Here is a 141,648-nt window from a genome sequence, read left to right as displayed (position 1 = left end):
TTTTTATAAAACATATTTTTTACTTTGAGAACACTGTAAACCACTGTCAGCAAGCCACAGCGAAGCTGACAAGCCACGCCGAGTCAGTCACAGCTCGCGTATCCGTCAGATACTTTTTTGGGCTTCATCGGGCTGCGCGCTTGGCTCTGACTGTCGCCATGTTTGCGTTAGTGCTAATCCCCGCAGCGGGTTGTCGCTGTCGCCAGCCGCTTGCCGCAGATGATGCAAATATACTTTATGAAGTGTTCGAGGGCACTTCAGAAATTAGTTCCCATGTAAGCGCTTAAATGCGGATGCGATGTGCCATCGCTCAGCCTCGGCTGGTGCTGGTCCTCCAGTCCTCCAGTCCTCCAGCGCCCTAATCTCCTGCAGCAAATTGAAAGCGCTTCGCCGTCTCCCTCGCTCGGCAGCTGTTGTTCCTCTCGGTTGTCAATTGCGATGTCAGGAATCACGCGCCCTGCTTTGTGCCTCATTTAGGTTTTTCCATTTTTTATCGGCACCAATTGGGCGGCAGGCTCGTTAGGCAGCCGCAGATACATTGAATCGCCCCTGCCTCACTTTTTTGTGGCCCGAACTTGTCCCATTTTCGGATTAGTGGCTAAATCCCTTTTATTTGACAAAATGGCTTCGATAAAAAGCGAAAATCAGTAGATTGAAACGAAATTGAAGTTGATTTTGTTGCTGTTCGCGTCGACAGCTGGCGATAAATGAAATGTGGACGGCCAACCAATATTTGGGCTACCACTCGATCGTTGTCGCCCAAGTCTTTATGCCCTATCAAGGGGTTAATAAAATGATGGTTAGTAATAGGAAAACTAAAATATTTTAATATGAATGCGAAGTATAACAATGTATTTTATTTAAATAAATTAGTTTCAAACCTTAACTTATTGATTCTACTGTCTGATTCCACCTTTACCTCCATATATCTGCAAGAGTATCCCAAGCTTCGCATCCCTCAATCATAATTTCCCATTGTTTTTCGAAAATATATTTTTTATGACAAAGTAGTTTGCTTGGTGGAAATTAATTTACAATCGCCGGGTCCAACACTTCAGACCGCGTTTCGAGTGGCTCGATTGCTGGTCCTACAAAATAATTCTCGAGCCTTGTTGATCCTTTGTGGCTTACTCGCGTCGTTCAGCGAAACAAAAGCCCTCGAAAATTGGTTTGCCAATATCCCGATTTTGGTGTGTTTTTTTGTAGCAGTTTGGCCGGCGAATCGAAGTCGCTAACTACCCCTTTTGTTTTAGGCGCTCCACACAGGCTCCCGGGATGCATGCCCATATCCTGGGAGCGCGGCGAGCTCTAATGAGGTGATGGGGTGAGTGACGTGTAGCGAGCTCGTTCCCGATTTCGAGTGTTAAGTGGCCACTCGAAAGTTTCCAAGTGCCCAGAACCACCGAGAACTCAAGCCCGAACCGAGAAACCGAAAGCGACAGTTTGCGTTCGGCGACTTTGCGATTTCCCAGGTCGAGGTTGGGTTTTTAGGTTGAGGTCGAAGCTTTGTCAAAGTCGATTTGTTACATTTCTCGAGTGGCGAGTCCTTCCCCCCTCATCACCTTCGTCGCCGATCCTTCCTGTGGGCTGTTTCAATATTTGCCAAGCTCTCATCGAACTGTTGCGGAATGCGAGGGCAGGGTTGCTGGGTTCTGGGCTACACTGGAAAAGGAACTTTGGGTTTTGAGGGGTGCTCTTCAAAATGCAAACAACAGTGGTGAGAAATGTAACGATTTTTGTATAATTTTTAACATTTGCTTACGATTTAAAAATAAGATCTCGTTTTAGACACCATTCAGTATTTATCATCATATGCATTACCCCTTTTCATGCTTCAAACTTTCCTTAACTTTCTATATTCCTTGGTCCTCTGATAATATTATATTAGTTTCCTACCCTTTCACTTCTGACTAGTTAGTCAAAGACTTTGTTTTTCCCGGTGCATCCCTTGCGACATAGTTAGTTCAGTAGCTCATTCAGGGTGGATCGGAGCTCGTTATGATGACATATGGCCTCCCATCGCCGAAGATGACGCGACGGCTTTTCACTTTTCACCGTAGCTGGTCAACTCCGAGCCCGAGGAGTTCCCAAGTTCCCAGGACCGCTAGCCCACAGGACATCGCGTGACCCCGCAGTAATGGCTTCATTCGGGGATGCACCTGATGACCGGCCACCTGCTTTCTTGACCGGAAGTTGAAAAGTTTCGAACTTTCCAACCAGGAACCGGGGAAAACGAAAGTGGGGGAGCTTCGTGCGACAGCTTAATTAAATGATATGCAACGCCTTTAAATGCCAGTTGGGCGACGCCATTTTTCCCAGAAGGACGTGTGCTTTGAACGTACAACCCCATCGAAAAACTATCTACGCAATCGGTTTTCGAGGACCCGGAGGCCATCGAGCGGTCTGCTTTGTTATGCAAAGAAAACATCGGATGAAAAGGCAACAAATTCAATTACCAGGCTACGCAGCGATCCCGCCCCGGGGGCAGCCATCCATCCGCAGATGCAGCTTCCACTTCCACCACTTCCGATAAAACAAAAACGCATGGTACAGGAGACAGATCCGCCGTTAATTCCGGCTGCAGCTAAGTTTCCCAGAGGACGAGCCCCTATTCAATTTAGGATCTGCAGGAGAACTCACAAGACGCTGCAGTCGCGGTGGTCCAGTTTTTGATTGCAAGTCCTTGAGCCGCGGACCCTTATTGCGCTAAGAAGGGGCATACAAGACTGTCGCAGATCGTATAACACTTGTTAGTCTGTCGATATATGCGATGTAGAAGCTGTTCCAGCGAACCCTGTCCCTCGAACAAAGGGCTCCTTCGATCATCGAAATAATGCGGGCAATTGCTACTTTCTGAGGTTAAACGCAAGTTGCTCTCGAGATTTTCTCGAGCACATTGTTCGCCGGCGAATCGGCGACTCAGCGGATTTGCCCTTAATATTTTTCTCACCTCCAGGAGGTCCACTCGTCGCAAAACCACGGCTTTGTCCCGTCTTCAGATGGCAACAATCAAAAGGATGTGCACAGATTTCCAGGGACTTAGACTCCGGGCATCAAGTACTTAGGGCCTAAAAAAGGGGCGACACAATGGAGGGACCAGTGCAAAAAGTACTTCGGAAGAGGCCACGCTCCGGTGATCCTGCAGCGCGGTGTCCTCGTCCTAATCGCTTTGGATAGCATTGATCAGCTCTGATGATCTAAGACAGCCACGAGAATTGCCAAGAACTCCCCATCCCTTGGAAGAAGCAGCTGGTTTTTGAAGTGTTCTAGTGAGTTTAGGAATCACTCTTTTATGGGAGTAAAATGTCTTTGTCAAATAGTGTATATAGAACTTAGTTCACCCAACAGGGTGAATGATATCATATATTACTCTGTTTGCTAAATCAAATAATAAATAAAATAAATAAATCAACAGCAACATAATTTTTAACTTTCTTGAAAAAGTTTTCTATGTACCATTATCTCTTCTCTAAAAATATATATAAGTATTGTCTAACAATCACATTTTTCCTCAGTGCATTGCCCCTTTCCCTTTTGACCGTTTTGTCTGCCAAATTATGCGACTAAGCGTCAAAGACAATGCCGCCCCGAGACTGTATGCAAATACAAAGAATTCCGTAGAATTTTCCGCCCAAAACTGCCATTTGCCCACTAAAGTAAGTTAAGCGGAACTTAGGAGCACTAAGCAAGGCTCAAGCCAAAAACCAAAGCGAAAACCAGGACCGAGACCAGGCTTAGTTGGCCGTAGGCATAAGCCAGAGAGACAATTATATACCCGCTTATCTGGGCGGCAGATATAGAAAATTGATCTGGCGATAAATCGAGCTACTCAATTTACAAAAACAACGCCGCTTTGACTTCTGCTTGCCGCAGGACGAAGGAGTCGCAGAGAGACGTCCTGACTTCAGGTACACACAGGAGTCGAACAATCGGAAGCCGGATTTGCAGTACACAAATGCCGTGTGCTCGGTGTTCTGGCCGGGCTCAAACGGATGTCTAATATTTTGGCTTAGAGACATTCTCATTACATTTGAAAACAAAGGAGCTGCGGTGAGCAGCCGCAGACCGCCCGGCCGGGATTTGGGCGTTTAGCAAAAGGGTAATCCTGCCCATTAAAATCTATTTGCATACTCATATTTTTGTTTCGCTAGGTAATTGCGCCTGGATAAGGATCAGAGCGGGATGGCCAGAGGGAGGCCGGCGGAGGGAGCGAGAGAGGTCCTGTGTGGGCTAAGCTTGCGAAACCTGCAACCTGTCAACCCACACCTGCCCCCGGGGACGAGGTCGGGACAAACCGCTTACGCGAACTGCGCTAATCGGCCCGCCGACGGTCGCCTTCATTGAGCCCCGCCGCGGGGATTACTTAATCAACGAAAATCTATGAATTAAACGCGTTATACAAAATCCCGCAGATTCCCGCTTACTTGTTCCGAATTTCCCCAGAACTGCGGGATCGCCAGCCACTTGAGATCTGGCACAGATGAGCCACTTCCCAGCCCCTTTCGCCAGGTAAAGCTCGCGGATTTAAAGCAGTTCAAGTGCGGCACAAGTTAGTCCAAGACTGGAGTGTAGTCCTAGTCCAAGAAGGCTTCCAAATGGATTATATATGGTCTAATCTATGGGGGAGCATTCGGCAGTTGAGATTAATTCCAAAGGACTCCTGATTTAAGCTGTGCTAAGACTGGGGACTAATAAAGGAATGTGGATGACTTTACACGAGGTTAGGTTAGAATAATTCCAAAGAGATTTCCGATAATATAAAATTCCATTACAAAAAGCCTATATTTTATATCTCATAATACACCTTGTTGATCCCCTAAAATGACCCCCAACTTAGTATCACACCCGATGACCAGGACGGTCTCTAAGATGGACTCCTTCTTTAGGGACATTATAGAAATCAAGAAGTGAAAAAATGCGAAAATCCTTTGCTCTTCGGCGAGAGTGCAAAAACTACAAGGGAAAACTGCAAATTAAGAACCAAACAATGGGCGGCCAACAATGTGCAGAAAAACGTCACTGATGACAGAATGATGAGGATTAGGCCAACACACACAGGGGCATCCAGTGAAAGGTCTTCGTCCTGGGTGCTGTTCCTCCGCTTCTCTGTTCGGTGTGTTCGTGTCCTGGTGCCTGAGTCTATTAAAAGTCTAAAGGCAGATAATAAAGGGCCATTAGGACTTAAAAGGGCTCAACAGCGCAGGGAAATAGAAATATCACAATTTGTTACCCCGGGTTCAACAGCATCCGAGGGAACCCGGGTTCCGAAAGTCGAAATGGCAGCACCAACGAAGCATGCTTAATTCCCAATCCCAATCCCAATCCCCGCAGGATGTTCTGGGTGCCGTGGTTGGATTGGAACTGGGTGCTCGGTTAGGGTAGGTTTTTGCACGTCCTCATCGCCATGGCTCGGCCATGGATGTGGATGTGTGTCAGTGGACTGCACTCATCTCTGTTTACTTTGGCCAACGCAATGCGAACAATTTGGCAACTGTTTGTTCAGTTGCCTCTGCCTTCGCCTTTGCCAGCGAAAACTCATTTTCCAACTCCGGGTCGGCTATTGTGAAAGGATTCAATTGTCCTTCCGGCAGAGCGGTCCCCGATCCCCGATCCCCGATCCTTGATTCACCCGATCCAACGGCCCAAAGTCACAAAAGTGAATTTTTGCTTTTTAACTTTTCGAATTTTCGGGGCGGGAGAGAGGAGATATCAAAACTGGAGCGGCCATTGCAATCCTTCCGCCAGGTTCCCGAAAATAATCCCGACTTTGGTCTTCTCATGCGGAAAAACTATGCTAATTTCTTCACCAGTCCTGAGTCCTTTTCTGCGATCCAACATTTCTTTGTTCGCGTATTTGCATAATTCATTTGTGATTAACTGCGCTGCCTTGACGTCTCGAAAGATACGAAGAGCATCGCCGAAATGGCCATAAAAAAGTATGATAATTCGGGGTGTTATCTCATGATTCCATGTTTGGCATAACACTTTCGGCTGGCTAAGGTAATTGTAAACATATCAGGAGGTTGGGTAAATAGTTGAGAAACATTTGTTGGTTTAGAGACACGATTGGGAAGACTGATCACATAAAGTGCAGCCTATAAATAACTATAAATTAATTTTTGAACGTTTTAATCATTTTGCTATAAATATATTTTTACATTTTTAAATATATAATTACAGAATGACATGTCAAAAGTACAATTTCGAATATAGATATAGATTTGTATTCCCGAATTTTTCTCTTTTCATTTCTGTCAAATAAAAAATGTAATAATGATCCACCATATTATATTTTTTTGTCAGTGTTAAGTGTTTATACTTGCAAAGAGATCATCAGAACTTTTTAAAAACACCAAGAATATAAATTAGCATTTTGAAAATATATTTTCTTTCCACAGCCGAACCAATTTCCCCCCCCTCCCCAATGAAGACCATTGCATGTTCATTTCGAAAACCTTTAGGTTTATTTTGAAAATATTTTTGAAATCTTAAAGCTAGTGATATGCGCTTAAAACTAACTGGTTTATAACTAAGCTACGACGTATTTAACAGGCAAAGTTGAAACTTTTGCGAATGCAATTTGAAACACATCTGGATGGTCTGAGAGACTTTTAGCTAGGATTCCTCAAATTCGAGTAGTATAAGGTATTAAGGTGATTTTTAAGGCTCGACTCCTGGAGATGTGCAAGCGTTGTGTTCACTGATTGAATACTGTCCAAAGCGCTTCTTCCGAGATTATCACAGTTCCCAGCACTTGGAAGGCACTTCGAGTGCGGCGGCGTTTAGGCTATGCTCGATGTAGTCCAGACCCTTAGATCTTGCGCTGACTGTACATGTCGGAGATGAGCCGCACGATGGTGATGTCGCCGATGGTCTTGCGGAAGAAGAGCTCCTCGATGGTGAAGCTGGAGACCTTGTGCATCAGCTGGACCACGCCCAGGAGGGTCTGGAAGCGCAGCGGCTGCGAGGGATGGGTGCGCTGGATGTAGTTGTGCAGCGCACTCCTGGCATCGTTGTGCATCGAAGCCACCTTTCCGGACTCCAGCAGACCCTTGGACTCAGCGGAGGCCGAGGAGTTGGGACTGCCACTGCCGGTGAGGATGGAGCTGTTGGCCAAGTCCTCGGTGGAACTGGCCGACGGGGGAGACTTCCGGAAGAGGGAGATGGCCCGCAGGCACTCGTACTCGGTGCTGTCGATGTTCAGGTGGCACAGTTGGTTGAGGACATCCTGGAAGGCGTGCACCTCGCGGGTCACCATGCCCATGATCTCCCGGTTGGTGTTCTCCGACTCGTAGACGAACAGCAGCTGGGCAAAGTTCATGGGCATGAGGTACTGGGCCATGGCCAGGATGAAGAACTCCTTCCACGACTCCTCGAGCAGCAGGAGCTGGTCCGGCATGGGCAGCTCGGTGAAGGCCCTCACGCTCTTGATCCAGTTGACGTTCTTGAAGAGGTGTTCGGCGGCAGTTTCCTTGATGTGCTCCGCGGCCATCAGAGGAGGAGTGGGAGGCAGAGCCCGGGTGGCCAGGGCATTCATGTAGGCAGCGGTGGGCGAGAAGAAACCGTGGTGGCCCTGGTGATGCGGGTGATGCGGCACTCGGGGCACGGATAAATCCAGGACAGCAGCGGCCGACGGGGGAGGTTGGAAGCCAGCCATGTGGCCAGGATGATGGGGTCTCTGGGGCAGACCAGGCATGGGCATCGGCACTCCGGGGAAACCAGTCAAAGCAGCCGTGTTCATCAGGATCTCGGCGGGGATCTGGGGCATCTCGCCGGCACCCATCATGGCGTCCTTGTACATGGCCATGTGGCGGCGCAAAGTCGAGTTCCTGGGCCCCCGCTCGTGCTGCACTGCGTCCTTGTTCATGCCCACCTCAAAGCACTTCCTCAGGCGGCAGGCTCGGCACTGGTTCCTGTGGGTCTTGTCCACCACGCAGAGACCCTGCTTCTGGGACTTGCACACGTACTGCCGGGATCGGCGGATGCTCCTCTTGAAGAAGCCGGCACAGCCATCGCAGGCATAGATGCCGTAGTGCTTGCCGGAGCTGTGGTCCCGGCAGACTTTGCAGGGCACATGGTATAATATGCGACCTGGAAAATAAAGAAGGGAAAAATTGTATAAGTAAAGGGTTCTCATGGGTTTAGTTTTCTGTGGAAAATGTGCAATTCCTTTCTTGACTTTTAATTTTTTTATTTTATTTTTAGGATATACTTACTTGATGCCGCTGGCGACAGGCGCACGCTGTTGTATTTCTGATCCATCATGTCTGGCGAACCCTCCGACGACTGCATACCGATGTGGGGCGTAATTTTGGCGATTTTTTGGAAACTTTTGCACGAATTTATGTTCACTTGGGCACTTGGCACTGGGCGGCAGTGGGGGTCTTTGGGTTTAATCGTGCTCGAGTTTGTGGGTTTTTGATATATTCGATATATCCTTGGTTACTCCGATGTGGACTCGCTGAGATCACGATGGGTTGTGTTGTCTGCTGTGCGGACCGGCGGCGTTTTAATAGTCCTCGCCGGCCAAATCCATTCATCGAGCAGTCGATCACCCCTAGGTAGAGGAACTCTACTTCCATTGGTCGAAACCGGGGTTGCGCTGCTCTTCTAACGCCTCTCTCGCACGTCCTCTCTCGCTCTGCCCCGAAGAGAGTCCTTCGATCCTGCGGCGGGCTGCCATTGCGAAAAATTCATTGAGCAAGGACCGCAGCAGCCGTCGCTCATTCTCATTCTCAACTCTTTGGGTTTTATGGCCCTTTTCCGCAGGACTCGCTACCTGCGCTCTCTCCGGAGTCCTTTTCCTACCCTCTGTCTCTCTCCGGGCGAGAATCTCTGCCCGTCCTGCGACAGTTGTTAATGAAGACAACTATCCTTCCATGGACATGGCCGAGCGTTTTATGGCGCTGCCATTATTGCCGCTTTGTGATTTGTGTGAAGTACCTGTGGGTTCGCCTCTAGTCCTCCGGAGCGAGTCCTTTTCGAGTGGCGAGTGCAGCAGGGGTTGAATAACGCGCACTATTGATTGTTTTCCATTCAGTAATTAGGCTTTATGATGCAACGTTTTGGGGAACGCTGAATTGAGGGAATTAAAGGACTTTGATAGATATCAAATTGAATAAATTGATCACGAAAAGTGGTAGACGACTCTCCGCATCTTACATCTTTTCACCTTTTTCATACCTAACATTTGATTTTTATCATACCACATATCTTGTACATTTTATGAAAATATTTCCAGTTTTGAATGTTAGTATTGGTTCTTTAAAAAACTACATTTAAATATATTTTACATGCCACAGTTATTACACTTTTAATACTTGAATTTAAATTATTAAATATAAATAATAGATTTCAGAGGTGAAAAATATTTTGAAACTATGTTTAAGCTCAAGGAACATTTTATCATTTTTCTATTTAGAAAATATTTGTGAAAATTATTATTGAATCTAAACGGTGAAGATTAAATTGTAATAGCTGCTCTGTCATCTTATCAACATAATTTTTTAATGACAAATGGGAATGAAAATGAGGTTGAATAATTAAAAGCTCAATCGGGTTGTCTTTGAACAAATATCTAGATATAAGCGTAACTTATTTTTTATTGCCCTTATAAAATTATATATTGTTCATTTGCTTTTCAATAAAAATCAACTTAATGAGAAATGCCTAGCATACTAATAATGCTAATATAATGGTTACCTATAATAGTTTTGATAAACATCTTACTTCAAAATCCTAACTAAAATGGGAGCCGGCCGGACAGTGGACTAGACGACTAGCTCCCTCGGCTAAGCCAGCTTAGGACTTGCCTTTTGAGAGCCCTCGGGATTCAGGACTCAAGTGGCCAGTGCCTCTAATCTCCGCGGTCCTGCCAAGTCCCGCCGAAGGACCCACCGATAGCTCGCCCTAAGCTTGCCGCTTAAGAAGATTACGGATTTGAGATCGCCGGAGAAGGAGTGCTGCTGCCTGGAAAGGGCACGCTGATCGGGATGCTGCTAGATCAAGCTTTTCTCTCGCCAGGATCAGCGAGTTCGAGCGAAGGACATTGTGCCGGAGGTCCTGGCATCGGGGCTACTTAATAATGTTAAGCAAGATCCCGTAAGTCTGGTGCGATTACGCACCAACGCCTGAGGCCATGCGATCCTGATCCAGGACCTCGAACGTGGGAACAGTCCTGTCCGCGAGCTCGGAACTCAGAAACCCAGGAGGGCGGAGATGCAAATGCAATTCATTTGATATATGATAGACACTTGAAAAGAGCAATTATATTTCGATTCGTATTACGGATGCGTAACTTGATCAATAAAATGCTTGACATGATATCAACAGTCGCCGGGGGTTGCAATGGTTGTGGGCAGGGGTTCTAATTGGACTGGCCAACCCCTCCGGATGGTGATGCCTGTGAGGGGGTGGTTAATTGGAACTCAGGTGGGTGCATGGGAATTCGCTTGCGTGTGATGCTATTCCGATCATTAGCCGGCCCTTCGAGGGGGAGGATGCTCTACTAAACCAGATGACGATGACATGTCAATTTTTGACATCCCTTGACCAGTCATCCAGTTTGGGAGGAACTTAATTGTGGGAACTCATGAATATGCAGATGAGGAGGCTTTATCTATCGGATCTTCCCACGTTCGACTAATTTTTCAGAACTTAAGTTGGTAGATGAACTGAAATTTTACTTCTGCATTTTCAAATAGAAAAAGTTCAGAACTGGCATAGAAAAATATTCTGAAACGTTTGTCGAAATAGATTTTTACAATATGAACTGCATATGTATTGTATATTATTAGTCCCCTAATAACTACTACTTTTTTGTACTTAGATATACCTTTGCACGAGACTGTGCCCATAAAAAACTGGCCATTCATCCAGTTAGATTTGCGGAGTATACGACTTTAGGAAGTTCGAGTGCTGTAGTAATTTCCCCTTGCTTTCATTGAGATCTACTAACAGCTCCCTTGCTTAATGAACTCGGGACGCCGGCGAGTCGCTAATCCGGGGGATTAGCGCTAAATCCACCACAAGAATTGAAACAGCAGTCACCGGCAGGTCAGGATACGGCGGTATTCAGCCCATACCTCAGCCAGGTAACCACCCACGCACAACCCACCGGCCATTCAAGGTCGTCGGATGAATAAAAATTAATAAAAAATTCCCCGAAAATTTGCGACTTTTTAGCAAAGTTCTTTGAGGACGCGAAAGGGAAAGGGTTTTTAAGGGCTAGGCTAGGTAGCGATTATTCCTCTTAATGACGAGTTAGCACCTTTTTGTCTTCGAAGAATGCAGGTAGCTACCGTTTGGGCTGGCTTCGATTTTTATGCCACTTTCGCTGCGTTTTCGTGAACGAAAGGGTTGAGACGCCACACGGCTAATGGCACTTCGGAGTTCGAGCGAAGGGAAAGGGTTAAATAGCTGGGGAATTCGCTTCATTTGCATGCTGGAGGTGGAAAATTCCCGCTGTTCGGTTTTATGGCCCAAAAGTTGCCGCCGACGCTCCGAAATTCATTGAGCAGCCAAACTCTTTGAGGGATGGCGGACCCTAAACATTTTCCGTGGCCATTTCCACAGTTGTTCTACCGCTGGCCCTGCGCTTTGGTCATTATGAATCGCGCCAGACTTTTGATGGGAAAGACCCGAAATGTCATTAGGTGAGTGTTTTGTTCCAGTTTTATGGCATGTCGCTATCTGGTGCACCGAATGTGTCGGTCGAGTTTAGCACATGTCTGTGGAAATGCTTGGTTCATCTAGAATTGGTGGATGTTACACATTTCATCTCGCCTCCTTTAAGTCCCGATACTCCTTCGAAGATCCCTCTGAAGTCCTTAAAAGATCTGATGCCCATGGTTGTATTAAACTCATAGGTCCCTTATAAAATATTCAAACTGAAACCTATTTCGGCGGGCTTAACTCTTCCCTAAAATGTAACCAAACCCGTGGATGACAACCCACAATTATCCTTTTTGGTGCCAAGAAGACAAACAATCAAACGTCTTTTGGCGCTCAGAATATGCAAATGCACCCAGAAATCCAGTGCGGAAACGGAATCCTTTGACGACAACTTCCGCCGGAGCCACGGAGACAGCAAAGTTCATAAAAGCAAAGAGTATGTCAAACCCAAGCCGAAAAGTGCAAACAGACAGGGAAGCGAGGAGGATAACTCCGATATCCCTTTTCCCGGGAACGAGATCCACAGGAAGCGACTCGCAAATCACGTCAAACTGAAGTGCAAATGGAACCCCAAGGGCCCCGAAGAGCAGGAAGTGGGCTATTAGACCCTAAAGAGGACAAACGGCCTAGGAAAAGCGCAATAATTACACACACGGACGGCAAATTGAATCAGACGAACAGGGGACACAGATAGCAATCTGATCTTGAGAATCATGCGCACCATCCCAAACATGAAATTAAAGTGCTCGAATATCTCTCGGAATTGCGCAAGTCGGCAGAGGAGATGCAGGCAGAAAGTTGAGCAACTTTTGTCGGGTTTCGACAACCAGGCTCAGATCCTTGGGCCCGGCACTACTTGGACTGGAGGTTCCCAGACCTGCACGTGCAAAATCAAATCTACCAGATAGGTTTCAAATTCGTGGCTGCCACGGAAACGCGGCCAGGACAATGGGACACACCTCCAAGATTTGGACCACTCTTCTTCAGGCCGATATCCGATGCCAGATTCGAATTCAGACTCTGATTCTCCACCAACTTCTCCGATTTCAGGCTGTTGAATGCCCCGGCCCGGGATTATTTATGCAACAGGAGAGCGAGAGGAAACAAGTGATGAAGTCGCTGCTTCCATTTCCAATTCAGTTTTGATTGTTGTGTCCTGCACAAGGAGAAAAAGAATTAAGATACCTTGAATTATTTAAAACAATCTCCATTAAAAAAGACTTATCTCACCTAAATATTTAAAGCACAATGTGACTAAAATAAGTATGATAAAATGCATAGATTGAGTTATTTTACTTTAAATATTTATGGTTTTTCTCTGTGTATTAGTTGGACCTTGCATAAGTGCCAGTGCCTTAGTCTTGAGTTTGAGGACCTTTTGTGGTCCTCGCAACGAGAGGAGCCTCTTTGTTCCGCGCTCAACATTTGCCAGCCAACATAACTTAAGGACTTTTTGTTTGCCTTTTTTACAATTGAATCCCGGCTCGCTGCTGTTAAGTAGGATGTCCTGTTCGGCGCTGGCCTTTTGTTTTTCCCCAGATACAGAGGGCCCAGAACCAGGCCACGTCTCGTTTGCATCTTTAAGCCCCGAAGATTATGTCATACGCAGATTATTGGAGATATGAGCCTAGTATCTGCGTTACATTTCTCACGCCCGACAGAACGGTTGGCAAAGTTTCCGATTTCTTTCCCCGATATGCCGAGAAATTTTACACATTTCCTGCAAAAATCCACGGGCAAAATGTGTTTATGTTTTCACTTTCCCGACAGCAGATAGGCCATCTTCGAGGTCTTACCGAATTTGTCCCACTTTTCCGGCTAAAAGTGCTTACAGATCTCCGGAGATAGTTACATTACAAGCGGTAACTCTCTTTGATTAGATTAGACGGTCTTAAAGGGGCTGCGCTTTCACAATTATCTGAGTAAACAGGAAATGCTATGCGTAGGAAAATGTATTTATTTATATTTTTAGCAAGTCTTAGAAATATATTAAAAAATGTCTTGGTTTATTTAAAATAATATAATAATATAAGCCAGAATAAATATACCCCCATTTCTTTCTTCTTCTTATGACCGCCTTTTTAGGGGCTTTCTAATTTCAAGAAATAGGAATCTATCACCGCTCATAGCAATTGGTGAATCATTGAATTCTTCGTAGTCCTTTCGGCTCACATCCCCAATTACTTCAATTCCATTGTAGTTAAGCGAGTTCGTTGCTCTGCTGGGATCATTAACCTTCAACCTTTCAACTTACACTTGGCTCCTTTAGTCATCATCGAATAACAAACATCGTCGCCTTTTTCTGCTCCGTGGGAAGAGCGATGTAAGCTCCCACTCAAGGATCCACGGGTGATTGAAATTGAATACCCATTATTACGCACAATGCACCTGATGGCACCTGATGCCCTAAGATTTTCCAACGAGACCTAACAATCGATTCGCCAGCCATGCGGGAAATTTTAAATTCTATATTTTTCCCAAAAAAATATGGGTATTGAAAAGAACAGGGTTTGAATAAATAGCGAATCTTAGACAACTAGCTTCTACGAACTGAGCAGAAAAAGGGGTAGCCAAAGGAAAAAGGATTTCCATTTCTTTGGCCTTTTTAAGGACTCGAACAAGTGGGCGATCAATCTAGCATGCGCAATATGCTCTTTGTTTCAATCGTGAAATTATTATCTATCCAGGAGCAGGGAAATCCGTGGAAACCCTCATCAAATCGCTAACTGGTGGTAGCCCAAAAGGGGCAATTCTGGGCATGGCTTATCGATTGGATGGGATCTGTGGAAGGTGGAGTTGGAGCTGGAGGGACATCTTGTCCACAATGGACTGCCAGAGAAGCGGGTGAGTTGTCATCGAAGGGAGATTTCCATGGAAGATAGATGCTTAGAGATTCCTTCGCCATGAATTAATGAGAAGGTTTTATAAGAGTGAATGAAGGAGAAGGAGGGTATGTTGGAATCAAGTGCCTGTTTAATATGAACTTAATTTTATCTTTTTAGAAGCTGGGACAGCGAATTAATTATTTAAAAATATAATAAAGACAACTAAACATTTACTTTTTTCTATTCCTGAATTGTTAGAATCTAATTTGTTCAGTAGGTATTAAAATGATTTTAGTTAAGTTTCTCTAAAATAGAAAGAGGTAATAAAAGCATTAACCTTTAAATTCAAAGGTATCCCTTATTCGCAAAACTTAATGTGGAATTAATTTCGATGTAGGATAGTTTGCTTTGTGATTTGTCTACCAATTAATGCACGATCATGACTGGGCTACTGACTGACGGCATTTTGATTTCGCTTGCCACCGCGTATCGAATGTCAGCGACGTGGGAAGCACGCACAGGATTCCAGGATCAGCGCTCGAATAAAGGAACCCAGTCCGTCAAGATGAAAGATATGCGAGATCAACATGTAATCTTTGGCATAAATTCGTGAAACGCTTAAGAAAAACTGACAACAGCGGCGGGACAATGCGCGCATGTTGCATGCCCGATCGAATGTCCTTTGATATCAAACGTTAAAGGAGCACCGAGCGGTACTTGAATTTCATTATGCGAAAAGGTAGAGGACACTCCGTCCTTTGTGTGCCTCGTTGTCGAGACCTGTTGTCGTCTGAGTCCACATTTTTCGATTTTCAATCTGAGGCTGAGTCAGTGCACTCAGAAAAATATACCCAAACTAATACACAGCTAGAAATGATAGCAGCACGTAGTTTTATCAAATGGTTTATAAATACTTAAATTTAAAGCATCGGCAAAATAATATTATTATTTGTTTTTAGTTTAGAAATTTAGTTTTTACTAAGAATATTTAACGAATATATTTGAAACATTGTCATGAACTGTAATAGTTCTAGGTGGCCTATTTTAATATTACAAAATATAATTAAATTGGATGGAAAACTGAAATTAAATAGTACATAGGATTAAATGCTTTTTAAAAGGAATTAATATAATAATACGGTCTTATTATTATGTATCATATGTTATCATATTTTCTAAAATACAAATTGATTAATCATGTTGTTATTAGCTTCTTAAGAACACTCTCTGTGCATTTATGAAACGCTTTTATTATACATTTGTTATATTTATTGTTTTAACAGATTCATCATGTCAAATGCCAGCCATTTAATCGCCAACATGAAGTGCGAGTCTGAGCCCGTCTTTTGCCGAGTGTGGCAAAGGATCAGCGCAACCCTTGCAGTTCGGGGGAATTTCGAGGTCGATGCTGCCGGTGCGGCTGCCTCGGTTCCTTTTTTACCCAGAACGCACACTTCAACCCTCTGGAACCCGCACCCGTGCCCGTCGTGCCGAGTCCTGCCCCGAATGTCCTGCCTGTCAACTCCTTTTGTCATCGCCATCATTTGCGGCCGCTTGACACTTGCAGATTAGTAAAGTGTTGAGTGCGGAGGAACACTTTTCCTGCTAATTGCCGACGGACAATTAGTTGTGCTCCAAATCGATGCAGTCTCTGCAGGATTCGCAGGACATGGGCAATGCAATGATTTGCATTCTTCATTGTCTGAACATCTGACCCGTGTTCGAGGCAGTCATTCTCGATCTTTTTCGAGTTTTTGAATTAACTTCTCAGCTTGATTCATGACTTTTGGTAATTTTAATCCTTCTTTCCGGTGCTGCACTTTTTGGTGGGCGTTTTGCTTACCCCGTTTCTGTTTAAGGACTTTTCCTTTATTCAAAATATCGTCAAGTGGTTGGGAATTCAGATAAAGGGGAGGAAATTACCACTCCTTTCTCATTATCTATATTCTCCCTATGATATACATCTACTTATTTTTAATTATCCGAGTACGGACTACAAGTTATTAAACATTCCTTATGATTGCTTTGCGATTACTATAAACTACTAATGCACATTCAAAATCTGCGGTGACATAGAAATCTCTTCGTTCGGAAAATTGTATTGATGTACGTAAGAATTCCACCCGATCTGCACCCAAAGGGATTTATATTTCAACCCCGACAACACAATCTGTTTTCCGTTGTTATGGTTTTACTGTGTGCAGAAACGTTCGTGCAAAAAGCATACTTTTAGGCATATTTCATCACACTGTTGACACAAGTTCCGAAACAAGCAACCAGATCGTGTAGAAAAGTGGGTAAAATAAATGTAGATAAAAAAGACTTCAAAAAGCGTAAGAACTCAATACACTACTTTTTAATGAACGAATTGAGAATCCAGCCACAAACTCATGGAGGTGTCTTGCAACACATTATGTAACATAAATATTTTAATGAAGATTAATCGAGATTTCCGCCACAAATCCACAGAGGTATCCCACTTCTAAATCGGGATTCGATTACCCAAGTTATGAAATTTGGATGAGCGGTTTTGGGGTCTCCATATAACCCTCAAGGAAATACGAAAAAATTTAACATGAAAAGGGGCTAAAATTTGGGGTCTCTATATGAGACTCAATGGAAATACAAAAAAAATGTACATGAAAATGGGCTAAAATTTTGACCAACCTGTAACAGAAATATTTGAATGCAGATGTATAGAGAATTCCGCCACAAATCGATAGAGGTATCCCACTTCTAAATCGGGATCCGATTACCTAAGTTATGAAATTTGGAAGAGCGGTTTTGGGGTCTCTATATGAGACTCAAGGAAATACAAAAAAAATGTACATGAAAATGGGCTAAAATTTTGACCAACCTGTAACAGAAATATTTGAATGCAGATGTATAGAGATTTCCGCCACAAATCGATAGAGGTATCCCACTTCTAAATCGGGATCCGATTACCTAAGTTATGAAATTTGGAAGAGCGGTTTTGGGGTCTCTATATGAGACTCAAGGAAATACAAAAAAAATTGAACATGAAAATGGGCTAAAATTTTGACCAACCTGTAACAGAAATATTTGAATGCAGATGTATAGAGATTTCCGCCACAAATCCACAGAGGTATCCCACTTCTAAATCGGGATCCGATTACCCATGTAATTTAATTTGGAAGTGCGGTTTTGAGCTTCCGTATTGGTATAACAATATAACAGTGTAAAAGTGTTCTTAATAAAGAGGAAACTTTACTGCTTATAAAGTGATCTTTATGGTTCCCTACGTACTAATTTCTTTTCATATTTTAATATCGCTGCAATTTAATGGCAGAACAGTGCCCCTTTTAACTTATTCCTTCCGCTCGTTGCAACATTGTTTCATGTTTTATCACCACATCGTCCTTTCTAAAAATAATCTCCTCATCGTGCATAAATTAGGCTTCCCGACCCGCAGTGTCTGGGGCTGTGTACACGCTAATTATAATGACAAATCGGTCAATTATAATGCCATGTCATAAATTTCCGAACTGCGATCGATCAGCCAGCCCCGTTCGACTGGGCTCGAATATTGAATAAAATGGATCGTAAATTGGGAAAACATGCCTGTTCACCATGCTCACCTGCATGGGGGCGACTTCATTAAGGGGCCACATATAGCTAGCATGGCATCGAAATAATTAACAGGACTCTCTGGGACTCTCTAGACGAAAAGTGCAGATTCTTGTAAGCCAGATCAATGGGCGAGCAATTTGCCAGCACAGCTCAAGGCAAAAGTAAGAGGAAGCTGCGTGGCGTTGGGGATGTGGATGCGGATGCAGTTGGAAATCGGGGCTTTAATGAAGCCAGTGGACAGCCTCCTCGAAAGCTGTCAGAATGCCCATTTCGGCGCCACGCCCCCAGCATTAAAAAGCCACTTACCAGGACATGGGGGCGGGGGCGTGGCAGCGCTCAACCTGTCATAACGATCGGCGATCGTGTAGTTTTCAAATTTATTGTCGACACGCAATTCTACGCCCCCGAAGGCGCGAACTGTGGACTGGGAAAAAATCCAGAAGCCCTTTAAATATTAATAATGTTTTAAGTTTGAAGAAGGCACTAAGTTTGTAAAAACCATAAAAAATGTGCTTAAAAATTTAAAAAAAGGACTAATGAAAGTAAAAATATAAATTCAATGACTAGGTATCTTATATCCTGTTAAGTCCATCCAAAAAGAATCCCTTTTTTCTGTGCACCGGTGGAATGGCAACGTGTTTGCCAGGCACTCATCGTGCTTTATTTCAGTTGAGTTCTTTCACTCCGGCAAAGGCGGGGAGAACTGTTTCGCCTGGTAATTGCCGCACTTAAGCGCAACGGTATAACCAGTTCCCAGCCATCTGAGGCTCGAAAGCCAGCTCCTCCTCTCGGGAGATGTCCATCAGGCAGCTGACCGCAGAAAGGGCACGGCCGGGTCCCCACCTATAGGTCCAGAACCCATCCCATCCCATGCCATCCACATCCCCAGCAGTGTTGTCTCTGCCTCCCTGGCATTTCGCATTAAATCTGCAACTGGCCGAGGCACATTCTCTTTTCCATACCCTTGAAAGGGGGTATTGTAATTGTTTATTGGTTTCAAGTGCTGTAAGGAACTTTTGTTCATAATGTATAACAAAATCGTTCGATTTGGCCTTCGTTTGGGATACAATATTATACGAACATGCTCACAAATTCAGTGTGTTGTTAGGCATTTTATGGCTGTATAATAAAAGAAATATTAAAACTGAACTTTTATTTTTAGAAAAAGGGGGACACATCCCGAAAGTAAATTAGTCTTTACTTAACTTATAAGCCATTGTATAGATATTTATAAATAAATTCTACACATTTCAACTCACTTTCAAGCTTGTAAGGATTTCATAATGTTTATAGTAATTATTTTTATATATATTTCCTAGCAACACATTTTACAATCGCGTCTGATCAAGCGACTTTCAAGGGTATCCCTCGCCTCGGTGCCGGATGCTCACGTTCCTCCGTGATTTTATGGTCATGTGCTGTATTTCTTCACGCAGATCGCGCCGCCGATGCAGCCGGGTCAGAATCGCAGTCGGGGGACCGAACTTGGCCTGTGATTGCCGGTTTGCGATAAGACGGCATACCAAAGCCCGAGCTGCGATTGTCTTACATATCTAAAAATAGCCGGCCTGAAACCGAATCTGAATCCGAGCTGGCACCCAAACTGCAACCTGGCACTGGCGCATGCAATCATTAGTGGAAATTTTACCGGCCACTCTCCAGAGCCCAGATGGATATAAATATACCCAGTGTCCAGTCCCCGAGGGGCCATAAAACCAGCCAAATGACGACACGCAGACGCCGAAGAAGATGCTTTTTCTCGGGGGGAGGGGGCGCATTCCAGGTGGAAAGAGGCGACCGCGAGCAAGGTCGTTCAGCGACCTTCGCAGCCAGTTGGTTTCCCGTTGAGTGCCGCTCGGCTCGGCTTCTTGGGGCAGATCAGTAAACAACCGCTGGACATTTATGGAACTGCTGCTCGTAATTGGCCAAATGTGGCCCTATAAAGGCCTAAACGGCCGCCTTGACTTTGTCACCGGCTTTCGGTCCCTTGTCCCCGATCCCAAGGAATCGTAAGGGAATCCAGTTCTTCGCGGCCTTTCAGCTTCCGCGTTTCACTCGGAAGAGTGATAGCCCGGCAGGTTTGGCTGCCAGGGCATTATCATTATTCCAGCGAGGAAGAGCTCTTGTCACTGCTTATCTCTTGATCCGTGTACTGGAAAAAATCAGAGGTGTTCTTGGGGTTTGATTTTCCAAAAGCAAAGTTTTCATAAATAATTATATCTAAACTTTATGTGAAAACAGAAAACTCAACGAGCTGATATGATGGAGCTTTAAATATTCTATCTAGCCGTACGACAACATGAATTAATAAAATTTATAGAATTAAATGGATCACTTCTTCGAGAGCCGTTTTATTGCTTAAGAATGTATTTATTTATTTTTTGGCAGAATACTTTAGGTTCTTGTTATAGTAAAAATTCTACAAACGCACCACAAAAAATGTATGTAACCCTCTGTAAATTATTGGTTTTTAAGGATTAGAGGTTTTTAAATACTTTCATATAATTAAAATCTCGTTTTCCATTATCTTTTTATTCACTTAATATAAACTCTCGTAAACTTTTTCTGAGTGCAGTTGTACCACCGATCAACCCTCTGAACCGCGATTCCTTCGCGTCAGCTGTCCTGCTGCTGCTTTGTCACTTGTTCATATCAATTAATTTTTAATGATATTGTCCAGAAAAACGACTCTCCTCCAGTGCGCCGCGGGCTGCATGTTTTTAATCAATTTTAAGTGGCTATTTACTTTGCGGATCGGAGGAGCGGTCGCCCCCAGGACAACCTGTTTCGCCACGGAGCCCAATCACATCCGTTCCCCGCCCGCTGCGAGATTAATGATGAATGCACAACTCCGGCTTACTTTCGATGCAATTTAGTTTATTTCACTACACAAGTCACTTAAGTCTCTAATTAGGATAGTTTTTCGCTCGTTCTTAATGCTGGTAGGTGCTCCGATTTTATGGCAAGTTGCAAGTTGCTAGTTCTGCGGATTTCGAGTCGCTGGTCGGCTGAATAAATTAGGCTCGGATTTCGGTTACGGGCTACGATTACAATTACAATACCAACAACTACAATAAATTAATTAAAACATTAACTAAACATTAAACAAAATTCGTTTACTGACTAAACACACAAACTGATGTCGTGGGAACTCAACTAGTGGCTACGTACTAGGGTACTTCTAATTAGGATTACCTATTTAGATCTAGGATTAGGTTATCTAGGCTAAGTACAATACGACTTGGATCACATGTGAATGCCTTTGCAGCTGTCTCTTCAGTGGGGAAGTGCGGGGATTTCGGGCACTCGGGAAAATCATCGCTCTGAACTTGAGAAAATCGCCGTGTTTTTCGATAACTTTGAAGAGCTCTCTTATATATAAAAGTTATAATTACAAAAATGTTTTACTAATAAACTATAGTTTTTCTAGTGATTTTCTTTATGAATTTTAAATTATTCTCAGAATTTATTTTAAATTGCCACTTTTCATCATCTTTATTCAAGTCTTTGTGTTGAAATCTCAAGATCTTTTTGCTTCGAAGATATAAGACTTAAGAAGGTTAGGTATTTAATACAATATTATATCTTAACAATTATTTTGAGTTTAGATTCCTATCTAAACGTTCGCAATGTTCTAAAAAATCTCTGTTTTCGAATGATTTTCCCCTGTTCTGGCGATTTTCCCCACTTCATTTCCATTTTTTCCGCCTGGAGGCTGACCATTTGGCCCCTACTTGAGCTTGAGAAACGTGAGCAACGCCTTCTGTATCAGACTGCGGTTGATGGTGGAGTCGGCGGTGTAACGCACTCCCCACAGGTTCCCATCGTTGTGGTCCACCACTCCGTACTCGCCGACGATGAAGCCGTCGTCGGTCTTCTCCTCCACCCGGTACTTTCGGTAGTTGCGTCCCTCGACCACGTAGGCGACTTTGTCTTCGTCATCGGGGGTGGTGTCGGGGCCGGGGCCTCCCGGGCCCTCCGCACCCGAGTCCCCGTCCCCAGAGTCTCCATCACCGTCGTCGCCATCCGAGTAATCGTTGGCATTTGCATTGTAAACCACCGAGCCACGTCCTCTGTTGATGCCACGATTTGAGCTGGTGGCGGTGGAGCTTGGGCTGGCTTGGACTGGACCGGGTGGCGTGGTGACCTGCCCCTGCCCCGCCGCACCACCGGCACCACCCTGCACTCCGTGGGCCCGTCCGTTTGTCATAACACTAACGGACTCCTCAATTTCGTAATTCTGCTCTGAGGTCGGAGTATAGAGCTCGGCGCGCTCGGTGGTGAAGTGCTGTTTCCCAGCTGAGGAGGCCGCGGCAGCGCCTGCGGACGAGGAGGACGAGGAGGAGGACGAGCTGGAGCTGTACGAGTAGCCACCGCCTGACCCCGAAGACGACGGCGCCGATGGGTCCACCACTGATGCCGATCCGGCTGCTCCATGTTGGTGTGCAAATTTGGAAACACATTTGACTAGATCTGCGGGGGAGATGCAACGAGAGATGATGTTTGATAAGTTCAAGATTAGTTGGCCGGGGTTCAAGTGGTTAGACCCGTGCGTTGTCGCTGTCTGTCATAACTACACTGGGCAGTAGGTGGGGAAACCAATCTCAAGAGGGTTGCAAAATAAAATAAAATATGAAATCCAAAAAACATTGAATACATCCTTACCCCTGCATATCATAGTGTTTCCTAAAAATGTAAAACACTACTTTGAAAAAGGGAAATACCAGACCATTAAACTGCAAAATTGATCTGTAATAGAACCCCAATTTATCCCGACTTTGTTTGCTCTGAGGTATAAATTGCTTTTCCTCGAGTGAAACGGGTCATAATAAATGATATGCGATTAAACTTGATGGGCCCAGCCAAATTGATCTGTTTAATTTATGCATTGCAACACTCGCCCTGCCGCACAGTGTAATTTGTTTAACCAGACTCAGATCCAAGACCCCGAGACTCGGACTCACCTCTATTGGGCAATCCTTTGGCATTTTGATTAGAATGTTGATGCGGCGGTGATGAATGCTGACGCTGTTGCTCCCAGCACGGACTTGCAACTTGGTGTTGCTGTTGCTGCTGCAGATGTTGCTGCTGCTGCTGGTGCTGGTGCTGCTGCTGGTGGTAGTGGCTCGGACTTGAGTGCTTCGATAAAATTGGCTCCAATGGATGCAACTGCGACTGCGGCTGCGGAGCATTCAATAAATCATAAGGCAATTTATCCAAATTGAAGAGCACTCTGCGAGTTGGATGCGCCGGCTGCTGCTGGTGGCTGTAGCTGTGGTAGTGGTGCTGCCAAGTGGTTGGCCTGATGCTGGTGGAGGTTCCACCAGCGAGGGGCCTCACTGTGGTGACCCTGCCGGCCAGTGTTGCTGCCGTGCTGCCCGGTGTTGCTGCCGTGCTGCTTGGTGTTGCTGCCGTCGTGCTGCTCGTGCTCTGGGCCTCGCCGAAGGTGATGCGCGACACAATCGCAGGTCGTGGTCTGGATCTCAGTGGTACGAAAGAGGTGGTTGTAGGGGGTTTCTCAGTGGTGCTGGTCGAGGAGGAGGTTGCTGTGGTGCTGCCCAGTGCTCTTGCTGCCGTGGTGGTCAGCGTCTGTGGCCAGTAGGTCTTGGCCGGTTCGCCATACACCTTCGAGGGTTGCGAGTAGACCTTAGCGGGCTCCGAGTAGAACTTGGAGGGCTGTCCGTAGACCTTCGAGGGCTCTGAGTACACCTTCTCCGGCTGACCGTACATTTTGGCGGGCTCCGAGTAGACCTTGGCGGGCTCTGAGTAAAATTTACTGGGCACACTGTACATTTTCGAGGGAACCGAGTAGAACTTGGCTGGCTCCGAGGATCCATGTCCATGTTTCAGGCTCTCACTGACATTTCTCTGGGCCTCGGCCAGAATGCCGCTTCTCGACTGCTGCCAGGTCTGCAAATCGTCTACGTTTTGGGAGATGGAGCTGTAGGATATCGACCTGGACTGGGGTCCCCGGCTGCCCTGCTTGGTGTCATGATAAATCACCGTTTGAAAGGGCAAGCCGGCCGCAGAACCAGTTCCCACCAACTCATCTTCGGCCAGCTCACTTTGGTTTTTCAGAAAGGAGTGTGTAGAGGCGGCTGCCAGCAAAGGAGCAGCCAGTACACTCTGTATATTGGAGGCACTGTTCAGGGAATCCACCTCGCTGTCCATGGAATCCCCCGCCAACCGGGGTTCCGTTTCCTCTATGGAAAGCTCGCTCTTATGCGAGCGGTTCACAAAATCCCTGCCACTTCCTGTGGCACCAGGAGGAGAACTGCTCCTCGAGGGTCCTCTTTTGCTGGAGGAACTCACACTCACGGCCACCACTTTGACCTCGTCACTGGACTTTCCCTTGCCCTTTGCGGGGGCATCCTCGAGGAACACTATTTTGCTGCCCGAGGTCACCAGCTTGACCTGCTTGGAGTCGGATGGCTCCTCGTCCTGGGAGTTTCCCGAGGTCAGGGAGTTCCCGTAGCGATTCCTGCCGACATCCAGGCTCCTTCCGGTAGCCATTCTCTGGCGGGGATTGGGGGAGGAGGACGGGGACTCCGCCCGACCCTCGAAGTCCTGCTCGCCGCTGTGCAGACTCCGTTGCTGGTCATCATGGTCGAGGAACAGCTTGAGGAACTCGTTGCCCGCGATGAGCTCACTCTGCCTGCTGCCCGGCAAGGGGGCGGGGATCGGGGCGGGGCGTGTCCGGCAGCCGGACAACATCTGAAATGTCAGAGATAAGGGTGTGTTAGTTGTGCGCGACATTTCCCTGAATTAAGGTTATATTGAAAGGCAGTCGGGAAGTGGGAAAATATGGCATATTACTCGATATCTCGGTTACCATTTTTCAGTACTTAAAATAGTAAAATAAGAGAAATACACAAAAACAAAACTAACTATTAACAAGATGTTAATTTTATATATCTCATAAAGTGCAGCAAAGGTACACGTATGTTCCAACTGCAATCGGGGTGATCGCATTTGGAGCTTATCTCAGCGATCTATTTATAAATTTGCGTAATTAAAATATCATTTGTATCGATCCACATGGGCTGCGATATGTCTTCATGTCGCGTTGAAATATGCAAAAGTCATGCCATGGACGACCGCGATCTGGACCTCGACTCGATGGCATTTGAATAAAGCGGAAAAATGCGGCGGTGGGTCTGTTAAGACATCAGAGGCATTCCAGCGGTGCTCCGTTTGAAGTGGGGCAAGTTTCTGTGGACTCCCTGGGCAAGTGGCGAATGCGGCATAATTAACCGCGTTGCAAGTGCTCCAGTGGGTGGCGTAAGGTAGCGAAAACACCGATCGAACAAACAGTTCGAGCCGGCGATTATGGATTGCCCAATGGTCTAGGTCTATATGGAACCAGCTCCACTCGAGTGGAAAACGTGGAAACACCACTTAAACGCTGCCGGTCAAGCTGTCACTCGGCGTCATTTAGGTATTTATGTTCCTACCGATTGGCAGGCATTTCACTGACTCATCTCGCGAGCTATCAACCTGTTCTGTGTTGAGGAAGTAATTTTCCCAGCCTGACTAAAGGACAAGTTTATATGGGTGTCGGATTGCATTATGGCTGATGTCCTTTTCGATGAGTAATGCTTTATTCAAGGTAAATACAATGTAGTCATCCATTCATTGATGATGATGTCGATATGAAAAGGAGTTGAGTCAGGTGAAAGTCACATATTTGGTAATTTACCAAAATAATTTACCAAAATAGAAATTTTAAATATCTAAAATACATATAAAATAGAATATATAGAATTTAAATATCTTCAAAATTGAGATTTCAATTGATAAGTATTCCACTCAACCTCCGCTGAAAGCCAACTCTTATTGCCTTCCAGTCCATCAACAATTTAAATCAATGCACCATTAAGTTGTTTTATTAGCTGGGTAATCTACATCCATATCTTGGCAGTAACACTGTAACATAACGCTCCAGTGCGAATTCATGGCCAGAGATCGGCCATAAATTGTTATCAGCGCCACACACCCACCGCAAAACAAAAGACTTAGGGCACGAACTCGCCCTGCCAAAGGCCCCGCCAATAAAGCATATTTATGGATATTTATCGATCGCCATAAGCATTAGCATTGCTCATTGCAGCGAGGCAGATCATTTACTAGCCAACACTTTCGAAAGGCGCAAATTGAAAACAATGAAAAATGGCGAAAATTGAATAAAATTCGCGTTTTAATGGAAACCGATCGCCGCTGCGAACATAATAGCATAATTATTCAAGCTGTTGGTGCAAATAGATCGTATTTTTTTATTTTCTGATGTGTGTTTATATCCCCTGAGCAAGAACAATAACAACATCCGGCAGTGCAGTGGGCGCCTGTCGCCGAGCATTTTCTAGAGCAGATCTGGGCGCACAACACCTTCGCACATGTGCTAAAGTTACAAAGTTACCAGGCAGCCAGCCGACTGACCGACCGACCAACCAGTTACTATATAGCCACATAACTATATCACTAGATCGGTTAGTCATCCGGCGGGTCGCCTTGCCTTTTATGTCTAAAATTGCAGAAGTAACCGGCCGCGGGCGTTGAATGGAAAATGCTTGGTAAGTGGAAAAGCGACAGTTAGCATTGACACCAAATTAACCAAGTGACAATTACAAAAGGGCCCAACTATTCGGTTTCGCCCTAAGACAAAGCCAGAAAACGTTCTAAAAATATCAAAACCGAATTGAACAATGCGAATTCCTTTCCATTGTGGGGTTATTTAAAACGCCTGGTCAGTGACGTGCTCCAGTTTAATGAATGAATTGGGTAATGGGCTTGGGCTTTGGGCGTTGGGCTTTGGGCTTTCGGCTCGAGTTCCTTCAACCAGCCACTCCGAATGATAAGCAACTATTAATCTTGATTGATTTATCAGGTAGCTAATCCTGTTTCGACATTCTTTTGCACTTTGCCCGGCGTACGCGACAATTTATCATTCGATTGTCCCGCTTTTTGGCGACAATTTTCACGGCTGTCAACTTAGCGGAAGTGTCAAAAAAAGTCAACTTTCAGAATATCACGTATCCGCCTTGAGTGCGCGTGAATGGCCAGCAAACAATTAAGCAATAATCACGCCTTAATGAGCACTCTCCTCATGCGATCATTTGGCCCACTCGATTGGCTTTCAAGTGCCGCTGATGCTGCCATTCGATACTGTTCATACCCGATAATCCACTACTGGATGCTTAATTAGCCACCATCATCGTGATTTCGGTTTTTACACGCTTGACACTAGACAAACGCCAGGGACTGACAGATTGGATTCATGCCTGCGTTATGCAAATTTCAGAAGTATTGTGATTGATTTGGGGCCACTACTGCTATGCTACCATGTGTACTACTTGCGAACAGGACTGGGAGAGGGGCCAGTGACTCAGGCCGCGAACTAAGATATCGAATGCGGAAAAAGCCATGTAACCCGCCATTTCTGGCATTTCTGCATATTTTTCGAGTGCTGTCCGCGGGCGCTTTGTGCTAGAAGTGGGCGGTTGCCAAGGAGCAGCCACCGTTGCACACAGTCGGTGGCCAAGTGAATGTGTCAGCGGGTCCATTTTCCCCATAAGCCCGGCCTAAACTGCCGGCCAAAGTCTAATCTCGGGCTGCAGACATCGGACATTCGCTGGCCTAGCCACCACCCGCTGTCGTCAGCTGGGGAACACATTGTGAGCACAGTATTACAGGCAGCGGAGGTTGGTGCACTGATAAAAAGCGGGGTACCCAGTGTAATTCGAAAAAAATATTTCATTTTGAACCTAAGAGTGTTGGGCAAACATTCATTATTATTATTCTCAAAAAAATTACTAAAGCACGGATTTATTTCACTATTATTCTGAAATGTGTTAATCTTTTCCTAATTTTCCTAAGTGCACCTATCGCTCTATCGATCTTCCAGCCAAGTGCAGCCCACATTAGGGCCATGCTCAATGCCACAGAATGGGGCAGAGTCAAAATCAGACTCCAACTCGCCTGCGAGTCGATCCAAATTGCAGCTATCAACCTGGGCTGTGGCACAAAAACACACATTTATTAATTACACGGCAGAGACACATGAACCGAAAGCGGATTTGTGTGGGAAATTAACCCATGCTGCCCCAGAACGTTTAGCAGTAACTCAACACCATGAACGAGACTGTTTATTTGATGAATGCTCGCGTAATCCGAGTCGCGGATGGGCCTCGGTGGGTTAATAATGGTCCATAATCGCAAAGAAATCCGAGTTTAGAATGTAGTTGCACCACTGGCGGTGCTGCCGCCGCACCACTCCCTGCCCCGCTGAGCATAATTTGCAAATTGCCGTCGTCATCGCCATTGAATGGCCGAAAGACAGAGTCTGAGTTTCAGCCACAAACAGAGCAAAAGTCGGAGCCACAAAACAGAGGCAGTTCAAGAGTTGGATGCACATGAAACACTCGCAGAAATGGGCGAAAAAATGTAGAAAGACACTTCTAGATGTGCTAAAATATACCTAACACATAAAAATTACTTTCTCATAATAGTCTTTAGCTTAATCCAGGCTCTGCTTACACAGTTCTAATTATAAATCTTAGATTATAAGTCGTTGTTTATTCGTATTTCGTTCGGTAAACATGTTTTAAAGTATTAAACAAAATGTTTGCTGCTTTCCACATAGACCACTTATTCCCTGCCAATTTTCCGCATTTAATTGCCATATTTTTCCGAGTATAGCAGGCAACACACTGCATTTAGATCGCGTGCAATTATTTAGTTTACTGGGCTTCAGCTCGCCTGGCTTTACTCCACATTACTCACAATCAACTCGGGCCGTCTAATGAGCAGTCAATAAAGTGCCGGCCAGACACAAAGCGAGTGTGTGGTAAAAATTAATTCCAAATGCATTTGCCAGCCAACAAGCCAGCCAGCCAGCAGAATTATGGATGATTTGGGCCAATAAAACCGAAGTCGGCAAACAAATGGAGTGCGATCGCACCATTAAACCATTTTTCAAAATGCATTGGCCAAGTTAATGGAGCCACCGCCTGTGAATGCGAGTGCATTTGGCAATTGCATTTTTGTGCCTGGGAATGGCTGGCCACAAAGATGAGGTCTCAATTGGACTGTAAAGTTTTCGTTTTCGGGGTTATTGGGTGCCATTTGAATCAATTTTGCCCGATTGTTAAGTCGAAATCCGTGTGGAAGGAAAACGAAACTTTCCAAGTTGAAGATCGAATAAATTGATTGACGGCTCACGGCGGTGATGAAATGGAAATGAGTTCGTCAGCTGCTCCTGAAAAGCTTTGGTTTTTAATGGTTCCGTTTATGTAGGAATTCATTTGGATACTGGAAAAGTGTACTTTCTAAACAAGCACCTAAGCAATTCAAGAATTACAAAGCAAATCGCTTTGGGAAGTGCCTGAAATAGAGTGTTAACTAGTTTAATTTGGTAGCTCAAACGACCGAAACTAAGCCTTGAACTTAAGCGTGGCTCCGACCAAAGACTCAACAAGTTCCCCGGAATTCTTTGAGCACCTGGCCATAAATAAGTGAGTAACCAACTTAAAGCGACACTCACCAGCAGCAAGAAACAGAGTTTGAGGAGCCAGCAAAAGTGTGCCATTCCGCTTTCGGTTTAATCCACCTGTCCACCTTTAAATCAAGCGCTTTAGTGCTTCTTTTGTTCTCAGTGCTCAAGTGGGGATCGCTTTCCTGGAGGCCTCTCAGTGATTCACTGGGCCACTTTTGACCACCAGCTGCTCTGCGATCATTCTGGCCACTGTGTCTCTCTGGGATTTGGTTAATGGCTGCAATTAGGGTAGACAAAAAAGGTAATTAGCAGGCGAAGTGGTAGATAGGTTTCCTAGATTGACTGCTATTAGAGATGTTTGGAAAAAAGGTATAACAACTCGCGGTACGAAAACAAATTCATTGCGTTCAATCGATAAGCCATGGGAAAAATCCACGCCAAATGTCAAGGTGCATTTCACACCAGAATTCGCCGAGTATCGGAGGCACTTGCAGCTAATTTTAAGAGTCTCGTCGAATTCCGCAGTTAACTGAGGTGCACTTAAACAAATGATTTTACATTTTTTTAGTTTAAGTTAGCTTTGTTTAAGACAATGATATAAAATCAATATATTTTCAAATTAAATTACAAAGGTGTCGAAAAGTATGCAATAAAAATAAAATGTCATCTCTCCTAAGAATCAATAGGGGTTTTATTTTGCAATATTTTGATGCATACTTTTAGATGCATTCAAAAGTGATTTCGAAAATCCCAATCCCAATTTTATATTTAAATAACCATGTTTAACAACTAAAATACTAATAAGAATTGTTATAACATGCTGTTTGGTATCATTTGCATGCCCTTACCTTTCTGGTTCAGGTTATTAGCCCAAGTTCAAAGACTTTTAAGGGCCTGTGGTTTTTTTGGGTGTAGAAGAATCATTGAACTTGTATTGGCAGCAGGTTGGCAGCAGCTTCAGCAACTAGCAACAGCAACCAACAACTATCCAGCAACTTCAAGAAGCGGCCAACAAGTTGCAGAGTCTGGCCACAAACAAAACAGAGCCGAGAGCCAAGAGCCAAGCCCAAAACCCAAAACCAAAACCCCAGACAGATGCTCAGTCGTCTGTTGCAATTTCAACATATTTATAATTAATGGCAAGGTATTTTGATAGCTTTTTGTTGCCAGCAATTGGCATGCCATTGAAGTGGGTACCAAGATTTTGTGGAGTTGCTGCAATCGATGGCCAAAATCCGCAGTGATGAGTTTGATTTGGCCAGCCATAATTTAATTAACCGTTCTCAGGCATTTCCGCCACTCGGAGACCATGTAATTAAACTCCAGCCAAAGTCAAATCCATAAAAAATCATATTTCTTTTTGCGAGAAGACGCAAAAGCTAGGCAAAAAGAAAGAGACGCAACCGAAAACCAGTTCTAATTCTTATCAAGCCTTCTTCACAGGCCATATAATTACTCATGGCCCTCTCCAGCTATTTTTTTCCAGGTTTTTAATACCAGACAGCGTTTAATTACTATGGAATTCTGCGGGGAAAACAAATATGTTTATGGCAAGCGGGCATCTCATTAAAAACGAAAGTTTCAAAGTTTCGTTCTTAGCCAAGTGAGGGGTCATTAATTAGCCAAAGTCATATGGAAATGCCAGAACATCCCATTTAAGCCGGCATCCATTATATTGCTCTGTTCTTTTTGCTCTATGCTAAGCTCTGCCTGACGTCATCTCAATTTCTTTTATTCTCTTCTTTTAGCTGTCTTGCTGGCAGATGTTCATCATTAGGTTGGTCTGTAAGTTCCTTGGCCTTTCGAGTCTTTTGTGTAAGGCCCATCCGTAGGAAAGTAAAAGTTCTGACGTTGCCGTTTTGTTCACACATTCATTATCCGCAGTTTAGCGTCCGTAAATTACAACTAGTCTATTACTACAGAGCTGCACCCATAATTGTCATAGAAATTAGAATCGGAATATGTTCTAGTTCTAGCTTTGCTGGGAGCAGGTATCTCGGACGACCACTTGGGTTAAGGCCAAAAACAACTGGATTCAAACGTGGAAAATCATTGAATTCGAAATACTCTTTTGGTTTACTATTTGAAAAATATCTTTGAACAACCTAATTTAATTGGGTTCTTGGAAACAATAATATTCAGAGAGAAACAAGTTTCGGGGTTTTTGAACTTGTTGCTGGGAGATCTTTAAAATATAGAAATTAATGATGGGTTCAGTTTCATGGGCTGCCTATAGAAGATGGAATGGTACAATCTAAAGGCATCGTATCATTAACAACTTTGTAAGCAGTTAAGTAATTATTAAGATATTTTAGTTAGAATGTCCTATTGAGTATATTATTAAAAATAATACCTGAAGATATATTTATAGCACTGTATGTGATATAAGAATGGGGGAGATTTATTTGCTCAAAATAATATATTCTCGGCAATTATAGATCTCCCTTCTTTGGAAGTGCAGCCACCGCAACTTGGTCTTGAAATCTTAATGGAATAATCGCACTCGTGAATGCCCATTGGCGTTACTAAATTTGTGCCGTACTCACACTCTCGGGCGGCTAGTATATAAATTAGAATGCTAATCGATAGTTATGGATACGCCCTGACAGCGGCGAACTGGGGGAACTGGAAGATCGGCGAGGTGCGAACGGTGGACAATGGGCAACTGACAGATTCCGGTTAATAAACTTGATTTAAAACCAGAAGTGAACACTGCGGGCAAAAGGTAATGGCAAATAAATTGCCACTAAGTACACACACAATGCATGGCCGTACAAATGACACAAAAAATAAGGCACAATGAGGCAAAATAAAATGTGTAACAAATGGACAAACGTGGCCCGCACCCGCAATTCACTCAGATTCAGATTCCGATTCCGATTCGAAATCAGATTCATATTTAGATTCAGACGGGGACGAGACAAGTGTTGGACCCTGTGACAAATTGTCAAACATTCGCATTCTCATACCACGTCTGCCACTCGGAAAATGTCGCACGGCGACTGCAATTCATATTCATTAACAATCGAAGTGGAGTTGATTCGAGTTCAGCTTAGGTCGGTTGAGTTGGGTTGAGGGACGGACAGGCTCAAAGCCAAAGAGGCAAAGGAAGGGAGGGGCCACACGGCGTATGCGTTATTCTATCAACAGCGAAATAATGCCATCTATTTATCTATCTATCTACCTATCTATCTATTTGTCTATCTATTTATCTATCTATTTATCTATCTATCTATCTATTATCTATCTCTACATATGTATCTACCTACCTATCTATCTATATATCTATCTTTCTTAAGAATCCTACTCGAAGTCATCTGTTTTTTCTACTATAAAATCCTTAATTTTTAATGATCTCGCATTTGAGCCTTTTATTTTAATAAAGATTCCAGGAAATTCCGTGTTTAATAGCTAGGTACAAGTGCTTTTTATAGTAATAATGATTTATGGCAAATAAAAAATAATTTCTTGACAATCCCTTTTTTGAGTCAGGTCTAACTCCACTTATACAAAGATCTGACTAAGAAGATAGGCTTTATGTGACTTGCAATATTCTTGAGAACAGGATGAGATAAATAGTTAGTATTATGAAAATAAATAAATAAATACAGGAAGTAGATCAGCTAAATTTATAATACAATTTATAAGAAAAAACAAGGTTCCGTTTGCTTAAGATAAACTACCCTCTTCAAGGGTATATAAAGCAATCGCAAAGTCAATGCAAAAGCCAAAACTCTGCCAAAGTCACAAAAAACACATTCGAGCTGGCTCTAATTGGAGCGTTTTCAGTTTGTGTTTGTATTTCCATGGAATTTCTAGGAGTTTATTGCACTCCGCACTCTTTTGTCCATTTGTCACCGCATTGCTGCGGCCAAAACAGAAAACTCCTGCTAAAACAGTGCAATCCCAACCAGTTTGTTTATCTTTCGCAGGTCGCGCGACTTTGAGGCGTTTTGTCAGCGTTTTGGCCGCTGGTTTCGTTTTGCTTTTATTACTTTGTTGTTGCCCCAGCATATAATTTGTTAATTTAACTTTTTGCAGCCTTTAATTGTTTTGGCCAAAGCTCAGCGACTGCTACTGCAGGCGGTTTTGCGCTGCAATTACGCTCTTAATAATGATTTTGTTTAAAAAATGTTGAACGGTTTGGCAACGCTTCCACTCTTGCAATCGGGCCCAGAATGTGGGGGCCACTGGATTATAGACATTATCGATATGGCTCTTTGATTGATTAAGGGTCGCGCTGAGGCTACGAAAATATAGCGTCATGACAGGAGTATTTACTCGATGGTGATTGCAATTACTTCTCGAGGGATTGAGTCATTAAATTTGATTTTTGGATCCGGCTTTAAAGCTCTAAAATCTATAATAAAGAGTTATTTTTTTAGTTGTGCTCAAGAAATAAAAGGTGCAATAAAAGCCCCAATTACACGTGGAACCTAATGTAAGATAGAAATAGATTGTTGTAGTTTAAAAATAAAGGTATTTACTAGTTATTCTATAATATTCATTACAAATGATAAGCTCCATTAAATTAAATATTTAAGTGATTGATTTATTACACTAAGTGCCCATAACAATAAACAAGATTAAGCTCCGTCGCTCATGCGGCGCTTTAACCGAGTTATTAATCCAAACAAGTCGTTTATCGAATGTGCTCCAATTTGAATCAATTTGGAAATTACGAACGCGTTCTGCACCCCATTGTGGTTCTATTAATTGAATTCAAATTATGAACTCGGACCTATTGTTTGGACCTATTACAGCCCATTGAAGTAGGATTGTAAGTTATGCTGCTAAATCGCCGCCATAAATTTTCCTCCAAGCAATCCATATCCATTGCACACAATTACTGCCCTTGGACGGATACCGAAGCTTTTCCTTGGCATTCGGCTGGCAGCGGACTTTCAATCCGACAAATCTGAAATTAATTCACTCCACGGCGATTCCATTCCGAACTTTGTATCTGAATGCCAGCTGGGACAGTGGGTCACTAAATCAACGCTCAATTACAGGCGGACCGTTAATTATTACGGTGGGTTCGCAGTAAGCAGGGCGTCTAAAAATAATGAGATACACTCATTAAAGTCTCGTTTGTCGATCGCGCGAAGGAGAGATATGAATCTGCCAGCGAAATAAATTAATGCCTTAATCCACACGCCTGTCCATCAAAAATCGGGAGTACAATCCGCACAAAGAAACAAATACTTTTTCGTTCGGTCATTTATGTGTTTCAAAACCCAAACACTAGTGCACTTGCATGCCAATCGACTGACTCACACCGACACGGACTTTCATCCGTGACCTTGAGGCGACTGGCCGACATAACTCCCAGCCGACCCCGCCCTCCGCAGCCCGCCTTTCCGCCAGATTTCCACAATTTGAAGACAAAAATCCACTTTATGGCCAAAAACGAAAACAAAAACAACAGCAAAGCCCGTCCGTTGAGCAAGGCAGCCAACCGAAAGAGCCGAAAAAATATACCAAAAGTGCAGAAAAACTGTAACAAAAATTAAAACACAGCAGCAAAGAGTTTGAGTAACAAGCCGAGTGCCAAACAAACGAAAAGCAGCCAAAAAAATTTGCAAATGGGGGAGGAAAATCCTGAAAACATAAAAAACGCGTTTGCGCATAAAAACGCTTTGGTTTTGGCCAATTTAGCCATTCGGCTATAAAGCGATCTCAATATACCTTTTGTGATCTTGTTGCTGCACTGGCAGAATTTTTTAGTGATAATAAAAAAGATACATAAAGACAGAACACAGATGAAAAGCGAAGCTTACATTGCAAACTTATACAAAATAATAGAGTATGGAGAACCGTGTAATCTTAAGGTGTGAATATTTTTTATGCAAGGGGAAGAGTTTAATTAAAATAAGTTTTATCACCTCGATTTTATTTGTAATCATTAGAATAGTATCATCATTATACTGATCTCTTGCTCTTAAAAAAATGTATTTATTTCCCTACGACTTTTATACAAATCTTGGCAGTATCAGTCCCAAAACGATCCTGACTTTTTTCCCCGTGTGGCATATTATTAACCGTTACTTTTTACCAAACCCGCCGAGCTTACTAATAATGCACCCACCACATTTATAGTTGTTACTGGCTCTTAATCCCTCGTTGTCGTTGTTGCTGGGTTTGATTGTTAAGCTTTCTATATTTACGGGTGGTGGTTTTGTTGTTTTCGGTCTCAGGTTTGTTGTTCAACTGTTCAATGCAATTGTTGCTAAGCCGTTTTCTAAATTGGAGCAATATTGGCGCGAGCTTTGAACGGATTTCGCAGACTGCGATTTGTTTATGGCTCTTTCAAAAGTTTTTTTCGCGAATTATATATGTTGTTTTATTTTGGCTTAATTACTTTAATGGATTAAGGCTCACACACGCACTCACACAGGGGCACACACTCTGAAAAACCTTTATTTAACTGACTTGGTCGAAAGAGGTCTTTGCTGCAAATCCTTGGTTTTTAGAACGGTCCTTAAATAGGTTTTCAGCTGTGTGGCTCGTGTTTTCTTCGACGACTTCCCCTTGAAAGGCTCTTTCGGGGCTCACAAACGGAGGGTAGAAGGGTGGGGCCACTGCAGAAGGAACTGCCTAACTGGAAGAGATACTTTCACGACCAGAAACACGTAGTGTTTTGTATTTGGGAAAACCTCGGAAAGTCTCTCGAGCGCCGCGCTTGCGTCCGTTGGGCTACAGCGTCCACAATTAACTGAATTCCCACAGCGATCAGAAACTGATAAGTCAGTCGCCCAAGAAGCCAGGCCGAAAGCTCCGAGAGCGGTCGAGCTCGACTTGTACGAGTCGAGCCCCAAGTCTCGGCCACATTCACAACACAGAACGCAGCCAAGTGCCAAGGCAAAAACACGAAAGGCAACAGCAAAAAGCCCAACTCGACTTGCAGAACAAACGGCAAACACAGCTGCCGACAAACAAAAATCCAATCCACCAGCAAACAAATCGCGCCCAAGGCGCACTCTCTTGTCAGGTTTTGTGCTCCAAGATTCGCACATTTTGATGGCTTGTTTTGGGCCAGAGCCAAGCTTGAAGTCCACTGGAATCAACCAAACTAATGTTGAAGACCATGTTCGCTTTTGATTAGACTTTGAAATTTCGTTAAAAAAAAGGTCTTGAAATATGTAAACATATTTTTTATTTTTTTTCATTTAGCTTAAAATTTGTTGTAAATTTTTAAGTCCTCTGTTTTTGTCTAGAAAGTAAGAACGTGTATTAGTTTAAAGACCATTAAAGCTTACTTTAATTTATACATTCATTTTACACAAACATGTAGATAACATTAGCGAAGACAATAAACCTTTACATCAGCCGTGTAAAACAAATGTCATATTTGTATACCCTATCCTTGCAGAATAAGAGGGTATATTGGGTTCGTCGGAAAGTATGTAAAAGAGTGAAGTAGGCGTTCTTGAACCTATCTTTATGGCTTTGATTAGCTTTTAAGGGTATCTTTTAGGCGAGGAATTTTATATAATAATCAAAATACAAAGTTATTTTATAAAATTATAAAAGAATATATAAACATATTTGCTGAATGCCCAAATAAATATATATAATTTCAAATCAAACGAAGAACAACACAAGCTTACAAGGTAAAACCATTTTCTAAAGGGATTTTCCAAGCAGATCTTAACCAAGGCCTTGCCCACCCTTCTCTTTCTTACATTCAAACTACATTAACTTGTTTTACTAATTATGAAATGTTTATTTTATATCCCATATTAATTTACAATAATATTTACAATTAAGCGGTACAAAATGCGATATTTCCGAGTAAACCACAACATATTTGCTAACAATCGGGAATGGCGGGTCGCTAGCTACGCAGATTGATTCGATTAGACTACAGAAAGCTGGTTATGCAGAGGCTTATCACAAAAGAAAAAGGAATATTTGTACAGGCGGGTCTGTGGTCATGAATCTCTAGCAGATTACAATTTAAACTGACGGTTCGATCTCGCGGCGATATCCGCAGACCAATTAGAACATCCAATTGTCGAATTTCCCGCGACGCGTTTGCTTGCTGTTTTAGAAAAGAGATGGTATCAAAATGGTTAGTGGTTATCCGGGCTAAGATATGTTGATTCTCTATCGCTATCTATCTATCAGTCGTTTGGAAATATAAGAAAAACATAATCACATCGAAATAAGGAAATGAAAAACATTCAGAAAACATTGAAGTATTTATTTGCATTATTTATTGGTATTGCTTAAGTTTTAGGCTCATCATCAACTCCATCGAACTTTGTATATTTCTCTCTCGTTTAGTATATAGTTTATAGTACAGTTTACTCATAACTTTAATACATCTTTAAAAAATAATCATAAATCGTATAAACAAAACAAGTCGCAATCGAAAGCAGCTAAAAGAAATCACACTCTTTAGCTTTCCGGAATGTACGAGTGTGTAAAAAATACTTATCGAAATTATCAGATATACAGGGGGAATACAAGTGTAATAGCGAAAAACGAAACGGTTTTGGCATGCAAAAACGATTGATCGCTAGCGGTTTTGGATAGATCATTCTGGTATGTAAGTACAGAACACAGAGTACAGATATTTGGGATTGTCTTGGGTTCGGTCTCTACTCCACTACGTTCTACGTTTCTAGGCCTGGGCATAAGTGTATGGTAGAGTTCAGCACACGCTAAAAATCAAGGACTCAAAGGGCTAGCTAAGAGGCGGTTCTAACTAGGCTCAAACTTGCGTCACGCACTGCGCGTATTTGTCCAGTTCGCTCCGCAAGATCTTGACGCGCTCGGCCTCGGATTTCAGGGCATTTACCAGCTCCTCGATGGTTCGCTGTTGGTTCAGCACCAGTCCCTCCAGCTTGTCCACCCGCTGCTCCAGCTGGGCCACCCTCGTGGAGCCCGCCTCCTGGTGGTTATTCAGCTGGCTGGAGGGCTTCTCCTTCTCCTCCTGCGACTGTGAGCTGCTGGCGTTGGAGCTCTTAACTAGCGGCGAAACACTTCGTTGATTTCGAATGGCCAGACTGTTCGGCCTCGTGGCCTTCGTTTCCTCGTCGCTGCTGGCGGCTTGGACCTTGGCAGCCGTCAGGCTGCGGGACATGATGGCATCGTTGGTGGTGGTGCTGGAGCTACTGGTGGTCACCGAACTGCTGGTCGTTGAGTTCTCCACGTACATTGAGGACGTCACCGCCGAGGATTGCACTTTCGTTGTGGTACTGCTGCTGCTACTGCTGCTGATGGCCTGCTCGGCGGCAAAGAGTTTGGAGGTCCTTTCGGCCACCGAGGCGCCTCGGGGCTCCACACTGGGCGAGGTCTTCTTGCGAGTGACCTGCGAGGCCTTGAGCTCCTCCATCCAGGGCGCCTTCTTCTTCTCCCACTCGCGTGGCTTCGGCTTGGCCAGTTGCGGCTCCTCGCCCGTGGAGTTGTCATCGGAGGTCTTTCCTCCAGCACCGCCATCTTCACTCAGCTCGCTGGCACTGCCCGCTCCTCCACCGGATCCGGCCATTCCACTACCGTTCACGTACACCGAGTTGTTATTGCTCTCGCCCAGGACATTTATGGCCGCCGATGGAGGACGTCTCTTTGGGGCCTTGACCCTTCCCTGCCGCATGTCCGTGAGGATCGAGGAACGCTCCACGCGATCGAAGTCCGTGTCCTCCACGGCGATGGTGGCTGCCCTCCGGATTACCACGTTGCCAGCTGCTCCCGACTCGGGCAGTTGATTAGCACCTGTGAGCATCTTACTCGCCGTAAGACCATCCGCCAGATCGTGGGACACGGCAGAGGTGAGCTTGCCCTCGGGGTTCTTTTTCTTGCCGCCCAGAAGATTACCTGTGGTAAGGAGATGAAAGATTAGCATGGTTCGTGTACTGGCTGGGCCCGGCTGCAACGCTTTTGATCGACTGTCAGAAATGCTTTGGCTATTAGTACTCGGTGAAAGGCATTCTTTCCTTATCTACTTCCTATCGATACCATATCTTTATTTAATCGGGCACAAGTTCGTTGACCAATTGGAAATGGTAATATGTACAAATTGGTATCAATAAATGCATATAGCTACTTCCTATCGTTTTCCTATTTGGTTAGCCAAGTATTTCTCAACCGTGAAGCGTTGCATCGCTGGACTCCACTGTACAGTACTCACCAGCCACAGGCACTCCACCCGTGGGCGTTTTCTTGAGCGGCACACTTGGCTTCTTACTGAGCACCGGCGGCGGCGGCGACTTGACCTTCTCGTCCAGCATGTTCTCCAGGGATTTGCTCACTGCCGAGGCGGTCAGTCCGCTGGTGGATATGGTGGTGGCCGACGAGGTGGTGGTGGCACTGGAGGTGCTGCTGCGCTGCTGTCCAATGGTCACGGAGGCGCCCACTCCCGGCTGCTTGGTCAGATCCAGGTTCTTGTTCTCCAGGGACTTCCGCTGGGCGGCCACATTGCCGGTGGGCAGACCCGTCTCGCTCAGGATGTCGTTGAGGGAGTCGCGGGAGCCAAAGCTCTCCTTGCGACCCGCCGAGGAGGAGGCTGTGGTGCTGCTGGTGGTGCTGTTGCTGCTGCTGCCGGTCTTCTTGATGTACACCTTCGACGTGGTGGAGGAGCTGCCCCCGGCGATCTGCTCCTTCTGCTGCTGCGTGGTCACCGAGGTGGTGCTGCTGGAGTTGCTGGAGTTCGTTGTGGTCATGTGGCTGGCGGTGCTGCTGATCTTCCGCTGATTTTGGGGCTGCGTGGTGGTTGGCGGCTCGTTGATCGGTGCAACTGGAAAATGGGTAAACAGAGTCGGGCATTAGATACATTGGACTCTTTTAGCACCTGAGTAACGACATGCAAACATTCAACTTTATTTACCAACAGTAGAAATCAGTTAAAACGCAAAGCAATCAAGAAAGCGTATTATTTAGAGAGAAAAATGTGTCTACAGAAATCCTTAAATGCAGGTGTTTTCATTCTCAGGACAGCTAATCAGATATTATTTAGCAAACCTTAGTTAACGATGTTTTATATTATGTTTTATATTTTAATGAAATTGTTACATATTTTCTATTTGTATAGTCCTACTTAATTTAATCCTTTTGGTTCCTAGATCCCCTATAATCTTTAATAAGCTTGTATCTCTTAGCCGACATCCACTGCGTCTCAGCAATTCGCATTCGGATGAGGTGGTCCATGACTAACCATCCCGGTTCAGAACAGCTGAGCACAGAAACAGCGCGAAACTGGTTTCGTGCCGACAACTTGTTGCCAAATGTCAATAAAACTAATGTGGAAACGCTCAGGGAAACACCGTACAATAGAAAAACAAACGAAAACCGAACCGAACCTCAAGCTTGAAGCTCAGGCTGAATCTGTATCCGAATCTGAGGCGTAGGAGCGGATCAAAGCGGGCTAAAAAGCAAACGGATGGCTGCAGACGACAGCTGACGGGCATAAATAAACGCCAATAAATGGCTGTGATGACAAAAGCCAAATCAAACCAAGGCAGGCCAGGCAGAGGCAAGACTAAAAGCCAACGAAAAGTATTGAGTAACAAACTTAAAATGTGTAAAGGTCAGACCCGAAGAAATGGCAACAGCCAACAGGAAACGGCAGCCAAAGATCAGGCAACGAACTGCAAATGCCCTTTAAAATCGAACACAAACTACTGACTACTAGTGCAAACAATCTGTTAGGAACTAATAAGCAAGCTAGAGTAGAAAATCATACAAAATAATAGTACATTCTTATAAAATAGGTGGGTGTTTTAATGTCAGTATCAAGGTTTTATGTGTCTCGAATCAATAAAATCACAAAAACATTGTTTGTAGTTCACTACCTTTTAAGACAGAAATGTATACATTCCACAGTTCCCCAACGAAGCCACTAAGATTCACTGGCGCAATCATCTCTAATTATAATCCCACTTGTTCTGGTGATGTCATACCTCAATATCGGACCCACAACGTCGATTAGCTTTTTCTTCAATATTTAAGCTTCAAGTATGCCCAAATTTAGGCACGCCCCATCAATCTTTCCATTCCCACGGACAAGCCAATGTACCCAGAGACCAAAGAGGATTTTATGGCCACCAAGCAAGAATTGGCTTTGTCATGGTCGAATTTCTAAATAAAGGTGGCCGAAAAGAAAAGCGCTCGGCCCAACGACTTTCACTGCTTTTAATGACAAAAAAGCAGAGCAAAATGAAATTTGCAATAAAAAAGCAGCGCGAATTTGATATTTTTTGCATTGAGTAATTGAGCGTTAGGTGATTGTCATTATTATGATGATGGCTGTTGTGGCTTTAACATATTTGTTTTTAGACTGGTTGCCAAAGGCAGTGCACACACAGGCACTCGCACGCACACTGCGGCACGGGCAACGAAAGACTTAGGCAACGAACGCGACTTAATGATGACTTTGAATCCGAGACACGCAGCAAATTATAATCATTAATTTACACCTGACTGACACACAAACCATAATTAGAAAAGCGCGCGCCCAAACCGTTTTTCCCCGACTCGAATGGAAGAAAACTTCTCTTGCCATGTGGCAGAGGGAAAACTATGACGAATGCAATTGCGCCACAAACTGGGTAAAAACACTTCAAGAAAGCAGTAAAGAAAGCCGCAAGAACGGCAACTGTAGCACACGCACCGCAAAAGCCAAGAAAATGATTACTTCTTTCTATTTCTCTATTTTTTGCCGCGCAGACGAAAAATATTTCAATAACGTAAATGGCCAAGAAATCACAGCGCACTGACTGGGCCAGAAAGGTAAACAAAAACGCTGGCGAAGGTACGAACAGAAATGTTGAGAGCGAAGATACGTTCATTTGTCTGAGCTCAACGCTCGGCTCTCTGGCAACTTTGTTGATAGACTAAAACTAAAACAAAGGGGCTTGGCCCCTAAAAGGCGGGGGAATCCCAGCTAAACGCCGCCAATGAACACCTTCATGATGATCAAAGAGACTTCGGCTAAGAGAGCCAGCTAAAGAGCTGCCAACCGCAAAAGAGCCACGTAAATCCAAAAGAAGGTAGCTCAAAACCAGTTACAGCCAACTGTAGTTTACTTTAATGATGTTGCCGCTGCCCAAGTGTCGAAGGTGGTTGCCTGAGGAAAAAGGCAAAAAAATCAAATATAAACTGCGACGTTGACAAAAGCAAACGCCAAAGCAAAAATTAAATGCCAAGCATAAATTTCGCAAGACTAAAAACCAGCAGCGCTGGAATTCCGCTGGCAACCGCAAAGTATGCTGCGAAATAATTTGTATTAATTAGGCATAATATTTCAACTTTTCGCAAACAGCAAATTGCAAAGTGTTCGCGCAATGCGGGGAAACTCTGCGATTTTCCAAGCAAACAAAGCGGGGAAAACTAGCAAACAAAACAAACAAGTCTTCGGTCACCCATGCAAATGACAAAACAAACATGCGCCGCAAATTGAAAAGAAAAACGATCGTAAACAAAGCGCTTTGATTTGGCTGCACTGCCTCAACAGCCGCCCCTTACCACAACCAACCCCGCCCCCCACAAAACCCCCTTTTCCACGCCTGTGGCAACGCGAGTGCCAAGGAAAGCCAAATAAATAAACCAATGCACTGAAGAGTTGAAAAGAAAATATTGACTAGAGAATGTCCTATCAAATTTTGGTTACCCTGGACTTCTGAGATTATAATGTTTACGTTTTACGTTTCCTTTGATAAAATTAAATAAATTATATCATACCAATTGGGGTTAGCTACAAGAAAGTGATTCCAATATTTACATTACAAGATAAAGATATATTTTCAAAAATATCTCAAAAGCAGCACTATATCACACCATTTTTAAATATGTAAAAAGTAAGTAACCATTTTTTGGTTCAAGATCTACAAAAAATAATTGAATTTTTCGTTAAAAAAATATATATATTTTATTAATGGAGAAATAATATTTTTTTGAAATATTTACATAAATTATATACAATTACTGGCTACAAGTTACAAGTTTTACAAGTTTTGTTTGAACTCCCTTAACAAACTGCACTACGGACCCCTCATCAGTATGCCCTCTCCCAATAAAACAGAGCGCCAACTAGGCAAAGCATAAATCACAGAAATTATGAGCAAGGAAGGAAGAGGGGCGTTCGGAGCCGCACAATTTTCCATTTCATATCAAAAACGCCTCGAGGCGAGAGAAAGGAAAACGAAAAGTGGCCGAAAAAATAAATGTAAGGAAAAGCAAGAAAAGTCAAGAGCCCAGGGGAAATCGGGGAGCAGGGAGGTTCACTCGGCCGCTGCCTACTGGAAAAACTCGTTTACATACAAATCGTGGTGATAAAGCTGGCCATACGGGCGCCCAAGAACTCGAAGGAGCCGCCTCGCTGCGTCCGCCGCGGAGTGCGGACCCCGTCTACGAGGCCGGGCTCCATTCCGGACCCGGATCCGGCCCCCACTCCGCCCCTGGCACGGGTTCGGGGGCGTGGCAGCGGCGGAGCTGCTGTAGCCGCAATTTAGTTCGTGTATTTGGCAGTGTTTTGTGTTTGGTTGTTTGTAGGTTGCAGTTGCAGTTGCAGTTGCAGTTTCATTATTAAACACCAAAAATCGAAGAAAACCGTAGTGGAAGTAGAGAAGTTCAAGAAGAATAAAAAAGGGAGTAGAGAGGAAGAGAAAAGTGGTGTGGAAAAATTACAGAGAGAAAGACCAACGACTGGCGTCATAATATACAAAATATGTGAGTGGAAACGTAAAACAAGAGATAGAGTACAAGAAAGACGGGGAAATGGTAAACAAAATTTCCCATAAAAAAGTCATAAAACCAGGGAATAACGAACTTGGAGATGTGGTTTAAACGAAAGATTTTCGAATGGTTTAATTGAAGAGTGCGTGGTGCGTGAAGTGCGTGTGGATGGATGTGATGTACGAGTATCTGAGGTGCCGCCCATTTGATTGGAAAACTAGCCGTCAAATTGATACGACTTTGCGTATCTAAAGCTTTATCCCATTAGCTACTGTCGCTGGATGTCAATGGTGTCTGCTGCATAAGCCTATCAAATGTGAAAAGCCAACTGACAAGATGTTGGTATTAAACCATTTCTCCAAAGTGCGTAAGCAACATAATAAAATATCTAAACACCCCATTTTATATTTAAATATCTACACCACTTTATATAGAAAGCAGTTTCCCTTGGTTCAACGATCACTAGGCCCGCTAGTAAAGTCCGATACTAAAAAGTGCATATAAAAGCTGGTTAAAAACCCTCAAAATCAACCATTATTCAGCCAATTTATGGCGCGCCTATAAAAGCTTCGTACACAAATCCCAAGACAAATACGCCTCCATTACGCATCGGTGATAAAAGATATCTGATTCATATTCGCCAGCGGCAATTAAGTCATCTACAAATTTTCCACACACGTTGAAAAACTAACGATCCGCAAGATATGCAGCGAGCTGGGGATGCCAGGGGGTGGGAGGCGCCTGTGTCTTTTCTTTTAATTAATTCAATTACCAAACAAACGTTTATTGACTTTGATCCCGCGCGCTACGTCACGACGGCAGTTTCGCAGTCTAACGACTTGAGTTTTACAGCCGATGCGTTCGGAAAATTGCCGCCAATTAAGTGGGGGAAAATGCATTGATGAGGGGTGGTGGTGGCGGTCGCGACTCTTGATGACAACAAACTTGACAGACCGAAATCAAAAATGCGATATGCGATGTGATTGAGGGGGAAATCCAGCCGGGTGAAAACTCACCTTCCGAGGGAGCCAGCATCTTGACGAAGTTGTCGGGGAAGACGCCCACTTTGCCGCGGATTTCTCCTTTCCACCAGCCTTTGTCGGGCAGCTCCGTGGTGATCACTGTGATGATGTCATCCACCTTGAGCTCCAGCTCGTCGTCGTTCTGCGGGGCGTAGGGGAACTCCACCCGGCAGTACTCCCGCTGGGGCTTGGGCGGCAACATGGGCACAGCTGCTCCTGATCCCGATCCCGAAACTATGGCCGCTGGTTCCGCCGGAGCAGAGGTTCCGGCTGCAACCACCCTGCTCTTGGTGGCCTGCTTGGCTGTGGCTGTGGCGGTGGCGGTGGTGGTGCTGGTGGTGCCCCCTCCAGCTGACACTGTGGACGTGGCTGCCACATTGGCCACATTGGCCGCCTTGGACGTCAGCGACGATGTGGTCACGGTGGCGCCAATTGTCGGTGGCCGCTTGGAGGCCAAGATGGGAGACGGCTCGATGTGTTGCACAAAGTTCGAAGGGAAGACGCCGACTTTGCTGCGCAGACGACCGCGCCACCAGCCTTCCTCGACCTAAATGAGAAAACAGAGTGGCACAGCGATGAGTGGACTGAACAGACAGAAACCGAGTGTGCTGCACTGCGAGAAACTGAAGAAGGTTCTTGGGGAATTTACAAAATAAATCAATTAATTAATTGGTTAAAGAAATGTTACCTCTCAACTATGATCCTAAGCGAATTTTAATACCAAACAAAATTCTAAATCAAAGTTAACTTGGAGTTAACAAATTTAATTATTTTTGCTTCTGTATAGTTCGTTGTCAATTAAAAATGTTTCATATCGCACTTTTTTTATACATTGTCAGAGTAGATTAATATTTCCTCAGCTTGGTTTTGAATTTCCAAATGTTTTATTATTCATACTGTATATGTTTCATATTTTTTAAACAAAGAGGAGAAAATACATTGTAGAAAGCTTTAGAGATAGCACTTTAGTGGTCATTGCTCGGAATTGAAACGATTCTCCTTTTAAGGAACTTAAAAAAATAACGAGTTTTAAAATGGAATCATAAACAATTGTTCTGAGAATATTATTATAAGAAATGGATTTCATATTCTCGCAGTGCAGAACGAATTTCAATTTCTATTGGCCCAATAGGTTAAATGGGGGTAGTAAGCCCCCGCACCCCCATTAGCCCCTGCGTATACGCACCTCCCCTAGGAATTCAATGACATCACCCACGGCGAGCGTCAGTTCGTCGTCGTTGACTTGTGTGTAGCTATAGATGACTTTGCAGCGGCGATTCGATGTCGCGGACTTGTCCCTGAAGTTAGGAGGGATGGAATGTACATTTAAATGACGCAATATTCGAAAGTGGGCCAAAGGGACGAACCTCAGTTGCACGGCTGTGGGCTCGTCGATGTGGTCGCCGCTGCCGGAGGTTCCGTTGCCATTGCTGCTGATTCCGGACTCCAGCACGCGGACAAAGTTGTCCGGAAACATTCCCGTGACGCCGGAGGCCTTCAGGGTGCCCTGCCACCAGCCGCCGGGCATCTGCTTGATCCGATGGATGATGGCACCTTTCTGGAGATCCAGCTCGTCCGGCTCCTTGGCCGCGTACTCGTACTCGACTATTGCACAGACTGGAATTAAAGAGTGGAGGTTTAATACAATGGAATATTTAATATAATATGTAAAATATGATTTAATAATATCTTCTCTTCTAAATTCCTAAAGTAGGATTCCCTATTTTTAAATATGACATATTAACAATCTATACAGAATTACTTAAGCAAAAACATAGCCAATATGGTTGGGTAATTTTAAAGTGCTATCGGGAGGCAAATGAGTTACCCAATTATGGCACACAAACATGACTTGTTTGTGCAAATATTTACAATGGCATCGGGTTGCGCAACGTTTAACCTACTCTAATACCCATCTATATGGCCACAAATACATTTATCGAGCCCCTTCTGAAACGTGACATTTGTCTTTTGCTTTTCCCTCTTTTGGTTTGCCGATGCCCCTGAAAGAGTAAAAGTTACATGACACTCCGTCTACGGAACGGGAATAACAATTTCTGTCGTGGGCGATGACAAATCACGGATCGTGTTGGGGGACTCCATCTCCACATCCACATCTACAACCCGAACCATCCATCAATCAAACAATCTGTCGTATATGGGTCACCGAGTACTTGGCACTCCGTCAGGGCTGATTATTCCCGGGCCAGTTTCGAATCTTAGCTTAAATGGAGTCATCCAGTGCCACTCTATGATTATCACAAGGAGCAATAAAGTTCATGAGTAATCTGGTCACCAGAGAAAGCCCGAAATAATACAAATTAAAATATGATAGATCTATTAACCTATTCAATATCTTCGATGCCTTCATTGTGGATTAAATTTCAAAGGTTATTTTCGAAACTAAGTTCAACATCTCAATAAAATCTTCAGCCTCATCGGGCATAAACCAACCACTTCCCCGTAATTTTAATGGAAAGTCATTAAGCTTGAGCATGAACTTTCGATTTCCATACAACTAGTCTTCGGAGGCTTCCCATAAACACACTTCTTAATCATCGGCATCTGCTTTGCTTTGGCAGCCCAAACAGAATACTATTTGTCATGACTCATGCTAAAAGCAATGAGACCATGACTGACTGACATTTTATTTAAAACCAGCACTATTAACTATATTTCCCCCGAGTCGCAGAAGGCAACGGCTTGAAAACGTAAATTTTAATTTAAATAGCCGCCACGTTGGACTTATTTGGCTGTGGAGGTTGCTGCCCCCGCACGATTGACTCAGTTTTTATTCATTTCTTGTCTTTCGAGTGTTTGGATGCCGTGTCTAATTTTTGAAGGCTGGTACGTATGAGTGATGGAAATACCCTCCCAAAAAACGTAGTTTACTGATGGAAAAGAGTATTAAGGCCTCTTCAGGGAACTCAAACACATTCGAAACACTTATTGGCTTAGGAAAAGAAGAAAAACGAAGACGAAGAGGGCCGCAGATAAACAAACAACATAATAATGAATTCCTAGGCTACGTGATGTCGTTTAGATCGACACTTCTTATGTGGGTCAGTTTGTGGAGGGGAAGCCTCTATCTAAGACCAATCCGTCAGAACTTGGTGGGTAATGTGCGGAGGGAAAACTGAAAATTGTCACTGGTTAGCCAACGTTTAATGGGTGTAAAATCAGCCATCGAAGTTGATCGCTTGATGGCATTAAAGCGCCTCGAAGTGCTTTCCATTTTCCGCTCGTTTCGATTTAGCTCTTAACATTTCTTTTAATGACAGCGGTTTTTGAGGGGTTTTCAGGGGTTTTGGGGGGAGATGCGGCCACCAACGGTGAAGTGCCTGCCAGTCGAAAACCAAAGCAGATTCGTCAACAGCGATAGTAATAATTTCACTCCAGTTAAAGTCGCAATCTGTTGTTTCAGTTCCAGTCCCCAAGAGACCGTCGTCTGCGATCGAGACTGAGATCCGGCGATGAAGTGGCAAAAGTGCTGCAGCAAAAGCCAAAGCCACGCACTGCAACAACAACAAATGGACGGACTGACGGACGGAACCATCAAAGTCTTCAAAGCAAAGCTTGGAAAACAAAGACAGCTGGGGATGGCACTTGGATCGTGAGCTCTGATGCAATACTAACGACTTAATTACCATGTTTAAAGGAGATTATTGATTGGTTTTGAGTCGCACTGTCAGCTTTGAAATTATTCGGGATTGAAAATAAAGAAAATCTATTTAAAGATTCAACTAACAAGATTACAATGTATATAATGTAAGTTGAAAACTACAACAAAGAAGAATCATTCTACAGATTAATAATATCTTTAATTAATAATTATTTTATTATATTCGTGTCACGCTTGCATCCCCGCCAAGTGTCAATTTGTATCTAGGCCAACGGCAGCCGGGCCAGTCGGCATCTAAGTATCTTTGCATCCGAATGGCCAAGTATCTCAGTTCGTGAGTGCCTCAGCCACACTGTTTAACCTACGCGACTGTAAAAGGCAAACAAAGCGGCAGCCAAATGAACCTTTAATGCGGTTTTTGTTTTTCAACTTTTTCATCTTCCTCTGGCGACTCGCAGCCGCTTTCCTCTTTGTTTTTCGCTCATATGCTGGGTACGCTTGAATAACAATAATAACCGACCGCAAAGCGCGCTGAATGAGTGGAAAGAATGGAGGAGAGTGTTGAAAGAGGGCCTAGAATGGGCGGTATGCAGCTGAGAAATGAGCCGCGTCTGGAAAAGCTACACGGGAGAAAATCCCCACTTCTAACTTTAAATTTACTGAAAAAATATTCAAGAACTAATTTATTAAAACAACATTAAAATAGGTTCTTGGAAACTCCAATGTTTTGTGGCTCAATACTGTTATATCGAAAATCTGGTCGTTTTTGAAAGATCCAACCCAAATACGACGAGCTTTTGCCGGCAGAACAATGTGCCTACAACTTACTTGGTCCATGTCATATACAGATATAAATTAATATTTCAATATTTCAATTTATCATCACCCAATCAGTTCACACTTCCGTGTTGATACTACTCTTGGAGTTCATCCAAATAAAAATCCAGAAAATCGATCGACATTTTTTCCTGTGTACAGAAAATGGTGAAAATCAGGCGCCAATGGTGGAAAGCGGGGAAACGCGCAGCAGAGTCGTGTGAAAAGCCTGATGAAAGAGCCGAGTGCCGAATGGGAAAACCAAATGTGTAAATGTGTCAAAAGCGGAGAAAATCGCATGACAGACGCAGCCGCCGACTGCCGCCGCCAGAGGGCGTGTTCCTCGTCATGGACTTGTGGGTGTTCGGGTGTTTTTCTGTTTAATATCTCGCCTTGTACACTCTCGTAAATGCGATCACTGCGATACCGGGTTTTGTTGTGAAGTCAGCTTCCCCAATGTCAAACAGCACATCATGTCCGCCATAAAGATATGCAAATCGGTTACTAGATAGTTAAAAATATGGCGCGAAAACAGGTTAAGGTGTGAGGAGCGGGAGAATGAGATTTAAGCATAACTCGGTACTCTAAAACACACACTTAAGCACCGTCCAATAAAGTGTTTTATAAATTACTCCTACATCTTCGCCCCTCTCATCTGCAATCTCCCCCGTATTTATAAAGTTCAACTGATGCATCCCAAAGATTACCGAAACGGGTAAGCTCTGCATAAAACGTGGGGAATATAACCTGTAACCGGTTCAGTCGAGCAGCTGCCTCTATGTGCTGCTGGCCAAGGGTGCGGCCAAAGTCCCAAAGTTCGGTTCAAATCAAACACCTCCGACAAACAAAACCCCCTCGTCCCTCAAACTGACACCTCCCCCGCCTCATCCCCTTTGAGGTGAGCAAACAAGAACATGCTAATTGGTTTAACTATCGGTTTTGGCTGCCTTTGAATTTCGGTTTTGCTTGGCTTGGCCCCTAGTACAGACAGAGAAATACTTTACTATTTAAATATTTAAAACAATTTACTGTACTATTTTCAAATGGTTAAATACAATAGTTTATATATATAATATAAAATGCTTTTAATGTAGATATTTTATTGAGTTAGGGTTTGATACCCCCATCGATAGCAGAGTATGGCCTTAAAGAATTCAATTAAATATAAATAAATATTAATTTTAGAACCCTTCAAGCCCGTTTTTCTCTGTGTACTTATTCCGAAGGTGCGATGTTGGCGGTGTGGGGATGCCGTGAACCGTAAACGGTAAATTGCCTTTGCGTGAGTTCGACTTTTAAATATGCAAGTCCCCCGGTTTCCAGGGACTCTTAAGGGGGGTGAGCACAAAAAGGGGTTATCCACATGCATAAGTGAGTACTGCATCGGCTCAGTTTGTGAGTTCAGCGCGGATACCGTGAGTTAATGGAGCTGACCTGTCTGACTGCCTGTTTTCCTTGGGGGCGGGCTCCCAACCGGTAACTGGCATGACCTGGTTAAGACTTTTGTTTGTTCTATTTGGGCCAGCAAGGGGAGTTTAACTGTCATGGAAGCGCTGCATATTGATTGGGAAGTGTTCTTTAGGAACTTAATCAGCTGTTTGAAATATGGATGAAGAGTAAAACAAAGCTAATATAAAATATTCAATATTTGCTAGTTTTGAAGGTGTTTCATTAATATTTTAATATTACATGGTTTATGGATGTTCCATTCTGTGATATTATTTTTCTTTATATATAAATAAATTGTATTAAAGAAATTACATTCTTAAAGTCAATCTTTGCAGCCCATGTTCTGCGAATAACATTTCTTAGAATCATTGTTTTTTAATCGTGCATGACCGAGTATGAATAATCACCTTTCTGAACAGCTGCCGGCAGTTCGAAAAGGTCTAACCAACCCTCATTACAATTATTTTGTATGCAGGTCGGCTCTAAGTTTCAAAATCAATTCCAGAGCACGAGAAAACGACAAAAGTGTCAGGCCCCAGGAGTCAAAGGCCAATTTCTCTTTTCCCTCTCTGCCGTCCTCCGAAGCGAATACACACGAACACATCCTTGATGAACCCGGCCCACCCAGCTGACCTTGACTTATGAGCTTCGCCGGCCCCTGAAACAGAAATAAAGGCAGTTGCTCAAGTTCAAGGCCGCTCGTTGCGTGTGAAAAACAGAGGCACTAGCTAATTCGTTTGTCGCCAAATGAGCTGCGTTTCAATTGGTTTTAATTGGGGGAACCCCACAACTACGAGGCCCACATGCACTAAACTCTACACAAATTGACATTTTGTGAATCACTGCCACGAAGGGAGGGCCTAAACTCCACTGATAAGCCAGGGGTCGACCCTCGTCGATAAACAAAGAGTGGCATTCACATTCGGGTTCGATTAAGTCATGGCCGCAGGTGTCGTCATTGTCACGCGTGACCATCTGAAAGCACTGGGAAAATTGCAATGTGTCGAAAAATATTTATGGGATGTCCCAACAAAGAGATAAAAAAGCAAATAGATATTATGCTTTAATGGTTTAAAATATACATTTTTTATAAACAACTATACCCCAAACTATTTGGTATTTCCCCGAAATTGATTTCAAATGATTTTCAAGTGTGAGGCCCCTCATAGGGGGAAATCACTTCACCCTTGACCATCACTTGAATGCATTTCCATTTCAATTGAACGCGGCAGAGCTGCCAGCCGATGGCAAGCGAAGCATGGAAAAGCTGGCCAAACGCAGGTTCCAATTGAAAAGCCAGCCCGCCCCTTCGCCCAGTTTCTCCCCTCCGCCCATGTGATTTGTGTGGCAATATGTGGCGGCGATCGCCGCTCAATTCCAAAGAGTTTACGATGGAAAGTGTTGGGGAGCAGCCATCCCATTCAGCCATCCGTCAGCAATTGCGGCTGATGAGTTGTGCATTAGCCAAATGAAACGGGGAAAATAAAGTAAAGTGTGCAGCTGGGGGTCGGGAGAGGGCAGCTGATCAAAGGGGGTTTTCCGATTGGTCAAACTGGTGATATATGGTTATTAACAGTAAAATACTGAGTGCTTCCTATCAACCTTCCCCGTCTTCAAAATACATGATTGAAAGCAAAAAAAAGTATTTTAAAACTACATATTTATAAAAAGTCGTTGAATAAATTACTTTCTCAGATTCAAGACAATGAAACACATTGATGTTTGATTGCTTCAATTAGAAACAAAGTAAACAGAAGTAAACAAAGTGGAGGCTCTGTAATTCTTAGGAACCCAATGCACTTAATCCCAGAAGAGGGGCCTTGGAGTTCATTCGGGTCTTATCAGTTCATTGATATGGACTGCTTTATGGTTCACCCGATGAGGGACCCGCATATTTCCCCTGCAAACATGGAGATAAAAGAGTAAACGAAGGCGCAGAGCAAGTCAAGTTGGTTTTTAGATCGTAGAACAAACACCAAATAAACTTGGCATACTTTTATTTAATTTTTTATGGAATCCCTTGTCAGGGACGGAAGCATACGTACATGCCAGTAAGAGCTCACGAACTCATATCTCTAATTTTCTATTTAGTTCTCCTCCCTTTTTTGATAAGCCGGGCAGCAAAAGTCTGGGGAATCGCGATAAGATAGCCCGGCAGCGAAAAAAGCCAGCTAAAATACAATTCTGCCTTTCGCATTCGAGTCTGAGTCACCGAAAGTCACAACTGTTGAATGCACTCGACCAGCAAAAAGTTAAAAACAAAATAAGCCGCGAAAAGTAAATGATTTGCATATCAATAAAGCGGTTCTGTTCACTTCGCCAGCGACGAAATGCAAACGAAAAATAATTGGAAGGCAAAATTGAATGTTCTCTGCCGTTTTTTACATTGCACATTAACGCTTTTGCCAGGACATATCCGGCGATTATACTTCCTAGTGCTAAATATTTGAATTTAAGGGGAAAATGAACTTTTGACAGATAAAACTGGAAAGTTCCCTATAATATGAAGAAAGTGGAAATAAGACTTTGAATCACCTTGGAAAACAGTCTGAAAGTATGCAAGAAAAAAACTGTCGTCTCCAGACATAAATCTAAAGGGCTTCCGTGTTCAAAAAGATTTGCTGCATACCTTTAGGCACATTTTTAAATGATTTAAAACAGTAGAATTTTTTTTTTTTGCTTTCTAAGTTGTAAACATTTTGATAAGCCTTAAACTAGGCATTTAATTTCAGTATTCAAATGTTTAAAGCTTACAATGTTAATAATAGATTTAAGAAATATGTATATTAAACATTAAACAACGTCCATTATCATACCAAAATCACCTTTTCGAATGACTCACTCCTTTCCCGCATAGAGTATTCCCCCATCGCCGAACTCCTGCCCCTAATTCGCGATTGTCGTGAGCAATTCTGCGAACGCAAAGTGACTCATAAAGCGATCCATCAGTTACAGGCAGGGAGAGGGTCTCATAAGAAGGGGCTATGGTAATGGGCCATCCGAGGGCGTGGTCCCGAGTTCTTCATTAACCCATTCCGAGGCCCACGCAAAAGTCAATTCCAGCCAAATCCAGGCGTGGCGAGAGCAATTTATTAAATTGTCAGGAAAGCCTTGGCACAAGGAGTGTTGGGCCCCTCAGATATGGATGTGATAAGATAAAAACCGAGCAAAATGTGTGGCAAATGGAAATCTGATAAAATGTTTTCGTTTGGCGATTCATTTGTGTTGACCATTGATTGCCATTGTTGCCTGTTTTGTGTGTTGTGTTGGCGTTACATAAACGCCAGTCGGAATCACTTAAACGGGCGGAAGAAAGCAGCTTTGTTGGGATGCAAATGTCGCAGACGGAGGTATACGGGGAGAGCTGGCCGCTCCATTGTCTGTCCAGGCCCCATGGAAATTGTTCATCAAAAGAAATCATCAGTAGAAGCTGCTGCGGGTGCGGTGCATATTTTCAGGGAGGGTCTTTCAATCAGCCTCCATTATCAGCCGGCATCACCGGGAAAAGCAGAAACACAAAGGCGGGGCTCCACGGTCTTGGGTCGTGGCTCCTCTCACAAAGAAGCCGTAACAAGGTTGAAGTGCACATTAAGATGAATTAATATTGTCCGGCAGAGAGCCCCTCCCCAGTAGTTCCTATCGATCCCGGATTATCGCCCTGTAGAACACACAACAGTAGCCAAAGGGTCAGAAGGGGCGAGCTTTTGAGCTGATTGTGGGGAAAATCCTATGTATGTCCGAAGAAAACAGAGGCTGAGCTCGGAAAATGCGTCGAAGAAGGGAAAGTGTACAGTAAGCTGGGTTGCTATATTTAGCCTTTGTTTTGCCACCGCTTCCAAGGTTATATAAACGAATCTGCTCTTCACAAGTTGCCTCTAATTGGAATGGTTAATAGAGGGTATTAAATAATCAGCAGAGGTTTCTGCATCATCAGTGGGATGTTGCCTAGTTATTGATAAGAAAATGTTTTGGGAACATGTAGTTTACAGCAGAAAATAAAGATATTATATTTTTAAAACAAAGTTTAAACCCCTTAGCGCTCTTAGGGGCCCACGAAAGAGTTAATTAAAATGTTAGAAACCGCAATTTTTTCATCGCATTTTGCCTGAATCACGGCTTTTTATTTTTAGCTGACCAGAAAGAGGGAAATTTTCCACTAATTTGCATCGCAGAACATTTGTTCTCCAGTGCCCATTGTGAGTCCGAAAAGTTTTCAGGGGTTAAGTGCGGCGCGGCGAAAATGAAATTGATGGCAACATGAAATCATCAAAACGCAGAATTCTCATTCAAAAGACCTTTTCTTCGGCCAGCCCCCGGAACCGGTTTCCACATTGTTTTAACCTCTGCCTTACGTGTGTGTTAGCCAACTTTTGGTTATTGCTGTAAAATCGTGGTCGTTAAAAGTGTGAAAACAGCCGGGCTTTGGCAGCGCCGTTAGTCAGCCGGGGATTGGATTTGAGTCCGAGTCGAAAGAAAAACAGGGAAATCCAAGTGTCCTTGGGTTAAGATGACACACCCACCCCGAAGAGCAACAATAACAAGAGAGTTTTCGGCGCACAAAATGCGAATACGGGGGCAAAGGCAGACGGCGAAAATAGGCGGACCCACCCCGAAAAACTAGGAAGGTACAACAACAGAACGGCGAGGAAGGGGAGTCTTGGATTGCCGAATTCTATATGCCCTTCTGGGTGAAGGAAAAGTGGGATTTACAGCGGTACAATGCGGGAAAACTCTTTGAAATGCTGGTATGGGACCATATTTTGGCATGATATATATTATTCCCAAAAATCCCAGTTATTATACACATTGTTATATTTTTCCTATTGGTGTTGCAGATCGAAGTCTTCACGATTTGTACTTGTTACGTAATTTAAAAAACATTTTTATTTTAGAAAAAACACTAATATGTATAGCCAGAAAAAAAAACTGATATTGAATTTAATATTTCATACATTTGTTTAGACCTCATAAGTGAAGCTTGTCTATAGCGTGATATACCCAACTTTCTTAGGGTACTGAAACTGCAGTACATTGAGATACTCTTATAGATACTCTGTAGGTCTGCCTAACAAACGTTTTGTACATCGCGTAATACCCCGCTGTCGAAGGGTATATAAAGTGATGACTTTAGGAAGGGTATAAAAAGTGAAAAAAGCACAGATACTCTATCCTGCAGATATAGATACTCTTTCAGGGGATTGCAACTGCAGTAGAACCAGCAGCTGTGTAGATACTATTCCAGATCCTCCGCCACAGCGTGGTTCCCCACATTCCAGGAGGGCAGACTTACTGTTGTCCATGCTGACTGATTGGTGGCAGCGCTTCCAGCAGGTTCAATGCACGCTGTATCTCTTGGATTTCGTATCTCGAATACGAGTTTATGAATCACGCCGTAGCCGCGAGAACGGAAGGTAGGAACTACCTAGAACTTGTACACGGGTATTTCTCCGACGTGTTTTTATTTATTTTGGCCCTGTTCGTTGGCTTCGACAGAGGGGGGAGCGGAGGGGGGCGCATTAAATTTCGCGTCACGTAGAAAGCACCGAATCTTCTTCTTCTCTGCTTCTCTGCTCTCTCTGTCCCTCTTTCGCTGCACTTTCCTATCTCCGCCTGCTTCCTCTCGGCTTCCTTTTCCTCTCTGCGGCCACGCACTGCACTCCGCTTCTGCTTCCCACTCTCATTCGTATGCACTTTATTCACTCCGTTATCCGCACCTATGCAGCGCTTTTTCCACGCACTTTGGCCGCCTTTATTTTCCCAAACTCGGCTCGGTACTGCGCTTTTGGCCCGGAGTGGCAGCAAATTCGATTTGGCGAGCGAAAAGCGCGACGACGACACCCACACGACCGTTCTGCGCCACGCAAAAACAAAAACAAAAACAAAGAGCGGACGAGCGTAGGGATGGAAAGCCGAAAAAGAAATTCGAAGCGGAACGTAGCGAACGTAAGGAACGTAGGCAGACGTAAGCAAACGTAAGTGCCACGGTTGGATTTTAACAGCGCCGTTGGTCACACTTTTCGATATTCTGTTAAGCTAACAGCGCTGGAACTAACATTTGCCGCGTTTTCGGGTTCTGGTCCAGGGTGCCAGCAGAGACTCGCGCCCAGTAAGGGTACTCCCCTTGCAAACTATTTAAAATTAAAAAGCAATTCAGCTTTATATTGTTTAATAAAAATATAGAATATATCATTTGTTGATACATATACAATAGTCAATTTGCCCTATATTATAATATATTTAAAAATACCTTCATTTATTTGCTGCTCTAAGTGCATTTCTTAAAATAATATTAAGAAATTCTACTGTTTGTATTCAAAAGCCACAAATTGTGGATTATTGGCTTGGGAATACTTACAAATGTTGATACGAAAAGTACTATTCTTTAGCATTTTAATTCAGTTCTGGGTTACATTAATTGTTTAGAACAATTTATGAGACAGCTCTTTAATAAATATTATCTGAGAGACTTTAGTAGGCCACGAGAAGACCCTTTGCGACCTCCTGGACCTTTTCCTTGCCCGCCAGTTCCTCGGCAATTTTGAGCGCAAATTCGTAGGCGGTGCCAGGACCTCGACTGGTGATGAGGTTTCCGTCCTTGACCACATTCTTGTCGTCCACGTAGCTGAAAAATAACAACCCTTTAAGGAGAAATTCCCTAAATTCAAATGCATACCGCACCTGTACTTGTCGACCAGCTGGGGCTTCATCGAGGGGTACGAGGTGAGGGACTTGCCCGCGGCGACGCCGTGCTTGGCCAGCACGGTGGGGGCGGCGCAGATGGCGGCGATGAGGCCTCCGCTGGACTCCTGGTTCCTGAGCAGATCCCCGACCAGCGCGGACTCTGCCATGGCGTTGGAGCCGCCCAGGCCCCCGGGCAGGACCACCACGTCGAACTTGTCGGCGGACACCTTGGCCAGCGAGGTGTCGGGCAGGATCTGCACGTCCCGCGAGCACTTCACCGCCTCCGCGTCGTTCAGGCCGGCGACGGTGACCTTGATCTGGGGGAGCACATAATATAGGCACGATTTGGGGTGGGAACTAAAGAACCTACCCCTGCGCGCCGCAGGACGTCGGCGGCTATGACGAACTCCATTTCCTCGGCCCCAGGAGCCAGGATAACCAGCGCACTCTTCGACATTTTGGCGAAATTACAAAAGTGCCTTGAAATTGCAGGAAATCCAAAATAGACCATGTAGCTGCGATAAATTATCGATAGCGATAATGCATCTAAGCGCAGCTATGAGCAGCAGCTATCGAGGCATTTAAAACTGTGATCCTAATAGTGCTTTATAATTTTTAAATACAATACCTAAGATGCCTTTTTGTGACAAACTTATTTGAAAAGGAAAACTAATTAAATTAAACAACTAAATTATAAAGTCGAGTATTTAGGCCGGTTTGTGTCTTCGCTTATCGATAATTAAATCGACGGTTTCTTATCGACTACCACCGATAGACGCAGTGTTACCGCTCGCGCAGAAACGTGGTATTTTCGCTCCGCCGCAGAACGGTCTCCAATCGACGGCAGCAACAAACCACGAATTAATTTTACTAATTTTAAGCAATCGCGCAGCAAAATGTCCGGAAAACGCGACTAGGTCCGCTGAAAACGTGAAAAACCCGCGGCGCGCGTGAGAAAAGTGCAAGAGCGTCGGCGAACACCCGCGATTTGCCAGCAAAAGGCAGGGGAAAAGAGGAAAAGCCCGAGTGCCGTGTGTGGGGAAACGCGAAAAAGGCGAGAACAAAGAGGCGAAAAGCGAGGAAATCGCGTGGAAAAGCCGAGAAAAGTGGAAAACGCGGGGAGCCAAGGTAATGTGGAAAAGGCCTGGTGAAAATGCAACGTTTGCAGCTGGAATTTGCGTGCCTTCCAGTGCCCGAGGAAAATGCAATATCTGTTGAATGCGCTTGGCTGTGTGCGTGTGTGTCCCAGTGCGTGTGCCCGTGCGATGGTGTGTGCGTTTCCAATTGTCTGTGTGGAAAAGCGAGGAAAATTGCACGGAAAACGCACGAAAAGCAATCAAATGTGCGGAAAAGTGCCTGAAAACGAAATGCGAAATTAACACACAGGCGCAACAGGCTGTATTTACATATCCCGCTCTCGCTCTCTCGTGGAATATCCACGCCTGAGTGTGTGCGCGTGTGTGTGTGGTGTGGGGGAGAGCGCAGGAGCGAGCGAGAGAGGGCGAGAGGTTGCTACACAAATCGGATTAAATTCTTCTGTCTTCCGTCCCGCTCCCGCGCTGGTATCTGTGGAAAACTATTAATCTCAAAAATATTTAACTTAGTTCCAGTGCGAATTGGAATTCCTTTCGCTCGACCGACGCCGTTAGGCAAGGTCAATTAGGGCGGATTTTCCATCCAGAATTCCAGATATTCCAGTTGCAGCTGATAAAGGCGGAGAATTTACAAAAGAAGATTATAAAAGTTAAAGTAATAATAATAGATAGTAGTTGCTGGAGAGCAAAAGTAAACTGTACTCAAAAACAAAGTTAAAAGAACATACATAAACAAACCAAAAATCCACATAGAAATCCATAAATGCTAAATATTAATACAAATAAAATATAAAATATATAATGAATAATGAATAAACAATTATAAACCAGATGATGACCAGTCGATAATATCGAAAAAAGTCGACTAAAGTGCTGTTAAACAGTCAATACATAAGTAAAAATCAGTTATATCGGAAATGTATCTTTGAGATATTTGTTACTTATATCCATCTGCAGATCCATGCGTTCCTGTAAATACTATGCCCTTGCCCCACTAGTCCCACGTAGTCAGCACCCACTGTGGCCGGGAAAGAGAGCAACTTTGTGACAATATCCGCGCTGTTGATGCAACCGTGGGCAGCGGCTGCCTCCGATTTCCATATGAATGCAGCGCACTGCAGGCACAGAGGTGGGGAACAGCACGGGGGCGGCGGGGAAAGGCGGATCCGAAAGATGCGAAATGCAAAATGTGGCACAAGTAACTGCAGCGCAACCCATTGTAAGTTGTAATTAGAGGCAGCGCCGCCACTTCAATGTCAGTGCGACAATAATTTCCCAGGCGGCTTATTTGTGGTGGCAAAAGCAAGAGCACAGAGCAAGAAACAAGGGGGCGTGGGGCCTCGAGACCTCCTCCTTTTGTGAAGTCAGCGTGTCGGCATGCCAGCCGAAATTCATAAACTTAATGGCAGCTCGGATGCCGATGATATGCAAAACCCCTGTGTCAGAGGCTGCTCAAGTGTTTACACTTTTCGGGGGCTAAAATGAGCTTGTTGGGGCTTGAACTTTATTAGCATAATGGTTGGCTTTGCTTTACATTTGTAGATCTCGGATTTGGTACTATAGTTTCGAAATGTAGCAAAGCAATTTCGAGTTTTTGTGTAGGTTGCTCTGAAATACTGCCTTTAAAATATATAGAAATAACATGTAATCTTTAATGTCATACTTTGTATATATGGGTTTGAGATATTTTAGATAGTTTTCAAGAAATAAATTCAAATAAGGAGAAACCTTTCATAGTATTCAAAAACTAAAGCTATGGTATTTCTATCTTATATTACCCCTTTAATCTAATAAAAATAAATCCTTGCTATTACCCATAGTTTGTGTACAGAATCACACTTCTTAAATACTTTTTCAAGCTCAATTAAAATATTTTTTAAACGTTTTTCAAAAGGTACATTTTGAGAGAAAGCCTCCAAACCAAAATTATTTATTTTCATTAAATATCACCCCTCCCTCTCCCCAATATCAGCCAATTCCCAACTATCTTATGGTCTCCTATAAAAGTATATCGGCAGTCCCGAACCGAAATTCCGAATATTTTCCCCCGAATGTTTATAAAACCCGCTGCACGGCCGGGATATAAACAAGCCCGCAAAAGCTGCAGCCAGCAAGAGAGCTTGACCAATCTGTGGCCACAAAAACTCCTCCCAAATGTGCAGAATGTTGTTGCTGCCTTACTACTACTACTGGTGTTGTTGTAGCTGCTGCTGCCGCTGCATTGTTGCTTTTGTTTTAGCCAGCAAACGGCGGCGTCATCGTCAGCGAGGCTGGAAAATCGTTGGGATTCCATTCACATTCCAGCATGCAATTCGCATTGGATTATGTGAGCGTGTGGTTGTTTTTATTGTTTTCGCTGCTCCGCACTCTTGCCTCTGCCGCCGTCGACTGCGACGGCGACCGCGGCAGAATGGAACAGGTGAGGCTCCATTGGCGTTGATCGTGTGCATTCCACAGAGCACACAGATACACGCACACACGCGCGAGCCGGAGAGCAGGCAATAAATACCAATACAGTGGGCTGCTCTTGCTGTTGTTGCTCGCTTTTAAAAGTAAATGAACGATAAAACAAGAAAAGGAAGAGGAGGGGAGGGGGCGGAGGGGATGAGACTGGGTGATCCGAGGGATACCCTGCAAAAGGGATTAGGTCAAAAAATAAAGGGGGAAAAATGTAAATAGACGGATGGATTTTGTATCTTAGTTACGGTGGATTAAGGAAGAATTTAAAAAGCTAGAGGTTTTGATAATTTCTTGATAATTGTACTCTTATTAACAATATTACGTCGTTTTTTCGTGGTTTTAATGAATCCAAAAGATACACATAAACACGAGTATTTTTAAAGTGTTCCATTGGTTTTGCCTACTCATCTTTTCGATCCTAGACTTCCATTAGAAAGAAGAAATTACCCAGAAGTCCTAAAGTATTTTCCAGGGAAAGGGGCGGCGGTTGTGGGTGTCTCTCGATCGGCAGCCTCCCCCGAAAACCCCCCTGGAATTTTCCCCGCCCCCTCCGCCACTGTGGGCCGCAATGCAAGTCCAGCGACGTCGACGACGAAAATGCAATTTAGCTCGTTTTTCTTGCTTGCTTCGATTGCCCCTCGCCGTCCTGCCCCACCCCTTTCCCCCCACTGCACACGCCTCTGTGTGTGTGCAAGAGAGTGGATGAAAAAGGGAAAACGAAACGAAAACAGAGAGAGCAAAGCAAGGCAAGAGCAAAGAAACAGCAGCCGCCGACCCGCCCCCTTTTTCCGCCTGCCGCCTCCCCCTTTCCGCCTGCTCGCCTCCTCCTCGTCTGCTTCTTCTTCGCCGCTGTGGAATGCGCATTTTTGCAATAATAATCAGCAACTAATACTATTTTTATCTTCTGCCCTGACGCGTCGCACACTTCTTCGCTGGGGGCTGGTGTGCGTGTGTACGTGAGTGTTTGCCCCTGCAGCGAGTATCTCTCTCTCGCCGCCTCTGTGTCCCACTGCCTCTCTCGGTTGATCTCTTTTGGAGGCCCCGTGTTCCCTCGGGGTTTCGGGATCTGTTGTCTTTTTTTTGACTATTGAAATAGTTTACTAATATCATCAATATCGAAGTAGGAAAAAAATGTTCCTGATATATTAGTTCAAGTACAAGTTATTTCTAATATCTTAATGGTATAACTATAAAAATGTAGTCCCCCCACTGGTTGATGGCTGATGGTTGCCTGAGCCTTGCTTACACAGTGTAATTCTCAGGTGATTAAACACCTCCCTGCAGGTGTGAAAACAAACACAATCTGGCAAAACAAATATGAAATCCCTAGTTTGCGAAAGTAATCAAGAGATAGTATCTAAGACACGCGTTGCACAACTACGGACATTCCTGCGACTTCACTCCACCCGAAGTATTTTATTTTGGGACACTTGAAGTCCTGCCATATTAGATTCCTCAGTGCGTATAATTGCCAATAAACCCTCTCAATTAATGCTAAATGCAAAATTCCGCCTAAGCGAAGCTGAGAAATAAAAGCCATTTAGATATAGCCTCAGATACAGAGCGGCTCTCGCTCTTTCATGTGGAGGCCCAACTTTGGACGCAATTAAACAATTAAAGATTCCCAAAGCGTAGCCGCTTAATAACGCATCAAAATCAAAATAGTCCCCCGAGTGGGAGTGAGATGGGGCATGCGAATTAGTTACTTGGATTGTTAATTAGTTATTGGACATTCGTACCCACTCGGTCGTTTGTTTGCGCAAAAACGCTGGGCGGTATGCGTGGAATGCGAAAATTTCCCAACTTGGCACCAAAACAAAAATAATGCGGGAGGCTATGTGGCATATGTGCGAGCCTCGCATGGCCACCAGGGCCGATCTCTGTTGACACTCGGATTTGGCGCGTGGGGCCCGCGGTGTTTACCCAACCAAGATCTACATAGCATGTTCCCCGGCCGTTATCATCTGCTAGTACGCCTCGTGCACACAGCCCCGGCGAAATTCACATTCCTTGGCAAGAGCTAATAGAATAGAACAGAACTAAAGTAAAGAAACAACTCTTGTCAACAGAATAATTAAACTCATATTTCGCCGAGCCATTTTGCGGTGCTGCCGTGGCTTTTATGTTCGGGCGAATTTACAGGCCAATCAAAGTGTTGTTTGCAGATCAGGGCACCGAGAGCCATGTTTGAGGGTCGACAGATGTCTATGGTTCATCATCTCTGGATATGTGGTGTGTGCACATGCGAGTCGAGGAATGTCAACTATTCAGTGCGCCAACTTGATGGGCGCATTGCGAATCGGTTATTAGTGGGGCCATTAATAGGAAGCAATGCTCTTCTAGAGGACAAATATTCAAAGCTCAGGGAGAGTATTAGAAATGGACACTGGTTTTCCCATAATTTCACCAGAAAGGAACTTGGTAACTTTGGGGATTTATAAACAAACAGAAAGTAGAGCTCTTGGGTTACGAGTCGCTTGCTATATCAAACAGTTGTTTCTCTTATGAGTCACTCTCGTGCAGAAGCATAGGACAGTAAGGGATCATTTCAGTGGGATCTTTCAATTGGAAACTGGCATATGTTTCAGCAATTTATAAGTCTAGAAACATCTCACAGACTGGGGCTCTCTGCAGGGTACTACGAACTTCGATCACTTGAGTCTCCCCGCGGTCGCTGCGCTTCCTTCCTCATTTGCACTTGGCACAAATTCGGCGAAATTCCGTGTTTGTTTACATATCTATCTGTCGATGGCTATTTCATAGTCAGGTGCGCACGCCACTCCCTCCGCCCCGATCCCCGTATAGTGTGAACCTAATGGTTCGTCATAAAAATGGGTTTGTATTTGCGTTGCTGCCTTTTTGGTGCGGGGAGTTTTACACTTCCCCAGAATTCGAAACATGACATAAGAGCATAACTTATGGTACCCACTTTTTTGCCCTCGATCGGTTGCAGCTCGGGGTCGCTGCGCACCCGAAAACCACCACCCAAAGGCGTGAAAATCATGCAAGAAAGCACTTCCTCCGCCAGTGGCGATGGCCATTACGAACAATGAGTGTGGATTTTCCGGCAGCTCTCTAAGACCCCCGGCATTCAGTGACTCACGTCGCCGGCATTCAAATGGGCCGGCGAACCCGTCAACAGGGCCAGATAGTGGTGCGTATCTGGACTTTTCGACTGACGAAATAGCTGTGGGGAAGTTGATTGGAGCAAGATAGAGATAATCAAAATATTTAGGAATTTTATTAGAATTTGTATTTTAACTTGAGGGACCATTTGGCATGTTTCTCAGATTGGAATAACGCATTTTCGTAGGGAATTAACCTTATTTTTTGGCCACAGTTTACCCACTTTTAGTTTTAAAGCTTCTGTGATGAATGTTTGAGCTGCGGCTGTCTGAACCCGGGAACTTCTGTGGGGGTTTTTAGTGGACGGGTCACTGTGGAGGCGACTCAGAAACGCGAACCTCGCCTCGCATGCAGCGTGTGACAGTTTTCGTTGGACCAATTTTCTCATCCAGCTCCCGTCTTCTCGTCTACTTTCAGCTCCAAGCGGCCGCCGTCGATTCGTGCGTAGGATCAATTAAAATTCCGTGGGGCCGCGATCAAATCAAATTAAAAATCAACTAATATTTTGGTATTCAGATATTCAAATGAAATTCATTCATCGCCTGGGACTTTGGATCGGGTCTGCCAACTATTTTCGAATTTGAATTGTGTCCGCGCTTAGCGCAGAATCTGTGATACGGCAGAAAATGTACGAAGAATACGAAAGATCAGAAATCGGACAAGAAGATACAGTATACGGGCACGAACAAAATGTGGGCAGCAATATTTACATGCGAAATGAATGTTGGGCGGCGAGAGAGGTTTTGTTATAATGCAAATGCGAAGTGGAAGAATTCCCGGCGCGAGTGATAAATAATCCGACGACAAACAAAAGCAGAAGCCTACACGGCGAGAAAGAGCAGTGCAAACACATTTATCTTTATTGAGAGCAACAATATCAAGATCGAGATAATAAAGCATCGTAAACCTGCGCGGCCCGAGCCTAAGTAGTTCATTATAAAGTCTCGTCGCAAATAATCAAATGCCAAAAGTGCCTTCCCAGCCGGGAAAAGTTCAGAAGCGCGACGGATTCAGCAGAGCAACAGCAGCAGCAGCAAAAGCCAGGCCAAACAAATCACAAATCGAGTGGCAAATCCATCTATTTACGTGTATTTTATACAAAACATCCAGCTAAATAGTAAAAACAGCGCAGGCAGCGCCGCTGAGACATCCGCTTGATTCGTCCCCTGGCCGCCGATGTGCCCCAGTGTGTGTGCTGTGCGAGTGCGTGAGTGTCGAGCATTTTTGTGATATGAGTGCTACATACCACAGGGCGAAGCAGCAGCACCATGCATCCAGCGGGCGAAAAAAGGGGCGGGCGCCCCAATGCCAATAAGTACACAGCGGAGGCCCTCGAGAGCATCAAGCAGGACCTGACCCGGTTCGAAGTACAAAACAACCATAGGAATAATCAGGTGAGAGTCGGGGTATCTGGGGAAGCGTAATGCCGAAGAAGGTGTGCGAATTCTTAAGCATCTATCAGTCGAAATTTACATATCCCTATAAACATTTTGATACAGAAAGTACATCTCAAATCCTAGCAACCCTTATTCATTTCAAAATAAACATAGGAATAAGCAGGCAAGAATCGGGAATAACTGTAATATCAAAGAAGGTGCGCGAATTCTTCAGCCGCAATAAGTTGAATTTAAAATATTGAGATACAGGAGGTACATCGCGATTACCTAAGGATCGAATGGGTGGATTTTATAGGTTGTATATTCTTAAGCGCCTTTTTAAAAGGTTACTGAAAAAACACCAATAAAATAAAATAATTTTAGGAATATCAGGGTAATCCCAGGTAATCTGGGAAAATGCGCGAATTCTTCAGCATCATAAAGTTAAAGCTGATATATTTCTCTAATTATTGTGAACGGAGAAAGTACATCGCAATTCTCTAAGGATTGAATAGGAAGATTTCATAGGTTTTCCTTTGGTATCGCGAATTCTTGAGCACCCTTTTTAAAGGTTACGAAAAAATACTTTTAATCAGGCAAGAATAAGATATATTTGTAATATCGAAGAAGGTGCGCGAATTCTTCAGTAGCATTAAGTTGAAATTGATAAATTTCTCGACATATTGGGAGGCAGAAAGTACATTGCGATTATGTAAGGATTGAATTTGTGATTTTCAAAAGTTGTCATGAGGTAACGCGAATTCTTAAGCACCATTTTTAAGGTTAAAAAAATAATTTTAAATCACTCATAGCAAATTCTTTATAAGTTTTGAAACTCTTACTAAGTTATTATGTATAAATTATATACTACAAATCGGCACATGAAAACAAATCTGGTATAAATTTGCATGGATTTGTTGGTTCCCTTTTCGGATCGGATCGTAGATGTTATCAAATGATGAATGGGTTGATCAAAGAAGATCTTCATTCAGCCAAAAAAGTGTTTCATAAGGTAAACAGAAAACAAGATATGCTAGATTGACCAAAGAATGATGACTGGGTATTATAAAATGTATTTGAAGGTTTGAGCGTTTCCAAAAAGTGTTAGGAGACAAAGAAAAATAACAGAATATCCCATAATCAGTGTCAGATTTTCCTTGTTTTCCTCCAAAATACACGAAACTAATGGGGCACTGAGGAATTTCCACCGCTGACTCACTCGAAATGGTAGTTCGAGCTGCTGAACAGGCTCGGGGAACTTAAATAAACCGTTTAGCTCCGTGGCACTCATCATATCTCAGCTGAGCTCGGCTTAGCCCCTCTCATTCCACTTAAGAACGTCTTAGCGCTCGCGTGGAAGTTATGCCATTAAAACGCTTATCACAACGCTTTATAGTCGCTCGACAAATGATGCGACAACCGAGACACAAAAGCTGAGGACACGACATCTAATAAAAACTAGCAGCCCGATAAAATGCAAGCCACAAAGCACCTACATTGGAAAGATGTTTTCAAGCGTGGGTGACTTTTGAGGTGAGACTGGGAAGCGGTGCCAACCAGCAATGCTCTTCATTTTACGTCTCTTTGGATGATCTTTAAGTGTTTGTTGGTCATAAAAAGGGGTTTATGTTTATGCATAATATTGATATTAATTCAGGCAAGCTTTCATATTTTAATTTACTGTCTGGCTGGGCTTGAGAGTTACTTCCTATACTATCTTCAAAATGTGGCCTCATATAATCCTTCAGTTCTCGAGAACTATTATGCATATTTGTACCTTTTTATCCAATACGTAAAACTATCCCTCGAGAAATCACTCAGTTCCCAAGAACTATAACGTACTCTACTCTCCCTTGCCAAGAACAGCGTCAGATTTTAATTTAGAATCTGGCACGAGCCGCGGACTGTTCACCTGCGCGCGCGAGTTCGAACAAGGTCAGGAGGTGGGTGAATAAGTGGGCGGGTGGATGGTCAGCAGGAGTTGCCAATTGGGCTGGTCCAAAGGAAAAGATCTAGACGAGCTATATTTAAACCGGCACACAGAGCAGCGCAGAGAGCGGCCAAATTAATGGACTGGCAAGCGAAATGCAATTGACCTTCTGCCTTCCGAGTGGGTGTGTGGGTGGCGACGGGCAGACAAAGCGACCAGCGGAGGAGGGACGGAAGACCAGCTGCACAGGGAGAAAAATCCATATGTTCCATATATTATATGATGATAAAGAAGCATTAAAAATAGTAGTGGCATATGATGAGTAGAAAAATAAAAAATGATGATTATTAAAGCAATATAACTTCGATAATAATCATCATAAAAGCTGATAGTTCTGATACTTTCTTATCGATAGGAAAGCTCATCATATGCCATATTTTTTTTATGTGTAGAAAGAGGGCAGTGAGAGCACACACACGAGACGATCTTTAGGGTTCCGAAGTGTGCGTTCACGCGATCGCCCTGGATTCTTGGCATTGACGTCACACTCCCGACCCAACCGATCAGATCGGAATATATGTGCTCCAACCCAATCGATGAGTGGGTTGCTATTGGTTTCGCCGAACGCCGAAAGTTCCCAAAAACCTGGTCGGTCAGGGGGTCAATGACTAATGGTCGACTTGGTCTTGCACGATCGGCTGAAGACTTCAGCACCATCTCTGCAATTAGCCAAGCAACTGGCCATAATCATTTATTACTGGTTGCTCGCCCCGCAAATATCTCAAGCCGGGATGCAGATACAGTGCGTAGCAAGAGTGTAAAGAGTGTACTTCTAGGCTGCATCGTATATTCCTTACTAACATTCTTGCCAAACTTAAAACTACTTCATAACCAGCCATCCGAATTCTATTAAAAAGATAATACCGCTCAGGGAATGGCAGTCTCAAATGACTGGCTTATGGATATTTATATGATCTTCGAGAGTATGAATCTCTTCAATAACTCACCACATCCCATAACTGGATATCTTGATGACTAACCCACTTCGATGAATGCTCTCCTGTCAGCATTCCGTTCCTAAGCCACCACTGAAGATTTCAATCGCTGCAGTGCCTAAAGTTCTGAGACGGGCTTTAAAAACGCGAAGGAGCCGTGCAGAAAGAAGTTCTGCGAGGGGAGGACATAAAGATTCTTAAATATTATCTGACGGGTCATCAATTTAAAGTTTTACGACCTCCACTTGCCAGCTACTGTTTGCTGCGACTGTAAATTATGTTTCGGGCTCCTTTAGTCGGATCGGGGCCCTCGGGGATCAGGGTGAATTCCTGAGCCTGCGGAGGGGGAGATTTCTCTTAATCCAGGCGATGGGCGTGCTCAGGTTTTGGGCCATAAAATATGTGCTTTGCAGTTGGCTAATTGTTATGACTGCGGCCAGTTTGGACAGGCCAATTTAGTGCTGCAATTGCTGTGCCATTGGCATTGCTTCTCGGCCGGGCTCCTCGCTTTTGGCCAACTTTCGCCCGGCTTTTCGGCCTACGCCTGCCTCTGCCTCTCACTGAACCGGGCTGAACGCCGAGCACAATGCCCGGCTAATTGGTCATGCTGAGCGCTAAATACCAGAAACCCATAATCTGCTCATATATGGCTCATATGGTGGAGTACCGTCGCGAGGGGCTTTCCTCCATATGTGGGCAGTGCATGTCAGGGCGATAAACGATAGACGATAAATAAGTTCCGATCAACACTTTCGGCGGCCATGTTCACGCCCACACGATCGTTTTTCACTCTCAAAAGCTAGCCCATCGCTTTGATACCTCTTAAAATTAGTGAGTTTATTTGGAGAAGATATCTTAAGACATAGTTCATCCCATTAAATGTAAAATATTTGAAAAAACACAAGAAAACTCTGTTTAGCATCAGTTAAAAGTTCATATTGAACACTATAAATACCAAAACCTATTCCATGGTAATAAGTATCTTATAGCCCATTGTAAGATGTGTAAAGCTCTTCTTCTAGCGGCATTTAAGCCGGTTAGCTACCAACGAATTCATGCTGCTCCTGCTATAAATATCCATATCAAAAATGGCTGGGCCACGAGTATGCAAAGAAATTAATTAAAATCACAAACGCTGATAATAAATAACAATACAGGCGTTAAGAAGGCGGCGCGTAAACCAGACGCCAACGCACTCAACAGTGAGCCGAATGCCATTACAATAAAAATTAAAATAATCCATAAATAAATTAGTAAACAAAACGAAGCATCGAATTGGGAAGGGGAGGTCCCAGCCCCGACAACGCCAATTCAGGGTCTATCCATCCATATGAAGTGTGACATATTTGGTGCTGTTATGGTCGCCGCGTACACATGTAATCCCAATTTTAGATTCGGTGCGAATTCGGCTATTTATAAAGAGGGTGGGCACAGTGAGTGCAGAGAGTGTGAGGTTTTATGAGGAAGTGTTGGAAAGGTCACTTAAAAAAATTTAAAGAAGTGTTGGAAAGGTCACTTTAAAGAAATTGAAAGATCTTGAAGATGTATTTGATTCGATTTTTTAGGGATTATTTCATTGTTAACTTTCGTTTTACTTTTGTTTATCAACCAAATGGACTTCAAATCGGAATGATTTACACATATTTTATTAAGTTTTATAATATTTTAAGGTGGTAAAACACTTTTCTTCGCCACTGTTGCGCTGTCCGCAGCCATTTCACGGGGGACACATTTCATTTCGAGCGAAATGGAATTCCTTGGGGTGCAATTTTCACTAATTTGCCCGATTTTCATGCGAAAATTTGCTGAACCTGTCGGTGGGTCGCTTTCGCTTGATTTTCTTTATTCTCGCGCTCGGTGCCTCAGCTATTTTCTCAGGAATTTTCACCCAAACACAGGCGAGTGTGTGTCTTCATCGTATATGGTGCAGACATATCCAATATGTATCAGCCGAAGCAATCGCCGAAAAAAGAATGTGTGTTGCCTCTAATAATAACAAAAGACCAGCAGACACTCGCACGGCCCCCAGCACAAACACAAACAGAAGTCGGCGTGCGGCAGAATGTTTGGCTATATGGATATAGTGCTTCTATGGTCCGATCGGTGGGAGATCCTCTCTGAAAAAAACCAACAAAAATGCCAATCATAAATATGAAAGTCATATATAAGACCTAAAATAGGATCCATAGTTTCACTCTAGGAATGCTCTGTGTGTGGTTTTTAATATGGTTTTAGTTAAAGTTATTTTTTTATTATTATAACAATTTTAAGGACTTTGTGATTACCACTTGCTATCATATTATACTGTACTATATTATCTTGCTATCATATTCTTACACAAATATCTTATAGTTTACAAGAATTTCGATTTTGGATGTATTTAGTTGATGATTACACTGACAAGCTAATATCTCGACGTTATCCCCTACTAAATATATGATATACTTGATCACAGGTCCAGGTTCAATGCCGCGCATTCTGAAAACCTGTGAAATTTTTTATAAATATCTTGCAGTTGCCAAGAATTTCGATTTTGGATGTATTTAGTTGATGATTACACTGACAAGCTAATATCTCGACGTTATCCCCTACTAAATATATGATATACTTGATCACAGGTCCAGGTTCAATGCCGCGCATTCTGAAAACCTGTGAAATTTTATTTTAATTTTCTCACCAACTTTTATAAGTTTATGGTTCATTTTTAGAACAGAGAAGCTAACTTAAACCCTAGACCTTGACATCTATACCTTTTCTTCCAGTTCTAAGATGTATCTCTTCTTGTGTAATCCGGTGATTCTTTTGACCTTGCCGACGGCTTAATCGCCTTGCAAATTGCATTGACGACCGCAAAGCAAAGGAGCTTAAGTGGATTAGCGAAAGTGTTTCGGCAATTCTACGATTCGCAGTTCCCCTCGCCCTTAGGCCCCTGGCAAATCCAATTTATTTTATTTCAGAAACTCAGCAATGCCAATTTGCGTGGGCGACACTTTCTTGGTCTTCTTGGTGCACTTGCTGATTTAGTGAGCCCATTGGCTTTCGCTAATTTGCCGTAAATTGGCTTTCATGTAAGGCTGCGGTGCAGAATGGGGAGTCGGGACTCGGGTGGCTCGAAGACCCCCTCAGAGAGCGACGCACAGTCTGCTAGGGGTCTTTGTCGGGTTTCGCTTGGTGCGCGTCCTTGGTTTTAATTTGATTCCCAATAAAATCCCGACGCGTAGAGTGGGTGAATAAAATTGGGCCAATTTAGCAACATAACAAGAATATTTGACCAGAAAAACTTTATTTCATTTCATAGTTTTTTTTCTTTATTTTAATTTCTTGCCAAACAAGTCTGTATATGAATTTTAAACGTCTTGTTATCTTATAAACCCTTATTGTATTAAATTATTTAAATGACTTTAATGTATAATTTAAATGACTTAACGAGCGTTTATTTATTTATTGATGCTAAGCTTTCTAATTGAAATTACCCCTTAAATATTATTTGTTGTTGAAAAACTGGTAATTATTAATCAGAATCCCAAAAATTTCGCACGTGAAATCCCAAAGAATTCGCGTTGGCGTATCGCACACAAATTCCCATCACGCTGCCATCTCTAGAAGAGAGCGAAGAGAGTGGGGCATTCAGAGTCATAAAATCGAGGATCAGTCACAAAAGGGCAGGAGCAGGGGGAGGGGGGATGGTATCAAAGGAACGCGTAAAACGAGTAGCTGGCAAGGAGGGAAAGAGAGCCCCAAAAGAAGAAGCCAATGGTGGGAGCGAGACGGGAGCAAGGGCAACCTTCAGTGCAAGTGTATTTGTTGCTGTGTTTTGGAGCGCATCTGGCAGCCGGCTCTTCCTCCCCCTCTCCCTCTCCCACCCCTCCTCTTCCTGCTCCCCATTCTCCCCCTCTCCTCGCTCGCTCTATCTCGCTCGCTCTCATTGGCTGCGCTTCACTTTTAGGAATTTCACGACGATGGCAAGAATTTTATTTCGTTGCTTTGGTCGCCTCATTTCTCAGGTCTTTTGTTTTAGCCTCCGCTTCGCCTTTGTTGCTCACTGTTTTTGTTTCTGTTTGTTGTTGTATGCACGCCTTTTGTTTGGGCTTAAATACTTTTTTCAGTGCAGGAATGTCGATCGCCCATGGGCGTAGTGAAAAGGATTTGGAGGGGGTAATCTTTTTGGTATTTAAATATGATCGATTATGTTCAACGAAACATATTCAAATATAAAAATAAATAACTAAAGATTTTGTATAATTTCCAAAGATGATATAATAATAACTTTACGTGTTCAACATATCCCACAGATACACTTTAAATTCGGTTAAAAAAAAAAACTAAAATTAATAAAATAGTAATCGTATTGTACGTCATTTTCTTTTTATACATTTAGGAAGATAATTAAAATGATATTGTAAGTAGTTGTAGAATGTAGTAGTTATAATAGAATGGGTGAGGTCTTAATTAAGTTAGGTCTTAAATAAGTTAACAAATAAGTAATAAAAAAGAAAACCTTTTTGGGTGATATACTCATATCTAAGAGATTTTAAGTATTAATGACATTTATTAGTATTTTTATACCAAAATCTGTTACTTTTTAAAAATTGAACTAACCTCCTGCTCCCTCTCTTCCAGAATTACACACCACTGCGATATACGGCGGCCAACGGACGCAACGATGCACTTACTCCGGACTATCACCACGCCAAGCCGCCGATGGAGCCGCCGCCCTCCGCGTCGCCCTCGCCGGACGTGGTCATCCCGCCGCCCCCCGCCATCGTAGGTCAGCCCGGCTCCGGCTCCATAGCCGTAGCCGGTGTGGGAGTGGGCGTGGCGAACGGACGGGTGCCAAAGATGATGACGACTCTGCTGCCGAACAAGCTGATACGGAAGCCGAGCATCGAGAGGGACACAGGGAGCAGTCACTACCTGCGCTGCAGTCCGGCCTTGGACTCGGGAGCCGGCAGTTCCCGCTCGGACAGCCCCCACTCGCACCACACCCACCAGCCGAGCGCGCGGACGGTGGGGAATCCCGGCGGAAACGGGGGATTCTCGCCCTCGCCAAGTGGTTTCAGTGAGGTGGCTCCGCCGGCGCCGCCACCGCGGAATCGCAACTCCCCTGTAATAACCCAAAACGGGCTAAAGAACCCGCAGCAGCAGTTGACGCAGCAGCTGAAGTCCCTGAATCTGTATCCCGGCGGAGGCAGTGGCTCGGTGGTGGTGGAGCCGCCTCCACCTTACCTAATTCAAGGTGGAGCCGGCGGAGCAGGAGGAGCTCCGCCGCCACCGCCCAGTTACACGGCCTCCATGCAGTCGCGGCAGTCGCCCACGCAGTCGCAGCAGTCGGATTACAGGAAGTCGCCCAGCAGCGGGATATACTCGGCCACCTCGGCAGGATCGCCGAGCCCCATCACCGTGTCCTTGCCCCCGGCGCCGCTGGCGAAGCCGCAGCCGCGCGTCTACCAGGCCAGGAGTCAGCAGCCGATCATCATGCAGAGCGTGAAGAGCACGCAGGTCCAGAAGCCCGTGCTGCAGACCGCAGTGGCCCCGCAGTCCCCCTCGAGTGCCTCGGCCAGCAACTCGCCGGTCCACGTGCTGTCCGCGCCGCCGTCGTACCCCCAGAAGTCCGCGGCGGTGGTGCAGCAGCAGCAGCAGGCGGCGGCGCAGCAGCAGCAGCAACACCAGCACCAGCAATCCAAGCCGCCAACGCCCACGACGCCGCCTCTGGTGGGTCTGAGCAGCAAGCCCAACTGCCTGGAGCCGCCGTCCTACGCCAAGAGCATGCAGGCCAAGGCGGCCACGGTGGTGCAGCAGCAGCACCAGGTGCAGCAGCAGCAGCAGCAGGTGCAACAGCAGCAGCAGCAACACCACCAGCAGCAGCAGCAACTTCAGGCCCTGCGGGTGCTCCAGGCCCAGGCTCAGCGGGAGAGGGACCAGAGGGAGCGGGAGCGGGATCAGCAGAAGCTGGCCAACGGCAATCCCAGCCGGCAGCTGCCCCCACCACCGCCGTATCAAAGCAACAACAACAGCAGCGAAGTGAAGCCACCCAGCTGCAATAACAACAACGTACAAATCAGCAACAGCAATCTGGCGACGACACCGCCCATACCGCCTGCTAAATACAACAACAACTCCTCCAACACGGGGGCCAACAGTTCCGGGGGCAGCAATGGGTCCACCAGCACCACCGCCTCCTCGTCGACGTCCTGCAAGAAGATCAAGCACGCCTCGCCCATCCCGGAGCGCAAGAAGATCTCGAAGGAGAAGGAGGAGGAGCGCAAGGAGTTCCGCATCCGGCAGTACTCCCCGCAAGCCTTCAAGTTCTTCATGGAGCAGCACATCGAGAACGTGATCAAGTCCTACCGCCAGCGCACCTACCGCAAGAACCAGCTGGAGAAGGAGATGCTCAAGGTGGGGCTGCCCGACCAGACGCAGATCGAGATGAGGAAGATGCTGAACCAGAAGGAGAGCAACTACATTCGCCTGAAGCGCGCCAAGATGGACAAGAGCATGTTCATGAAGCTGAAGCCCATCGGCGTCGGCGCCTTTGGCGAGGTGACGCTGGTGCGGAAGATCGACACCTCCAACCACCTGTACGCGATGAAAACCCTGCGAAAGGCCGATGTCCTGAAGCGGAATCAAGTGGCCCACGTGAAGGCCGAGAGGGACATCCTCGCGGAGGCCGACAACAACTGGGTCGTGAAGCTGTACTACAGCTTTCAGGACAAGGACAACCTGTACTTCGTGATGGACTACATACCAGGTGAGAGCCATCCGCTTGCTTCCCTTGAATCTGGGTGATACTAACTTATATGTTCCCCGCAGGTGGTGATCTGATGTCGCTGCTCATCAAGCTGGGCATTTTCCAGGAGGAGCTGGCCAGGTTCTACATCGCCGAGGTCACCTGCGCCGTGGACAGCGTCCACAAAATGGGCTTCATTCATAGGTAAGGGCAGATCCGCCTCTCATCTGGATATTTACTTAACATGTGCCATGTCCTCCTGCAGAGACATCAAGCCTGACAACATACTCATCGACAGAGACGGACACATCAAGCTCACCGACTTTGGCCTGTGCACGGGATTCCGATGGACGCACAACTCCAAGTACTACCAGGAGAATGGTAACATACTATCTAATGTGTAGACTGTAGACTGTTCCATAATACTAATTCGTTTCCGCAGGCAACCACTCGCGCCAGGACTCGATGGAGCCTTGGGAGGAGTACTCGGAGAACGGAACCAAGCCCACCGTGCTGGAGCGGTGAGTTTCGTACACTTAGTTAATTCGGAGGCCATTAATAAAAGTATGCCGAACTCGCAGGCGGCGGATGCGCGATCACCAAAGAGTCCTGGCCCACTCGCTGGTGGGCACCCCGAACTACATAGCGCCCGAGGTCCTGGAGAGGAGTGGCTACACGCAGCTGTGCGACTACTGGAGCGTGGGCGTCATCCTCTACGAGATGCTGGTGGGCCAGCCGCCCTTCCTGGCCAACAGTCCGCTGGAGACGCAACAGAAGGTGCCGTATCCACTGCTCTGCTCATGGGGATGCAATAACCAACGGGTGATGTCTCCGTTTCAGGTGATCAACTGGGAGCAGACGCTGCACATACCGCCACAGGCCGAGTTGTCGCGGGAGGCCACGGATCTGATACGGAGGCTGTGCGCCTCGGCCGACAAGCGGCTGGGCAAGAGCGTGGACGAGGTCAAGGGGCACGACTTCTTCAAGGGCATCGACTTCGCGGACATGCGCAAGCAGAAGGCGCCCTACATACCGGAGATCAAGCACCCCACGGACACGTCCAACTTCGACCCCGTGGACCCCGAGAAGCTGCGCTCCAACGACTCCAACATGAGCAGCGGCGACGACATCGACCTGAACGACAGGCCCTTCCACGGATTTTTCGAATTTACCTTCAGGCGGTTCTTCGACGACAAGCAGCCGCCGGACATGACGGACGATCAGGCGCCGGTTTACGTCTGAGCGGACCTATCCCCCTCCCCCATCCCACCCCGAAAATCATTGTTAGTCAAATAGTCACAAAGGGGGAGAGAAATGCCGAGTGGGTTGGTTCTTGTACAGAACGCGTGACTATAGCAAGAGAACTATATATATATACATTTAGGAGAAGTAGCGAAGGGAACTGCGCATATGCATACAAATACAAATATCTATATACATACATATGCCCGCGGGCATGAACTGAGTAAATTTAAACGGAACAGAGTAGAGACGAGGAGAGGGGAGCGAGTCAGGAGCTTCGACCCTTAAACTGAGCCTAGTATACCTTCTAAAGCACTAAATATGTAGACCAAGGGACCAACTGGAGAGCCGAACTCTTCTGGTGCTCAAAGCGAAACGAAATGCCTTAAGGACGAGACGAGACGCGAATTTACCCGACCACTCCTCTCCTTCCCGCCCCCAGTCCGATGGCCGGCCGTCAACCCAGCAGGCTGGGCAGATCCCGGCCAGCCCACAACCCGGACTGGGGCGCGCGGTGGAGAAGCGGAGACCAGGAGTCGCACGGCAGCGATATAAGCGGGTCTTATAAGCCTAATCTAAATGTAAGCCGGAGGAACAGGGCCCACGGACCGTGTCCCTCCGCCCCACCCATCTATCACTGCTCTTCGGATGTGACCCCTCCCCGAAAAGAACAAACTTAGACATAACCTGTGTGAAATACCTAGCAATGTTAGACCACTTGTTGAATGCCAAACCAAACTGCTCAGCCCCACTGGGAGATGTGTGGGGATTCAACACATACTCTCTGATGACAGCGAGCGGAAAGCAGCCGCGGCGAGGAGGGCTGCGGAAATTGTATCTTTCTACTGTAATATTGTAAAGAAGAACCCTAATGTAGCCTATTCTAAAGTTGTGTAGCGCCTAAGATGTTTTTTAGTTTATAGACCGCTAACCGTAGCCTAGTTTAATTCCTAACCCTAAGCGAGAGTACGTCGAGTTTTTGTTTGTCGTAGGTTCGTTGGGAAATGCTGCAGTTGCATGTGCGTGTGTTTTTATTATGAATATACATGCCCAGCTAATGTGCAGGAGAGGAGCCTATACCGAGCTAATTGAGGGAAATGCAAGCGAACTCTGTGCCTTGGCCAACTAGTTTACTAAAGCAAATTAATAAATGGAAAAGAAAATTGTACAAAGCGCGTATATTTGGGACCCCTTGGAACGCATTGAAAATCATATCACATATTATATCATCGTAAGTGAGCAGTCAACCTTTGACTCTCGCTTTATAAACACAAATATCTTTATTATAAATTCTTTTATAAAGCAATTTATTGAAATTACTAAAATAGCGCAGCATTCAAAAAGCGCGCGCAGGGCGGCCAACATATCGAAGCCATATTCGATAATAGCATATCGAATACTTCCCACTGCGCCCAAGCATGGTCACACTTTTCAAAGGGCGGGATTTCAAATATATTCAAATTTCTCTTTAAGGCCTCTGAATAGTTGACCCCTATTCAATTTAAAGAGTCAAAATATTTTTGTTCCCCCCAAATAACAAGCCAGTGGCGCCTAAATTTTAATAATTTCTTTTTATTATTTTCACATTGTAAATTTAATAATTATAATAATTGTTTGTAAATGTATCAAGACAAAAAGGTTTATTCATTTATGCGAACGCGCTTTATCGTTGAATCGTGGCTTACGTTGATTAAAATACATTATGCGTAATATTTGAAATACAAGTTGCTTGAATCGATCTCGTCTCCCAACGGTTGGTTGCCTGCTTCGGGTGTTTGGCGGTGTTTGGTGATCCCTGGCGAGCAGTAGACGAACATTTGATGCCCTTTCAACGAGTTCTTAACTTAGGGATCGCTCCGGGGTCACAGGAAACAAAATAATACAGTGCTCCGCGTATCTACACATAGAGTGGGTGAACAACTTTAACAGGGAGTGGGCTAGGGGGCTCGGGGGCTCGGGGGCTCGGATCTGGGTTCTGGAGGTCGGAACACAAACGATCGCCTCCGGTTGGGCGTGTCGCATCTAAATAACTAACAATGTTTAGGCTGTGTGCGGGGTGTGTGTGGTGTGTATCTCATATAAGGCCCTAGAGTGCAAGTATCCGTCGCGAGCCACGTAGTACTTGCGCTTAAAAATAGGTTCTCTTTAGTTTAGGCTAACATTCTGTGGTTGTTAGGGTTCTTCAACTAGGCTAAGTGTGTACGGTGTAATAGTAGTTATTGTTAAATTAGGCTACCGTGCTGGCTGTACTTGAATTCCGAAGTATCTCAACTCGAGTGTAACAGTTGCGTTTGCTTGGTTTCTTTTGGATTCTCTAGCTTTGTTCTTGCGAAATAATTTACAAAAAATATATGTATTTACACACATCTCCTCCTCGCTAAAGTACAGTGTATAAAAATTAATTAAGTATAAATGCATTTTTTTGTGAGTGGTTACGCTCGTTTTTGTCTGGAAAGCAAGAAAATCATGGCGAAAATTCCCTGGACAGGTAGGCCTCGTGAAAGAAGTGTTCGTTGTTCTGGAAACCTTGTTTGACTCTAACTAATCAACGTCTGTGGTTGGGCAAGAGAGGATTACAATGAAATCGACTGACTCTTGGGTTGGGCTGGCGCGGGAATCGAAAGCATTATCAATAATTAGTCATAATTTATTGTCATGGCAAACATTTCGATAGTAATAGGGCTGTGGCCTAGCTCTTTTGACTTGACACCTATGCGCAGGTGGAATTTTGCTAATGGATTTCTCGCGAGACTTCCAAACGATTTCCTTCGCTTACATGCTAGTTTTCCTTTGAATATTCGAACGTTCGTAATCGTTAAATAATCTTTAATAAGGCCAAATAAGTGTTTCGTATATTAATATTAGTTAGCTTTAGTTTAGTTTAGCATAGGTTAGTTTAGATTTAGGGGTTGTCGAGTGGCAAGCGGCAGCCGGAGGCCTAAATGCACGAGTTGCACCTTTCTGGCGCGGCTCTGGCCAAGTGGAATGATCTCGTAGGGGTTTGTGCTCACTTCGCGGTTGATTTCGAAGGGGAATTCAAAGCGTGGTTTGAGAAAGACTCGGGGTGCTTTCCTTAAGTAGGGGCTCGAAACGCGCGGCAAGCGGTGGGTTTTCCATCTAACGTAAACTACACACGAAAGGGGCGGGAGTGGGTGTGGGCGTGGTCTAAAGTGGGGTGGCTTAATACAGTCGCTGCTTAATACTTTTGTATCTGGTTTCGGTATTGTCTGCTTGTATTTCCCTCGCTTCTTTGCTTGCTGTTTGGTCCGGAGGTGGTGGGGGGAGAACTCCCTTCGAGCTGGTCTGCAATGGCGACCCAGCCTGGCTTAACCGAGGAAACTAACTAAAAGCTACAGCTTAAAAGAGTGCGTAATCGTAGAAAATGTACATTTATTCCATTCGGGAGTGGGCTCGTAACGATTTGGGTGTTTTGAGTATTCTGCAGCACTTGGTACTGGTCTCTCCAGCTCCTAAGACTACCAACTAAGACGGTAATGCGTAAAAAATAGATAAAACGATATCTTTAAACGGGTCGCGGGGCCGAGCAAAAGTGCTCAGCCCTCGGCTCCAACTTAGGCGGTAAGGTAAATGAATAAAATACTAAAACAAAGCGGTTTCAACACTGTAAAATAATAAATTCGCTCAAACGAAAGGTTTCAACTACGGCTCCTCGTTCTCCTGGCTATATGGCTATAAAAAATATCTCTTTCGCTTCGTGACTCTGAGTCTGTCTAGAGTGCGCTTCTTGGGGGTGTTTTCTTTCAGTGTGTGTTCCTGCACATTTTGAGATTTCCTGTTCGTCTGTTGGTTTAAGTACAGCCTGTAAGTGCTGGCTTGGCTTCCTAGCTTAGTTTGGAAATATTTTGGCATTGAAGAAGTCGAAGGCGGGCGTAGACGCGGGCGTGCTCTGCGGCGGGGGCGGCGGCGGCGGAGGCAGCAGCCCCGCGTGGTGGTGAAAGAACTGCGCCGTCGGCGGCTGACCGAATCCGGATCCGGAGAGCAGGGGCGGCGGATGTGGAGCCGGCGGACGATGCGTCTGGTGGTTGGGTGGCGGTGGCAGCATCACTCCAGCTCCGTTCCAGGAGAGTCTGTGATGCTGCTGGTGCTGCTGCTGGAAGGCGGCCATGGCCGCCAGGTGCGGGTGCGAGTGGGGATGCTGGTGGTGCGGCGGAAACTGGGGGTTCCCCGCCGGAACCTGAACTCCACGGCGACGGCCTCGATTGCTGGCCGCCGCCGCCGTCGTGGGCGGAGCGGGGGCATTGGCTCCTGGTTGGCAGGTGGGCGGCACTGAGGTGTCGCTTACCTATTCCCTGTAGGGCTTGCAGTAGGAGTACCGGTGGTTCATGTGCTGGCTGTAGCTGCCCGAGTGCGAGAACCGCTTCAGGCACTTGGAGCACTGGAAGGGCTTCTCGCCGCTGTGCAGCCGCTTGTGCTCCGTGAGGTGGTGCTTGTGCTTGAAGGCCTTCGGGCAGTCCATGCACTGGTAGGGTCGCTGACCTGATTTGGGAAGGGAAACACAGTTAGCAATGGATCTCAGGCAGCTGGGAGTCAAGTCTACTCACCGGAATGCTCGTATTTGTGTCGCGCCAGCGAACTCTGCTTGGCGAAGGCCTTGTCGCACTGGTCGCACACGTAGGGCAGGTCGGGATCGCCCGCGTGTCCGTGGGTCTCCGCCTTGCCGCGCCGGGGCTTCGGCGGCATCAGGACTCCGCCTCCGAACTCGTCCTCATGGGAGATGCGCGAGTCGTCGTCCCGCCACGATCGCTTCTCCGATCCTCCGGGACTCAGGCTGGTGCCGCGGTAGTCGGGCAGCTTAATACTGTTCATCAGGGGATGATTCGGGGCGTACTCGCCACCCGGACGCATTTTGAACAGCGCCTCCATGGGCAGTGGCATGGGCAGCATGTAGGGGTTCAAGCCCGGGAAGGGCTGGCCGCTTCGAGGAGTGGCATCCAGTTGGCTGTTTGGCGGCGACGGCGGCGGGGCAGCTCCGAAGTACAAGGCTGCCGCGGATGAGGGTGAAATCGAGGCTGGCGACATCGATGCCGATGTCGAGAACTTCCTGCTCAGGTTGATGGCCTCGGGATTCAGGGCCTCTGCCGACGGAGGAGCTATGTAGGGGGGCGAGCTCTCGCTTTTGGGTGTGAGGGGATCCCTCTTCACGGACAAATCCAGCGGTTGATCCTCGCGGGTCAACGACGTCTGCGATTCGTTGACCACCGATGGCGTGGCGCCTTGGTTGCTCTGGAAGCTTTGCATCTTGCGCTCCCTGGAGCGGTTGTTCTGGAACCAGACTTGAACCACCCGGGGATCCAGCTGCAGGCGGGCTGCGATCATTCGGAACTCGTCGCGACTGGGTCGCGAGTTCAGGGAGTAGTGCTGCTTCAGCTGCTGCTGCTGCTCCTCGTTGATGGCCGTTCGCACGCGGACCTTGCGCTCGCCACTCTCCTGCCTGGGCTCCTCCTCCATCTCCTCGTCCTCCTCGTCTTCCTCGCTGGCGGAGGCCATGGCGAAAGTGCTTGCCTGCTGCTGCTGCTGCTGGAAATGTTGCTCCAACTCCTCCTTGATCAGACCACAGAGGACCTTCTCGTGCTGCACCAGCTCTGTGGGGTGATTGAACTGCTTGGAGCAGCGACTGCAGCGCAGATCAGCGGGTTGCTCTGCCTGGGGCGGTTCTTCCAAGTTGATTTGGGGTTCGTCTGTGACATTCAGGGGCTCCTGCTCCTGCTTGATGGCCTGGGAGGAGGCTTCCTCCGCGGCCTCTGGCGTGGGAACTGTTTCCTTGGCCTCCGGCTCGTCGATGTCCATCACCAGCTTGGGCTCATCGGGGGTCTCCTCCTCCTCCGGCTGCTGCTGCTGCTGCTGCTGCTCCTCCCGCTCCTCCTCCTGTTGCTGCTGCTGACCAGCAGCCGAGAGCTGCAGGAACTGCTGGATGCTGTAAGGGTGAACCCGAGGGTCCAGGGCGGCTGCTGCCGCCATAAAGTTGTGGGGGAAGCCCAGCAGAGCCGCGTTCATGTAGTTCGTGGGGTGGAACGGTGGGAAGGGCGCGGGCGGCGCATTGCCACCTTGGCCCTGGGCATCGCTGGCGAAGTAGATCATGGGATTGGGCAGTCCCGGCAGCGAGGGCTGGTCCGGCAGCTTGCCCTTGCCGAGATCGGAGGGCGATCGGCGGGAGCCCGACGATGCCGAGCCGGGACTCTTCTCCAGCCTCTTCAGCAGCGCCCGGTTGTTGTTCAGCTTCAGGCCCATGCTGATGCACTTCTTGGAGGTCATGTGTGAGGAGAAGCTGCCCGAGTGCGAGAACCGCTTGCCGCAGTTGTCGCAGCCGAAGGGCTTCTCGCCCGAGTGGATCCGCACGTGCTCCTTCAGATGGTGCTTGAACTTGAAGGCCTTGTCGCACTCCTTGCACTTGAACTTCCGCAGGAGCGCGCTCTCGTCGTGGCTGATCATGTGCCTCTGCAGGCGGTACACATTCGCGAAGGCCTTGTGGCAGATGCGGCAGGTCTGCAAGGGATCGGATAAGATGGGATTAGATGGTGCTTTTATGGGGCAAGAATAGAATGTTGGTTTGTTGGTGAGTATTGTAGCTTTTTGATCTTTAGATATAGAATCAGGGGGAGAAACTGCTTTCGGCCTAGTTTTCTATTGTTTGTCCCAAGACAGCTATTTCAACGATACTAACATTTTGCAAATGAAAGTTAAAATCATTTTAAATAATTTTCTAACTGCTCAATCTATCGAAATCCGATAGGTCGGCCACCGAAGCTGCCATCTCTAGTTTACAGCTTTGGCTGCCCCCTCATCTTCTTCCATTCTACGATCTTTTGTTTTCCCGGTTACCTTTTCCAGCGAGGAAGAAGCAGCGCGCAGGAAGGCGGCCGCCGACATTGTTGTTGACGGGAATAGGGGCCGAGGGGGAAATGGAAAACGAAACACCAACGCACAGGTAATAAAAACTGTTTAAAACAACACGCGTATTTATTTGCTTTAACTTAATGGCTTTCTAATTTGTTTCAAGGCGAGCGAGGCGACCACAGAGCAGGCCAAATCAAAAGCGACCGCCGAAGACGAGCCATTTTTGCCTTCTGTGCGCTGCCCAGTCGTAAAAGCGGGTATTTTCTGATATTCGGGTAAACGCTTTCGAACTAAAATACGCACCAACTTCGATTAAAACTACAATTAAACGCGGAAAAGCGAGGAAAACGCGAAACGCGCCCAGCACGAAAGAGCGCGAAGAGTGGAATGAAGCGGAGGACGAAAGAGAGCGAGCGCGTAGGCGCGGGAGGGAGATGGCGCTACTTCCAGCGAAGATGGACTGTCACTTAGGAGCAACAACAAGCAAAGCTGCACTCAGCTGTTATTCCAATAAAAAATCAACTTCAATTGGAAAATTGCGACACACGAAGCAAAACAAAGCGCCGAAAATAAACAAATGCATCTCGTCGAAATGTTTCAACAGCTGATGCTAATCAAATTTTGTTCCGTTTTCGGGGGCGCTTTGTTTGTGCTTTGATTTGATTTGTTTGGCAACAAATTGAACGCATCAAACGCCCAAAGGTGGAAATGGAAAGCGAAAGTGCAGCGCCGTCTGCGCCGCCTTCCACTTTTCCACTTAGCGGCTGCGTTGAGAGATTTGCGGTACTTTGGCGGACAGATGGCAACACGTGTTGTGGCCCCCAACCCCACTTTCCCCCGCGTCCGTGTGTGTGTGTGTGTGTGTTGTTTACCGCTCAGCCGTTGAACTTTCCATTTGTTGCTGTTTCACCTTCGCTTCCAGTTGTTGTGGCTGGAAAGCTCACTGCATTCCCGATCGTTATCGGAATTCAATGGAATCGGTTTTTGAAAATAAAAAATGGAAGTGGAGAATTTCAACTAACTTTTGACTTTGACTCCCCGTTTGGGGTTACGTCCACGGTTACTCATGAGCTCCAATTAACGCACATTGCGCCATTAGTCACCACCATCGACGGGCAACCAATTTGCCCACTCGGGATGAGATCACTCAAAAGACTACTATAATGTATTGTAATTAGTTTGTTCTCCGCCGTGACACGGTGTTTATTGTTTTAGGCGTGTTGGGGAAAATAATACATTTATAGCCTGGGCCTTCTACTTTGTTTGTGCTGCTGCCGATGGTAAAACACAAGCGGAAAATGCTTTCCTCGTTTCGTTTTTAGTTTCGACAGCCATAACAATTTCCGCTTCCGCTTGTTGTTTCACCTGTGACGTCACCCTAAAACCCCGTTTTCCAGCGGCCATTTGCTCGCCAGGTGAGTGAGCGCGATAAACAGCTACTATTCGAAAATGGCCACCTGTTGGCTCACTCACACACGCACACCGGCGCAGTTGAAACCCGTTATCTCCCCGCATGGAGTCGGGCCTATCTGCGTCCCGCTCTAACGCACCACGTAATCAGGTTGTTGGGCTGAAAACCGCAGTACGCCTACCTAGAATCAGAAATCGGAGAACCGCAGAACCTAGAGCGGTACAGTGGCCACTCGATGCGGTCAAACGCTGTTTGGATCCTCTGGATTAGTTTCTGAGAGCTCTTTATACTGCTACTTCCTAAATAAACCCTCCAGATACATTATGTTGTTTCTTATATCTGATAGATATAAGATCCATCTGTCGAGTGCCCACCGTACACACCTCCCCGAGCGGACATTAAACCGCAGCCGTGGCTCACAATGGACGGCTTTGTTGTCGCCTCGTCGGCGTTATCAATTAAATGTAAAGCGAGGCGCAGCGCAAACGAAATGGAAATGAAAATGGCAGCCGTGAGATACGCCAGCTACACCGCTCTCACAGATACCGCACACAGATGCGTTGCACGTTGTACCTTCTACAGGGCACACAGCATAGTGCAGACGTTTACAAAAGGTAAGTTCCATTCGCGATGCGTCAGCCGGATTCTTCTTATGCGCTTTTGTTGCTACGTTTGTTATTATTATATTTGCGACGAGCGGAAGTGCCAATTGAGCTACCTTTAACAAAGCCCCATGAAGACGCCCGCCCCCGGGGGTTAACTGACGGACGGATGGACGGACCGGCTGTGTGCATGACTCAAGTGTTTTCAGGGGAGCCACTCGAGCCAAAGCTGAAAATTGATTGATTCCACTAAGCGAATGGCCGGCGCACATGGAAATGGAAGCTAGACCACTCGAGAGTGTTCAAGGTACAGTCTAACCTCCGCGGCATTAGCGTCGATAAGCCACGCACACGTGCGTACTGCGTCCGCTCCGCTCGCCCCTTCTTTTCCACATGTTGCTAGCTGCTTAATTAATTAAATTTCATCTGAACTGTTCGAAATGAAGGGGGAAGGCATGGTTGGGCAGGGTACACTCGAAAGAATTATAGAGAACTGGGAAGTTTTGACTTTATTATTCGATAACTCTTGGACCTTCGAGCAAGATACCTATCGATATTTGCAATCTTTTGCTTTGAAAGCCCTCTGTATCGCACCCACCAAAGAGTCCATGTTTTCCTCCGTGTACTTTCACTATTCACCTCAAATATTCGGGGTTTTCAGAGCTGATAAGGCGCACTATCACCTCACTATCACCATAAATCGATTCCAAAGAGGCGCGTGTGTGCTCGTAAACAAAGCGGATCAGGGTCGGGATCCCGAGTGGTGCGTGGATTAGCCAGTGAAAACAATTACTAACCCCAGCCTATCTCCTTTTCTGCTCGCAGATAACCCAGATCAGGTGAGCACAAAAGTAAATGTTACAAATATGGGAAAGGCAGCGGGAGGCTGGCTGCTTATCAAGAACTTATCGGTTCGAATACCCGAAAATCGAACCGGAAACCTGCGACCACACACAGCTGCAGACCGTCTTCAAAGCGCTCGTCAAGTTTAATTGTACTGGGCAGCGTCATCATGTGCGGATGGTCCAGCGGCTGCGCTTTGGCCTGGCTAATTGCGGGCGACAGTCCTTTGGCTATAATTATAACGCAACGTAGGTGGGCGCCTGCCTTCGGACCCGGCCGAAGAGGCTGCGCCCCACCAAAAGACAAATCAAACGAACGAGGCCCGCTAAGATAATGTCTTGTCGCGGACAGAGAGCTAATTTGTGAACGTATTTCACGCGATTGCTGGCTGAAAAATGCTTTATGCAGTGAGTGACATGGGAATTTGGCCATAATAGCGCGCATAATTGGCCGTAAGAGATGATCGACCAAAGGGATCGTTCGGCTTTCAAAGTGTCAGCCCCAGAGGCGAGCAAACAATGTTGACAAAATACCGAATGATGCGGGGGAATGCTGTGCATGGATACAGCGGGGCTCGAAAATGTATGGATCCCAGGCGCGTAAGTAAAATTAATAAAAAATATTTAGTAACATATGCTAAAATATATTCAAAACATCGATTTTAGCAATATCGATGATCCGGTTCGAAGGACCAAATGTAACTTTTAATGCCCAAGGCTCAGCAGAGCCCTGTAATTTCGAACCGCACCGTTTGCGGTTTGTCCACACAGACTTGTCTATACAGTATCTGATAGATATAGAGGCGCACCTGTCGCCTGACGAAATGCGTAAACAAAAATAACAGAAAGCGACAAGCTCAAAGTTTTGTGTCTCTGTTTTTGTTTCATTCTATGTGCCGCTTTTTGAGGTCAGGCCAAAAAGAAGAAATATTAACGACGCCACAAAGAAATGTTTAGCGCAAAAAGATGAAACGAGCGAGGGGATGCGAGTGGAAAATACGACGAACATATTATAGTGTCTGATCTCTAACTGCTTTATAGCGAAATACGCGACCCAATTCCCCGCTTATCGCGCCGCAGCTGCCGTGCATAGTACATCTATGAGTCCACTACTGATTGGGGTTTCGAAATGAATGAATCCCCCAGTCGGGCCATTGACGTACCTTTCTGGGGGGACAGGGAGAGGGCTGGGCGTAGTACCTCGTGGACCGAGAGGTCAGGGGTTATCTCCGGCAATCCCGATAACGCGGAGGTGCAGCTCGGACCTCAGATCGGTTAATTTATTGGCGCTGCTCTAGGACAATGGGTGATTTCACTACGTGCTGCCGGGCCTCGGGTTCATTAACTTTCCGCGGCGCGATCGCCTCTGCATTAATTCCATTGGGAAATTGATTAACACGCGCAGTTAACAGGGAAATACTTTTAGCCATTGCGGCCACTTCGCTGCCGCATTTCTCAATGTTTTACGACCGCCTCTCGCGCTTTGTGCAGATACAATAATATCTGCAGCAGCGCAGGGATTTAAAATTATTAATTTTCCATAAATCAGGCCGAGTTCATCGGCGGCCCCGGGAAAACTGAAATTTCGTGTCTACAGCTGTGTGTGTCTCGCCTTCGATTCCCATTCGCCAGCGCAGCGACAAATCAAATTTAATTGTTTATAAATAAAACGTTTTCCTCAATGACGATGCCCTGATTTTCCCGCCAACAGGAGACTGCGAAATTAGTTGCGTATTAGGCAAACATAAATTAGACGACGCCGCGGAATAAATTAAATTTATCACTTCTGATAAAAGCCCGCGTCTTGGGAAATTAAGAAAATGTGTCGTGGAAAATATGATTTTGGGGCTGGCAGCTGCCTCGCTTATTCTATACATTACAATATTCTATGAAGTGCTGTTCGGTGCGGCTGGCGGTTATCTTTTCAGAGAAATAACTTTAGTATTTCCTGTCATGTGGCTTGTCCGCTTATCAGCTTTTGCTGGCATTTTTAATTGTAATTTAATGGGGATTCTCTGAAAAGTACTGCTCGCAGGAATTACCTTAAGCTTTTGCTATTGGCACTTTTGTTTACGGGTTATTGGGGTTCTAGGCAATTTAGAGGCTCTATAACATTTAAGGGACAACAAGAACTTCCATTAAAACCATTTGGAACTGCAGTCTCAAACTTTCTCAGGAGACGTCTTCAAGTGCAATCTCGCTCACAATCGCACTGCCCGACGAAATGTCAAGTGCCCTGGTACTACATCATACCAGATACTTTCACCCCGCCTTTCCAATTCCCCTGCTCCCTGCGCAGGGCATTTCTCATTAAACATATCAAGTAACAACCGCACAATAAACGTCACAAGTGAAAAAACCCACGGGACTTGCAGCGGGAAACTGAAAAGTCGGCGGGGGAAATCGTCTGAGGAATTTCCCTGTGAGAAACTGCGCCACAAGCGGAGCCACATAATTTATGGCCCTCACGGTGAAAGTTGATATAAATCTCAGGAGTAACTTAAAAACGAGAGAAAGAAGGGAACAAGAACCAGAAGTTTGAATTGAAGTCGCCCGACTGACATGTGGAAAAGCGCAGGTGAAAAGAGTGGGGAAAATCCAGGGAAAACCGAGGATATCCTCAAGGAAACAGGAACTCCCGATGATGATGATGATGATGTGTTTAGGGAGTGGGAATGGAGAACATAAAAAATGATCCTCCGACAGGGGTTCCTAAGTGGAAATGGAGATGCCCCAATACCAAGTACATTAATTAGTATTTTTCAACCAACTACAATTATAAAAATAATTTAGAAATTATTTATCTGTAACACAGCCTTTTAAATAAGCCAATAATAATAATTCAAACCTATTAAAATATTTAAAAAGTGATTCAAAAGCCAATGGCAATAAATTGTGACTCGGTTTTGTTTAAAAAGTTTTTTAATTTGTTTGCTTTAATTGCGAATAATTTTGGAACTTTTTCCAGCAGACCTTTGACCTTACAGCGCCGCAGAACAGCACAGAAATACATTTAAAAGCGGGCAGACACGAGGGCAAATAAATTGCTATTAATTTTTCACTCGCCGGTTCGTCAAGCGGCGCCGCAAAGACGAGGATGTGTGGATACACTCGCAGCAGCGCTCGCAGGACTCGCAGGACTACACCTAAAGTGCATATAATTTTTCAATTTGAATTGTCCGCTCCCCGCCCCACTTTGCGGCCAAAAAGGTGGCCAGCCGGAAGCGGACCAGCGGAAAAGCTGAAGGGCCAGCCCACCAAATGAGTTGTGGCCAAAGTTGCAGCCCTGTGCGTTTGCAGTTAAGCAAATATTTAATTGCTGCACTTTTTCTGCCGAAAGTTGGCCAGGACCCCGCCGCTTTTTTCCCCTTTTCGGCCATAATTTATGGCCCGCCATTTGCTCGGCCGTCTGACTCTCGCCCCGGTTAATGATGTTGACCTTAAAAACAAATGCTGAAATGTTGCATCAACATTGTTGGATTGATACAACCCCTGTTTGCCCTCGCTCTGCCTCGCCTTAATGCCTTTTCAATAAAACGCTGCCTACTTTTGTGAGCCGACAGCCCGACTGCCATAATGAGCCATTTGTCCACTGGCCTTATTGTTATTTCGGGCACTGTTTTTTGCTTGCCGCATAATTAATTGTTTTCACACATAATAATTTAATACGGCGAACACGTGTAAAAGCCAATGGCCAACAATATTAAATAAATGCAATGTGCCACATCAATTATAATTGGTTTGTTCGCGTAGTTTGTGCGTATTTGGCCATGTGTCAATGTGGCTGTTGCCATTCTGGCCTTTTCGCATGTGTTTAAATGTTTAAATGTCATTAACGAAGCCGTAAATTATATGCAACCGAAAGTGGGCGGGGGCGGGTGGGCGTTGTGGCGCCGAGGAGCTGCACAAATCGGAGTTGCAACTCATAAAGCTGCTCTTCAGCGCCGCAATTGGCCAACTTTATTAGCTTTTTGCCGGGCTGGCCATCAGCGCAGCTTAGGTAAATATTAATAACGGACAGCAGTCGTGGAAAAAAGGAAAATCGAGTAAGAGAAGGGAGGCTAGTACAGTGGTTGTCATGGGGGGAAAGGTAAATAAAAAGGGGGAAAGGTTCTAATAGACTTATTTTCCTCAAAAGATGTTTTTATAATTTAAAAAAAATGCATGGGACGCTAATAATACATATTAAAATACTGACAAATTTTGAAAAAATCAAAATATCAAGTTCTTTTAAATCTTTCTCTAAAGAAAAAATATTTTTTAGGGTAGTTCTAGGCAAATTCTTCCACTGTCTCACGAAAAATCTGAAATCTCATCTCGCTTTTTTCGGGGTGCTGTCAAACTTTTTCATTTCACTTGTGCTCTCACACAGATATGGGGAAGGTAAAAGTAGCCCCAAAAAGCGTAGCACACAAAAAACAACAACGAACTAGCCATATGAATTTATGGCCAACAGAGGTGGGGACTTTGGGATGGGGTCTCTTTTCTGGGGAGTGCAACAAAATTATAATTTATGTGGCTTTAATAGCCGCTGGGTAGCTGGGTCGCTGACTAGCCCAAGGTGAACGAGTCTCCTTTTTCTGGACCGGTCCTAACTTGGCTCCTTATCGCTGGTGTGACGTATGAGCAGGCCCGGGTTTTCTTTTACAGCCCACCATAAGAGCACATCACATGAGGCAAGATGGCGACGAAGGCCGGGAAAAGCGGAGGCGAGAAGGAAGCCGGTGGGCGGGGTCGTGTGGTTAGGTGTTATCAGGTTGCCTGTGGCAACATTCGTTTTAATGCCTTATCACAACGGCAGGCCTTAGAAAAAACAACAACTGCACAATTGGGAGTTATGAGCGTGTGACTGACAGTGCTCCCCCATATTTTTATATACTTATGTACGTGGTACACACACGTTATATGCCCCTTCTGATAACACCCCCAATTGTTTTCCGCCGTCACCGCCATTGGGGAATTTTCGTTTTACTATTTTTTTCCTCGGCTCGGTGAACGCCTACGTTTTGTTTTTATGCCCCTTATCATAGTTTAGTGTTGCTGTGTTTTTTCAGACCGATAAAACAAAGTCGAAGGCGGCGGGCGATAAAAACAAGGCCGCTCCTCAAACGTTTCTTTAAAAGTGTACTTTAAGGCCTTAAATACGAGATGATCCAATGAGTTGTATTGAAATAAATGCCAAAAATACCATAGATACGCGGGTATATTATAGTTAAAAACAAAGTATATCTGCATTTTTTCTAACTGCTTTTTCGGGCGACTCGTCAACAGGAAATGAGCCTAAGGTTGGGTCTCGGATGGGCTGGGATTGGATTGGATTCTGTGCTCGGTTATCGGTGGCTCGTTTCCCGTTAGCCGCGAACAAAGCCCGCGCATTGTGGCGCCGTGATGTGTTCAAAGATCAAGTGCCCCAAGTGCCGAACCCCCCCTCTTTTTTCCAGTCGGACTCTGATTACGCATGAGTAAGGGGCCACGATCCTTAACACGTAAGACTCTCGAGGAACCGAGGGACAAGCACAAGTAACTCCGCTTATCAGCAGTTCCAGGAACTCCCATCCTCTCGCAGCATTCCTCAGGTTTAGTCACTGATTGTCTTCAAGGGGCAGTATTCTTTCTGACTAATTATCACCAACGAATATTTCTGGGAAATGTTTGTACCAGGGAGATATTAAATATCTTTGTGCTTCAGGAAATATGTATATTTTAAGACCACTAAAGTAACTTAATTGAAAGTTGTATGTAACCCCCTAGAGAAATAAGATTTTCATTTAGTATTTAAAAACCTTGACTCAGTATTTACTGGCATACCTCATAAAAATAACTTTGTTATCTTTAACATGGCTGTTGTTTACTTGTTGGGAATTAAACTTGTATTACTAATTTCTTGAAATATTTACGAACATTTAATCTTAATAAAGGGTGGATGAACTCGCTTTGTTAGTGTTTTTCTGGGCAACTGAGACCTGATGTTCAACATAGCCTAGCTTTTTCAGTATTTTCAGGGCAAGGCAGTATTTTTTATGGGTGCTACTGCGACCTGCTGTTGAACATAACCTAGCTCTTTCAGTATTTTCAGAGCTCGACAGTATTTTTATGGGTGCTACTTTAGGATACTAATATTTGCTGCTTTGCAAACGTACCTGAGAGACATTGGGGACCGCCGCCTGTCCGCAGGGCGAGTGCAGTTGCTCGTGCTGCTCGAGCTGCTCGCGACTGGCGAAGGAGGCGGTGCACTGCATGCAGGGGTAGGAGCCACTCAGGTCCCCGGTGGTGGAGCCCGGACTCGAGGTGGACCGCGGGGCACTGAGATCCAGGTCGTAGGCGGAGTTGCTGCCCACGCTGCTGTTGCTGCCGGGCGGCAGTTGCGGCGGCAGCAGTTGCTGCATGGCCATCTGTTGGTGCTGCAGCTGCTGGTGCTGCTGCTGCTGCAGTTGCTGCTGCTGCTGCTGCTGCTGGCTGGGCGAACTGGCGGACCGGGCGGACTGCATGGCCAGGGAGGCGACGGCCATGAACTGGGCGTGCAGGTGGGGCGGCAGCTGGGGCGGCGGGTGCGGCAGCTGGGCGAACAGGTCGCCGGGGGTCAGCGACCCAGGTGAGCACAGGGGCGACATCTTGTTGCTGCTATTGTGGTTCTTGGCCAGCTCGCTGTTGTTGTTGTTGCTCGACTGGTTGTTGCCGCTGCTGTTGTTGTTGTTGCTGCTGCTGTTGACCGGCGACTTGGTGTACCGCCTACTGCTGCCGCTCAAGTTGCTCTGCTCATCCTCGGCATCGCTTTCCGGCTGGGCAGCTCCGCAGTTCAGCTTGTCGTGGGGATGCTCACTGGCAATGTGCTCGGTGAGGGACTAAAAATGAAAATATGAATAAGCTGTCTATAAAAAGAAATTCTTTATCTTGAACCCTAATATTTAGCTCCAGCTAAACTCAATCGCCAACTCTGTAAGTCTTTGTTTTACATTTTAATATTTTCGTGGCTGCGCATTATCAAATTTTACGGCCAGAAAAGGAATTACACATTCGTGAAATGCGTAAGCAACATTCTTATAAAACCAGTAATAAAGTTGACGAAATAATTCCAGAACAGAAAAACATATACCTCACCACTTTTTAGCTGATAAGGTTGAGGAAAAAATGTACTTTTATGTGAGGTGGAATGAGGATAAATTTCTCATTTAAAAACATATAATGCAGTGTTTATTTTTATTTGTGAGTAATATTATTTTATTGCTATTTCTAAGAGTTAAATCTACGCAGTTCACCTGCTACGACTCACCTGGAACCCTGCGAATCGCTTGTGGCACTGGGTGCACTTGACCAGAAAGGCATCCGCAGCCGCACCTGGCTGGTTGGGATGGGCATCCTGGATCCCAGCGGATCCCGGAGTGCTGTGCTTGGGCGACTGGTTGTGGTGCAGCAAAGTGGAGGCCAGCGAGGGGACTGTGGAGCAGAAAAGAGGGAAAAAACAAATTAACTGCCAGATCGTTTAAGAGCCATAAAATATGGCAAAGGGAACTCGAAAACCAAATGAGGAGTGTGGTGTGAGTGGGGCAAAAACGCGGTTGAGGTGCTGCAGACTCCACGTAGAGAAATTCGGGGGCTTTCCTAAGAGGTTTGAATCCAAAATACCGAATTTATAATATTACACAACTGATATTCTTTCAGAAATCCCAAAAACCTTGCTTTCAAAATTTTGGACCCAAATGATATGAAAATGTATCTTCTCATATATTATGATCCCAATTTTCGTACTGTGCTGCCAGGAACTCGGGGATCGACTTAATTTCGTGGCAAATCAACTTCGCAGGCCTTCACGCAAGGCTGAAATCCGGAGAGGCGATGATCTCATGGTTCTTTCGATCCGCCAAGAATCCGAAAAGAAAACAGAAACGCAGAAGAACCAGCGAAAAGAAGTGGAAGAATTGAGGAACACACGCACACTTGAGGGAGAGAAGAGTTGACTTAATCAGTTGAAAAAAGCGTTCAACCATGGCGAAGCGCAGAAAGAGACGGGCTGTGGAAGAGCAGAAAGAGAGGGAGGACGTGCCGTCTACAGAGCCAGAAGAAGATTGCTTTGTTCCCCGAGGGTCACTCAATTGCCCTCTCACTCGCGCTCTGAAACTTTGTATCTGTATCTGAGAAGGTGGAACGTTCGTACTTCACAAAATGGAGTTTCTGTTCTCCGGGGCTCGCTGTTTGTTTCTTCTTGCAGAGTATTTAGAGTGCACAGAGTGCACAACAAAGCGAGTCTTTGTTCTCTCTGCCATTCGATCGCTACCTTAATTTAAGCCAATTAACTGGCGGCAGACGAAGACAGATACTCAGATACTCGGATACTCGGATACCCAGATACTCACATACGGGCGGCGGAATGAATGAACCCTGTTTTATGGCCACCTTTCGGCCAGAAGTATCTGTATCTGAGGGCTGTCGGTTCAATCAAGCGCAATCTACGAGAGTTCATTGCACGTTTTCACTTTCAATAGTTGCAATCTTAATTGATTTCGATGCGGGTCCGATCAAAAAGGAATTAAGAACGATCTCCACGCTGATGATTACGGCGCTTCCTCCCACCTTATCACTCAAGAAGCCATTAAAAGATATTATAGGACAGCAGCTGACGTGTATCTTTGGGATTCATTTCTTCACGGAGAGAGTCCATAATTTCGGGGCCAAGAATTCATTTTGCCCGGCCCGGCCAATGGCATTTTTATTGAAAGTTGTAAAAGACAACGCTTTTTTATGGCCCAACACTTTGTTTCATCAGCATAATGTGCTCCATAGGAAAATGCGCTCGTGGGGAACTCAACGTGAAACTCAACAAGTGTGTCACCAGCTCATTTAGCCCAATCAATTCTTCATAACCGACTCTTCGCGAGGCGAGTGAGGAATTATTAACGCAATCGCCTTTGCACTTTTATTTTTTCCGCTCCGTAACCGTATTGAAATATTGAAAGTGTCCCGCAAATTAATTTCAATTTATGCGCAGCCGAAACGAAATGAAAGGGAATTCTTGCGTTTGTTTCTGCGGAACGGAACTCGAGCGTTATTTTTCGTATATTTTTATATGTTGGGTCTCAGCTTTCAGTTCATTTTCCCCCGGGCCCTCAACTATTTTGCGCTTAACGCGAACCAATTGAAGTTGATTGATAGTGCTAGGTGTGGGGCGAAAATCGGAAGAGAGGCGGCCAGACATTGTTCAAAAGAGAAGGTATCTTAACCTATGAAGTAGATTGGCTAGGAAGTGCAAGCTTCAGTTTCCCCTGAAAGATTTGTGTGTCCGAGAATTTATTAAATGATTCCGAATCAAAAGTAATACTAGAACGTTGATTGGGGCAGTTTAATTTGCGCATATTTTTGACTTAGGAGGGGAGGATTTATGGGCGGCCACACGTTGCCAAAAGCGAAACAGAAACGCCAGCAATCGAAGCCTCGTCGGGGGGAAATCTTCCGAAATGATGTCAAGAGTTTGCCTTTGTTTTTGCTGCTTTTCTCGGTTCACCTGTGCGGTGGAAAACACGCGCAGCCAAAAATATTCAAGAAAATGCGGGGGAATATTATAAATAATACGTAGATGGGCAGGCGGCGTAAATCAATGGCAAAACAACCGAGAAGAGATACATTCGTATCTGCAGCACAGAGACACCCAAGATACACCCACTAATTTAATGTGCTCTTTTAATGGCCAACTTTTATTGGCCAGACATATTTCGGCTAAGCCCGGCTAATGCAAATTTATTTATTTCTCTTGGCCGTTTTTCGCCTCTGAAAATTATATTTTCATCGCATAATTTATTTCCTCTCCTATTTTTCCACCTGACTTTCCCCAGTTCTGCCCCGCCTGTCAGCGCGGGCCAAAGTGTTTTTTAATATTCCACTGACAGCCGATTGTCACGACAATTCTCGCCGCCTTCCCATCAGGTGAGGGAAATTCTTCTCGGGCCCCGGAAAATTGTTTAGCGATTGCTGACGCAGTTGCGGACAAATGGACGACAGGTGGCGCCTGCTGGCCAAGCGGCGGCGAGGGGGCTCCGCCGATATTTAATGCAAATAAACATAAATTTTAGCACTTAATTATAAACAGACCTCCGGGGCTGCACTCGTTTGCAGTCAATGAACGTGGTTAGCATATTTACGATATAAATTGCCTGCAAATGAGGGCGAGTGCAAAAACACTTAGTACAGAGCTAGCTAATTGCCAGTTGAAAGGCGAAAAAACCGAAAACGACACTATCAGACGGTCGCCATTAATTTGTAAACGAAAACCTGTGGGAAGGCTTCGGGCCCGGTTGTTTTGAGCCGTTCGAATTACAGACGTGCGAATATTTATGGGCGGAATCGAGTGGAGAGCCCCTCGCAAAGGAATTCTACGGGGGTCCGAGTCCGAGTCCGATCTCAAGTGGCAATCGGTTTTAAACACATGTGGGCGGCATGTGGAGTTGTCCCGATAATCGCTCTAAAATTGGAATACTCTTTCGGGGCTTACCTACCTAGGGATTAGTGCACTGAGAGGAATTTATAGAGCAAGAAAAATCTATATCTTATCAACATTAATTATGAAGAAAAAATGTTAGAGTGATAATGAAAAAGGTAATTTTCCTTCCTCTTCAAATTCAATATGGTGTATATTGTATCGAGTAAATTAACCATGAAATCATTTATTTTTCTCTCAGTGCGCACCTTTGCCCTGGTCTACTCTCCACTTTCCGAATGGGCACAAAGGTGCCCACGTTGTGCCCCTCAAGTGGCAAATGCAAAGGTGCAGATTCGGAGCCAGACGATTTCCTATAAATAGAGTTCTCCTGGCTGCCTTTCTGCCCTTCTGCCTTTATTTGTTTGCTCAGCAAGCTGATGCTGCGTGCTGCATGCTGCACGCTGCACGTTGCACGTTGCTAGTTGCCGCTGCCACGTTTGTTTTATTTGTAGCATTTTGCTTTGCTGAGTGTGAAATTTTAATAGCCAAGCGAGCCGTGTCCGTGTTCGAGTCCCTGTCCTTTTTCTCCTGCTGCATATGGGAGCTGAATCTGGAGGGCAGGGAAAACATATGTGTCCCGGGGCGAGCTATTTCTGCGATTTACCTTGAAAAAATATGCAGAAACGCGTGTGATGTCGTGGTGTGGGCGTTCTACGTTTTGAAATTGGAGTTGCAGTGCGTTGGCGAGCCGAAAGCAATTAGAGAAATGTGCCACAGAGGTGCTCAAAGCGAGTGGTGAAAGGGGAAAAGAGATCCATAAGATATTTTGGCCTCCCGACCCTCAAAGGAAGATGAAGATACAAAATACATTTGTGATATTTCTTGGAACCAAAATAGTCACGAAAATAAATGAATATTAATTTAAAATGTCGTCACTTTTTCTTAAAGTTTTTACGATATATTAATTTATTTTTTATTGTGTTGATGTATGTTCTTGATTCTACTAGGCATTTCTTGATAAGCTCTTTAACGAAATTAAAATGCTGAAAAGTACTTCATTAATTCAGAGAATATAACCACAGTTCAGCTTAACTTGGCTAATTGATATTCACTCGGTCCTCGCCTGGTGCATAAATCGCCCTTCGCAAAAACTCCGAAATAAAGCCCATCGAACGCAATTGAAACTTTTTCTGCTGCCGTTACCACAATAGAGCTGTTGACTATTTTTGTTTATTTAAAACTTTTAACAATTATTGTGCAATTGTGCGAAATTTATTGCAATTGAACGCCAATCAGAGGGGAAGTGCCGCCTCTTGCCCGAATTTTGCCCGGCTTTCCCCGGCTTTTCCTGCTTTTTTCCCAACGCCAGCTACCCGTTAACCAAAATCGTTTACATGTTAAATTGTGCCTGCTGAGGCCCACTCCTTTGCTTTTTAGAGCCTCCCTTTTGGCGCTGCAATTTTGCCTGCCCTTTGGCAACACCTTTTTTCGGAGGGGGTTTTGGGGGCGCACCCCTTTGTTTGCGCCGATTTTTTGGCACTTTTTTCGGGGGTAGCTCGGCGGGCATTAAATAAATAAGAAAAAATATATATTCGCAAGGAGGCGGTCTGCATTCCGTGCAATTTTCACTTTACAACTGTTTCAAAGTTATCTTTGTTTCAATTGTGTGCACAACGGCAGCGGCAGCAAAAAGGGCAGCAAAAATATTGGCAAACAATTTACTTTTTGGAAAAAATGCAGAATAAAAGTAAAATGTGGCAAATAATTTGCCCAAAGCTGCGGCAGGTTGAACACGGAATAAAGGGACTCTGCAGCAGGATATCAAAGAGGACTTTCCCCCCATTGATTTATTGTCTTTTTGTGTTTGCCGAGGATCTTTTTTGCAGCTCAGCCTCCTGCCGGCTCAATTGCAATTTAAAGGCGCAGACCGAAGCGTGTTTATTCTTTGGGGCAAGTATCTCCAACTCCACTCGAGATAGGCATCGGCAGAATTAATCATCTTTGCATGCCGGTTGCCAGATAGTTTGGGGCCAAGTTTGTTTAATTTCGATTACCAGCTGGCGAGGAGAAAGTCCTGCAGGACGAGCCGGCGTTATAAATGGCAGCACCGACAGCACCAGCATATAAAACTGACATCCACTGACAGCAGCCGAAATGATTAATTAGTCCACAGGAAATCCCATTTCGGGGCCGCTTCTATGGTTTCCCAATCAAAGATGCAAAAGTCAGATAGGTTCTTAATTTCTGGCAGGGCGAAATTCAACTCTAAACGTCTTTGATGGGTGGAAATTAGCGAAAGTATGTGGAAAAATATACGAGCAAGGGGCGTAACCGTAGGTGATAACAGGCGACAGGTTTTCGCCAGGGCGAATGTTTGATTTATGGCATTTTGGAGCCGTTTCGAAATGCGACACAACACACGCCGAGCAGCCGGAAAATTAGTACAAGTTGCCCGGCGTTTCCCCGACTTTTCCAAAAAGCCAGCAGAGAACAGAATTTCGAATGTAGCCGGCGATTAATATCCATCGCAGTCGCAGCTGCCCAGCGCCGTCAAAAAGTTCGCTCTGGCCAGGGAACAGAGCGAGAACGCAAGCCACCGGAAAGTATATAGATACATTTGTATCTGCAAGTATGTGGGCCAACCTGTGTGCCCAGCCGCCTGATCGATTAGCCGAGCCATCTTGTCCGAGGGCTTTTAGTTCCACCCACAGAAGCGGAGCTGCTTAAATAGCCATAAATTATAATTTATGGCTGCGGTGCTGCGCTGTTCCTCCCGAACATGTGCAATTAATCCGTCTCCTTAGCTGGCTTATCAATTGGGAAAAAATCGTGGGCGTTCCCCTCCGAAAAAAACGGAAAACTTGCGCCATCCCTTCCCCGCTCTTCCTGCCCGCTAAGCGTTTTCGATTAATTTCTGGTCTTTCACACCTTCCATTTGAGCCGATGAGCTCTGGCCACTGACAGTTTTATGCTTTGTTTACACTCGATAAACGCTTCCCCGCTGCTGGCCAGCAACATGGCCATAAAACAGGTTCCTCAATGGAGGCTTCGAGCTGGCCAAGCGGCGTTCTACCTGTTCAGCCTGCGCATGCGGTTCTCCCAGGGGTAGCTACCTGTGCGCTCGGTGGGTGGAGGTGTTGCCAAGGCAGCGGCTCACCTCGGCGGTGCCAACAAATCAAATTGAAAGGTGCCTGCAATTGGCTGGCAAGTGGGAGAGAAAGAGAGGTGGCTACAGCTCGAAGGCAGGGTAGGATTCAATGATTTAAGACTGCCCAAGATCGCTGGGTGTCTTTCATGTCTGAAGAAGGTGATGTGGCTAAGGTGCTTCTGTTCTTTCCACTCGAGAGATACGTTATGAGTAAACTCACAGAGCCCCTGGGACGTACTTAGAGATACTTCTCTGGTATGCATGGGTGTATCACTCAAAAAGTACGAACTCAAGGGTAAGTACTTTCGAAATAGTTGGTGGATACGATTTTCTTTCGGTGTGCTGATCGGGCAGAACTTGGCTGGGTCGCCCTCCTCTTCGGGAACCGGAGCCCGCTCACCGCGTAGGAGTAGGTAATTCGAGACTGCTGCGATCCTACTCGTTTTTATGTTTTTGTTTCTCCACAGTTTCGGATTGTCCGGGCCCTGAGGTGAAGACCACACAGCCACTCAAGATGGCGGTGGTTCTGGGAAAGTGCTAAGCTTGCGTTTGGGTCTTTCGACCCGGGCTCCCCGAGCCTTTTGGCGCGCAAAGCGCACGCAGAGCGCCCCAGTTCGGTTGCACCAGCTAGCTGATAGAGGTTCGACTTGCGGATGAGTCACCGGGGAGACGGGAGACCTATCTGGCCCAGCGACTGGGATCACTTACACTGCATGGTGAAGGCGGTGGTGGAGGGCATGCTCTGCTGAATGATGGTATCCTCTTGGCCGAAACGTGAAGACGACGGCGCCAGACAGGACAACATTTGGAATGCTTGTTGTAACACTTTGCTCTGCTTTGGATGCGGATTGTTTTGGACCTGGGCTCTGAGCGGGTTCTTCTGGGGTCTACTACTTGTGGTTTCTCGCAGAGCACACGCGTGTGGCGGCCATGGGGGCAAGGCCTTGGGTTTTTATCTCAGAAACATTTGAAACACTGGTTGTATTTTTCGCGCTGCGAGTGTCGCGTTGTTTGGTGTTTTGCGGGCGATTCCGATCTGTGTGCTCTATATGTGCGTTCTCTGCGTGATTCTACTGTGTTCTTTGCAGAGGCTTCTCTGTGGGGGAGCGACGCGTGTGCTGCCGTCGCGACGTCTACAATGCAACTGAACTCAGAGTTCTAGCTTTCGCAGCATCGCACTGAATTCGAAACCGAGACGACGTCCTCGCCGTATCCGTCGGATGCGAACTGAGCGCTTCGGGTTGTACGGGTTCCACGGGGCGCTACGGTCTACGGCGCGGGAAGAGGACGCAGCTAGCCGGGGAGGGAGAGAGCGACAGAGAGAGCGCTGCTGGTGTGTGTGCTCCGTGCCACCACCAGCATAACACAACGGTGTAACGGTTCACCGTTGCGATGTACGAGGTGACTTGGACACGGAGTGGGGAGTGTGTTGGTGCTGCGACGGGGGGTGTGTTGGTGGTGGTGCCCCTCGCAAGACGGCCAGGAGAGAGCTCTCTCTTCCGGCACAACAGGGCTCTGTTATGCCATATCGTAAATGTTAGCCGCACCAGTGCCTCTCCTCACGTAGCCGCGACGTAAGCGCTACGTAAGGGTGGCTCTTCCCCGCTCCTCGTCAGCATATGGCGGTTATGCGGGATTTGACTGCATTAACATTTGCTCGAATTCGTGTTTTATTGACCCAGCGACTTATGACCATCAAGCTTCAATTCGCATTTCGGCATTACCCAAAATTTAATTAATGGTTCGATTGCTGAGCAAGGTATTAAACGCAATCGTGAGCTTATCAGTGGATTCCAGGAAGTGTTTTTGGAAATTTTCTCAATAAACCATCTGTGTGATTTCATATTTTCGTTATGAAAGTCCACTCTTAACAATTGTTTTACAAAAAGGTCTTTAAAATCATATAAGGGGGGAACTTAGTTGTAGAAGTATTTCTAATGAATAACTTTTACTACAACTACCCTTGTGTGGAGTTTCATATAAGATTGATCGCCCACTTTAACAAGCTTTCGATTATTTTTCTGTTGAATTTTAGCGGTGCAAGATGAAGGGACTTGTTCCCGGGAATCCCCTAACCCTTTCCTGGCCATATTGCTGCGTTAACGGACAAACTCATTTGCACTTGCGGTTGCAAAATATTCACTGCTGCGATTCCGAGTAAGAAAGCCAAAATCGTTCCGCGGTTGCCACACACTAATGACATCGTAAGCCGATGGGCGAGTTCCCGAGAATGTCCATCAATGGACACGTCTACAAATGACAGAATGGCAGAGATCCAAGAGATCCCCGAAGAATCGAAGAATTTCTAACGAAGAGAGGAGAATGCGAGTGGCTTCAATCTTTTTCTCCATCAACAAGTTGCGGAGTCCCTTGTTTTGATGCCTCGAGAAAGATACATATGCATATTTTCCAATACTTTAGCATTGGGGCAACAAGAATATTGTGTTTTGGCCTTGTATCTTTAAGATATATCTGTTTGTTGTTCTTATGAAACCTATAGCTAGATAGTTTATGGTTCAACATTGCATTACCTATCTGAAAGATAAAGTGTCTTTTATTAGTGAACCTCAAGGGATGTAGAAGTCTAATTATCGGTTATTTCCTTTTGCAGTCACAACTAACACACGGGTAAAACCACAAACACACAGATACTAAAACCATAAATATTCCCAAAAACTACGCACACCAACAAATACTCTTTGAAGAAGAGCAAAAACAAAAAGCAGACTCAACAACATAATAAACAATTTGTACATTAATTTTTAATGCGGTTAACATGTGTTCCCCCTCTCCCTCGCACACGCACACCACTGGCACTCGCTGCATGTGTGTGTAAGCGTAAAATAGGTGGAGCTTCATAATTTTCTCACTTTAAGCGGATTCGCGTGCGAGGGAAAGGGAGAGAGCGAGCCGAGCGAGCGAGAGGGATAGCGAGGGAGAGGCCGCTTTTTGTTGCCTCGCATTCATTTTGTATGTTAATTAGTTGCCGTTCACTCGCGTGTGTGGGTGTGGGTGCCGCCGTGAGAGTGTGCTGTATCTGTGTGAGGTGGCGTGGGTGTTCAATGAAAAGCGAGCAAGGTGCGCACATTGGTCGTCACTCGGTTGCACCTGTTGCGCTCACTCGATTGGCGGAGGCCCCTGGGAAAACTGAGAGGGGGAAATGGGGAGGTGGGAAAATGAGAGGAGGGCGGGGGTGGAAGTGGGGGAGCCAGACACTTCCAAATTGAATTAGTCCCATACGAATAAAAAGAGCTGGAAATATTTATATTTGTTTCTATTTACATACATAAAAATTTCTTATACTTCAGAAATGTATTAAATTTTTTGTAGGTTTGTAACACTTTTCAGATACATTTGTATCTTCAGGTACCTAAATTTCAGCATTACATTTTCTTCCCACCCAAGCAGCTGAAAATCGTAGGGTTGCCAGAAGGACCTACCTCTCCTTGATTTTCAGATCCTAATCCGCGAGTAGGCTTCCCCCAAATGCTTCTCGCACTGCAGTTTCCCCGCACTTCCTGTTCCCCCAGGAGTTGCCCTCATTAACCGCGTAATTGACACACATCCGCATCGAAATGTATCCGAATTCGATGGCGAGTACCTTCAATTACCACGTCCCGCATTCGCACTCAAGGATTTCCCTTCCCAGGCTCTCAGAGGGCACACACCCACCGTAAGTTCTTCATTTAAATTGGATTTGTCGATCATTTTCCGATTTCTTTTCCTCACTTCTGCGTCTGCAAACTGAAGTTCTCACCCACCGCTGCTGGTACCCACATAAAGTAAAGTTAACTAAGTACTTTTGGTGGTTCCGCATTGACGTCATCGCGCGGAGCAGTCAATTAATTTCACTTTAAAACCGACGAAGGACTCTGGGAAAATGCAATCCTTTGGCGAGGGGTTGGCTGTAAATCTCAGATCTCGCATCCTAGAGGGGCTCTCCAGATGGGTCATCGCCTTCCCACACTCCTCTGGGTATTGAGTTGCATGCATGTTTCTCGTTTTTCCACAATTTTTAATTAGCAGTAAACTTTGCGCGGCCCCGAAAAACAAAAGAACCCGAAACCAATTCGATTTGAAACCGAACCGAAAAGTAATGACAGCATAAATACTTTTCAGAGTGGTGGTTCTGTATTGTGTACCGAATTCGGTGGTGCAGAGTGATGCACATTTTGGGGTCGCCACAAAACATCGGACTCTCGCAATCGGAATAGGAATCCAAATCGAAATCTCAAGTGTTCTCTGTTCTGCGGCCGCCTCTGCCTCATTTCGTTTAACACTTTATGTGACACTTAAGTGCCGGGGAAATGTCAAATTTCCTCCTCCCGCCTCCAAGAATGCATGTACCGCGGTCTGAGCCCCATTTCCCCCACGAATTTTCAAGGGGTTAGAACTTGGTTGGGGCGGTGGTTTAGTCAAGTGTCTGGCTTTTGTGTGGGAAGATTTCCCCCCTCGGGAAAAGTGTTCGTCTCAGGCGCAAAGTGCGATTCCTGGTTGGATTTTTATGAAAACAATGAAATTATTGTAATCTTTAAAACAGAGCGCTATTTTTTTATTAACGTATGTAATTAATTAACCATCTTGAATTAACCATATCTCTTCATGGAATACTAACAATTCCCAGTTTTAGATTAGATATTATATCTTTTAACAATAATTTGAGTCGGTAGAAAAGTAAGGTTACCTAAATTTCTATAACTCATAGTTTCTTTTTCATTTTAAAATTGATTTCCATTTCATTAAATTATTTATTGGTTTCTTATCAATAAGAGCATTTGATTGACTTAAGCTAGCCACCTTCTTCCTTGTTTTCCTTCGCCGCAAAAACCTTTCAGTTCATCCTTAAAGTGTGCCCACAACAACTGTTATCCCTTGACAACCCTAACATCATCATCACCATCCTAAACCTTGTCAGAACGATCATCGTTATCTGTTTTCATAACTGTCAATTGTTGACTCCTGTGCCGAACTGCATTTGAATGTCAGGCCTCAACATTTTGCCCATTTTCATTCACGAAAAGGAAAGCAGCTGGAAAAGGTCCTTGCGGAAGAGAGAGGGTAGATACATTGGGAAATCCTTGGGCACGTGTGCGTTGTCTGGCATTGATTTTGTGGCTCGGCCTTTGTATCCTAAGCAGCCTAACGGTTTACCTGAACTATCAGTGAAAATACTATAAAATAAGGGTTTGATCGTTTGGAACGAGAGGAGTGAGTGCCCTGAAGTTCGCCCGTATAGTTTGGAGCACTTACCGTTCCTCTACTCCAAGTTCGGTAATTTAATATTTTCTAGACTCTGTTTATTTAACGCAAAAACTGTTTGCTTTGCGTTCGAGGGAAATTAACGAAAACTGAAACAGATACTAGGGCACACGTCACACAACTCACGCTCAGCTGAGCAAATACTTGAGTTCAGTTTGGAAAAGGTTGGAGGACACGTCCTTCAAACAGACGTAACATTAGCTGCTAAAAGGTTAAACACTCTTTGCCCAGGAGTCTCGAATCTCGTGAAAGCTAATAAAAATGCAGAAACGAAATTGCTGCTGCTCCTCTCCAATGGCGAAACAATATTTAAAGTACAGAAATAATAATAAATCCCATTGGCCGCCGGCAGCCCGTTCAATGAAAACAATAACAAACAGCCAAAGGATCAGGACACGCTCGGCAACCGAAGTTTACCTTGATGCGGCCGCATCAGCGGACAAAGTGAACAAACAAATAAGCAAATGAACGCTCGCCCAAAAAGCACAATAATAAAAGTACAAAAAAATTATCCACGGAGCAGAGGGAACCGGGATTGCGGCACGCGTCTGGCGACCTACCACAGGACAAAGGAAAATCCAGGACGCGCGAGCGGAGCAATCGAGCAGCAAAATCAAAGCAAATTCAGGCTGAGCACAGTGGGAATAAACTAATGAAATTTTTATTAAATTAATGACAATAACTTCAAAAGTTGTTGCTTAAGTGTAAGTGTACTGTAAACAGTAAAGTGTTAAAAACATGTGGACCAACGCTGTAATACCGGCAAAAGCTCGTCGTGTTTGGGGGCGATCTCTTGATAGTCTCTCTAGCATACTTGGCAGCGCAATCTTTATACCCTAAACCTTTTTATATGTACGTTGAATGCATTTTTATATCAAATATTTTCCACTGTACCTTGCCAGCAACCAGCAAACGGGCGAAAAAACAAGTTTCAGTCACCTTTTTTCCGTGATTGGTGGTGAATTCTTTGGTTGGCAGTCAGACAGAAGACAAAAGTCAGTCACATGTGCACATGGAACGCAGGCCTGGGGGTTTTCAGGGATGAGGAGAGGCTAGGGCTTCCACCTTTCGGCTGCTGCTGTTGTTCTTTCACCTCAATTGCAGCAGGAACTGGAATCGAGATCGCATTGTTGACATCATCGCGAAAGGGACGAAATCAGAGAGCCCTGCTGCGGGGTAGTTTTTCGCCCAGGATCAGCCCTCATTTAGCCATTTGGCCTGCAGCTACCTCAGTTTGTTGTAAGTAATCGCCGTCATCATCATCATCAGCCTCATCGATGGGTGGAAAAGCGGGAAAGGCGGGCGTCAAGGACAACTGGCGACAACATGTGCGTCATCCAGTGGCAGCCGCCACGTTTACTCATTAGGCTTGGCCCAAAAGCGATTTTCTATTTTTTTTTAGCCCGAAACTCATATATTTGCGAAATTGCGCAGGAGATTCGCCGTGGGTGCTGTCGTCATCGCTGGCGTGGGAAGCAGTCTTGTAACCAGTGAATCCATTCATCCGGGGGTAGCTTTTTCACCTTATTCCCCTGTAAATATGTGCGGATGATTTTATTTTTCACCTTTATCGCTGCCGGGCCATGTGTGCGTGCCGAGATTTAATGATTAACGCTGGAGCAACTGCAGAGCTGTCCACTTAAGGGCTGCAAAAATAAAAACAAAAGATAAATAGAGGGGAAAATGTGCAGATCGAATGGCAAAGAGACGTTGCAAAGATACCCTGGTGGTTTTAAGCAGGAACCCCTAATATAAAATTAAATTCCGAAAAAATCGTTTTCAGAATTGTGTTCATTTTCAAATATATTCCTTACCCAACATTGTTATTTAGTTTGTTTTATTATATTGTATGAGAAAACATTATAAGCATTATGGATGGATATGAGTAAAAATATATTTTTCTATATCAGCCTTTAATCTCAAAATACATTTATTTCTAAGAATTTAACCTGCGGAAACCAAGGTCATACAGAAAATATATTTAAAAATATCTACACACCCTTGTTATTTTTTTAATTATATATTTCCTATCGGTTCCCCGGAGAATTTGATTGACGCAAAACCTCTTGAAGTCAAAACTCTGATAAATGTGTGGGACTCTACTTCGCATAGTATTAAACATAGGTAATGCGGGCACTTAAAATTTCAAATCCCACAAGAGAAAAGGAATTCGTTGATAAAAAGCAGACAGCTAATAATTTTGAATAATGTTCAGAACTGTATTATTTATGTGAAACTGATGATGTGCCACTATTTTAATGCGATCTGCGTCTTTGAAATACAATAGTATTCTTATTAAGAGCCAATGAATAAATAAAAATAAATCAGTTAAACTAGGCGCTTCAAATTAAATGCTGTTTTTTTCGGCTAACGTTTCAGTTGATCCCTTATTGAGGTCCTGTCCAGGGTATAAAAGCAATAAAAATAATTTTCATATGCACTCCTGTCTGTCTGATACAAAAGGTAAATAAATATCCCGCGTCTGCTGGACGCTCTCTATCTCTGTTTATCGCGAATGTGGATGTTTTGGGATGGTGTCTTTGGGTTTTCGGGGGAAGTGGGTAAGCCCTTCCAGCGGAGGCGACGCACGTTGGCGGCGGATGTTGGCCAAAGTGCCGGAAGTGCGCAAGTTGCCGCAAAGTATGCAAGGAAAGTCAGGGCACTTCGAAAAATATTTTTATTACTTTAAAATTTTCTTTATATAATATATTTAATATAATATTTCAACCTTTAAAATATTTTGGGTTCTGATTCTTAAATTTTAAAATTTTCTAAAAATGTAGAAGTAGTAAAAATGTCCTGTGGAAAGAGCTCTTACTTAATAATATTATTTTAACATTTATTTTTTTTTAGTGTGGAATGGCATACTCAGCAGGGGCACAACCTGGCCTGATGACTAGTTTGGCATTCAAGATTGCCCCGCATTTGGACAGCTTTCCACGGCGGCCGAATTCCGGTTCCCTTTCGCCCGTATGTCAGCATTTTGCAATGCGCTAATCTGTCACGCTCGGTGCCCCCTGCACCCCCTCTGCACCGCTCGGATTTTGTTCCACCTTCGGATGGACTTACCTGGCGCACCACCACCTCGCCTCCCCCCACCCATCCCACGGCAATCCCAGCCAGAAATCGCCCATCAACCCTCTTCATTTACGGTTTAGCATAATGAAAAGTTGCCAATGATGACGGTAGGGCAGAATGGGAAGCGAATGCAATTTGGGGTTGCAAAGCGATGCGATACAGCGACACGGGGTTTTCGGAGCGACACCTTTCGAACAGGGAGGAACGGCTGAAATGGGATATGGAAAGGATATAGCGGACGCATGCCCGGCGCATGCAGCGCGACCAGCATTAATCCTTCTGCCTTCCTCGCAATTGTTCAATTGTTCGTGCCTCAGATTGAGACTCCCGGGTCCCCAGGACCCCAGGTTGCAGGCCGAGGGTAGTCTCGGGTTCCCTGGCCCTGCATTAGGGCACATTTGTTGCCATATCGCGATTCTGATGGACTCCGCGTCCCTCTGAGATATGAGAGGTCCAAGGTGTGCGAATTCCAAAACGAGTGGAAAGTCAAGTAGACAGGATATAGAATTTAAGAATGGAAATATAGCTCCTCTTTAAATAGTCTTGCAGATAAATATATTCGTTTAAAAAAATAAATTAAAAAAAACAGGTACAAATATTCTAAAAAATAAATTTTTCTGCCGGTGGTCTGCCGACACACACACACAGTATTTGCTTAGTTCTCTAACTAAGCATCATTGAATATAGATTTATAATATGGAAATTATATTTCCAAGCAAAGCAAACTACCCCAGGAAGGAGCACACAAATCAGTTTGAAATTCAAAGATACAATTGTATCTCGAGCGAGGTTTCGATGCGTTTCCCCCCTCATATTGCTCCCATATTTTCTGTGCATATACAATCCTTTGACTTTGTTTTTGTTCTGCTGGCTTCTCAAATGCCGGCTGACAGATGGCATGTCCTGCAGCCGGCTCCTGTGGATGAATCCTTTGGCTTCGGGGAGTGGGAATGGGAAAGTGGCTGTGGCATGGATACGCATCGACTGCATCCTTGCTGCTGGCACACGTTACAGTTTTTGCAGGTTTTTCACCTATTTTTTATTGGGGGCGCCACGCCTGCTGTCAGTTGAACGAGTGGGCGGGCAGCAGATTGGTTTCGTCTGCACTTTTTTAGAGAGCAGCTTCCGTGGGTCCCAAACATTGGTTCGTCGGCGTGTCTGTGGTTGTGCTCAACATTTATGGCCAGGTTTTTTCCTGGCGAAGAGCAGGAAATGGCTCATTGCACTTTGGCTACACTGAAAGGCATTTAAGGCGCACTTCCTTCCTTAGTAGTTTTCCTTTTTTCGAGGGGGCAGCAGAAACTGCTTCTTCGGTGGCCTGGCATAACTCAATTGGATTTTTTCTGAATTTTTTCAAGCTCTTTTTTGGGCAGAGGTAAACCGATTGTCGAGTTACAGGGCCAACCCCTAGCCACTCGAATCCGCTAATGACACTCAACCTGGCGGCGCATGATAATGCAGAATTGAAAAAGAACTCGTTTAATGGTGGTGGCTTAAAAAGGGAGAACCGTAGAAAAATGCAAAAAAAAAAAAAGCACTGGGTACGCCACAAAAGGGAAAATTTAAATTAGATTAATTGATTGAAATGCGAACAGTCCGGGGTGATTGTCGCAGTTGTTGCACGGCCGCCCGTGTTTTCCAACTTGTTTTTACGCCTCCGTTGCTCCGGATCCGGCATCCTTGTAGCCGGAGGTGTAAATAATACGGATTTTGTTAAACCAAGCGAAAGTCATCATCTGCCAGTTTTTCACCGAGCTGCTTTTTGTGTTCTCGCCTATTTACAGTGGCTCAATCGGAATGGTATTGAAGTGCGCTCCATATTGGATTAGGGCATACGGGCGGGTAATCTAATAGGAACTATTGGGATGCGCTGAGAAGTGTGAAAATAAAATAAGTAAATTAAATAAATCCCATTGAAATGAATTTTGAATGAAGCTGATGAACGAATGTATAAATGTATATCGGTGTAAAATAATTTTAGAGAGGCAAGTTCAACTGAAGAAGTGAAGAAGTTAGGCTTTGAATTATTTTTCATACTGGTGATTCGAACCCTATACCAAGCAAACTAAATGTTTTCTTTAGAAAATAGTGTAATGAAATTATGCTTGGAGGTACTGATTGTACTGATAACACCTCCCTGCAATATGAACCTTTCGACTTGATATAATTTTGCCTGCCCTGTGATTTATCGCCTTGCTTGATTTTTCCATTTCGCTGGGGCCTAATAAAGCGCTCAACGTCAATAAGCCGCCACATGTTTGTTTTATTTCCACTGGGGGCCTGGGGAACTCTTTTGCTTTATTTTCTGCAACTTTCTCTTGCCGGCAGTTCATAAAAATGACGCGTCAAAATTAATAAAATAAAAAGGGGAGTGAAAACTTCATTTTTTAAAGGCGAAAACACGCGTGTTCGTGCTTTTTTGAAGCCTGCGAATGGAGTTTTTGGATGCAGAAAACGTATCTGTCGGCTGCATTTTTCTGTTTTTGGGGCTGCTGTGACACATGTGAAGCTGCGACGGTGGCTGCAATGTTGCAGCCTCTTCACTTTTTCATCCGTGCTGCCGCCGCTGCGAAAGTTATTAATTTTAATTGACTGTTGTGTAATGTGTCGCTGTCGCTCCTCCAAAAGAGCCGCATTCCGCCCGACACTTTGCCATTCGACAGCGGCCACTTCACATGCCCTTCGGTACTCCGGTGCTATGGTACTACGGTCTGCGTCTCAGTTCGCAAGGAGCAGCAGCAGTCCAAGCGGACCAGAAGTCAACGTCCTGTCCTGGCAAAGCTGCAGCTCAGCCCACTGGATTGGCTTTAATTAAACACTTTAACACTGAGAAATAAAGTGGACTCAAAGTACTTAATATAACCGAAATGGTTTAAGATAGTTAGCTAGGCTGGAAACATTTTAAACTTAACAAACATCTAAAACAAATCATTTTAAAGATTTAAGGACACCTAAAAATATTTTTAAAGCGTGCTATTTTTAAATGCTTTAAGGTATTAAAAAAGATCTTAAAGTATTTCCTTTTTAAAGCTAGTTTTTATGGTAAACATGGAAATTTAATCTTAGGTGTCTAGAAGTATGCAATTAACAGGGTATAGTAGTTATTTTATAATAATTCATAGAAATGTTGCATGCTTTCAAGCACCTCAAATAATATTTAAGCGTGGTTTCAAACACTTGTGACCTGTGTGGTTTTAAGCTTATAGCAAACTCCAATAAATTAAAATGTTATTTCCTTTTTCTCAGTGCAGAAGCGCGAAGAAACGCTTGACACTTTGTATATGTCGTCATTTGGCGTCTAAAAATAGCCGCCGGCCGTTGGCAATTGCATTAATATTTTGTAACCGTTGTAATTAGCAGTGGAGTGGGTGGAATGGTTGAAAAGGGGGCTAGGGGGTCTGTGGATGGCATAGAAACAGCGGTGGGGTGGAGCTCCTCCCCTTTCGCCTGCTAATTGAGGTATGCGACGGCCACTTGTCACATTTCGCATATAATGTTAATTGTTTAACTAGAAAAAGGCGCCAGCGATCGGTTAGAAAAACTTAATGCATTTGCTGGCGCCTAAACAAATTTTGCACTGCTGCTGGAAATAAAAATGAAAATGCAGCTCACGAGTGACATTATCAACGGATCTTTGATGAAGACAAATGATCGCGATGGCTGCATTTGGTGCATCTTGTCTAATTAATGAGTGAAATACCAAAGAAACGAAACTCGGACTTTGGACCCCCAGATGAACGGGAAGTGCCAATGGTGAGGAGAGACTGGGTCACAGACTCACTTCTAAATGATCGATGGAGTTCACTGAGGAAGCTGAAAGATTGAGATTGCAAGACTGCAGATACGGAGAATTTTCCCACACTTTTTAAGAGCGCAAGTGGCTCGGATATCCAGAAAAGCGTTGGGTTACTGTTATTAAAAACATTAACTTATCAGATTTTATCTTTAGCACTACGTGAAATCAGTCAGCACATCCATCCCATAAGGCATATATTTTTCTGCAAAGTAATCTGTTAGCACGGGCCATCTTTTCTAAACGTGTTAAATGCCTTCATTGGCCTTTAAAGACCCTCGTCTATTCATGTGGTGGCCGGAAAATGTGTGAATTCATAACTCAGGGGCGGAGAGGAGTGGGAGGTTCAGGAACAGAGCGCCGTTTACGCCCATTCAGATTTTTCGGCTAGGAAGCGCCGGTGCGCCTGGTGAAATTGGCACGAGATGCGGGACAAAGGAGGGGCTAAGAGGGTTTTTCGGGGTTTCGGAACCAGAAGGATCGCACGGCAGGCGGGCTCGAGCATAAACAAAGTGTGAAATTTGTACCTAAAATAAAAATGCGGCAAAGGATGCGGAGACGGCAATGTCTGCGTTTGATTTCCGTTTGCCTTGCGAGGTCGAAGTCGAAAATTCAGCCTCGGTTTCCAGCTCCATGCGGATTCACACCTCACGGGCAGAGTTTTTAGAGACGAGCTGGAGGAATTTCGAGCTCCGAGCGGAGGGAGGTAGATTTTTCACATGCCGTGGCAAACATTTGGCCGACACATGGCCAAATGCCGCCGAGAAATGTATCCGTGAGTCGGGCTTGGGCTGCGCATCCGTGAGATACTCGGCTATTCGGATACTCAGATGCAGTCTGTGTGTACCTACGCCTTCTGGTCACTGCTGCCGATGCTCCTCCCTCCTCCTCGCGAGTCCACCCGCCATCCTTTGTGTAAACAAATCAAACGTTCGGCGTGTTTGCTGTTTTGTCCCGCGCCAAACGATGACGACCAGCAAGGAGACACTAGGAAAAATATTTAACTCAAAATAAACTGAATAAATTGAAAAGATTTGTGTGAAAAAAGTGCTACATTTAAGTGATATATAAAAGAACGGAGAACAATTATTTAGAGTTCTTTGAAAATACGGATGTTCTTCGGGTGAAGATAGACTTACCAGGTTTGTTTGTCTCAGGCTTTTCTTTCGGTGCATGGAGCGCGCAAAAACAAGCGCTGAATTGGAATTGACCCGGCAAATGTCTTTGTCAACAAGCGTCAACAGCCCCGAACCGAAGTGAGCCAAGAACCAAGGGCCAAGAGCTGGGAACCAAGTGGAGCCAAGTTAAGCCAAGCCAGGCAAATTGCCTTTAAACTGCCAAAAAGAGCGTGCAATGCCAGCCATAGCAGCCATCTACACGCACTCGGATCGGGGGAGCTGCGAATGTGGCGAAAAGTTTTCGCAAATCAGCTGAAATTATGAACTTCCTTGCCATTGCCCGGGCGGAAGTTCATTTTAGTCCGCAATAAAAGTTTGCATCTCCTCAATGCTCCATTCGTTCTCGAAACTCCCAGCCTCGAGTTCCCGGCTTCAGTTTCTATTCATGTTCATGTGCGAAAGTTTTGCGCTTATATAAGAGCATCAAATTTGCATCATTCACTTAAAACAAACACGCCGCACAAAGGATTCCGGGCGCTGCACAGAACGGCAAACAAACAAACAAATATTAAATGCAAATATAGATGCAGAGGAGGGAGAAGCGAATTGGGATCAGTTGAGTGAGCTCGATATCGGGCCATTTATTGGGGATGTAAGTAGGTGTGAGGGTGCAGCCCCCACCTGAGGGGGCTATTCGAAAGCCATATATCTGAGTAACCAAGGCAAACTTTAGTGGCAGGCACTTGGCGGAAAAAGAAACACACACATTAATAAAGTTGCTCTGCAACTCTGCAGGATATTGCCTTTAAGGTCCTTGAAGAAGCCAGAACTGCTGGTACTCGCATAAAACGCAACGTTTTTCTAGTTTTCGATTTGAAAGACAAACTTTTGCTGTTAAACCAACAAATGCCAGGGCAAACACACAGAACCCAGGCCAGATTCACTTGCAGATACAGATACACATGGAGCTCTGCATTCGGATGCGAGTGGGTAGAAGCACCTCCGAGAAGGCAGCCCAAGAAAGGAAGCCCGAAAAGCATCACGCATGCATGCAAATTGCTCTCGAGGAGCGGCGAACATTTTAGGAATTTATAGTTTTCTCTTATTTACCGACAGGAAGTGCAATTCACAAATCGCTAGCTCAACCTCAGGCAAGGAACTTGAGAAATCGAAGAGGACGCCCTTAACCCATTGCGTGTGGCTTAGGGAACCGGATAAGTAACTCTTAGAAAGCAGTAAGTTTCGAACAGCAATTTAGTATATTGTACCTACAGTTGGATGCTAAAAATAATCTATAAAAGGGTTTATAACATAATAAAGATAACATTAACTTTTCGATTAAGAAATAATTATTCTAATTCCGATAATATGCTCTTTTTATGATAACATACTATCGGAACCGGCATATCCAATGACAAGTAATGGGCTAACGGAACTCCCAAGAACCCCCATATCATATCATCCGGCAGCAGTTGTGTAAGGTGTCCCAACCGAAAAAGAAACTTATAATCAACAGCTTTGGCGGCTCAGCAACTGCCAAGGGCGCAAAACTATCTCGAATATGTGTGGGAGCGTCTAAGTATTTCAAAATAACATAAGTATCCCTCGGAATACCCGCCCCCCCTCTCCAGTGAGAGAAACTTTTCCATCCCATCCAAGTCCTGTCCTGCAGCAATTCCCCAAATGCGGCCCGTGTGTGCATTTAAGCCACTTTTACTGAAACTTCACATTAATTTCAATTTGCTGCCAGTAAAAGTTTTTCATGCACGTCCGCAAATTGCTTTTTGGGGATAGGATCTGCGGGGAAGGTAAGCCATATAGGAACTTTAACACTTTGCGGTTAAGACTTGGCTTTCGATAGGTGATAGCCCGACAAGGACGCGACCGGCGAAAGGCAAATAATAAAAGTCAAACTTGCTGACGTTAAGATATGTGGGAGTGTCGGATTTAAGATGGTGCACTTGGTAAATCGGGCTACTTATGGCACATATTATGTATTTTAATGTCAGAATGGGACAGAGAAATACTGATAATCCTATCTATCTAATCCTAACATCCTAGGTATCTATATTTACGAACTGCCTATCTGTAGTTAGGATATCCAGATACAACGTTTTTAACAACAGGTCACGCTCCCCCGTCTGCCAATTTTGGCTTTGTTTTTATTTGGATTTCAATTTTATTTTCCACAGGGGAACCTTTCTGCTCTCGGCCACCCAAAATGCGATTCGCGGAAAGCACAAGACAAACACACAGCCCCCGAAATGCGAAACGTGCTGAAATCTGCTAGCTCAACACTCGGATTCAGACCCTGACTTTTCAGGGCGGCACCTTGTGATGACGACGCCGAGATGGTGGCCACGAATCGAGCTCTGATTCAGATTCAAATTCATATTCGGCAGCTCGGAGTGAGAAGGGGAGCGATGACGAAACGCCCACATGCGCCGTTTCTTACGTGACTCGGCCAGATGAGGTTCAGATACAGTTTCTGATACTCAGGTTCAGGGCCTCAGCTGCGGCTGATAAATTTGCGTTTCTATAAATGACGGGGTTCGGTTTTCGGAGAGGGAAACAGGGCCATCGAGTGGGGGACAACCCTCATTAGTCTTAATAGTTTAACGACTAACTATGGTTTCGTTCCTTAATGAGCTCGAATGTCGGCCAGTTAAATTTTATAAATTGGTAAAGGGTCTCAAAATGGTGTAGCTACTGCAGAGCTTGGGGGTGTGGCCAACACCTTTGAGCCCAGGAAATTTGTCTCAGCAGAGTCCCAGCTGAAATGGGCAGCTTCCCTACATTGAAAACAAGAAATCATGTGGGAAAGCTAAACAAAATATTTAATTTAATTTAGCTTTAGTTTTATTTTAATTTTTTTAGTTTATAGTTAAAATAAGTCCTAAATATGCCTTTATAGATTTTCTTTTATAAGCTTACAATTTTAAAATATTTTTTTGAGTGCACCAACACACGGCACGCACTTGTCGCCTTTTCTGTCCGTTGTCCGTTGTGCGCTGTCCGTTCCTTGAGCTCTTAGTTTATAATCCTGTTATTTGAACGTTGTATGTCCTTTATGTCCTGCGGGATATGTGAAACTTTGTGGCCCGATAAAGAAGCAAGACATTTGCATACGAGGGTTGAAAGTTTCTGGCAAGTTTTGCTGTCCCGAGAAGTAATGCAGAGATATGATACCCAATTTCAGGAGGTATTTGTGCTGTTAAAACGTAAAGAAAAAAGCCAGAGGAATTTCCTGCAACTTTGTCCATATCTATTTGTTCATCCAGCTGTCATTCACCTCGGTCGCCGAGTGTCACCCGAATGTGTGTCCTTGTCAGCCTGGCGGCCACATTCCTCATTCCGCATCAAGTTCAAGTGCCAACATCACCTGGTGAGGCCCCGGACCATTTCAATTCTGCCGAGGATCCCCGATTTCCCCTCAAAAATATCTCTTTCCCGCTTCTCAGTGGCCACCCAGGGTGTTTGGCTTTTTGCAACGCAAACAAAACGTCAGTCAGCCCCAAAGACTGGGGCAAAACCGCGAATTGCTGCCTTGCATTTCACATTTCACTGCACGAGGAAAAATATTTAGGTAATACAAAATTTCTAATAATACTTCATAACATTTAAAAATTATTTATATTGAATGTTTGTGGGAAATCATTGTTTGATATATTTAAAAGTAATATTTTAGAGTGATTAAGTATATCTCGAAAAGTATAATTGAAAAAACGAGATAGGAACCATTGCAAAAATTATGTTGCATACTTTTTGATGTTGTACCAAGCGATTTAAAAATCGTCCAAAAAGTTGAAATGCTTTAATTTATTTGTTTTGAATATCAAGCTGCTGCTTTCAATTTTATAAATTTCTGAGCATTTTCATTTATATTTCTCCCTGTGCACTTCCACTGATTATCTGCTTCCACAGCGTCTCAATGCTGGGCAAAAATAGTGCGCCGTGTCCGACGGTGTTTACTTTGGCAGCACTTGAAAACAAAAATCCAAAACCGAATCAGCATATAAATCGGCAGACAAATCTTAAAAGTCGGGACCACCCGCGCTGCCTGCGAGAAATGTTTCGAAATTAATTACAATTAAAAGTTTGGGGCTGTTTTTGGGAAAGCGGGCGCACCTTGGCCAATAAAATGAAAATTTATGGGTCACACATGAGCGACGGCCCGAGAAAGATGTGTGTGCCTCCGCTTTCCTAGCCTTATTAATTGGCCCGGCTTATCCAGTAACCGGAAGGCAGTGGTCGCCTCTCAAAGGCTTAGGGCAAATTTGTCTTGCCTTGAGGAGACCGCAAGGCAAGGCAGTAATCCACTGGGAAAAACGGTTGTGGAATGAAAATATTTAATGGGGAATGCTCTAATAACGTAGATTACAAACTATTCAAATAAATTCCAATACTATATTATTTATAAAAAATATCTTTAAATAATTAATAAAAATTCATATAATATTCCTTCACCTTTTTAAAGATTTATTATTATTATTTTTTGGGGATTTTAAAGTATTTTTGAGGAGTTTTCAATTTTTCCCAGTGATGGGAGTGCTCCTTTCCCGAGCAGGGATGAGGTAAGTGGCTGAGTGGGTTAAGGAGCGCTCTCACCTCCGCCTCAGCTCGCCGAGGGATTCAATTTGAGTCGAGGGCCTGCCACATGTGTGTTGGACTTGATGGCCCAGATAAAACGGCCATTCTTTTGGGTGAGATTGTAACCAATTTCGGGCTGCTGCCTGTAGGTGAAGCGATAAGGTTGCTGCGGGGTGGGCCACCAGGAACTGGGACCAGGAGCACACATGCTGGGAACCACATAATAATTCTTGAGAACAATGTAAGCGTCAATTGTGCATGGCCAATGTACGCACGAGTATGTGGGTAGTTTCTTTGGCCCTGCGGCCTTCTCCGCCCCCCGAGCCCTTCTGCCCACATCCGAGGGCAGACTCCGGGATCTTTGGACTCGGAGACTCAGACTGAAACTGAGACTCAGACATCGGGGGACAAAGACGACAACGTCGGCACATGCCACACGTCAAGTCAAGAAATTTAAATTAAAAACCTTTTTGCATGAAATGTTTTTGTTTGCCTGCAAGCATGATGCATATGTTTCCACTAATTCTGGGGTTTTTGAAGGAAATGGACGAGTGGATTGGGGCAGAAGTGTAACATTGTACAGACAAGCTTGAGTAAAACTTGGACAAGGCTGCCTAAGTGACATATTATTAGAGGGAAAGTGCCGGGTATAAATTGAAACGATTTCGGGGTGATATATGCACTAAAGAGCCAGGTTGTGGTAAGGATACTAAGGTAATTGAATAGAGATGACATTTACACCGATAATCCTACAAAGAGTGCGATATCAAACGTTGTTTTTTTCACTATCACTCTAACATCCGCATTCGAGTAATATACATTAGGAGAGCCAAAATTTGCGTATCTTCCTCCAATGAATCATTATGGAAGACTGTTAGTCAGCAGAGGAAGTACATGGCCCCAAGTTCCCTATGAGCGAGATCAATTAGACATCAGTTGATAGTGAGCTCACTCGGCTCACTTCCTCCTCGCACAACTGTCTCCGAGTGTGATTAGCTCACTTCTATCAGCTGGAAAAAAGCCGTCGTAAATTCCCGAGCTTCAGGGCTTTGTGCCTATAAAAGTAAATCAGTTTGAACTCTAGATACTTTCCCTTGTATTTTTCTCTCACATATGCCAGAGGCAATTAATTTGTGTGCTTAATTCGCCTAATTATTCCAGGCGATAAAATTTTCAATACACTCGACGGGCGATGATGATGAGCCCCCTTGGTCCGCACCTCAAAGGGAGAATCGTGCGCGGAGGCGAGGAAGGACACGTTTAATTCAATTCGCGAAGGTTCCTTGACTCGACTTCTTTTTATTTATATTTTTTCCGCTGCTCCCTGGCTTAGTGGCGGTACAAAGAGGCGAATAAAAAAGCAGAGCGACATTTAAATTCAAATCGCTGAAGACGCTGACAAAGAAGCGGCGCCACACGTCGGATTAATTTTATGTGCCCCAAGGAGGAGAGCGTCTCCGGGACATCCTTCGCCCTCGCCTCAATTAGAAGTGGCAGCGGCAGTGGGAAGGACCTCGCGTCCTTTGGCATTCGCCATTGGCTGGCTGCAATGGTTAAAATCGAATTAAGCCACGGTGTCGCATACTTTTGATCTCCCCCGGCAGCCAATGAAATGTTGCACTCCGCGTCGAGTGTCCTTACATTGTCCTTGTGGCGCAAATGGAGGTATTTCCACCCGCCACGTCCTGCTCCTTTCTGGACTATTTCAATTTCGGTTAGCTTGGCGCAAATGAAATTAAACGAAGATTAGTCGTGTGCTCGCTAGATTATTCCAAGAAATAAAAATCCAACCGAGAGATACAGCCGGGCGTTCATTATTTTTTCGTTTTGCTGGGCGGCTTTCGCCTGGCTCTGGTTTTTATTTGTATTTTCCATTCGCTCGCTGCTTTTTTATGGCTCTAGAGGTGATTTGCTCAAGTTCGCCCCCGTTTTGTGGAAATCCTGGGGGTATGGGAGATAGGTCTGCCACTGGAGGGGGTGTCACATTAGTGGAGCTGAAATCTGGGCAAATCACAAGCTACATTTAACCCGCAAATGATGGCCGGCTTTGGCATCAGCTGCAATTTATGAAAGAGTTTTTAGGGCCACCGAGTTCTGGCTAATGAAAGGAAATCCATCCTATTTACATACTAAAGATTCTTATATCATACGATAAATATATATATTTATTGGGTTCGATGAACAACTTAGGGATTTTTTAAATTTAAATATCTTAATTTTGACCTCCAAATTATCTGAAATATATTCAAGTTTTTTTTAACTTAAACCCTTTTTTTATCCCATTTTAAGGGGGCAAAGTATAGCCCGGTAGCCACCCATCCACTTCCCCGCTCGTGTGTTCAATTAAAAAATGGCCACCATTAATTGCTTACCAATTTGCAGTCCAGTCGCTTCCTTGTCGGCGTCTCAAGTGTCTCGCACTGGCTTTTCCGATTTTCCTGCTGCCACTTTGATGAGCGGCAGTCCATGTTGACATTTTTTGCATATTAATTGAAGACACGGCCTCGTCTTGCGGCCCTCGGCTTTTCCCTCGGCCCGTAACCTCGTCCACCCTTGGCTTAATTTGCGGTAAGTTCATTAAGTAATAAAACATAAATTTCATCTTTTTTTGTTCGCCAACACCCCGTCGTCATCGAGTTCCTGATACTTTTCCCATTTTTCTCGCCGCTGTTTTGGTTGTTTTTTAATGCTTTGCATATTTCTTTAATGAATTAATTCTGTTTTGGTTCGCTTTGGGTTTCGGTTCTGTTGATTCACCGTTCACTGGACTTTGGTAAAAAAGGCACAAAGTCGCCGCAATAAAACTGAAGAAACGCGGGGCAGAATATTTTGTATAATTTATGCGAAAAACATTAGGGGAAAATCGGGCGGCAGGGGAAAACGCGTTTGTCGGGTGTTAATTATGCGCTGGCCGCAAAACTTTTCTATCAATTTTTGGAAATATAAATTTGAGAGCGCGAAAACATGTTTTGCATGTGAAAGCGGAGCTGCGGAAAGTTGGGAAAAAACAGGGAAAATGTTGCGCTTTGCAGCGGTTCTCCTCGGCGGCTAATTGCGTACTCCTGGGGATTCCTCTATAAAAGAGGAAAAATCGTATGCATCGAGTTGCAATTGTCGGGGAACACTCGAAAAAATTACTAATGAGTGAAAAATACCTTGCTTTTTGTTCCCACTTTTGTGGGGATATGGTAAAATGAACTGAGATCATTTAAATATTTTTCATGAAGGGTGTTTAATTTGTTTAAAATCTTTAGTTGAGAATTTTAAATTGTAGTAGACTGAAAATAAAATTTAGTTTAATACCATTACCTACGTAAGCATAATATGTTTTATTCAACATTCCCAAAGCCGCATAGCATATTACTCAGATTCCATTTTTGTGGCTTTCCCTATATTCACCTTGCCAATTCCTTGGTAATTTCTCGCCGTGCACTTGGGGGATAGGTTGGCCGGGGGTGTCAGGTTGTCAATCGCCTCGCCTGCTGTTTGTTGTCCCTGATTGTTGACATGCATTCCCGCAAATGAGCCGTGCAATTGTCGGGCTGCCTTCTATTGACAGCTCCCAGTTCGATAGTGAAAAGGCACATCTATATAGTTACTATAGCTCGGGACCTCATCCCTGGACCCGCGGGATCCGTCTCGAGTTTCAGCTCCATCTTCGCCTGCGATTCCATCTCAGGCTTCCCTGACTGACAACTGTCGGTTTCCATCTCTGGGTTCCCGACTCTGAAAAGTGTGACGATTTGTTTGACATATGGCGCGGGGTTCCGGGCTCGGAATCGATTGGTTTTGTCGCCGGGCAGATGCCTTAGATCTGCGACACGGGCACTGACAACCTCAACTGGACACCATTTGTCTTGGATGATCCTCCGCTTGGCTCCGATTCCTGGCTGACTGGTGCCTGTCAGCGGTACTAAATGGGTTTCTATAATGGACTCGCTGTCTATAATATGACAATTAATTATGCTCGAATCTCCCTGCGCTGACTGGGCTGCTTGGTGATAGCACTTAGTTGATAAGAGCTATTCTAGTACTTGGAAAAGTCATAAATAGAATATGTAGGTATACCTACTCCCGCTTTTTGGGTAATACCGACAATTAATTAACTTGAAATATAGAAACATATTTTACATGCTTCCCATTTTTAAATAAAAGTCTTTGTTATTAATTCATTTGATATTTTTATTTTGATCATTAATCATTACAACGTTTTCCCTATGAGCTTACAATATTTGATAGCACTGACATGCTTATTTTTCTAGGGTATATCTCTCCTATACTTACAGTCCCACCGATTCATAGTCCGCACCCGCAGCTAGTTCGTGCATTCCGAGTCCGCCTCTCGATCCACCATGTTGCGTTTGATCTCGCTGCTGACTATCGCCTCCTTGCTGGCGGTGGCCTCTGTCTCCGCGGAGAACGTCAACTTCCAGACCTGTGCCGATAGTGTGGACACCTGCACCATCCACCAGGTGAGCGTGGATCCGTGTCCGGAGGCCAAGGCCAATGCGGCTTGCCACATCCGCCGCAGGCACAGGTTCACGATGAGCTTCGACTTCACGCCCCACTTCGACGCCGACACCCTGGACGCCAGTCTGGGGTGGGCCAAGTCGGAGACGGTGGAGCTGCCCCTGCTCAGCATGGATCGCGAGGCCTGCAAGTACACCGCCTGCCCCGTGAGAACGGGGGCCAAGCAGACCTACACCAACAACATGCTCGCCGATGCCAGGTTCCCGCTGAGCCCCTACACCATCCGCTGGGCCCTCAAGGACCCCGTCTCCCAGAAGCGCTGCTGCTTCACCATCGACATCAAGGTGGTGCGCTAAGAGATCAGTGTTCCAACTATTGTTTCGTTACTTTTTTCATATTTGTAAAAGAGGGAAATAAAGTTTGTATGTGACTGTAAGTCTATATTATAATAATTAATTGGATTCACCTTGAAGCTGTGAGTTTGGTGACACACAATAGAGAAATGCGGCTGATAATAAAGAGATCGTTAACTCTTAAATGACTAATAAAGTAGAGTATTGTCAATCAATGAAAACAGATCTGTATTTAACTCAAACAGGCATAATATAAAAATGTTTTTCATCAAATATGGTATTTCAAATAAATATCTAAAAAGGAAACTTAGTTTATTCGAGGGTTTCTTAAAATTAAGCGTAGAAAAGAAGCATGTGATATTTTTAAGTGACTTCAAAAAGTTTTCTGTTCTTAATCATAAATTCTTAAAATGCTTTAGGCATTGTTGAACACCCTACCTAGCACGCTAACACTTGGAGTACATTGCGATAAGGAATTCCAATCTAATCAGCTGAGAAGTGTGTGGGCACAGATGTGAGCCGGTTCACGGGTCAAACGGGTCCGGAGATAAGCCCGCTTTAGAGTCCAAGTCCACACCCGTAGTGCCTGCATTCCGAGTCCGACTTTCGATCCACCATGTTGCGCCTGAGCTCGCTCCTCGCTCTCGTCCTGGTCTCGGCCTCCGTCTCCGCCGAGGTGATCAACTTCCAGACCTGTCCGGACAGTGTGGACACCTGTACGATCCAGCAGGTGCGGGTTTCCCCGTGTCCCGAGGCGGCTAGCAATGCCGCCTGCCACATCCGCCGGCGACGTAGTAGCGCCATGAGCTTCGACTTCACGCCCAACTTCGACGCCGACACCCTGGAGGCCAGCTTGGGATGGGCCAAGTCGGAGACCGTGGAGCTACCCCTGCTCACCATGGATCGCGAGGCCTGCAAGTACACCCCCTGCCCCGTGAGATCCGGAGTCACCCAGACCTACACCACCGAGGTGCCCATCGAAGCCAAGTTCCCGCTGAGTCCCTACACCATCCGTTGGGCCCTGAAGGACCCCGCCTCCGGCAAGCGATGCTGCTTCACCATCGACATCAAGGTGGTGCGCTAAAAGGTTTTGCCAACTTAAGGTCCGATGGACCCTCTTCGATATTTGTCCAAAAACATTTGCAAACATGTTTTCTACTCTTGTTTCCAATTTTCTAAAATACAAAAAATTTTAAATTGCGTTAAATAAAAGACCTAATAAATTACTGTACTATTTCGACTACATTTTCTTTGTGATTTTAATTGTTTCTTAAAACTATGGTAAGATGTTTGGAGAGGTAAGAAAGCTCTTAAAATCGCGCATTCAGGTCGCTGGGCTTCCCTGCCGTCCTGATTGCGGCGAATACATTTATTTTCTGTTAACGATTTAGTGCGTTTTTTAATTATTTGTGTGCCGGGTTAGGGCCCTCTGGGGAGTCCTCGAGGAATAAAGATATTTACTCCAATAATCATCAACCTGCCGGCGACTAATTTGAAACCCCAAGGCCCCGCGGGCAGCAGAAGGAAAATGTATAAAACTTTGATTGAACTTTTGGGTGCCATTAAAAAGTCGCCCGCCTGCCTCTGCTTTTCTCCACGGGTCTTATCAGCGTCGTCAAACAATTAAAAATTGAGCACTTAAGTTGTGGTCATAAAATCATTTGTTTTTCTCCTATTTTCCTCTCATTTTTTCCCGCGTTTTATTGTTTTTCTGTTCACATTTTTCAGTGGTGGAAAATTCAAATAGAAAATCACTTTTTCTACCCAGGGTTTTCGGGGCATGCGGGTGGATTGTTTTGGTGGCTTTTTGTTTACTGAGGTCTGAGATAATGTGAAAATAGTATACAAAATATTAAAATCATTAAAACGATAGGATCTCTTACAGAATGTATATTTTTTACATAATAAATATATATCTAGTTTACATAAACATCTTATTAATTAGGTATCGTTTCGTCCATCAATTTCCTAGCCACTTCCTTCCCACTTAAGTTTCTCTTTCATTTTTTGTTTACCTAAACGAAACCGTAGCTATATTTTCTGGGTGGACGGGGATTTGGTCAGAAGGCTGATAGGCCTGACCCCAAAAAAAAGTAAAAACCAGGGCAATAATAACACAAACAACGCCAGACACTTGGGCAAATAATAATAATAACGAGAATAATCACAGAAAGGACTTGAAGAACACATTGTTACTCAATTTGGATGCAGAGTGCCGGGAATCAAATTCAAATTTCGGCGTTGGCCTCGCCGTATTTTTTACCCAAAACATAGGGAGTTTTGGTGAGTTGCGAGATGATTTTGCATTTGACCTGCTCGAAACACGGCGAGGCGTCCACATAGACGACCTCTCTTCGCTGGCTGAGATAGGAATTCAAAGCAGGCTCGCTTTTCCGGAACTGGGCCATCTGACGATCCAGAAAACTGATGTGAGCCTGAGGTCCTGGCGAATAGCTGTTGAGCAGAATTCGCATGCGAGACATGCGCTCTTCGATTTGCAGGAAAACAAATCGATTTGGCGGCACAGTGAAGCCCTCGAAGAGCTCCTCAGCCTCGCACTTGTTGTTGGGGTAGTTGATCAGTATCCAGCCCCTGTGGAGGGCATCCTCCCTGAGGAGCCTGTTCTGGATGAGATTTCCCACCGCCTGGGACCTTTTGTACACACAATCCTGCTCAATGGCTTCCTGCAGCAGGCGCGAGTGCTCATCCTGATTCGGACTATTGATGCTGTGGTAGGCCAGCACATCGGCATCCAGTATGAGGAGGTCCCATCGTTGGGCTAGCACGTGGGCCAAGGACCTTCGCCCAGATCCTGGCTTGCCGTGCAGCACTATTCTGTGGTAGAAGCTCCTGGGCAGCTGGTAAAAATCCCCCAGTACTCCCTGATGAAAGGCATCCAAGCATTTGGTGTATATATCTACGCCGATCCGCCTGATGTTCTCGCCCATCCATCGGCGGACATCTGTCACCCCATCCGCCACGGAAATCTCCGCCAGAATTCGACTCATCACCTCCATGAGCTTGTGCTTCTCCATGTAGTACATAAAGGCGGCACTGTACTCCACCAACATGGATCGGTCGAAGTTGGTGGGCGAGGACATGGCGCTGTCTTGATTTTGTAGCACTGTGTTTTTAGGAAACTTTTCGAACTTTACATCAAGGCTTAAGAAATAAATGAAATATCTGTGAGTGCTAGCTCGATCGATCTTTATAATGTGCTGTATAAGCTGAATGTTTTTAAATCTCCTATAAAAGTGCTCGAAAATATGCAATGGAAAATGAATGTTGAAGAAGATATCCTTCGGTTTTTAAAATATGTTAGTGGTTCTATGAAAGCCTTTTTTAAAAACATTACTTTTAATTTGTATTACCCTGTTAGAAATCGAATGATTATTTTCTCATAAGCCCTAAGACCTCTGTCCTTTTCATGAAGGGTTATTTAATATCCTGTCTCAGCACATCTCACACTCTCCCACATTTCTTTTACTTTTCCAGCTCATAACGAGATCTTAATAGAGGGCATTACCATTAAGACGACTGTTGCTGGGACTTCTGGCATTGTTATGATCATATTAATTGCTTCCGTTGCAATACTAGAAAATGGCGCGTACTTCCGGGCAGCTGGAGAGGATTCGGATCGGGGAGCCCAGAAAGCCCATATAATGGCCAACTAATGTCTTGCCAGCGAACGGAGCCAAGAAGTGCCAGGCCAAGGCAGATTGGCCTCATACATGGGAGTGCAGCTTGTTGGGTGACAATATTTTGCAGCGAATTATGACAGCTCCTTTGTCTTTCGGGGGAAATACGAACCAAGCACCCACCCCGACCAGGCCACATTAACAATTTAAAAAGCCGGCACTGCTAACGGTCTGCAAAGTGTTGCCAAAATGTCTGTCATACTTTATGTTGTCTTATGAGCCGGCCATGGCATGTCCTGGCCAAGAAAGCCAAGAATCCCCATAAGGATGCCATGAATGCCTGCTCGGTGAGTGGATGTGGATGAGGATGTCTTGAGTGGGCTAATAAAAACCAGCATACGATGAGAAATTGCTTCCTGCTGGCTTCGCAGGACACTCTCCATATTGTTATGTCAAATATGCTGTTAATATCTTGCACACACTAATATCGCATCCTTTGCTCTTGGGTTTATCTTGGAGTTTTGTTTCTTTTTTCGCCAGCTGGTCAGGAGAAAAGTTGCGGCGATAAAGACACGCCTTCAAAATGCATTCGGGAACGGATTTTAATTATATAAAAAAGCGGAGAATCAAAATGTGAATTTGAATGTGGAGTGCTTTCGGCTGTTCGCCGCTGCCACAAAGAGCGAAACTTTTTAATTAAACTCAAAGCAAAGCAAAAGCAAAAGCAAAGCAAAAGCGACAGCGATAACAGCACGACAGCCTCTCATCTCAGTGCTCCAAATTACATTTCGTCATTATGGCCAGCGTCCACACACTCCGCCCACATTATATGTACATACATATATCCCCCGATCCGGGTCTCTTTATTCTGTTTTAATCGCCAAAATTGTGGCACAAGCCGCCGCCGCCGACGGTTGACGCATTTCGCAGATATCGCAGAAGAACTGCCGATCGAGTCACGCAGCTGGGAGACAAGAAGGCGCCCTAGAATCGCCAGCCAAAGTCCCCAAGCCGAAGTGCAAGATGCTCTTAGAATCAGCTTAGAAGAGTAAAAATATAGTTTATGTACTGATATTTTTAGGTAGCTGTTCAATTGAGTTTTGTTTTAAGTTACAAGAACAAATAGATACAAGTAAATGAACCACCTATTTATAGCTTTAAAATGATATTAAATCAATTGATATTTTTTATTATAACATTGATCTTTATTCCCGAGTTGTGGCAATATATTAGGCTTTCATACTGAAATAATTTTTTTACAAAAGTAAATAAGTAAACCGTGGCTCCCGTTGTGGTTTTGTAAAAAACTACCCAGCTGATTAGGGCATATATTAATCTCAGATTGACTTAGTATGGGGTCGCACGCGGGCTTGAGCTACTCTTAAAGAAAAGAAATTCTACAGCCGACCAACCTCATTATCCATTGCCAACCGTTGAAAACCGAGGCGCAATTCGAAGTGATAAGAAAAGTGACGTTCGGTGCTTGGCACGGCTGTCGAATAGGAGAAGCCCCGTGGACCCGTGCACTCAGAAAGCAGCTCCACCGGAAACCATAATTGATTACAAATATTTTGGCATTTTGACACTCAAAAGGTATATGAATCATACGATTTTATTCAATGATTGCAAGCCGGCTCAAAGTATAATATATAAAATATAAATATTTATTTTAAGTAAATGCTTAACTGGAACTCTGTTTTAGTGATATTAGCATTATTAGTACTCTTATTCTCCAAGTGTGGATGCAGCTCTAGCTAGAGATTGTCGGCTCCTTTCAAGTTTGCCGCCCGCCATCTGAGGAGCGCTTGAGTTAATCGTAGTTTCGTTGCATCTTGGTGCGATGGATGCACTGGCCCTATCGGGTCTGTCGGACTGTGGGCTTATCGACTTCCTTCGAGGCCCCTGCCCCGAAGGGCCGGAAGTAACGAGCGCCGTGTGTTGACGACGCCGACTTGGCTTATCAATTTCACAATTGCACAGGGCTTTATCTTTGGCCGACAACACAGCCAGCATGAAAAAGCCCCCCAAATGAGCCAGAGTTTCACTGATTTTCACCCTTTTTCCCTGTTCTCCGACCACAAAACCCTCAACACTCAACGCCCAACAATTAAAAATCATTTTTCATCTGCCGTTCACACAATTGCTAGTCAACTTTCCATTTTCCCCCAGAGGACACGAACCTATGGCAAACAAAAAGGCAGAAAAAAGTGGCAAACAAAGCCACACATCAACAGGCTGGAAAAGAGGGAGTCGGGGTTTTTGGTGCTGGACCACTTTGTCATGCCGACAATTTGCTGCCAATATTTTGCCAATTTTTTTCCGGTGCGAATTTCTCCGCTGGTTTGCCTTCAATTATGCAGCAATTGAAAAATTACTACGTGTACAACAATTTCGGTTTCAGCTCAGTTCTTTTTTGTGGCAAGGGAAAGGGGCTTTATTTTAGGCTGGCAGACAACAGGTTTTAAATTTGTCACCGCAACGACAAACATGACAAACGCCAAATGAAGCGCAAATTTAATTACGCAATTTTATTGGATTAACAGGCGCAACCTGAAATGTGGATAAAAACAAATTTAAATATGCCGCACACATGTGTGCCGCGGCTCCGCCCTTTCCTTGTTCTCTGGTCCACCCCAGCGCCCGCTTTTGGCCCGGTCAAAAGCCGTCTAGTCGCGTAGGTGAGTCGTAAATTTGCGCGCCATTGTTGGCAGATTTGGACGCCCACTCCCCCAAATCCTTAACCCCTTGTTGACGCCAATGTTGCACACCTCCAGCTCCCACTCCTCCTGCACGGCACGTGTGTGCGTATGCGTTATCTTCCTTTTTTGGCCTTTTCACTTATGCAAACGGAACATTTGAAAAATATGTTGGCAGGATAAACAGAGGGGCCACAAAGTGCAGCTGATGCCCAGACGAACCGGCCTCTCCAGACTGCTTTCTGCCGCCCTGACATTTTAATGAGCATGCAACGCTGCAACGTGCTGCTCGTACCCCGTTCCTACAGAGAAAAAAAGGAGGACTACAAAAAAGTTTTTGAGTCACATAAAGTCACTCTTGTGTAAAGTTTCTTTATACCACAAAAATTACGAATTTTGTGTCCAAAAGTATGCAACATATATTTTAAATCTTGGAAATCCTTCGTCCCTACGTTCCTTTGTATTGCATACTTTCAGACACCTTTTATGTGTTTTTAAAAAAGGAGGTGTACCGTGTTACAAAAATGTAAACAGGATAATGAGTCCATCGAAGTACTAACTTTAAATAAGTGAAGGGGGCATATCCCAACTTTTATATTTCAAACCGAAATATTTGCTATCACTTTCCACTTTTCTCTGTGCATGCACCCACTTTTCACACCCACTCTTCGCCAGCCAGCATCCTTGTTAAATTCATTAGTAAAACGTTGCACCTTCAGCGCAATTTCCAGTCAGAGATAGAGGGTCCGGAGAGCACACGTCTGTTTGGCCTGATGTTGCCACACAGCACACACGAAATTAAAACCCCACCACCCCAGGAAAATCCCCCAGAAATCACCCACAACAACAAAAACAACAGCCCCACCATGAACGAGCAGACAACATGACATGATACCGATACTAAACTGACACTTTGACACGGACTTAACCCTAAAAACGCTTTGTTGGCTTTATTGGTGTCGGTTGCCCTGCCCTTTGGCCTCCACTCCCCACTTCGCTATATTTTTCGTACGGCTCCTGGGTATTTTTGGGGGCCATTATGCGTGTGTGGGTCGAGGCATCAAGGTATCCACTTGATTTTTGCACTAATTTACGTGGATTAAGCGCTCGACGTGACTGTGTGACCTGGGTATTAAGCTTAAATACCTTTTAATTGACAATTTGTGTTCGGCCATTTGATGCCTGATTTTGTTTATTTATTGTGTGTGTGGGCTGGCTCATTAAATGTGTTTAACAGGGAACAGGGAACAGGGAAGGGAAACCCCAATTAATCTCTCGGGCACAACATACTCAGTTTCCGAATGTTGTTTAAGGTTAAATGTCACTAAAGTTGTTTAGGAAGAACAAATTTGTTTTCCTTTTTAAAATTTTTTAAATATACCTTATAAGCTCGAGGAAAAAAGACATTCAATTTAAATTCAAACAACTTTGATTAAACTTTGGCACCCCATCTCCCTTAGCTATCCAATTAACCTTTGGTCAGAACTTTTACATTTCTCAGGATCAATTTCCTCGGAAAAAGAATCTACGAGCTGCAGGTGAAGCTTGTCCTCATTTGTATGCCACTAAACTGCGGAAAAACTTTCCCCTGGGCATTAAGAATTGTGTGAAATCGAATTGCCGCTCCTTTTCCCGGCTAAGTTCGATCCATCAGCTGCAATTTGTTCGTGGAAAAGCTGAAAAGTCTCGCCACGCAAGCGAAAAGTTGCACAAAAAATTGCTTAAATCAGCGATTTTTTTCTCTTTTCAGGTTTATCCCACTGGTGAAGGAGGCGTTGGGGGCGTGGTCGGTCAGCCGCTTAAGCTGCCGCACGGTGCACCATCGTCTAATTGAACCCAACAGATATTTTCAATTAGCAGCAAAACATTTGTGAGCTAAAAAAGTTTTATTTAATTTTTTCTCCTCCGTTTTTTCCTTTTGGCCTGCACCTTGAGCTCGAGGACTTGGGAGTTGAAAACGGGAAGTGAATTCCTGCGGGGCAAACACGTCCTGGCGCCAATAAAAAAAGGCACCTTAGTGCTGAGAACTTTGGCCAGCGGCGGACAAACTTTTTAATGCCATTAAAGAACGAAAAAATGACGCTACAAGACGTGAAAAGTTTGCCACCGCCCAAAAGGTAAGCCAGAAAAAATAGCCAGCCAGACTGCACTGAAAAAAAACGTTCTAATTTAAAAGATAGCAATAATTAATATTAACAGGCAGTGTCTTTAATTTTCGTAGTGTGTTAAAATGATGGAAAGTGTCTAAAAGTATGCAATGAAATATTTTACATCAATATTTTCTCATTATTATACAGAATTAGGTTTTAATATTTTCGGGAGTTGCACAACTCCTTAAAAATAGTATGCTACAAAAAGTGCAAGCCTAATTTAGACAGCGATCGTAAATCCAAGCGTTCTCCTTGCTTCCGCACAATATTTGTAACATTTTCGCTGCAGCCTCTTTATGCCAGTGCGTAAATTGAATTGATAAAAGCGGCCGCACAGCAAAATGCAAATGCAAAGTGCGGCCGGAAATGACTACAAAATGTTGGAAATCTACAACTTGAGATAAGGCTCCGAGAGTTCAAACAAACTAATTCAAAAGTGCGTGTCCTGTGGCTTTCGCATGCGGATGTGTCCTGTGTGCCTGTGCCGCAAAGTATGCAACACAAATCAGCGCATAATGGCTGCCATCCACCGACCACTTCCAAATCCACGATGTCCAGAGTCCGCAGTCCCAATGCCCCATGGCCCATGCCCAAGCCCCTTCCCATTCCACTTCCAGTTCCATATTCATGCCCATGTCCATGGCTGTGTTTGCATTGGGCTGCAGGAGCAGGACCTCGACGGACCACGCATTTCAATAATTCTAATTAATTTATTAACGCTTATCAGCGGCGATAAATTTGCCAGGGCAGCAGTGTTTGCTCCCCCTGCTGGATTAGGGCCAAACTCTGTGCGAACTCTTTGCGGATGCTTTACTTCTGATCCACAGGACAACCGTACTTAGCTGACAAACTGACTGACTCACTGACTGACTGAGGGAATCGCTGCCACCACATCCCACCCTGCCACAGAAAAGGGCTTTAAGAGCCCCGCTGAAGATGCACATGGGGCGATAAGTTAGCCCAGCCCCAATTCACAGCCATAAATGGAATGAAAAACTTGGAAATCCCAGTCATTGACATCTCTCGTAAATAGCAGGACTCGCAGGAGTCCCGGCACTAGGCGTTGATTTTAAAACGAGCCCATTGATAAGACCAAGCCGGCCCGCAAGTTAGAGAAAATGCTGAGGTGGCCAAAAAGAAAGTGGAGCGTGTATGAAAAACGGCAAGAGAGTCGACTACAAGATACTCACTAAAATATATATTTTATTTGCTGGTTATAGTAATAAATATAAAAATTATGCTTAAATAAACGAATCATGAAGATTCAAAATTTTTTATATCAAAAATATATATAAAATATTATGAAGACTTCATTAAAGGATTTCCACAAGATATAAAAAGAAATCTGAAAATAATGGGGATAATATAACTTTTTAAACATATTAGGATCTACAGGGATTTTATTTTTGCTTATTCTTAATAGTACCGAACCCCTTAACACTTCTTTCCAGGGTAACTTAACCGCTCGTTTGCCTGCTCCTTTTTTATTGTAAGCCCCGAAATGGCTTTTGTTTCTGTCGCCCGAACGACTGAAAGTGTTAAAATTTATTGACGCATTTAGATCAAAACTAAAAATTGTCTCCCATTGCCCTATTCCACTGAGATGTGGCTCATTTGTACGGGCTTTTTCTGCGTATTTTTTGTTTCTTTGCTGATTCGGCAGATCGCAGCTCGGTGGGTCCTTACTTTTACCACCGGACCCCGAAGCGCGATGGTGGGTGTGTGTGTTTTGTTTTAATACGAAAATCCCCTGACTTGGCCAATCTGCCACGCCCCCCGCCCACTATTCAGATTGCCTAGCCGGCGGCCAGAAGGGAAAATGCGAGAGATATACCTTTAATGCATTTTGCTCATATTGAAAAGCACTTAAGCGGCGGGGGTTGCGAAAATATGAAAATCGTAAAAACCTTTGGGCGGGGGTTGGCTGAATATTGTCTGAAGGTTGCTTATTTTATTATTATTTTACAGGGAATTATCTCATTTGAGTGGAGTTTGCCCTGCCGAGCACATCGGGCTATCCATCCTGCCCGCAGTCTGCTGTGTAATGTGTGCGTAATAACATAATATCCTTAAGATATTTTAATATTGCCTGCCGCTGCATATTGAACTGCGGCATCGTTCGCAGCCGGGAATCGTCCCCCGTCGCCGCATCCTTGGCCCTCGACGAGAACGGGAATCCTGCTCCTGGTCCTGGCCGCATTTCAACATATTTGGCTTTGCTTTGCTTTGGCTGCCGGCTTGTTTGCTCCTCGCCTTCCTTCCTTCCTGCGATTTAACAATACCTTTGTGCATCGTAAAATAATTGCCGCAGGGGTTTGTAATCTTCTGGGTTTGGGTGGCTTGCAATTTTCATTTCGCCCAAATTTGGTTTACCATTTTTCCTGATTTCTTTTTTGTGCTCTGCAGCAGCTAAAAGGTTTCCTAAACGCCGGCTCACCGAGGGACATATTTATGGATGTTTGGCATACTTGGAGGTCTTGAAGTTTATGGTACAAACAAGTTTATTAAGGGATTTTCATCGATTGTTTATTTGGGAAAGGTGTGCTTACTTCTGAGCATTTAAAGATATTTGTTTCTATTTAAAATTCTTTTTTCTAGGTATTTAAATATTTTTAAGGCTACATCTTAATGTATGATTTATATACAACCAACTAATGATTTATATTAACAGACACATGGATTTTTCCTTGTTTCGTTTTCATTATCTTCCTTATGCGCTGCGACTTAACCCTAGGATAATCTCGCTAATTCCCCCATCTTGCTCAACGCATACCTATAAAAGTAAGACCCTTCGTTATCGGCCCCCACTTAATATTACGAGAATTTCCCCTTCACCCCAGCAATCCATTATCCGATTCACTCCTGCCCGACTCTGGTGTGTTTATCAATAACGTGCTCCGAGGCGGAGATGTTTCTGGTGTTCTGGCTCATGATTGTTTTTAATAAGTCGCTGCCCTTTGCCCCTCGCCTTGCCCTGTTCCCCAGGACCGCTCGACATATGCGGCAACAATTTAACGTTGAGCTCATAAATAAATCGCTGTCCCCCCATCGACTCGTTTTTAGGGTTTCTTAGTCAAAGTGCGGTGACATTATTATTGGAGAGTATGCGAGAGTGTGCGGCACGGCACTCGAGTTATTGACAAGTTTATGTGCTTAATCCTTCCATAAAGCGCACCATTAAAATGCCAACAAAAGGTACTTTATATGAAAATTTCCTAGCCCCGCCCGTGGCGTCCACTTTTATCGCCAGCTCATCGTTCATATTTCAATGAACGCACCGAAATTTAAATGCTTCCTTGCACTGAAAGGAAATCGGGGGAGCAAATCAGTAATGAGATTAGAATTTTTTTTATTGTCCTTCAAGGGAACTCAAAGATGATATTAATGAATTTCTTCCTCACGTGGTTAATGCTTGAATACTTTAACCCACATTACAAAAACTCAAAGTATTTATTGGGGTTCTATATGAGGATGCTGAGTGTTATAAGCATATTTGTAAAATATCTATTGTTAAAAAATTTCTTTTGGTGTACTGAGAGACATGTGTGTGGGTGCCGGCGTCTGTTTGAGCGTAAGACAATCGAAAACTGTGGGCGTGTCGAATGGCACACGATGGCGAAGGCAGCTGCCCGCCTATATAGAATATCGGCACCATCCTCTAATATTCCCCGTCCCCGACTCAGTTCCTGATATGCCCGGGTATTTTTATTGCCCGTGCCCCGCGCTCGCGATTCCGTGCATAATAGTGTAAAACTAGACATATATCTCCCAATCGGCTGTATATTTCTCCATGGCGAGCTGCTATTTGCGGCGAAACTCACGAATTCGTAATAAAAATGTTTCGCACTGCCAAACGTGTGGCAAAGTGAGGATTTTTGGGGAGCGAAATTAAAAACGGAATGGTTCCGAGCGGAAGACGCAAAAAAGAAGGCCTCGCAAATGAAAGACAGGCATTAATTTTTGAAAATTTTTATTTACGGGGAAGGAAGTGCCGCCGATTTGGGGGAATCAAGTTGAACTCATTTCACAAGTGTTTACAAAAACAGCAATTCGGATGGGATGAGTAATACAGCGCGGTTTTATTATCAGGAAAGCCTTAGGGTCAACAAGTTCTGTAATAATCTCTTTGTAGTTGACTAACGCAGAAGTAGAGCTAATTTTCGGGCTGAAAATATTGCTATAATATTTTTAAGAACATGTTTACTTTTCATCTTTTAGACTTCCTTTTCCATCCCGCACTCCATGTGTTGCAATCGGCGCCAACCCCATCCACCTTCAACCCATTTTCAATCTGCTCATCGCCCTCCAAAAAAAGCTCGGTTTAGAGGAGAAAAATTATGGAACCTCCTGCAGACCACATTTAAACGATTTCACATTGCTTAATGATTCTGACAGCTGAATGATCTCTCATTCGGGGTGCCCAAAATGTGTTTTTCGTATTCTCCGTTCGCGCTTGTCAGCCCCAATTCGAAATTCGGCCGAACTGGGGCCTCAAGTGGCGTCGGTCTTTAGTTAATGTCAGTCAGATCGCCCAGATGTTGCCCAAGTTCTACTCGGGCTGCTCTTCAGCCTCTTCTGTGGGATTAATTAGGCTTGGGCTGCGCACACTCGCCACAAAGACTTCATTAAAGGGGGCAACCTGATCGGGCTCGTCAAAATCTCTGGGCAGTGGTGCTTTTAATTTTAATTCCACTGCTAATACATCATCGCAAGTCAGCAAAGAAGGTGGTGCAGTGGCTCGGTGGTGCGGTCGTGCGTGTGTGTGATAAGTCCTGGAAAGCGCCGAACTACACGTTCCGATTTTCACAACAGTTGGTAGTGCTCGCCACCCCCAGGACTTCCCCTAGTTGCGCCTGGATTTCCTCGCACGCCACTCCGGTAATTACACTGAGGAAAAGGGCAGGAAATTGCATTGAATGTATTATACCATTTTAAAATCTTCATTTTTTACTATATTGGAATGTAGATCTGAAACTAGGTAATTAAAAGTTACTACGGGTTCCAATCTAGTTTATAGTGCGGCTCTTAAAAGTATGCAGTATTATTTATTTTAACTTTATATATTTCCACCATATTTTGATCAATTGTAAATATTTCAACTACCTTTACTTATATTTACATAATAGATAAGTAAAATCCAAGCCCTATTCTCTATATCTAAAAATAGTATGAGTATAAGTGAGTATATTTTAATGGTTCTATGTTAGTGTCTTAAGTTTAATTTTCACTTTCCAAACATTTAAAAATACACTAAGTAAGGATCATTTTTTCAATATCAATAATCTTTTTTGGCTTGATTTTTAAAGGATAACCAAATTACTCCAGTGTAGGCTGGTGCGAAAATCAAGTCGAGGCCAAAAGTTGCCCGATGTCGAGTCCGGAGTCCCGAATCCGCGGCTGTTCCTCGGTGGTGTTGCTCCGTGCTGCCCTTGGTGGTGGTGGCAACGTCAAGGTGAAAGCCGCTTAAGGTGGTTGGGGTGGGGTGAGCCCGACCTTCGAGGACGAGGCAGGAGTCCATTGTTAGGACTCAACATGTGCGCTATTGGATTAAGTGGCGAGCGACGGCGATTCAAGGACAATCAATGGAACAGCACGAGAGTCCTGGGTGTCCTGTGCCTGTGCCCATGGCCGTGCCTCGTCACCTTCTGTCCAAATCGAAGCTAGACCGCGTAACAGAAATCCATTAAGGTGACCGTTTTATTTGCTACATTAGCGGAGGCCGGGGGTGATTCCGACTTAAATGCATGCATTTAGCCATCTGCCTGCATTTGGCAGTACAAAAGTGTTAATTGAGACTTCTTTTTTATTGGATTCGAACTGTTGGGACGGGAGTCGTTCGAGCGGAATGGTCAGGATGGCAGCTCTGTATGCAAATTTCGAGCCAAAGGATGTGTCTCGGGATCCGGGCAGCTGCTACTTGAAGTAGAGCACCAAACGCCCACGTGCCGTGGGAATGCCAGGAATGCGGGTCCGGAATTTCCAATCAATTTTAATTGGCACCCCATCGATGGAGGACAGCGAGAAGAAATCCAAAATATTTGTGCATAATTTTAATTAGAACATTTTTCCTACTTGCGCAATTTATCTTGTGTGTTGGATAGAAAATACGTTGCTTAGAAAATACGGTGGCAGACGTTCAATGGGTGTCAAAGTCAGTGCAATAAATTATTTTAAACGAGCATATCGAAGATGTGTCGCCTCTCTCCGCTGCAGTGTAACTCACACATGTGCCTGCTGGGTATTCCAAATATTTTTATGGCTAGGTCTTCGGGTGGGTCTTCGGAGTAGGTACACTCGTAGGGATTTATGTGCAATCAGGGGGATCTCGGAGATAAATCTCCTGCCCACTCAAGCGGCCAGCCAATCAAAGTTGCAGTGGGACTCAGTCGCCCCTCGACTCCCGGAAAACTCATTTAAGTTTTCCTCGGCCAGAGAGATAGGTGAAAAGGATAAGGTCGACTCCAAGGGATTGGCCAACTTTGGTCCGGCTTAATTGCCCAGTGTCCTTGCAGCGAAAGGGAGGCTTAATTGCCTCAGCCCCCGTCTCTGATTCGGATTCAGATTCTGCCTTTTGACTCCGACTCCATTGCTTAATTGCCATTTAGTCCTTTTTAATGGACTCCTCTGTGCGGGGACACTGGTCCTTGTTCATTAATGACCACCACGTCTAGATTTCCGCTTACCTCCTTTCGCAACTTTTGTCAAGTCCTGTCGATACCAGATAGACTTGCAAATGCCAGCATTTTAATGGCAGCATTTTTGACTTAATATGTCCCGGCTTATCTGTGTATCTGTGTATCTGGGCATCCTGCATGTCCTGTGTGTCCTGCGAGTCCTGAGCGCCCCTTTGGGGCACTCTCAGCTCGTTTGTGTTGCATAAATTTGACCAAATTGTTTTGCTGCCCTCCGATAAGACGCCGTCGATGGCATGACAATTAGCCCGAAACTACGTTTAAAATATTACTTGTGGTCCTGCGATTCCCGTCCCCACGTCCTGTTTCCAGCTTTAATTGTTTCTTGGGGTCGTGGCTGTCGAAAGTGCAAACACAATCTGATTGCTGATATCCCAAATATTGACTATTGGCCAGGAATAGTAACGAGGGCAAGTCATAAGGACTTAAGTTTTAAGTTTAAATTGACATGGGGTTATATTTGAGGAAGGATTAAATGTGGGATTGTTTCGAATTATTTTCCTTTTAAGGACTTGGACGGCCTCTCGACTTATATTTACATAAAGTTGTTTTGTGTTCACTTCAACAAAGGTTGTAAACTCCTTAAGATACTTATCAATCTAAGTTATTGGATAGTTTCTTAAGACTGTTGTTACATTCTGGAGATATACCTATACTTTTTATAAGGAACTAACTGTTTAAATAGTACTTAATTTATTTTCTGTTGTCTGAATCTATCACCTAGTTATCTTTCACCTTTTAAATGAGTCTCTTTGAAAGTGAAGTTCCCAGCTCCAACCTTTTCTTTCCCACTTATCACTTGGCTCATTTTAACCTGCCACTTAGCTCAACTTCTTCTCCTGGTGCACTTATATTTAATGAAAAAAAGGGAGCATTATTATTAAATTGTACCCAGGGAAAAGTCCCCCTTCATCCCCCTTTCAATACCATTTGAGCACATGACATAAACATAAACTTTGCGCCTTTTGTGTGAGCGAGTCCTGCGGGCGTTCCTTGTATACGTATATACATAGTTATCCTGATCCTGGCCGGCGGCTAACAACAACAACAACAATAACGCCAACAAACACCTTTAATATTTTCATTATGAAGTCATTCAGCGCGATTATTAACGCGTGACCCCCAAGGCGATGCACAGCATCCAGGGCGAACGGTCAAAAGCGGAGGAGAGTTCAGGTCCACCCTAAGGAACAACAGCAACAAAGCTGCTTGAGCTCAGCGCACAGAGAGAAAGATTTTGGAGTTTTATAACACAGTTTATGTTTTAACTGTTTCCCAGGTAATGGAAAGGCTGATAGCTTCCCGACTTATAATACACCTAGAAGACAATGATACTATCCCAATGCACCAATTCGGATTCAGAGCCGGCCACAGTACGATTGAGCAATTGCACCGTGTAGTCAATCACATCCTGAAGGCCTACGACAATAAAGAATACTGCAACGGCATCTTTCTTGACATACAACAGGCATTTGATAGAGTTTGGATCCCGGGACTACTAGCCAAAGTCAAAACAGCGCTGCCAGCCAACCTGTTTGAGCTCATCAGATCGTTTCTCACAAACAGAGATTTTTGCGTCCAGTCCAGAGACGCAATCTCTGCAAATGTTGCCATTACAGCTGGCGTTCCCCAAGGAAGCGTCTTAGGACCGCTACTGTACTCCATCTTTACAGCAGACATCCCCAAGCCAAGCTATGAAGAAATGACCTACGACAACAGCAAAATGCTGCTGGCCAGCTTCGCTGACGACGTCTGCTTTCTCAGCTCCTCGAACAGTGAGACCGAGTCTTCACAAACGCTGCAAACCTACCTCAACGAATTCGAGAAATGGGCCACGGCGAACAATATCAAAATCAACGAAAGCAAATGCGTAAACGTTTGCTTTACGTTACGCCGAAAAACAACTCCGGTGGTCCACATTAATAATGTGGACATAGAGCAAGCGACTAAGGCGAAATACCTAGGCCTCACACTGGACAAACGCCTAACCTTCCGAGAACATATTGCCAGAGTCGTCAAAATGTGCAACCTAAAGCGGAACCAATTATTCTGGATGCTAAACAAGAAAAGCAAATTATCTCTAAGATGCAAGCGGCACATTTATCAACAAATCATCGCACCAACTTGGAGATATGGAATCCAAATTTGGGGAGTGGCGGCTGCGTCCCACCGAAAACGTTTCCAAACCGTCCAGAACAAAACATTAAGACAAATCACTGGCTGTGAGTGGTTCGTTAGCGGCCAAACGCTTCACAATGACCTAAACCTGAGTCTTGTTGAAGACCAAATATCGTTCTTCTCAAGCAGGTACAACGACCGTCTAACTGCCCACCGTAATCGTCTAGCCCGGAGATTACAGGGGGCTATCCCAATTCGCAGGCTCAAAAGAAGACATTTTGGGCTGCTCCTAAGAGACTAATATGAATATATTATTTACTTGAAACTAGTCGTAATTTGAGCTACTCCTATATACCAAGTTGAAAACTAATTATAATTTATAATTAAGAGATTATTTACTTAAGAAAACATTTAGGTTAAAGGCTTTAATTAGATCTGTTCCTGGATTATATTAAATAAAGATGTTAATTAAATAAAAAAAAAACTGTTTCCCAAGGTGTTTAAAAGTATGCATTGAATAAAAGACTGTCGTAAACTGGACAATTTCTTGGCTTACTTTGAGGCGCACAAAAATGGATTTTAAAAGTGATTTCTTCGCTATTAATCTTTTTTTTCTTTGTAAAAAAAACAGCCTCACCATTTCACATTTACTCACATTTCTGCGAGTTATTTTACAGAAATTTCTCTCAGTGTCCCCTAACGCTGAGGTAAATTACAATTTTTTGTTTATAAGTGGCAGCCGCTGGGCAAGTGCAGCTGTACCTAATAATCATAATAATTGCGCCATGGGCGTCGGCGGCATCGTCAACTTTTCCAGACGCCATCGCCGCCCCCATTTTCCGCCCCTCCTCCTGCCCTTCCTCGACAACAATTGCTTATAAAGTGCGTGTGACACATTAACGGGAAAAGTCCGGCGCGAAAAGCGGGAAAGCCTTGGCAGCCAGGGAAAAAGGCAAATAAAACTCGCGGCCAGTGGGCGAACTTCAAAAGAAATAAAGAAAAGGCAGAGGAAAAAAACAGAAAAGAAAAGTCCTTTAATGCCGTGAATTTTCCGCGGGATTTCTATAAAGTGCAGCGGGTTGGGGGCCAGGAAAATTAGACGGGGGTCAATGCGGTTTGTGCCGCGCAAATTGAAAAAATGTTCGTGCGTAAATTGGCTTTTCTTTTTTTCGGCCCGGGAGGATGTTCTCCATATCGGCCAGAAATTTTTAAATGGAAACAGGCGTGGCCAGGTCACCTCACATCCGCATTTTCCTTTCCACTTGCTCAAATTGAATTTCACTTCGAGAGCTCCTGAGAAGGCCAGGCGTAAAGTGAAAGTGGAAAGTGGCGCGGAAAGGCAGGGAAAAGCTAGCGAAACCCGGCAGCAAATTAAAAAGAAATTAAGCCAATTTGCCCTTACAAGCCAGGATGTGCGGCTCAATTTCAGGAAAAGTGGCCGCGACTTGTTGTGGCTCGTAAATCCTGGCCCATAAATACCAGGGCCTTCTGCTCCTGCTTTTCGCCCCACTTACCAAGCGTCTTCATTTCGGCGTAAAATTCTTTAATCTCGTTCAATTCAATTAGTTCGAGTTGACTAGTTAATGCCGCGCCAAGTGTCCGCGAATGTCCTTTTCGTCCCTCGGAGGTGA

General features: G+C 44.8%; 9 protein-coding genes and 1 long non-coding RNA gene across 14 annotated transcripts; 4 read left to right on the top strand and 6 right to left on the bottom strand.

Annotated features, from left to right (window-relative positions):
* Positions 1-6,513: 6,513 nt before the first annotated feature.
* Positions 6,514-8,458, bottom strand: LOC108025109 (protein tailless). The gene is made up of 2 exons (XM_017095374.2): positions 8,217-8,458; positions 6,514-8,091 (listed from the first exon to the last, which is right to left on the bottom strand). Exons 1-2 carry the CDS (start codon positions 8,290-8,292, stop codon positions 6,812-6,814), a joined length of 1,356 nt encoding a protein of 451 aa, XP_016950863.1. The 5' UTR covers positions 8,293-8,458; the 3' UTR covers positions 6,514-6,811.
* Positions 8,459-20,945: 12,487 nt separating this feature from the next.
* Positions 20,946-36,314, bottom strand: LOC108025521 (serine-rich adhesin for platelets). 2 transcript variants are annotated; one of them, XM_017096043.3, is made up of 4 exons: positions 35,654-36,314; positions 29,629-29,857; positions 23,054-24,803; positions 20,946-22,562 (listed from the first exon to the last, which is right to left on the bottom strand). In XM_017096043.3, exons 2-4 carry the CDS (start codon positions 29,671-29,673, stop codon positions 21,820-21,822), a joined length of 2,538 nt encoding a protein of 845 aa, XP_016951532.1. In that variant the 5' UTR covers positions 29,674-29,857; positions 35,654-36,314; the 3' UTR covers positions 20,946-21,819. The 2 variants fall into 2 exon arrangements, with proteins under 2 accessions (XP_016951532.1, XP_016951531.1); XM_017096042.3 differs by having other exon boundaries at positions 35,669-36,314.
* Positions 36,315-37,776: 1,462 nt separating this feature from the next.
* LOC108025297 (uncharacterized protein DDB_G0271670) lies at positions 37,777-57,047 on the bottom strand. Of its 3 annotated transcripts, XM_017095688.3 has the most exons (6): positions 56,456-57,047; positions 46,646-46,895; positions 46,465-46,576; positions 45,273-45,825; positions 39,716-40,321; positions 37,777-39,402 (listed from the first exon to the last, which is right to left on the bottom strand). In XM_017095688.3, exons 1-6 carry the CDS (start codon positions 56,463-56,465, stop codon positions 38,300-38,302), a joined length of 2,634 nt encoding a protein of 877 aa, XP_016951177.1. In that variant the 5' UTR covers positions 56,466-57,047; the 3' UTR covers positions 37,777-38,299. The 3 variants fall into 3 exon arrangements, with proteins under 3 accessions (XP_016951177.1, XP_016951178.2, XP_050744585.1); XM_017095689.3 differs by lacking the exons at positions 45,273-45,825; positions 46,465-46,576; positions 46,646-46,895; positions 56,456-57,047 and adding an exon at positions 42,194-42,312; XM_050888628.1 differs by lacking the exons at positions 45,273-45,825; positions 46,465-46,576; positions 46,646-46,895; positions 56,456-57,047 and adding an exon at positions 42,218-42,311.
* Positions 57,048-57,541: 494 nt separating this feature from the next.
* Positions 57,542-58,390, bottom strand: LOC108025117 (protein dj-1beta). The gene is made up of 3 exons (XM_017095382.3): positions 58,217-58,390; positions 57,844-58,163; positions 57,542-57,787 (listed from the first exon to the last, which is right to left on the bottom strand). The coding sequence occupies exons 1-3, from the start codon at positions 58,355-58,357 to the stop codon at positions 57,634-57,636; spliced, it is 615 nt and encodes a 204-aa protein (XP_016950871.1). The 5' UTR covers positions 58,358-58,390; the 3' UTR covers positions 57,542-57,633.
* Positions 58,391-58,638: 248 nt separating this feature from the next.
* LOC108025320 (serine/threonine-protein kinase Warts) lies at positions 58,639-77,968 on the top strand. Its single transcript, XM_017095731.3, has 8 exons — positions 58,639-58,974; positions 64,944-65,920; positions 73,448-75,575; positions 75,638-75,758; positions 75,820-75,935; positions 75,997-76,075; positions 76,136-76,331; positions 76,395-77,968. Exons 2-8 carry the CDS (start codon positions 65,795-65,797, stop codon positions 76,794-76,796), a joined length of 3,168 nt encoding a protein of 1,055 aa, XP_016951220.3. The 5' UTR covers positions 58,639-58,974; positions 64,944-65,794; the 3' UTR covers positions 76,797-77,968.
* Positions 77,969-78,348: 380 nt separating this feature from the next.
* LOC108025275 (zinc finger protein 1) lies at positions 78,349-101,269 on the bottom strand. Of its 2 annotated transcripts, XM_017095640.3 has the most exons (5): positions 100,771-101,269; positions 93,777-93,940; positions 92,647-93,348; positions 81,359-83,300; positions 78,349-81,293 (listed from the first exon to the last, which is right to left on the bottom strand). In XM_017095640.3, exons 1-5 carry the CDS (start codon positions 100,865-100,867, stop codon positions 81,100-81,102), a joined length of 3,099 nt encoding a protein of 1,032 aa, XP_016951129.1. In that variant the 5' UTR covers positions 100,868-101,269; the 3' UTR covers positions 78,349-81,099. The 2 variants fall into 2 exon arrangements, with proteins under 2 accessions (XP_016951129.1, XP_043948518.1); XM_044092583.2 differs by lacking the exons at positions 92,647-93,348; positions 93,777-93,940; positions 100,771-101,269 and adding an exon at positions 83,637-83,768.
* LOC127011528 (uncharacterized) lies at positions 83,603-84,244 on the top strand. Its single transcript, XR_007764546.1, has 2 exons — positions 83,603-83,742; positions 83,815-84,244. It is a non-coding gene; the product is annotated as an uncharacterized LOC127011528 (long non-coding RNA).
* Positions 101,270-122,214: 20,945 nt separating the features above from the next.
* On the top strand, positions 122,215-122,806 carry LOC108025092 (MD-2-related lipid-recognition protein). The gene has a single exon (XM_017095354.3). The coding sequence runs from the start codon at positions 122,253-122,255 to the stop codon at positions 122,724-122,726; it is 474 nt and encodes a 157-aa protein (XP_016950843.1). The 5' UTR covers positions 122,215-122,252; the 3' UTR covers positions 122,727-122,806.
* Positions 122,807-123,301: 495 nt separating this feature from the next.
* LOC108025088 (MD-2-related lipid-recognition protein) lies at positions 123,302-123,968 on the top strand. Its single transcript, XM_017095349.3, has one exon. The coding sequence runs from the start codon at positions 123,340-123,342 to the stop codon at positions 123,805-123,807; it is 468 nt and encodes a 155-aa protein (XP_016950838.1). The 5' UTR covers positions 123,302-123,339; the 3' UTR covers positions 123,808-123,968.
* An 886-nt stretch (positions 123,969-124,854) lies between these two features.
* LOC108025144 (uncharacterized) lies at positions 124,855-125,913 on the bottom strand. Its single transcript, XM_017095417.3, has one exon. The coding sequence runs from the start codon at positions 125,822-125,824 to the stop codon at positions 124,952-124,954; it is 873 nt and encodes a 290-aa protein (XP_016950906.1). The 5' UTR covers positions 125,825-125,913; the 3' UTR covers positions 124,855-124,951.
* Between the last annotated feature and the right edge of the window lie 15,735 nt (positions 125,914-141,648).

The sequence above is a fragment of the Drosophila biarmipes genome, chromosome 3R, assembly GCF_025231255.1.
Source record: "Drosophila biarmipes strain raj3 chromosome 3R, RU_DBia_V1.1, whole genome shotgun sequence".
Taxonomy (NCBI): Eukaryota; Metazoa; Arthropoda; class Insecta; order Diptera; family Drosophilidae; genus Drosophila; species Drosophila biarmipes.
This window is presented reverse-complemented; position numbering and strand designations above follow the sequence as displayed.

Bases quoted from the DNA above. Each gene is read 5' to 3' on its own strand.
- LOC108025109 (XM_017095374.2), bottom strand. From the start codon at position 8,292: ATGCAGTCGTCGGAGGGTTCGCCAGACATGATGGATCAGAAATACAAC. The intron at 8,092-8,216 runs GTAAGTATATCC...TTTATTTTCCAG, and splicing joins CCTGTCGCCAGCGGCATCAA to GTCGCATATTATACCATGTG.
- LOC108025521 (XM_017096043.3), bottom strand. From the start codon at position 29,673: ATGGCACACTTTTGCTGGCTCCTCAAACTCTGTTTCTTGCTGCTG. The intron at 24,804-29,628 runs GTGAGTGTCGCT...CTGACATTTCAG, and splicing joins AACTCTGTTTCTTGCTGCTG to ATGTTGTCCGGCTGCCGGAC. The intron at 22,563-23,053 runs GTGAGTCCGAGT...TCTCCCCCGCAG, and splicing joins CAAAGGATTGCCCAATAGAG to ATCTAGTCAAATGTGTTTCC.
- LOC108025297 (XM_017095688.3), bottom strand. The intron at 46,577-46,645 runs GTTCGTCCCTTT...TCCTAACTTCAG, and splicing joins CCCACAGCCGTGCAACTGAG to GGACAAGTCCGCGACATCGA. The intron at 40,322-45,272 runs GTGAGTTTTCAC...CCCATTTTCCAG, and splicing joins GATGCTGGCTCCCTCGGAAG to TTGCACCGATCAACGAGCCG.
- LOC108025117 (XM_017095382.3), bottom strand. From the start codon at position 58,357: ATGGTCTATTTTGGATTTCCTGCAATTTCAAGGCACTTTTGTAATTTC. The intron at 58,164-58,216 runs GTAGGTTCTTTA...GTGCTCCCCCAG, and splicing joins ACGTCCTGCGGCGCGCAGGG to ATCAAGGTCACCGTCGCCGG. The intron at 57,788-57,843 runs GTGCGGTATGCA...GTTATTTTTCAG, and splicing joins CAGCTGGTCGACAAGTACAG to CTACGTGGACGACAAGAATG.
- LOC108025320 (XM_017095731.3), top strand. From the start codon at position 65,795: ATGCATCCAGCGGGCGAAAAAAGGGGCGGGCGCCCCAATGCCAATAAG. The intron at 75,759-75,819 runs GTAAGGGCAGAT...GTCCTCCTGCAG, and splicing joins AAAATGGGCTTCATTCATAG to AGACATCAAGCCTGACAACA. The intron at 75,936-75,996 runs GTAACATACTAT...TCGTTTCCGCAG, and splicing joins CAAGTACTACCAGGAGAATG to GCAACCACTCGCGCCAGGAC.
- LOC108025275 (XM_017095640.3), bottom strand. From the start codon at position 100,867: ATGTTGTCCTGTCTGGCGCCGTCGTCTTCACGTTTCGGCCAAGAGGAT. The intron at 83,301-92,646 runs GTACGTTTGCAA...GATCCCTTGCAG, and splicing joins CGGTCCCCAATGTCTCTCAG to ACCTGCCGCATCTGCCACAA. The intron at 81,294-81,358 runs GTGAGTAGACTT...TTCCCAAATCAG, and splicing joins ACACAAATACGAGCATTCCG to GTCAGCGACCCTACCAGTGC.
- LOC108025092 (XM_017095354.3), top strand. From the start codon at position 122,253: ATGTTGCGTTTGATCTCGCTGCTGACTATCGCCTCCTTGCTGGCGGTG.
- LOC108025088 (XM_017095349.3), top strand. From the start codon at position 123,340: ATGTTGCGCCTGAGCTCGCTCCTCGCTCTCGTCCTGGTCTCGGCCTCC.
- LOC108025144 (XM_017095417.3), bottom strand. From the start codon at position 125,824: ATGTCCTCGCCCACCAACTTCGACCGATCCATGTTGGTGGAGTACAGT.